This window comes from Lissotriton vulgaris, chromosome 7 (assembly GCF_964263255.1).
Source record: "Lissotriton vulgaris chromosome 7, aLisVul1.2, whole genome shotgun sequence".
Classification (NCBI taxonomy): Eukaryota; Metazoa; Chordata; class Amphibia; order Caudata; family Salamandridae; genus Lissotriton; species Lissotriton vulgaris.
This window is the reverse complement of record NC_141695.1, coordinates 121,794,973-121,939,151: the sequence shown is the minus strand read 5'-3', so window position 1 is coordinate 121,939,151 and position 144,179 is coordinate 121,794,973.

Genomic DNA, 144,179 nt, shown 5'->3' with positions numbered 1-144,179 from the left:
GATAGATAGATAGATAGATAGATAGATAGATAGATAGACAGACAGACTGAGGGCGATAGACAGAGTGAGGGCGATAGATAGAATGAGGGCGATAGATAGAGTGAGGGCGATAGATAGATAGAGTGAGGGCGATAGATAGAGTGAGGGTGATAGAGTGAGGGCGATAGATAGATAGATTGATAGAGTGAGGGGCGATAGATAGATAGAGTGAGGGCGATAGAGTGAGGGCGATAGATAGAGTGACGGCGATAGATAGATAGATTGATAGAGTGAGGGGCGATAGATAGAGTGAGGGCGATAGATAGATAGAGTGAACAATGACACTACAAATAAGCTGCAAGGGGCGGGAGATGTTGTGTGGAAATGGTATGGGGAGATTAGATTAACTGGGAGCAGCGCCATGAGCCAGCAAGGAGAAAGCAGAAAGAACAAGCGATGCGCACTCTGTGCTGGTTGTGGGCCATTAGCCTGTGAGAACTCGCAGCAAGATAAAAGAAAGAGTGGGAGGGACATTGGCGAGCGAGGGGTGAGGGGGTGTGCAACCTGGTGAGCTGAAGTGGCAGCAGAGGCATAGTATCACTACTTGAATAGCTGAACACAAAGCACTGACTTATTGTTGAAGAGAAAAGAGATGGGTGTACTTTTAGAGTTTCTGAACTGCACAATATGCTATTCTGGTAGAAAAATCCTGGCTTCCCACCTGACCAAACTGTGTGATCCACGGCCCATCACTTTACTTCACTATCATTTTGCTAAGTCATACAATATGAGAGCGCAATGAAGTAATCCAGCGCAGCACAGAATCATCACTTACATGGTAAACAAAAGTGCTAACATTTAATAGCCATATAGCCTATAGAAATAAATAACATGACAAACTGACATTTTGAATAACGTGTCAATGTTGTCAGGTCATTGGAATTTTTGCCAACGTTTCATTTAAAAAATATATATTACTTTCAGTAAATGTCATTCAATTATATGAGTATGTATTTATTTGAGATGCTGAGAAATCTATATTTTTTCATTTTAGAAGATATTTTTTTTATTTGCTACCTCATGTACGTCTTTTGATGGCTTGTGGAGTCAAGCATGGGCGTTTCATAAACCTTATAGAAACCCAAAACTATTGAAAAACATGGGTGCAATGACGTGTAGTTTATTTGTCTAGCCTTTGCTGTGATCCCTAATATCAACCAAATTAGTTCCATGTCTGAAGGAAATCGGCCTAGCTTCCTAATGCGAAGTCTGCTTTGCTTAATGTGCATTTAAATCTACAGCCATGTATTGCTTTTATTCGACATTAGAATTTTGTCAAACATATAGGGTTGTTTTAACTAGACTAGGCTTGCGTTTTGTGCACATACACACTAATGTTTTAACTTGTGAAGATTGCACCCAGACTTTGGCAACAAAATAAGAGGATTTTCACTCGTGATGCGTATGCCGTCACTTCCGTACACATTGTATTCTGTAACAATATTATGCTTTGTCTATGCTTTTTAGGCAAGCCTAGAACCTACCACATCCTTCCTGGAATCTTTAGTAAAATGATGGTGCGGGTCTGGTGAGAAGTAAGTTAGAACAAAGTTGAGGGTGAAACTTGCTTAGTTACAGCGAGTCGAAACGCAGACGTCAGGTAGGAAGCATGGGAGAAAAATAAATTTCACGCACACACATGCTATTGCACGCATACAAACACACACCATTTCAAGCACACACACATATTTCACACAGGCAAATAGAACTGCCTACATCAAATCACAAACTCTGCACAAAGTGCTAGTGCGTCCCTGCAAGATGTCATTAAAAGTTGTTTAAACAGTGCGATGACTGCTTTGTGCGCAAGTGCATGGTATTGGTGGAAAAGAACCTAAAGTGCTTTCACGACTCCCGGGCCCCACTGTGCAGTCGCAGAGTTGATGTGGAATGAGGACTCGACTGGGCTTTGCACCAACGGCATCCCTCTCAGACCGTGAAAAAGAGGGTGAGGGTCAGAGTGAGGGCGAAGGGAAGAGATCTGCAGAGAGGGCTGCAGTCCCCAGCCGGACACCTCTACAGGGGCGGAGGCCGAGGCAGCACACCCACCGACTGCTCCATTCAAAGCACACAGTCTTACAACGCCTTACAACGCCTCCAGCACATGAGCGCTCCATCATATACAATGATTTCACGCAGCCTTTAGCGCTGTTTTACACATGCATGATTCCTGTACAAACGCACTGTCACAGGACACAAACACTATTGTCCAACGCGCACACACCATTTCACGCACACGCACATATTTCACGCAGGCAAAAAGCCTCCGTTCACTATCTTGTTTTTTCCGTTTTTGGCAAAATGTTGCACTGTAAAGATTTTTAAACAGGTATTAACAAAACCCACGCCACTTGACCTTTTCACTCGTATGTTTATTGGCAGCAGAAAAAGACTGACATTTAACGCTGGCTACATCGTTTACTGCGGCCTCTGCCCTGTCATTGAGGGCTTCATCTTTCTAAGGCCGCCAGCCTCTGCTGCAGAGCCCCTTGTGGATGGGGGTTTGGGCTGATTCATTTCAATAAGTCTCAGCTTCTCGAATTGTTCTCGTCAGTCTCCATTCTTCACAGAATCTGCAGCTGAGGGATTGTTCGCAGCCGCCGCCCTACCTTGGAAGTGACCTACAGCTAAGATGCAGGCTTCTGGAGGCAGCAAGATCATCATAAAGCTTGAAAACCCTGCATCTAGAGTTGATCGCTCAACACAGTGCACTGTTTCCTTTCTTTTGACAATCTGGAACTTGACAGCTGCGGCAGGCTTATGCTTATGAGCAGCACATAGCAGCGGACTACTACCTCATTCACTTTCGAGAGCTTGTAACCAGTATGTCAGGCCACATTCATCAACAAGCCTAGAGCTGAAGGTAAAGCTCGGCCGCGAAATGAAATAAAAACAAGAGCAATGTTTTCTAGCTTCGCGGGAGAGAAAAAAAAGCTGCACTTCAAGCGATCGCGAAAGCGATCCTATTACATGGCAGCAAATGGTGCGCGCGCGCCAGGCATATGTCGCTCCGGGCGCGATAATTGAAAACATATGGGCTTTGGTGCGCGTAACAGACACCAATAGGCCATAGGCAGAGCTACATGACTGCCTATGGCCTATTGCGTTTTCTGTTATAAAACAGCACGCATGCAAAGCCCAATCAAAATGGACCTTGAAATGCACATGCAAAAGCTGTGTGGAATTTCAAGGTCCATTTTTGAAACCCTAGTAAAAGGGCTTTTCGCTCGCTTTGCTTGCAAGCCCTAAAAAGCACTTCACAGTGCATGGGAAAACAAGGGAGAAATATCTCACACAAATTAATTACACATTTATATTGTACATCAATGTAGCTCTTTACGAAGGGAGAATGAAAATAAGGACTCTGAAGGGAATATAACAGACACACTTACGGTTCGAAGGGGTAGAGAGCAAATTAAATGGTCCTCAAGTGTAAAATTGGGCAATGATGAAAGAGCCACATAAGGTCAGGAAGGCACATTTTGCCTTTGACATCATAGGAGGCACAGGGGCAGATTTACAAGCCCCTATCATCACCACAAAGTCTCTTTTAGTGGCATTGTGATGGCGATAGGAGCTTTTCCTTATTTAAAAGGCAGCGTTAAGCCGCTTAACGTGGCTTAACGCCCCCTTGTAAATGAGGCACCCTTTCACGCTGTACTTATCATGAAAGTGGTGGGCAATGCGTTCTCCTGTGGGCGTTCCACCGCAACACCCATTGATTTTGATGCTGGCCCCTATTTACAAGAGTGGCAAAAATAGGAGGCAGCTCCAAAATGTATACAAGGGAACACCTGGTCTTAAACAGGCGAAACAAGTGCTTTATTTCTCCTCGTTTTTACTTTTTCCATGTGCACCGCATAAAAACAGCAAAACACCATTGATTGTTTATTTGCTGGAAGGTGATAATTTCTGTTCATAAACAATAAAAACATTTAAAAAATTGTATTTTGCAACTTTTATGAGTGCTGCATTAAGCAGCACACATAGAAGTTACAAATCACAATTTGTTATTGTTTATGTGCAGGAAGAGACACCTTCCTGCACATAAATAATCATTCCCCTCAACGAAGGCACCGCTGCACTATAGTGCAAGGGTGCCTGTGTTAGCACTAGGCAGCTAAATTAGCACCAGCACAGGTGGAAACACAAGGCTGGATCGTATTCTTATAAATACTGTGCAGCTCTGTGTTTGAAGTGGCGGATCGCTACTGTAAGCCAAGGAGGCTAGCGCTGTGCTCCGCCACTTACTTATAAATATGCCCCTATGTTTTCAGGCACGAGAAATAGTAGGTCCGAAATGAGGGACGGACAAACATGGGATGGTGTGTAAAGTGTGGGTAAAGCAGGCAGAGCTCTAAGGTTCAGTAGGGGAGGCTCACTAGCTAAGCAGTTGGAGGTTAGTGCATGGTAAGTGCCCACATGCTCATGGTGGGTACAGTGGGCAGAGCTCTAAGGCCCAGAAGGGGCAGCTCACAAGCTCAGCAGTGGGAGGTTAGTGCATGACAATTGCCCACAGACCGAGGGTGGGTATAGTGGGAAGAGCTCTAAGGCTAAGAAGAGGCAGCTCACAAGCTCAGCAGTGGGAGGTTAGTGCATGATAAGTGCCCACAGGCTCAGGCTGGGTACAGTGGGTAGAACTCTAAGGCTAAGAAGGGGCAGCTCACAACCTCAGCTGTGGGAGGCCTGGGCACGATAAGTGCCCACAGGCTCAGGGTAGGTACAGTGGGCAGAGCTGTAGGGCTCAGTACGGGCAGCTCAGAAACTCAGCAGTGGGAGGTTAGTGCATAATAAGTGCCCACAGGCTCAGGTGGGTACAGTGGGCAGAGCTGTAGGGCTCAGTACTGCCAGCTCACAAGCTCAGCAGTGGGAGGCCTGGGCATACCAAGGGCCCACATGCTCAGGGTGGGTACAGTGGGCAGAGCTCTAAGGTTCAGTAGGGGAGGCTCACTAGCTCAGCAGTGGGAGGTTAGTGCATGGTAAGTGCCCACATGCTCATGGTGGATTCAGTGGGCAGAGCTCTAAAGCTGAGAAGGGGCAGCTCATAGGCTCAGACACGGAAGGCTGCCAAGCTCTGGTATGATAAGTGCACAAAGGCTCAGTGTGGATCAGAGTGTGTAAAGTAGGCAGGGCTGGCAGGCTCAGAAAGTATGCACACTAGCTTGAGCCCAAAGGCTCTGCCATCCGTGACTTAGATTTCAATATGGGACAAGTAGAAGATCAAGAAGAAAAAATAAACTGGCCACCTAACATGATGATAAACAAAGTGCTGGGTCCACCTGCAGGCTCAGGGGATCCCTGAGTTTAATCCAGACATCAACAGTGGAGAATTATCTTGAGCTCAATGGAGATAAAAGGGAGCTCCTAGGCACCTGCCATGACACCTCTTGCTGATGTGACAAACGCTGGTTGTCCAACTTGACCCTTTGAAAGCCCCATCCACAAAGGCAACTATACAGACTTTCTCTTAATAAAGTTCACTCTCTTTTGCACAAGTGCAGAAGGTGCAAACAGTGGGCGGACAACAGCAGCGAGTGACATGTGGGAAACTGGAAATGACCATCGCAACGCATGCGTCACATAGCATGCGTTTACGTTGCGTGGCGTCACAACGCACACAACGTTACAAGACGTGCGTTGTCTACACACGCCATTACATCGGAGGCGCCATTAGATCACGGGCGCTTACAACGGACACAAGAGACAACACTGGAACCACGAGACAGGTAAGGTAGTGTTTTAGGCTTTTAGATAGTTGATAGGAAGTGTAGTGGAGGGGCAGGGATTTAGGCTTTAGGGCTTAGGGCTAATAGTAGTATATGGTTGTGTTTTAGGGGTTAGGGCTTAGGGTCGGATACAATGTTCCCTCTAATTTTTTTCCTCTGTGTGCAGCAGTGTAGGGTCTCTGTGCGCTGCAGCCATGGCAATGTGCGCCAGGAACCAGACCGTGCGAGTGTGCAGCGCCAAATATCCCTCCAAACCTTTGCTTAAAAATCTGAAAAGATGGTGCATTTCCACACATACAGTGTCACGTTAAACTATACTGTGTTATGTGGTTAGGCTTGCCGTAATTTTTAGCTGACAAAATAGCAAATACAAGTTAAAAGCACTTAAAAAGTATTTTAAAGTTGTGTAAACTAATTACATCTGTGGTACTCATAGTACGGCCCACGGGCCGCCAGCGGCCTAGCAGGCCTTCATTGGCGGCGCACGCACCTTGCCTTGTCGTTTCTAGGCAAAGTGGAGATGCATGGGCTGTAAGAAGGTGTGAAAAAAACAACAAAGCCTCATTAACAAGTAAATGTAAGCCCTGTGAAGTACTCCGGTACAGCTGTGTGCGCGCTCAGGAAGCTGTCTCAGCCCGGGCTGCCACAAACGAATGGGTAAGTGGGGGGAGGCTGGGGCTTAAGCCCTTTGAGCCCAATGGGAATTGCACGCCTGGATGTAAGCCCATTCAGAATTTGGACAGATAGGGACAGAGACAGACAGATAGAGACAGAGAGGTAGAGAGAGAGTGGAAGGTAGAGGGAGGGAGGGCAGTGGAGGGAGGGAGGGAGAAGGGGTAGAAGGTGGGAGAGGGAGGTAAGGGAGTGGCGGTAGATGGAGAGGGAGATAGAGGTAGAGGGAGGTAGAGAGAGAGGGAGAGGGAGGGGCAGAGGGAGGGAGCGGGAGGTAGCGGTTGAGGGAGTTAGAGAGGAAGGGACGGAGAGGGAGGGACAGAGAGGGAGAGGGCGGAACAGAGAAGGAGAGGGAGGGACAGAGGTAGATGGAGAGGGAGGGACAGCGAGGTAGAGGGAGGTAGAGAGAGAGAGGTGCGGAGCGAGAGGGAGGTAGAAAGGGAGAGGGAGGGACAGAGAGAGAGAGTAGAGGGAGATGGAGGTAGAGGGAGAGGGAGGGAGAGGGACAGAGGTAGATGGAGAGGGAGGGACAGCAAGGTAGAGGGAGGGAAAGGGTGGGAGAGGGAGGTAAAGGGAGAGGGAGCTAGAGGAAGAGGGAGCTAGAGGGAGGGACAGAGGTAGGAGAATGAAGGAAAGGGAGGTAGAGGGGGGAAAGGGAGAGGGAGGGAGGGAGAGGGAGGGACAGAGAGGTAGAGGGAGAGAAAAGGAGAGGGAGGGACAGAGAGGGTGAGGGAGAGGGAGGGACAGGGGTAGAGGGAGGTAGAGGGAGGGACAGAGCGGGAGAGGTAGGTAGAGACAGAGAGGTAGGTAGAGGAGGGAAAGGGAGAGCTAGGGAGAGTTAGCTAGAGGAAGAGGGAGGGACAGAGAGGTAGAGGGAGGGAAATGGGGAGTGAGGTAGAGGGAGGGACAGAAAGGTAGAGGGAGAGGGAGGGATAGAGCGGGAGAGGTAGGCAGAGACAGAGAGGGAGGTAGAGGGAAAGGGAGGGAAAGGGAGAGGGAGGTCGAGGGAGGGACAGAGAGGGAAAGGGAGGGAGATAGAGGGAGGGAAAAGGAGATAGAGGGAGGGAGAGGTAGAGTATTTGCTACTTCTGTGGACATTGTGGACAATGTGCAGCCTTTAATTTTAAACCTTTGTGCATTCTAGGAGCAAATTTGAATGTTTTCAGATATGTTTTTGTCCTACCCTAACAAGGGTATAAATGTTGATTTAGGTATATCACTGGTAGTAAGGTCAACATGTCATGTGTTAATTTCGGAGGTCGGTTGTGGGGTAGAACATTAGCATCAAACAGCCTGAGCATTGTTCATAATAAAATCAGTGTTGAGGAAGTGCTATCGTTTTTAAGAGAACAATGAGACTGTTTTTATTAACCATATTTTGCTTAGTAGTATAGAGTATAGCCCTCATATGCTAGAGTCTGCATCAGGGCCATCGGATACTTTTTTAGGTCAACACTATACTTCCTAGATTACATTCCACATCACTATATACCACTTCATAACAAACCATAACACTCAACTCTGCGCTACTCCATAACAATGCACTCTACTCCAAGTTAGAAGGCTTCACTCCACGCCACTTTGCACCAGTAATTTTTAGCCATACTGGATAGCAGCCACACTGCTGTAAAACATGGCTAAGACATATTGGCAAAGCTGTAGGCGAGATCTATTGGCTATGCCAGTGCTTGTTGTTTATAGTTAAGCATACATTATAGGATCTCCATCATATTTTGTCACTTTTGATGTCAATACCAGCTGGGTAACAGGAGTTTTAAATTCATCACTGCACAAATGGACCATCTCAGTCTCCTTGCCCACTCCGTCTTGTTTATTGCTCTCTATCAAGGGTAGACCTTTATTAGAAGCAGAGTTGACTGATCTTTTTCTGCACAGTAACTACAAGTTAAAGGCATTCAATGCTCTATTCTTTCAATCTCTATTCTTTTTCGTTAGTATACTGCTGATTTTCTTCGTGTTGTCTGGTATGTTGTTTTCAGATTCCTGGGTACGTAGTTGTAAATAAATAATTTCTGAATGGCCTTCACCTTTGCAGTGTTTCATTGTCATCTTCTGTCAACAGAAGCAGTATAGGTCCAGACGATTTTGACATTGCCAGTTTATAGTTTTTTCGAGAAAGTCAGAATGGTTTTTTGAACAGATACGTACCTATGGCTCCTCTTCCTAATACTCATCAGAATGGGAAAATTGTTCCATTGCGTTAATTTGCTGCAATTGACATGTAAACCTTTCTTGTCACTACTGAAAACCGAAATCTTTGGACTGTAGTCTTCATATTTTGTGCCACTATGAACTATCTGCACTACAGTTTGGTTTAAAAAGAGTGCAGTTGTAACAAATAATATTGTCATGATCTTGAGGGAGGCACTGCTTGCTGACATCATGCAAACTAACTTAGGTAACATCATTTACACAGTAGGAAGACAGAAAATGAAACATCCTGAAAAGACAGACACCAAACATAACCCTGTTTTCTCGCAGCACGTTGGAAAAAATTGTCTTCATGTCAGTTTTCAGTATTTTTTAGATCCTCTGCACTTTTTTGCTCATGTTCGATTTTCTTCTTTCAAGGGTAGCTATAAACTCTTTCTGGGACTGACAGAGGAAAATTATTTCTGTTTGTGATTTGGATAGTGCTTCTGAAAAGTATGGTGGGAAATATAAACTGAAGCTAATGGGCACTAAGTAGGGAACCCTGGCCTTATGGGCAACCTTTTTATTAAATATACAGGCCCTTATTTATGAAGGCCTTGCGTCAGTTTTGCGCCGCCGGTGCGTCACTTTTTGTGACGCACCAGTGGTGTAAAAAATTCCCCTCGTTGCATCATATTTAAAAAGTGACGCATCTAGGTAGATGCGTCACTTTTTAAACCCCTGCGCCACATTATACTGCGTCAGGTATAATGTATGCAGAGGGGGCGTTCCCCCGCAAAAGCCTTGTAATAGTGACGCAGTGAAATCTATGAGATTTCACTGTGTCACTTTTAGGACGCTGTTGCATCAAAATCTTGCGCCTGCCTCACAGCAGGCGTAAAACTGATGCAAGCCCTTTCACATGGGGCTTTCCCCATGTGAAAGGACGCATATCTGGAGTTGCGTCACTTTTGTGACACACTCCAGCAATGCGTCACTTTTGCGCTTACAGATACGTCAGAAATACTGACGTATCTGTAACTCCTTGCGACATGATGCCTCATACATTAAATATGACGCATCAGGAACTGTCAGCCTCCCGCAAAAAATGGCATTTCATTCGCGCCGCTCGCATTTGTGGCGCGAACGGTATTGCAGGGAGTGCGCGGTAAATACAGCTCACTGCGCGCTCAGGGTAACCTCTGTGCGCGCGCGCTCACCCGCGCAGCCTATTGGGAACAGTGGTCGGATACAGTAGTGTTTTAGACATTTGGGTTAGGGCTTTTAGGGCTTAGGATTAACGGTGGGATATGGTAGTGTTTTAGACATTTGGGTTAGGGTTTTTAGGTCTTAGGTTTAATGGTCGAATCTTGTAGTGCTTTAGACATTTGGGTTAGGGCTTTTAGGGCTTAGGGTTAAAAGTCAGATCTTGTAATTTTTTAGGCTTTAGGGTTAGGGCTTAGGGTTAAGGGGCATGTAGGGTACTGTTTTTAGGTTTAGGGTTAGGGCTTAGGGTTAAGGGTCATAAATGATACACTATTTAGGCTTTAAAGGGTTGTAGTGTGTTTGCTACATTGCTTACAGTGTAGTTTAGGCCATAAGGTCAGGGGGAATGCACATGGGGTATATATCGCGATTTTGAAGCATGCGGGGTTTTGGTATGCAGTGTGAATGTCTTTTGCATGCTTTTCAATTGGGATGCGATGTGATTGGGTGCATTGTAATTACTTGGGATGTAAAGGGACATGCCATTGAAAAACGGCAATGTGAGGGCATGCGATGTTCCCGTTTGCGATGCGCCATCATACATCCATTGGAAACTAGGAAGTACGAGCCGGAAAACCTGAAACTGGAGCATAAAAAAAAGAGAGCTCCAGTGGGAGTTAGATAAAATCAAGAGGGAGGCAGAGAAGGATGCCTTGGCAATGGAGGTGATACAAATGAATTTTGCTCAGGAGCTGAATTTAAAAGGGCTGTTTTCAAAGGCCAAGTCCAGCACATATGGTGGCTGCACTGTCTCAGTGCAATATGTGAAAATACGGAAAAAATGAAAATAGAATGATATCCAGAGATGGTTTCAGATTGATGAGGCAGCTGTTTACATGAATGGGGTCCCTGAGAGAAAATGGGAGGCAGGATTGTGGAATCACTTCACAATGGAGGGGCGGGACACATTGCTGGCCTTAGGGAAGGCACATGATCTCACCTACACTGAAATAAAGGAAGCCCTGCTCACCTATATAAGTACAGGGATCAGTTTAGGCAGCGCAGGAAACTTGATTTCCAAACATGTCTGGCATGTGTAGATCTGTTTTTGCAGAGCACTGGGTGGTTGGGTGAAGGGCAGTGAGGTAAAATATTATCAGGGGCTGTATAATTTGGATGTGTAGGAACACTTGTCTAATCTATGTTTTTCAGAGCTGCACCAGCACTTGAGAGATAGTAAGCTGACTGCCCCCCCTAGAAAGCCTGCTATGGAGGTGGATCACTGGGTAATTACCAGGGTTCGGGAGAAGTTGTTTGGGGGAGAGTCAGCCATGAGTGGTCAGGGTCCCCAGCAGCAGAACGGGGTTTGTGGGGACAAGGGTTACGGTGGTGAGTTCCCTAAAGAGACCCAAAATAATTCCCAGTGTAAGGATGCCCAGTCCCTCATAAAGAAGAAGAAGAAAAAGATGTGTTTCCTGCCACAAAAGCCTGGAGGGAGGGGACCCCTGACATGCTTTGACTGTGGCCAGGAAGGACTTTACAGGGATTCTCAAGTGTCCCAAATGAGCACATGCCCCCACCAATGGGCAAACACTGGTGATGGCCGGTGTAGTGCTTGGGGAGGAGTTGTTCACAGGTTGGTGTGGGTAACCAGCTGATATTACCCTTGTCTCACTAGGGGACAGTGAGGCGGTCAAGAGAACCCTCATGCCTCATAACATTAAGAAATACAGGCAGTGGGTGACCATCAATTGACAGAGTTGAGGTACAGAGAGATACAGAAGCCAGTGTGACTACTGTCAGTTGTCACCTGGTGTCTGAGAGCAAGTGGTCCCTGGAGTGCTTCACCAAGTAGTTGCAGTAGACAACAGCAAGCGCTTTGGTAAAGTGGCTCAGGTTCTCTTTGAGTGGGTGGTGGTCTCAGGTCCTTTGAAGGTAGCTGTGAGTCCATCCATGCCTGTGGATTGTCTGCTGGAAAAGTACCTGGAACACACTGCCTGGAGGGAGGTGGAATACAGGTCCCACTTTGAGATGTTGGGGCTGCCTGAGTGGATGTGCAACACCACATGGTCCATGGCAGCCCAGGGTGATCAGAAGGAGCCGAAGGCAGAAAGGGTGGCCCAGGTGTCTGCCAAAAAGTGGAGGGGCAAGGGCAGCGGGAAACCCGCTCTAGAGATGCACATGGTCCAGGAGGCGACTGAACCTGAGGGGGATACCCCAGAAGCTACAGGGGAAAAAGTGATGAAACTGGGGAACCTGCTTGAGCTAACCCATTGGCAGCAGGAAATGGGGTCACACCAGGGAGGAATTCTGCGCAGTGTAGAAAGAGTGCCCTACGCTTGTGGGTCTTCGGCAGCAGGTTAAGGACCAGGCATCTGGCAAAGAGTCTAGATCTCACCTGATCTATTAGGAGAACAGTCTCCTAAATAGCGAGCTCAAGGTTGCTGAGCCTGGGTCAGCGCATGTGCTAGTGGTAGCCCTGCGCTTCAGAGCCTTCCCACTGTGTTTTGCTCATGATGTGCCTCTGGCAGGACATTTGGGGCAGGGCAAGATGTTTAACAGGCTTGACACCTATTTTTACTGGATCCAGATGGGAAAACACTTAGATGCCATCTGTAGGTCCTGCCAGACTTGCCACACGAGTGGCAAGAGTGGGAAGAGATGTAAGGCTCCCCTGCAACCATTCCCTGTTGTGAGCACCCATTTTGAACATGTGGGAATTGACATTGTGGAGCCTCTGGATGCCAAGACAGCCATGGGCAAAAGGTTCATCCTGGTCTCAGTGGCCCATGCCACCCAGTACCCAGAGGCTATCCCACTGCGGACAGTGATGGTGCTTTTGGTGGCCGGGGCACGGATAGGGGTCTTCACCCGCATGGGTTTCACTGCCCATCTTTTCACATCCAAGGTACTTTGTGATAAAAGTAACGCATCCATAGATTTCTATGTACTGAACTGAAGTAACCTTTAAAAAATGTGATATCTTTACTTCTGTAAGTTGGATTTTTATTGTTTTGGTCTTCTTTTATTCAGATAGATGTTAGTCATTTTTCTAAAATGGTGTTTACTGTGTGTGTGAATGTAAAAATGATTTACACATTGCCTCTGAGATAAGCCTGACTGCTCGTGCCAAGCTACCAAGGGGTGAGCAGGGGATATTTTAGCTGTGTGACTCCCTTACTCTGACTAGAATGAGGGTCCCTACTTGGACAGGGTACAAACCACTGCCAACTACAGACCCCATTTCTAACAGTCAGTCTCTGTTTCTGGGACCTCCTGATAAGGCCACGCTTCTGTCTGGCTCCTTGTCACAATTGATATCCTGACACACGTGGAAAAAAATACATTCCCCTTGGGTTTCCCCCTATGTCCCAAACCTGGGAATGGCACCTCTAGGACAGATTCTAGCTATAGTGCTGGCTATGTTGCTTTACCGACTTTACTTGGTCTACTGTGGATTCAGTCCCTTCAGCTCTACATTGATTGCCAACTACATACGTGGAACAACAATTGGCAGTGTGGTATTTGGAATTTGCTTGTTACCTAAGTGCTGCTGCAGAGTCAGAGTTACATGCATTCTTTAAATTCTTGTTGTATTGGGCAGAAGTACACACAATTTTTCTGATCACAACATCATCCTGTCACTGGTTGCACTCACTCAGCTCCAGATTGATTATCTAACCACAGAGCGAAAGGCAAGTCAGTCGGTCTGGTAGATTTTCTTCACTCCTCATCTTCTTCAACTCACAGGCTAGCTCAGTGCTAAACAACTATACCAACACACCTCTTTCTATGGGTTGGTTCTCACCAGACCTGTGGGGACATTGGGCCAGAAGATAATTAGCTACAACCAGGACTATAATGAAACCTGGGAACTTCTTCCCGGCATACAACTATAGCTCTTTCAACTAATGTCATTAGAAAGCTTATTGTCTTGTGACACCGGGTCCCTTCCTTTCTCTGTGTGCTCTTTCATTTCTCTTGTTCTCTGGTTCTATCTCCTAATTCCAGAGTCAAAGAGCCTGATTTATAGTTTGCCAGTTGGAGTTTACTCCATTGGGCAGGCAGAGGACAATACCTCTATTCCGAGAGACCTCTACCCACCAATTTTAGGCGGACACCTTCCTACACAAAAACAGGAGGTGCTTTCCTTGTTCTGTGTGTGCTGCAGAATGAAACACGCATAGAAAGAGGAAAAACGAGGAGAAATGTAAACATTTGTCCTCATTGCACGTCACTACGCCTCCCCTGGGGTTGTGTAGCATTTTGACGCATTTCCAGGTTAATAAAGTCTTGCAAATCTGGAATTGCGGCAGAATGCATGGGTATGGCGGGGAAACACCCACAGCAACACATATGCCATTCCCCTTTCACATAAAGTGTTACGTGAAAAGGGGCCATATTTGCAAGGACACGAAAAGCCACGCAGGGTGGCTTTATGTGTCCTTGTAAATATGGGGTAGCAGGTTGCGCTGCTGCTGTGCCACAAAAGTGACGCATCGGTGGTGCAAGGGACTTGTAAATAAACCTCAGAGAGTTTATTGGAACTGCTCCATGTGTAACTGAGGAATTTGGCACAAGAGCTAAGGGTGTACTGGAAGGTGCCAAAACCAGGGTGCACACTCACCAAGAGTCAGAGGTGTCTACTGCTCCCTAATAGAGCTTGGGGAGGTTAGCGGCTGCAAGCGGCAGGTTTTCGTTTAGGGGTACAGGACCTTTCTACTAAACTCCCAGTGGGGCGCTGCTGAATAACCATCTCCTGTAAACTTTACAGCCCCCCTCCCTCATTTGTCTGGAGTAGGTCGGGGGCACATGCATGTCACATCTTGCATTCCTACTGCTAACACTCGTACCACTGGTCTTTGTGATACTGATTTCACTATGATTCTTCCTCTTCTTCTTCCAATTCGCAAGCGGCTGAGGAGAGATCAGATTTGAGGATCAATCCACGGCTTGCAAACATCTGTACATGGAGGGATGAATGCTGACGGGCTTCACCCCTCACTCACCCATAGGTACGTGGTGGGCATGGATTCCGACGGGCCTCTCCCATCTGTACATGGCGGCCATGGATGAAAATGGGCCTCACCCATCTGTACATGGCGGCCATGGACGCCGACGGACCTCAACCATCTGGACATGGCGGGCATGGATTCCAGTAGGCCTTACCCATCTGTACATGGTGGCATGGATTCCGAAGGGCCTTACCCATCTGTACATGGCGGGCATGGATTCCGATGGTCCTTACCCATCTGTACATGGTGGGCATGGATTCCAATGGGCGTTACCCATCTTAACATGGTGGGCATGGATCCCAATGGGTGTTACCCATTTGTACCTGGCGGGCATTGATTCCAAAGGGCCTCTCCCATTTGTACATGGCGGGCATGGATGCTGAAGGGCCTCACCCATCTGTAGATGGCAGCCATGGATGCCGAAAGGCCTCACCCATCTGTACATGGTGGGCATGGATTCCAATGGGCCTCACCCATCTGTACATGGCGGGCATGGATTTCAATGGGCCTCACCCATCTGTACATGGCGGGCATGGATGCCAAAGGGCTTCACCCATCTGTGCATGGCGGGCATGGATGCCAAAGGGCCTCTCCCATTTGTATATGGTGGGCAGTGATTCCAAAGGGCCTCACCCATCTGTACATGGCAGGCATGGATGCCGAAGGGCCTCACCCATCTGTACATGGCTGGCATGGATGCCAAAGGGCCTCACCCATCTGTACATGGCGTGCATTGATCCTGACGGGCCTCACCTACCTGTACATGGCGGCCGTGGATGACGACGGGCCTCATCCATCTATACATGGCGGCCATGGACGCCGACAGGCCTCACCCATCTGTAGATGGCGGGCAGGGGTTTCGATGGGCCTCACCCACCTGTACATGGTGGCCATGGACGCCGATGGACCTCACCCATCTGTACATGGCGGGCATGCATGCCGAAGGGACTCACCCATTTGTACATGGTAGGCATGGATGCCTAAGGACCTCAACCATCTTTAGATTGCGGGCATGGATGCCGACAGGCCTCACCCATCTGTATATGGTGGGCATGGATGCCGACGGGCCTCACCCATCTGTACATGGCGGCCATGGATGCCGACGGGCCTCACCCATCTGTACATGGCGGGCATTGATTCCAAAGGGCCTCTCCCATTTGTACATGGCGGGCATGGATGCTGAAGGGCCTCACCCATCTGTAGATGGCAGCCATGGATGCCGAAAGGCCTCACCCATCTGTACATGGTGGGCATGGATTCCAATGGGCCTCACCCATCTGTACATGGCGGGCATGGATTTCAATGGGCCTCACCCATCTGTACATGGCGGGCATGGATGCCAAAGGGCTTCACCCATCTGTGCATGGCGGGCATGGATGCCAAAGGGCCTCTCCCATTTGTATATGGTGGGCAGTGATTCCAAAGGGCCTCACCCATCTGTACATGGCAGGCATGGATGCCGAAGGGCCTCACCCATCTGTACATGGCTGGCATGGATGCCAAAGGGCCTCACCCATCTGTACATGGCGTGCATTGATCCTGACAGGCCTCACCTACCTGTACATGGCGGCCGTGGATGACGACGGGCCTCATCCATCTATACATGGCGGCCATGGACGCCGACAGGCCTCACCCATCTGTAGATGGCGGGCAGGGGTTTCGATGGGCCTCACCCACCTGTACATGGTGGCCATGGACGCCGACGGACCTCACCCATCTGTACATGGTGGGCATGCATGCCGAAGGGACTCACCCATTTGTACATGGTAGGCATGGATGCCTAAGGACCTCAACCATCTTTAGATTGCGGGCATGGATGCCGACAGGCCTCACCCATCTGTACATGGTGGGCATGGATGCCGACGGGCCTCACCCATCTGTACATGGCGGCCATGGATGCCGACGGGCCTCACCCATCTGTACATGGCGGGCATGTATGCTGAAGAGACTCACCCATCTGTACATGGTAGGCATGGATTCCTAAGGACCTCAACCATCTTTAGATTGTGGGCATGGATGCCGACGGGCCTCACCCATCTGTACATGGTGGGCATGGATGCTGACGGGCCTCACCCATCTGTACATGGTGGGCATGGATGCCGACGGGCCTCACCCATATGTCCATGGTGGGCATAAATTCCAAAGGGCCTCACCCATCTGCACCTGGTAAGCAGTCGTCCCTCCTGCCACGGGAGGACCTACATTTGCTCCTATATTGGTTGGACATACTACACAATACTACATCTGAATTCATCACTGCAAGATGGTGCCTGTGGCAGACGACAGGTGCCTCCTGGACGTGGCTGTCTTTGCCACCTCCTGCACACCTTCGTACTTTGACCAATGTGCTGTAACAGGAAAGGAACCTTCTGCTCTGTGTGTTCTGGCTGTAAGCTTGTTCTTTTCTCCCGTGAATCAAGCCCTGTGTTCATTGTTCATCAGTCTGGTCTATTTTCATCCTAAAGCCAAGCCTGGCCTTTCTGTTGCTCTGCCTGGTCTGTCACTGTTTTTGACTGTCTGCCAAGGCTTGCCTGTTCCATCAGGGCTCTGATGTAATGAAGATGCGGCTCTAGAAAGGTAAATATAAGGTTTAATGTACCAGTAATGCAAGACTTCCTCTCGCCTTCAGGTCACTCCTGATTTGACTATCTCCTATAATACTATTTACAGAAAAAAACATGCTATGAGTCGGTTTTAGCTGCACCATTCCACCTGGGTGAGCGCAGAGCATGCCAAATATGTCCCCCTTCATCTAAAACAGAAACTCCTTCTGACAATTTTAAACATGATGCAGCCACTGAGCTCACATCCACACCCTCACATCTGTCCTTACAGCTGCTATACAATAATATTCTGAAACTGGATGAGTGACGAAAAATGTACTCTCTCCCTTCAGCACCCTTCTGGGAGGTTTTATCTTCACTCAATCTCCTACATTGACCCATACGTCTCAAATCTCTCTCTGCAGTTCTCCTGCTGCCATGCCACCTCTTGCTTCATCTTCACTCTCTTACAAAAAGCTTTTCTTCCTTGAAGACAATATTTTCATAACTTTAGTTTCCAAATAGTCCCTAGCAGAGCGCAGAGGAAGAGGAAGAGGCCACTGGTTGAGGACTGCGCACCGCACAGGCCATCCATCCTGAACGTTGCCCACCTACTCTCAGTCACATCTGCCAATATGCATAACTTGTTACATGTAAGGCACCCCTAACATAGTCCATAAGTAGCCCCATGGGCAGGATGTTGTGTACTTACAAGGTAGGCCATATGCTTTTGAGTTTTATATGTCCTGGTAGTGAAAACTGCTAAATTTGCTTTTCACTACAGCGAGGCCTATCTCTCCCATATGTGTGCACTGGGGCTGCCTTGTAACCTTTTACAAGTGTATCTTCCAGTTGGGAACAAATGGAAAATTGGAGTTTGGTGCCGCAAGACTCACAATTTAAAAACACATCTTTAGTGAGGTGTTTTTTTAAATGGCCAGTCTGAAAATGCAAAAACCACAGTTGATGGACAGAATGCAGAACAATGTCATACATTCACCCCAGTACAGAGATCTGCGCCTAAATCCATCGTTTTTTTGCACTCCACACCACCCCAGTTCAGACATGGCCATATGCAAATCAGTCTGACACTGTGCCTCATGGGAACAGTCCTGCCCGAACTGCCAAGCCGTGCCTTCCCTGGACCGGAAACAAGCTTCCGAGGAACGGTTTCTGGCATTTCAGCCGTCTTCAGCCCAGCTTCCTTGAATCCAGTGGTGTGGAGAGCATGGGACTCACGTCTGAGCCTACCCATCCCACTCGGGGTGACAAATGCAAAAACCACAGTTGATGGACAGAATGCAGAACAATGTCATACATGCACCCCAGTACAGAGATCTGGGCCTAAATCCATCGTTTTTTTGCACTCCACACCACCCCAGTTCAGACATGGCCATATGCAAATCAGCCTTGACCCTGTGCCTCATGGGAACAGTCCAGCCCGAACTGCCAAGCCATGCCTTCCCTGGACCGGAAACAAGCTTCCGAGGACCGGTTTCTGGCATTCCAGCCGTCTTCAGCCCGGCTTGCTTGAATCCAGTGGTGTGGAGAGCATGGGACTCACGTCTGAGCATACCCATCCCACTTGGGGTGACAAATGCGGCTTTTTGAAAGTTGACATATTCTTGCTTTAACCATTCTGTGCCTCTCCCTCCCCCTAGAATACACATCTGCATTGGATGACAGTTGGGCTTTGTGAATTCACTCTAGATAGTTACACACAAAGGGAGGTGTGGTGTGCCCTGCATATCCTGATGGCCCATCACCAGGCTGATGTGATGGGCCAGAGTTAGAGTGGTGATAAGAATTGACACTTGCACCCGAATAGGGCTGTGTCTGTCCCCTCACAAAGAGAGACATAACACCCTGTAGTGTGTCTGGAGCCAGGGAAAGGAAGGGCAGGGTCTTGTACACTACAAAGACCTTTCTTTGAAGTCTCCCTACTTCAAAAGCAAAAATGGGTATGAGTACTGGACCTCTGACACCATGTACTCAAAACACTTCTGGGCTGAGGGCTGGATTTGCTCCCTGCACTCCTGCTTCACTTGCACATCATTAAATAAGGAGATGTTCCAGCAGACCTCAGGGGCTGTTCTCTGAATTCAGGGCTCAAGCAGACCTCGGGGGAAGGTCACTGAAGACAGGTATGATGTTACTTGTTGTATCATACATCTGGATACAACGACAGAAACAGCAAAGTACAAGTCGGGTGGCACAATATGCTAAGCACAGATTTTTAGGTTATGTGTTTTTAAGCCACGCCCTTCATTACAGTGGTCTTGCACCTTTGAGAGACCCCCACCGCCCAGTTTTTTCATCCCACTTAAAGCCCTGAGGACTGTACCTGTGTCCCAACGGTTTCCTTAATTTTAAACTTATGTCCCGGTTTTGGGACAAAGGTCAAGTCATCCTGAAAGGAGAATTGAAAGGTATGCCTCTCCTTTAGTAAATAGTTTCTTTCAGCCGGCGGCTGCCTGCACACTGAAGCAGATGGGGAGACAGAGTGGGGATGGAGGGCAGGGAGGCTGAAGGTAGAGGTCGTGGTATATGTAGCTTGTAAATGTGTGGCATATATATATATATATATATACAACTTTTGAGATGCCAGTCTTTGTTCCCACTTTACACTTCGCCAAAAAAGAAATATAAAAACGCCCTGCTCCTGGTCCCAAGAGGAAAGGCCCGGGGCTTGATTGCATTCCAGCAGATTTATTTTTACAAGATGCTGATTCTTGGGCTTTGTACATACAACTATTACTAAATGCCATTTCTAAAGGAGCATCTTTGCCTAGTACTTGGGCAGGAGCTGTAATTTTACCTGTTTTTAAAAAAGGAGACCGATCAAACCCTGGCAACTACAGGCCAATAAGCCTGATTGACTGTATCCAAAAGTTATGGCCAGGGTAGTGTTAGGCCGGATCCAGGTATGGATGGATGACTCCAATATCCTTTCCAACCTACAAGCAGGGTTTCGACAATCAATTGGCACGGTGGATCAGGTCTTAAAATGTATTCTTATATATTTGCGATTCGTTACCCTGGGGAAAGGGACCATCTATGCTGCCTTTGTTGACTTGAAGTCAGCGTTCGATTTAGTCCTGTGTCGCAAGCTGTGGTCCACGCTTCTAAAACTGGGCTTGCCGCTAGAGCTTTTAGATCTAGTGGTTAAGTTACACACCGATAATTTTGCTCAGGTTAGATGGGACTCGGCAGGTGGGACCACGAGCAAATTCCCGGTAGAGGGGGGTGAGACAAGGATGCGTCCTAGCTCGTACCCTTTTTTCTATCTACATAAATGGGGTAATAATTTTTTTTAAAGATCATCCCAAAGATGCACCCTGTTTGGCCAGTACTAAGACCCCCTTATTAATATTTGCCGATGACACTCTCATACTCTCTAAAACTAGACAGGGTCTCTAAAGGGCCCTCACGAGGTTTGAAGAGTTTTGTGCAGACCATGATCTCATTGTAAATGTCGACAAAACCAAGTATATGGTCTTGCACATCTCAAAAAAAGTAATCGGCGGAGTTAGGATGAAGGAGGGATCTCTGGATCAAACAGAGACATTTTCGTATCTGGGGGTTTTAATTGACAGGAAAATGAGTTGGAAGGCACAACTAGACTGTCTCTGTGTCAAACATGCCCAACTCTCTGGTTCTCTCCTCAGGGAACATAAACGGTCACACTCTAAACTAATATCCCCGGTGCTCCAGATATACAATGCTAAAATAGGCGCATCTATCCTATATGGTGTCGAGCTGTGGGGTCACACCAACTTGACCAACTTTGTGATGAGCCAGAACAAATTCATGAGGTCTTTAATTGGTCTCCCCCAATCAACACCAATAGTCCCTCTTTTACTGAACCAGGGCTGTCAATCGATCAGGGATGTGGCCAGATACAGGCTTTTAGCCTATTGGAGGCGTATCTGGGTCACCCCTGAACTTGCTCACTATGGCCAGGCCATTCAATTAGTGAGGAATTTAGATGTTAATCAAAAAATCATCTGGTTTAGTTTTCTGAAAAATTCACTATGTGAGCTAGAGCTGGCCCATTTGTGGACTACTCCTATGGGAAGTACTTTCCCCAGTAAATCTGAGTTGAAGGCAGTCTATTGGAAGCAAATTAACATGAAGCGATTTGCCTCTTATTCAAATGGCTCCCTGACTAAGGTTTTTATTGATCTAAAACACGAACTCTAAATCGAGGGTTACTGCGGCCTTATTACATCTACACGTGACAGGAAATTATTCCACCAGTTCAGGGTAGGTTCCTTGCCAATACATTCTTTTACTTCCAAATGGGGCAACACTAAGTCTAGTGCTTGTCCCTTTTGTCCTGATGCAAGTGAAACCATGGCCCATGTTTTCTTTGTCTGTCATGCTTAATCTAAACCTAGACGTACTTGGCTTAAACCTGTATGGGTCAACCTAGGTACTAGATCTAGAAGTGAGGCCTTTAGAATCTTAAACACATCTGTTGAAGGCTGGACTGTGGTTGCTACTGCCAAGTTTCTGGGTTGGGTCGCCTTACCTGACATTTTTAGCTGTTCCTGAGGGCTGGGCACAGCTCCGCCAGTTCCATTCGGCCGGGCTTGGCTCCGCCGATCCCCGCAGCACCAGCACTCAAGGGTCGGGCTTTGCTCCGCTTGTTCTCCCGGCCGGGCTTGGCTCCGCCGGGCCCCTCCCACCTGCAGCAGTCATCAGAGGCAGGCGCCAGGAGGCGCATAAAGGCTACCTCGGTCCATCGTCCCGCGGGACGCGCGTGGGCACGTGCCGGGAGTAGCCCGGGACAAGGGCGGGACCATCTGTGGCCGTCCGGGGCCGAAGGAGGCCGGGCCGGGCCACTGACCTTGGTTCTGCGGCACATGATACTCTGGCCCAAGTGAGACTTTGTATCTTTATTGAACTTGGTGGGGTATAGGTACTATTCTAGTTAACATACTGGACATACATGTAACTCTGGTACCTGGGCATATTACTGTTTTTTGCACGCTTTGTCTTTTTTCTATTTTTTCTATTACAAAGGCATTAATACATTTAAATCTTGACCATGTCTAAAGCTAAATCTGATAAGGTTGTACCTGGAGCAGCCACAATGGACAATTACCTGGTAAAAGTAGTAGATAAAATCAATAAAGACAGGAGAGCCTCGCTAGGTTTTGGGAGCACACCTGTTTTACCCCAAGATATCCTTAATCCCCCAGTTGAAATCCTAACTGATGATATTTGTGATTTGAGCAATCTGGCGGTGGTAAGGGTTGAAGCTCAGGTTCATTCGAGCTACAGGAGGAATTACCTGATATCTCCATTGAAGAGATAGAGGAGGTCCCGCCAGCTCCTAGACCAGTGAGATCCTGCAGAAAATCACAACCTAAACGTGAGGGTAAGCGCAGTAAAAAAAGAGCAGGAACCTCCCAACCAGTTCCAAATGGTCGTGTTGTTGGAACCGACCAACAGGAAGGTATTAGTGCAGCCACCTTTAACATAAGCCCAGAGCAATTTGCTTTACTGGTCTGCACTATAGAAGCTAAGATTGAGGCTAAGATGGAAGACATCATCAACCCCCTAGTGCTCAAATTAGATTCGGTCACTGCAGAGGTTAAGAGGCTAGGAGGTTTGTTAGCAACACACTTGGCCTCGGCCGAGAGAGTGAAGGCGGTCGTTAAGGGTCCTGTTGGTGTGGAGCAGGGAATTAGTAAAGTTAACTTGCAGCAACAAAGCCAGCAAACAACTGCAAGGGTAGTTCCTCCCCCAGACCCTACTCCAATACCTTGCACTACTAAACAACATCCACCAGGGCGAGATAGTACATTGGGTTTTAGTCAGCCGAAGAAAAGTCGCTTCTCACATCTTCCTCCTGATTGTGCACCCTATGTGGTTGTCCTAACCAATGTCCCGCCTCCTGACCACCATTCTGCTCAGTCACAGAGGAACCACACGAATCTTTAAAAAACAAAACAGTGGCATGGTTGAATAGGAGATGCAGCTTCCCAATTAAATTTTCCGACTAAATACTGTCAACAAGAAGGGCAAACTGGATTGGCCCGTCCAGAAAGACATGTAGTGTGGACTGCATTATTGTAAATTTTAAATACCCTCAACATGCCGCCACAGTTCTGTTAAGGGCAGCTTCTTTGGTTTATGATTCAAACAGTATTTGTGTGCGACCACTAGGTTACTTTTATACGCATTTAATTAAAGCTCGCCCTAATTCCGGGAGACCTACACCTTTTACTCCTACTGTGCCTCAGGCCCCTGTAGTCTCACACTTTTATAATGTCGAAAATCCCTGTAGGGAAGGGCCAAATGTCTTGACACAAAATAGATTTGACTTACTCTTGGGTTTAGAGGCATGTGATTGACGCGAGGGCTATGAGGTCTGTGAAGAACAGGGAGGGGAGAGCCCGGCTGACCAGGGATGCACGGAATCTGCACAAGTAAAAATGTCCTATAATAATATCCAACCTAAATGTGCAAGTATAACTGAGGGAGGGGCGGAAAAGGTAAAAATGTTAAGCCGGTCCAAAAGGGATGATAATGTCTGGTTAAATATGGTGAAACAATATGACATTGTTGCATTACAAGAGACTTGTGGCTTTTGGATTAATGGTTTTACATCTTACTATGTACCTGCATTGAGCTCATCAGCAGGGAGAGATAGAGGGGGGCTTATGTTTCTGATCTCAGTAAACATAACAGGAAGTGTTAAAAAGGTCGAGTGTACTTCGCCCAACTATCTAATATTAGAAGTAAGCTTGGTAAATAACACTAAACTAATTCTCATTAATTGTTACAATTCATTGCAAGGGGAGTCCCCATTTTTTTAATTACTTATGAGGAGAATCAAACCACTTTTGTTCAATATATCCTGATGGGTGATTTTAATGTACATTTATGTAATCTTAACTGCCAATATAGCGACAGTGACGCCCCTGCTTTCACAACCCCTCAACATTTTGAACATAGCGCCAAGGGAGAAGCATTGGATGCACTTTTGTCTAATAATAATCTGTTTGAGGTGGGGTTTATTGATAAGAATAACCGTGTTCCAACGTACAGAGCCTGGGACTGTGAATCTATAATAGATTACATATTCCTGACCCCAGGACTCTTACGTCACGTGATTTTTTATAATGCCATACCCTCTTCTTTCAGCGACCACAACCCGGTAGTGATCGAACTTGATAATGGTCTTTCCCTCCTGAATAAAACTTCTCTGATACTAGTGCATGCTGATCTAAAAGTAAAGGATCAAGGGAGGAGATTAAAATGGAGTAAGGTTACCCCTGAAGATTTTCTTCACACCATTACAACAAAAGTTGGGTCGGAACTAAATATATGTGCAGACCCTCTCATTTTTGGGGGGGTGTAATAGCTTCGTATGAAACTATCTGCCAGCAGGTAGCTAAAGAACTTACAATTAATACTCGAGTTAAAACAAAATCCACCTTTGGCTGGTTTGATCACAAATGCACCAAAGCTCACAACCTTCTTAAAGAGGCTCTTAACAAGACACCTAGGAATAAAAGTCTGGTAGCGCAGCTAAGGAAAGAGTACTCATTAATAGTCCAGTGCTCGGAAAAATGAAATTAAACAAGAAGCTTGGGCAGCATTAAAGGAAAAATCAACCATGAAAGATAGTTCTAAGTTTTGGGCAACTGTCAACAATCCTCTGTTTAGTGGTACCCAGAACTCTGTATTAGAAGTCAATATCTCAGAGGAGGCTTGGTTAACCCACTTTGAAAAAATCTATGGGAGTAACATTGAGCTGGAATCCTTTGAGGCACCAACTTCTGATCCACCACTGTTACCTATCAGCTTTAATACGACGGAGGTTGAGAAAGCGATAGAGGGAACAGCAGGGGGTAAGGCGCCAGGACCTGATGGCATGCCTTCGGACATGTATAAGACTAATCCCAAATACTGGGCAAAAATTTTGACAAATGTTTTCAATACATCGGCGGCCACAGGTTTCCCAAAATCATGGTCATGATCAATTATAATCCCCGTGTTTAAGAAGGGCCAAAGGGGAGATCCCAGATGTTACAGGCCAATATCTTTACTAGACTCCTCAATTAAAATCCTAGGGAAGGTTATCCTAGCCAAAATTACAGACTGGGCTACGGAGAAAGATATTTTATGTAACGCCCAGTATGGCTTCAGATCTGGGAGGGGGACGGAGGACCAATGTTTGAATTTACATCTAATTGTCTCTAAATATACGAAGGCAGTTGAGGGCTCAATCTTTCTGGGCTTTATGGATCTGTCCACAGCCTTTGATCTTGTCAATAGATCAAGACTGTGGACCATGTTGCTGGACCTTGGACTTGACCGGCCTCTGGTGTACTTTTTAGCCGAGCTACATAGAGACCTGAGAGCGTCAATAAGGATGACGCAGGAGGGGAAATGCACTGCAAGTTTTAAATCAGGTAGAGGGGTGCGTCAGGGATGTATCTTGGCCCCTACGTTATTTACCTTATATATAAACACCCTGGAAGAAAACCTGTTAACGGCGTCACTAGATATTCCACGTATGGGAGGAACACTCATTCCTGTACTCCTATAGGCGACGACGCCGTTTTACTGGCTCGGACCCCCCTTGGCTTACAAAGATTGTTAGACTCTTTCGGGGATTTTATGAAATCACTGGACCTTGTGATTAATAACGGTAAATCTCATATTATGTCACAAGGCAAGAGGAAAAATAACATCAACTCCTTTTATTGCAACAAGGAAGTAATCTCAAGAGTGAAAGTGTTTACTTACCTGGGTGTCGTCTTTGACGACAAAGGTCTTTGGGCACCGCAACTCTCAACTAAAGTCAAAGCTGTGAGAAGCTCCTCAGCGGCAATACTAGGTTTTGCCAAATGATTGGGGGGAAAACCGTGCGAAGCAATCCTAGCAATATACAAAGCTAAAACAATTTCAATTGCTAGGTATGGAGCCGCAATATGGGGATATATCAAATCTGATCTTATTCAAAGAGAAGAAAACAAATGTCTTCGTGCCCTCCTCGGTCTTCCACAATCAACAGCGAGCCATTCGGTCCACCTGAAGCTTGGGATAGGTTACATTTTAGATATAATAAACATGGCCCCAATATTGCTCTGGATTAGAATCTGGTTGAACTCGAATCTCACCCTGAACCATAAGATCCTGAAGGATTGTATGAATTTAGAGAAAATGAGGGACATCCGTTGGCTGTCCTATATTAAAATGTCAACAAGGAAAATGGGGCGCCCAGAGATTTTCTCCAATCCTGAAGGTCTATGTAAAGCTGACCTTAAATGGGTTAAAGTAAACTTCATCAAGCTCAGTGAGCTAGAGAGGGAATCTGAAGAGTTAACTAAACCCACAGTCAGGGCTCATTTCTTCCTTATTTCGTCACTAGCCATGCTATCGTATCTTTCCATTGTTACGATCCCTTTTCATAGATGGCTACTGACAAAATTTTGTTTCAACCAGATCCATCTGGTATTGGGTGAGTCCAAGGGGTGGAGTAGGCCTGAGGATATGGCTGTTTGTAAATGTGATGATTTCTCCCCTCAAGATACCATGCATTTTATGTTCTTTTGTCCACTGTATCATGAAGCTATAAAAAGGTTCATCTTCTCAATATTGAAAGAGAATGCATTCATACAGTCTAAGCCTGCCTTATTGTTCTTACAATTAATGGAATCCCCTGTAACCATGTTTGGTGTTGCAAGCTTTCTTGTCGCGTCTATTAGAACTAGGAGGATCAGACAGGTAGCACAACAGGAGATGGAAAACTAGTTAATATAATTTTATCGATAGTAATTAACTGACCTTTACGTTGAAATTGTTTTTTAACTGTTTTTAATGGAATTTTATGTTTTGATACTATTTTTAAAAGAAAGAAAATTTGTATAGTATACTTTTATGATTTGTATTAATTGAATAAAGTGGTTTTGACTTGACTTGACTGGCAAACATACCCAACTCTCTGGTTCTCTCCTCAGGGAACATAAACGGTCACACTCTAAATAATTGCCCCGGTGCTCCAGATATACTAATGGTAATTAGATGGAAAAATATGAGTTCTCATTAACTGTTTATCATGTTGATCAATCAAGAACATTTCTGTAATAAATCTGTCAATAATGTTAAAAAAAACGACGCCAATATTTATCTTTTTTAACGTCTTTTATAATCATGGATCTGTTTTGTACATATTTTATTTATTTCTCATCTTTTAATTGTCGTATCTGGGGTGACAACTACAAATTACGGGGCAGATTTATGTTAACTGGCGCATCCCCAGGGATGCGCCAGCTAATGTGCGCCACAGTGTGCCACAGCTCCGCCACCCATGGTGCGCCGCAGTTATAATGCGGCGCACCATGGTGCCAAAACGGCACAGATGTGTGACACATCTGTGCCGGAAAGGTGGCGCATTTCTGGAGTTGCGTCGCAAGCGCGACGCAGCTCCAGCAAGACTCGGGGGGGCCCCATCTTCACAATGCTGCGTCAAGACCTACGCCTGCTTCAAGCAGACGCAGGGTTTTGACGCAGCATTGGCCTGAAAGTGACTGAGTTAAATCTCATAGATTTCACTCAGCCACTTTCAGGAGGCGTTCCTGCGCAGGAACGGCGCAGGGCTTTACAACGTGACGCATCTCCTAGATGCGTTACGTTGTAAATAGGGCGCATTGTTTGCGCCGCCGTTGCGTCAAATAAAGTGACGCAATTGCGGCGCAAAGAGGCGCAAGGGCATCATAAATCTGCCTCTAAGTCTTTTTCTATTGTCGTACATAGGGTGTGTTACTGTAACCGGGCCACTTAGTATATGCTGTTTTAACTTTTGTGTTTTTTTCAACACAGTCCGAAATAAAGTTTATAAACTGAAACTGATATATATATATATATATATATATATATATATATATATATATATATATATATATATATATATATATATATATATATATATATATATATATTGATAGTTACACACACCACGTGTGTGTGTGTGTGTTCGCGCACATTTACAAGGCTACGCAAAATCGGGACAGGCCAGACATAAAAGTAAGGTAAAGGATTTAGTCCTACTTTTGTGTCTGGCCTGTCCCGGTCTTCTCTCATCAAAATCTGGTCACCCTACCCTGTGGCTTCCACAAATAACTGCGAGGAAGCGCCCCGCCCATAAATCCTCAGACTCCCACGCGCTGCAGCTCACAGCCCTGCCCTTACAGGAGACTGTAATGCCAGTGGAGTGAGAGGGGACTAGGGAAAAACCTCAGAACATCATGTTCACCGGGGCAAAGTTCATCTCCTCGCTTGACGGTAGCACGAGCCCCCACCGCTGAGAACTTTAAGCACCACCATGGTATATTGCAGAGGGTGCAACCTCGCGGGTCTGTTCCATGTGAGCCACTCATCTTTGGGGCTCGTCGCCAGATGAAGCATTTCAGGAGGAAACAAATACAATGATTCAAGGGGCCGCAGCCGACCACATCCTGCTTGTTGGCAGAGCCCTGCGGCGCACAGGGAGCACTGATGGATGTTTGTGGTACCCCGGGCCCCCCCTTCCTAGCCTCACCCATCATAAATACGAGCCTGTGCTTCTGCTAGCCGACAGTGGGATTTCTTGGACATATAGGGGCAGATTTACAATAACTGGCGCATCCCTGCATATCAGCAGGGATGCGCCAGTTATTGTGCGCCATGCCTCCGCCACCATGGATGCGCCGCATTTACAATGCGGCGCACCATGGGGCAAAAACGGCACAGATGCGTCACGCATCTGTGCCGTAAAAGCGGCACATTGCTGGAGTTGCGTCGCAAGCGCGACGCAGCTCCAGCAATGCTCTGAGGGGCCCTATAGTTAGAATGCTGGTCAATCCTTACGCCTGCTTCAAGCAGGCGCAGGGCTTTGACGCAGCATGGGCTCAAAAGTGACTGAATTAAATCTTGTAGATTTCACTCAGCCACTTTTAGGAGGCGTTCCTGCGTGGGGAGGGGGGGGGGCGTTCCGGTGCAGGAACGCCTCCTAAAAGTGTCTGAGTGAAATCTACAAGATTTCACTCAGTCACTGGCGCAGGGCTTTACAAAGAGACGCATCTCCCAGATGCTTCACGTTGTAAGTACCCCGCACCATGGCGCATCTTTTGCGCCGCCTCTGCATCACAAAAGTGACGCAACTGCGGCATAAAAGCGGCACAAAGGGGCTTGTAAATCTGCCCCATAGAGGCTTTTTTACAAGCCCCTTGCGCCGCTAGTGCGTCAATTTTTAATATGGAAAAAAAATTAGGTACCTGCGGTGCAAGAGGCTTGTAAATAACCCCCATACTTTCCCAATGAAGGAGTGAGATCAGTTTCAGAGAAAGGATTTATTATTCTTTATTGTAACTTTTTTATATAGACCTCCTGCTCCAACAGAGAAGTAGGCGCTTTAAATAGCTCACTAGAACATGTAATGCTGTTTGGAACGAACATGTGACCTTGAATAAATCAGGGAACGTGTGTGACACCTCAGGGTGAGGAGGCGGAGCGTCAGTGTGATCTCAACAAAAAGATAATACAATGAAAGAAGAAGAGAAGAGAAGCGCCAAACCACCCTCTCTATGCCAACAGGGCACGTTGTTGGCCAAAACCAGAGGTTCTTGTAAGGGTGACTTACGGTTGGACCCTCAGCGGCAGCAGATCACTGCGATCAAGTGATCCAAGATTACTGTCTGGAGATCTGGACACAAGCTGATCTGAAACTCCCCCTCCTGCATAAATAAAGAAATACTCAGGGGCAGATTTACAAGCCCCCTGCGCCACCAGTACCTGACTTTTTGTGTCATACCGGTGGCACATGTTACTGCTCCATATTTACAAGGACAGGAAAAGCCACCCTGCGTGGCTTCTCCTGTCCTTGTATATATGGCCCCTTTGCATGAAGCACTTTGCATGAAAGGGGCGTTCCATGGGTGTTGCTGTGGGTGTTTCCATGCAACACCCATGGAACCAGACACATTTACAGATTTACAAGGAATCGTAAATGTGGAAATGCATCTGAATGCTACGCCAGGCAAACGAGGAGACATTTTTTCATTTCTCCTCATTTTTACCTCTTTCTATGTGTGCTGCATTCTACAGCACGCATTGAAAGAGGAAAATGCCTGTAGTGATTGTTCTTGTGCAGGAAGGTGCCCCTTCCTGCACAAAAACAATCTCCCCTCAACTCAGGCATCCTTGCACCATGGCGCAAGGTTGCCTGAGACGGCGCATGGCTGCAGTTTGTGCGCCAGCGCAGGGGAGAGCACAGGAATGCGATATATTATTGTAAATATGTTGCTTTCCTGTGCTTTGGAAGTGCTGCAGCTTGGCACAGCCAAAGGGCTTGCGTTGGCACTTCCTTGTAAATCTCTCGCCCGTATTTCTGGTCAGACCTCCCCTCTCTGGCCCAGAACCACTCCCTTGTGCCAACATTGCACAGTAGACCTTTTGAAAGATTTATCACAGCCATGCACCGAATGTTGAGGGTTGCTAGTTAAGTAAAGGTGAGAGGCAGAGCTGTCACTCATGCGCACATGGCCTGACATATGAACAACGACACTTTACAGCGTGCACTACTAGGAAGTTAGAAAGCTGGGTGGACACCCAATAGAGCCAGTACAGAACCCCGAAAAGCAGGGCAGGACTGGGGCCCTTATTTATGAGGCCGTGCGTCAGTTTTGCGCCGCCGGTGCGTCACTTTTTGTGACGCACCAGCGGCGTAAAAAATGCGCCTTGTTGCGCCATATTTAAAAAGTGACGCATCTAGGTAGATGCGTCACTTTTTAAACCCCTGCGCCACATTATACCTGCGTCAGGTATAATGTATGCAGAAGGGGCGTTCCCCCGCAAAAAGCCTCGTAATAGTGACGCAGTGAAATCTATGAGATTTCACTGCGTCGCTTTTAGGATGCTGTTGCGTCAAAATCTTGCGCCTGGCTCACAGCAGGCGTAAGACTGACGCAAGCCCTTTCACATGGGGCTTTCCCCATGTGAAAGGACGCATTGCTGGAGTTGCGTCACTTTTGTGACACACTCCAGCAATGCGTCACTTTTGCGCTTACAGATACGTCAGAAATACTGATGTATCTGTAAGTCCTTGCGACATGATGCGTCATACATTAAATATGACGCATCATTGGTGTCGCAAGGAGTGCGCACTGAAAAGTGACGCATCGCTGTTTACACGCAGCGATGCGTCACTTTTCATAAATGAGGCCCTGGGAACCGAAACCGGCCCTGGTAAACTGCCTGCATTATGCTTTTTAATATGCTTGTCCATAATTTAAATATAGAAGCACTGCAGTACATTTCATGTCTTTGCTGTATCTAAACAGGCGCTATATTTTGAGGGAGCATGTGCTGCGGTCCAGCTCTTGTCTTCTGTTTTGAGTTTTTTTATACCAGCCTGGTCGATTTATTTTCAGAATACACAAAAATTAGGAAAATCAATTAAAGGCTGAAGTTTTTCGATAGTAATTTAAACAGTAAATACAAAAGAATGCGCTTCAAAACGTGTTCTAGAGCTGCCTTAATTATGCCTGACTGATAATTATAGTTCTCATAAGCCACGTTAAAAATGAATACGGACGAAGTTCTATTTAAGAACCCTGTCTGGGCCTTTGCAGTATCTGAAACAAGCATTTACAATGTAATAGGTCTCGCAGCATTAAAGTTTGAGTTACTGGCATTGTAAATGACAATGCTTTGCATTCATTTTTTTTTTAATTTGCAATTGGTATATAAACATTGTTTGTGAATGGTTAGCCGTTGCTTATGCTAAGCAAAGTTGGCAGTAATATAGAGTGCTAGTCTTGCTTATTCTAAGCATGCTGATTTAAACGAGACTTATTGCATTGCAAATGCTTTGGTGAATAACTTTTGTGAAGATTATGTTTATTGTATTTTATTGTGACGAAAATCCAAGAACAGAAGTGAAATATTAACATCTTTTTGTGACATTTGTAATAAAGCTTGAAACATTGAGAGAACATATTTAAACCAGTTATTGTTGAATGGTTGCAAAGATTGATGCTGTGGTGGCGCTGAGTGATGTTGTGGTGGCGATGAGTGATGCTGTGGCGTTCAGTGATGCTGTGGTAGCGCAAAGTGATGTTGTGGTGCCCCTAAGTGATGCTGTGGTGTTGCTGAGTGATGCTGTGATAGATAGATAGATAGATAGATAGATAGATAGATAGATAGATAGATAGATAGATAGATAGATAGATAGATAGATAGATAGATAGAGAGATAGATAGATAGATAGAGTGAGTGCGATAGATAAATAGAGTGAGGGCGTTAGATAGAGGGAGGGCGATAGATGGATAGAGGGAGGGCGATAGAGGGAGGGAGATAGATAGATAGATAGATAGATAGATAGATAGATAGATAGATAGATAGATAGATAGATAGATAGATAGATAGATAGATAGATAGAGTGAGGGCGATAGAGAGATAGACAGATAGAGTGAGGGCGATCGATAGGTAGAGTGAGGACGATAGATAGAGTGAGTGCGATAGATAGGCAGAGTGAGGACAATAAATAGACAGATAAAGTGTATTTATGTTGCATTGAGTAGAGTGTAAGCATGAGGTGTGTAATTATATGGCACTGAGTGGTATTATGTGGAGTGTACTCATGTTGCATTGAGAAGAGTGTAATTATGTGGTGTGTAATCATGTGGCACTGAATGGCGATATGGGGACTGTATGTTGTATTCAGTAGAGTGTAATTATGTGCCGTGTAATTATGTGGCACTGAGTGGTATTTGGAGTGTATGTTGCATTGAGTGCAGTGTAATTATGTGGCATGTAATTATGTGGCACTGAGTGGTATTTGGAGTGTATGTTGCATTGAGTGCAGTGTAATTATGTGGCATGTAATTATGTGGCACTGAGTGGTATTTGGAGCGTATGTTGCGTTGAGCGCAGTGTAATTATATAGCATATAAATATGTGGCACTGAGTGGTATTGTGCGGAGCGTGTGTTGCATTGAGTAGAGTGTAATTATGTGGTGTGTAAGTATGTGGCACTGAGTGGTATTTGGAGTGTATGTTGCATTGAGTGCTGTGTAATTGTGTGGTGTGTAATTATGTGGCACTGAGTGGTATTTGGAGTGTATGTTGCATTGAGTGCAGTGTAATTATGTGGCATGTAATTATGTGGCACTGAGTGGTATTTGGAGCGTATGTTGCGTTGAGCGCAGTGTAATTATATAGCATATAAATATGTGGCACTGAGTGGTATTGTGCGGAGCGTGTGTTGCATTGAGTAGAGTGTAATTATGTGGTGTGTAAGTATGTGGCACTGAGTGGTATTTGGAGTGTATGTTGCATTGAGTGCTGTGTAATTGTGTGGTGTGTAATTATGTGGCACTGAGTGGGATTTGGAGTGTATGTTGCATTGAGTGCAGTGTAAATATGTGGTGTGTAATTATGTGGCACTGAGTGGTATTTTGGAGTGTATGTTCCATTGCAGTGTGTGTGAGGGTGCAGAGTGTGTGAGGGTGCAGAGTGTGTGAGGGTGCAGAGTGTGTGAGGGCGCAGAGTGTGTGAGGGCGCAGAGTGTGTGAGGGCGCAGAGTGTGTGAGGGCGCAGAGTGTGTGTGAGGGCACAGAGTGTGTGTGAGGGCGCAGAGTGTGTGTGAGGGTGCAGTGTGTGTGAGGGTGCAGTGTGTGTGAGGGTGCAGTGTGTGTGAGGGTGCAGTGTATGGTGCTTGTTCCAATGGCACCTGCAAAGGGAGTATTTGAACGTATGGTCACTCATGGCCTCATATTCCATGCAACAGAATGTAAAAGTGTGACTGCCTTAGAAGTACAAATATGCAAAGAGGGGCCTAAGTGAAAGAGTCTTTAAGTCAGATACCCTGGAATCTTCAAACAGATAGACTGCTGGAAGTTATTTACTGGGAGATGCAAAGGGAAACCTAAAAGGTTATATCAGGATTCACAAATTGTAGATGAGGAAAGATGTGTGTGAGTCAAATACAGACCATAGCTGTTTAAATGTATTTGTTGCCTAAAAATTCAGGAATGTTGAAAAGAAACACGAGTAGAGTTTAATGGGTTTTTCTCATTCTTCTTGAAATTTACCTCAGGAATATTATTATATTGCACTGTTGTTCCTGCAGATTTTACTTCTTTTCTCTTCAAACTCTGAAATGTTTTTGCAGTTTTTTATCCTTAGATTTCATTGACCTCCAATTATTACAATTAAACCAAAGTACACTGTCTGATGGGCAGACTAGATGCTTTAAGCACAGCCGATAGTTATTTATTTGTGAAAAGTGAGATGTCAAACAAAACATTACACTAAGTGGCTAACCTTTTTTTTTTTTGTAAGGTGTTTTATTTCCTTTATAGATGTTCTATCTGAGGACATCACAAACGGAAACAATGCAAGATGCATACACTCTAAAATGCTGTGAACGGTAGAGGCTCCTTTGCTTTCCACACATATTGGGTAGATCGTTGAGACTTCAAATAAAAGTAATCCGAGAAGTTTCTGAATACGAAGTGCTCACAAGTGTGACCCGACACGTTCTTTGTTAAGACTTCCTAGTACACGTGTCCCTATTCAAACTTTCCACAGTGAGTGCTCCAATCAAGGAGCTTCGGGTCGAAAGACAGAACATAAATGTACTATGTCATCCTTATATGAATGCTTTCAAGTTGCAGAAAAACACAATTTGTATAGAAATATGGAACAAAATAGTATACTGGTTAAAGCGCAGAATAAAAGAATTAAAGACCCCACGTGGGCTGGGCAGAATCACTCCTTTCCAGTGTTTCGAGAAGAGAAACAACCCACACGTGGAGCACTCCCTCCGTATTCTCGGGAACTTGTTTGTGCTGTCAGGTGTGAATCACTGCTGTTAAAAAAGTTATAACCGAGTATGCGTAGTACACACGAGGAGGGGATTGCAGTCCGGTCATGGAGAGCCTTGTTGGGGGATATCCCATGTACCCTAATCCCAGAGAGATGAAAGTTATCAAAGACCAGGCTACCCAGAACAAGGAGCAGTAATGTCTTATTCTGGAATAAACTGCTTGCTAAAGAGAAGATGATGGACTGAGCATTGAAACTTTTCAGGCACTCAACCCCATGTGACTCTTAGATCTGGGTTAAACCCATCATTGTTCTTCTGCTCACTTCGCTACCCCAGCTCAAACCCACCATAACAGTCATGACCCTGTTCCTCATGAGAACAGTCAAGCCCGGTCCTCCCTGGACAAGAAACAAGCATCCTGGGACCGATTTCATCAGAAAGGTTAGCTTGAATTCAGTCAGTTATATGTGTGAACAGCTATCCATCTAGTAACAGTCTCGGTGGTATCAGAAAGGGAGAAACAGTATTTTGAAATGATATTGTTGAGACATCTCTTCCTGCGCAAAGTGAGGTCAGTGCCCACTATCTATGCTAAACCCTTATTTGTTCAGAGCAAATTCTCCAACAACAGGTTAAAATCAGGTGATGGGACAATTTGGTCAGTCCGTGCCACCATAATGTATTTAAGCATCCTGGCTCCCAAAATTGCCCCTCTTGATCGCTGCAACTCAAAGGGATGCTTACTGAGCCTCCTGCAAAAGTCCTTCCACGGCTGTGCAAGCATACCACTCCCAGGTGCATGGCTACGCAAAGCTAAAAAGCGTAGCATGTTTGAGACAGCGTTTAAACCCACCCTCTGCTCTACAAGTTGTTTCTAACCTCGGATCATGACAGGAAAGTGAAAATGCAACTGAAAGTAAATTTTCTAACTGTGTCAGCAGAGAAGACTACGGCTCTAAATGCGTAAAGCTTTCCGGTTTCGCTGTCAACCGTAGCACGATTGCCTATGCTCATGGTTCCTCACCGCGCTAATTATTCGGGTCACAGTCTGTGGCTGCCGCAGGAACCTCTCGAGGTCGAAGCTGCCGCCAAAACTAGGTGCTCCATAAGCCCCTCGGGCCGCCCCGCTTCCGCCGTCCTCCATCAGACCGAAAACGTGTACCGACCTGGCCGCCGCCTCAACTGTCAACCGCTTCACCTGGAGCGACCAGTATGCAGCCAATCGACTCTTGCTACGTCATGCGACACGCTCATCACGGGACTTGGGGCGAACCAGAGTCACGGGATTTTGGGCTAACCACTACACAGGCAACTTGGGAAACCCGGAAAACAAAAACGTAGCGTCATCTCTACGAACCCCCAATCGATTTAAAATCGAATCTTTTAACTTGGCAATTAACTTCTGTTCTGCTTTATCAAACCACAAATGAATTTATTATGCTTCTTAAAAACTCCGTCAAGTATAATAGACTTGTTTACGCTTCGATAGTCGCGAAGTCTCAAACAAGCTTAGTATCCGGGCTGGGAGGAGTGGGAGGGCGGGGGCTGCCTGCGCATGCGCAACATTTAAAAGTTTCGCTTTGAGGTCGGAGCGCGAGCCCGGAGCGACAGCGAAGTGCCATACCGTAGCTGAAGTCCCGGGACCCAGGAGGGGGCCCGGGCGAAGACCAGCGGGGAGACTGCGGGACCCCCAAGCCTAAGGGGAGAGCCCCGCTTTTTGCTGGAATGACAAAGGAGCTCGAGTGCTCTGCGAGGCTCAAGAGAAGCCCGAAGCCCAGTTAGGTAAGAGAGAGGAGGGGAGAGGGGGTTGCCTGTATGGGTGTGCCTGCGTCTGTGTGCCTGCGTGTGTGTGCGTGTGTGTTTGTGTGTAAGTGTAAGTGCGTGTGCGCGCGCGTGTGTGTCTGTGTGCATGCACGCGCGTTAGGCTGACTTGCTGGCAATGTGGACGGAGCCGACGTGCGCGTTCACGCAGGCAAATCCAGCACCAGAAGCGCCTGGCACCCTCCTGTCCCTAATTCCCCCAAGACGGACGACTAAAGTTGTCGAACTGGAGCATCCTTCGGATGCAACTCCAGCTCGACCTAAAAATGAACAAATGGCTGGCAATGTTCTCTGGAAAAGGTGGCAAACCAATGGACTGACAGAGAATTGGGCTTTATTGCTAATTTGTCTCAGTGCTAGCACAGCTAATGTGCCTGATACTGCAACAGATACTTAAAATTAAAGCATTTGTGCTCGTTTAAATACTTTTGACAAACTATTCCATTTACCAACACTAAACCAGCGATGATGATCGCGCTAAACACAGAAAAGGCCTTCAACAGAGTTTCATGGCCCTTCCTTGACCAGTGTATGCAGAAGTTCGGCCTAGGCGAGAAGTATAGGGCAATGGTGATGGCTCTATACAAGGCACCCAAAGTCCGAGTTGTGTTGAATGGAGGCACATCAGAGGCCCTATCTCTGGAAAGAGGAACCAGACAAGGCTGCCCACTATCCCCGGCTCTGTTCCTACTGACCCTAGAACCCCTACTGACCATAATCAGGAACAATACCGAGATCAAGGGGGTGGTGGTCAACGGAAACACGGTCAAACTAGCAGCACACGCCGATGATATACTCATTATGACAGAGAACCTAGAGCCCTCAATAGAAGCACTAATGAACACCATCGAAGTGTATGCCAATGTAGCAGGGTACAAGCTTAACAGAAGCAAGTCTGAATGCAAGCCACTCAACGTCCATACCACCAGGGGAGTGATAGGAACCTCCGGCCTACTCTGGCAGAAGGGGGCACTAAAATACCTAGGTATCTACTTTGACAGGGACCTCAGGTCAACACTTGAGCATAATGAAAAATCAATACTAAACAAAATAAAAGACAGACTAGACACGTGGTCCCCCAAGTACGTCAGTTGGTGGGGCAGAGTAGAAACTATTAAAATGATGAGAACCCCCATGGTCAACTACCTTCTGAGCATGCTGCCACTGATAGTCACGGAAGAATTCCACAAAAAACTGAACACAATGATAAACTCGTTCCTTAGGAGGGGTAAAAAAGCCAGGATTAGCCTCCAGAAACTCAGGCTCAGCAAGGACCTGGGGGGCTCAACGTCACAAATTTTAAGACTTTCCAGACAGCCTGCCTCGCCAGGCAAGGCATATACTGGCTCACGCAGGAATAGGGGTACACACCAGCTTGGCTGGAACTAGGAAAGCTCTGCTGGGCATGAACCCGGCGGCCCTCCTCACGGCTAATAAACACCCGGAAGCCAACAACATAATCCTCAGAAACACCAAAAAAGCCCTTCTGCAAGTAGACAAAAGAATGGGAAAGAGTATAAAAAACACAAAAGATGAATCCATTTGGTTCAACACAAAAATTAAATACAAGAACAGCGTACTTAATATAACCCCCTGGCTCCAGCGGGGTATCCACACCCCATCCCAACTAGAAGAACGAAGATCCCCTTCCACCTTCTCCAACCTACAAAAAGCGCATGACCTCCCAGACATAGAATTATATAACTTCCTCAAAATCAAAGCGGCAATCACTAGAGCAAAATTAAGCAAAGAGGTACCAACAATACACCAATATCTGTCAAATCTCAACAAACTTGGGCACCAAACATCTTACCTATATAAATTACTAAGGGCCAAAACAACCAATTTAAACAGGAAAGTCATAGATCGCTGGGAAACACTAAACGCAGGGCGGTTTAGCAAAAAAGAAAAAACCCTCCTCCGGGCCTCGGCAAGCAGGAACAAAGTCACCTCCACACTAGCACAAACAAAATTCTGGCTCCTACACAGAGCGTACTGGAACCCGGCACGCCTAGCAGCGGTCAGGCTCACAGACAACGACCTATGCTGGAGCTGTCAGAAACAGAGAGGTGACCTAGAACACATGATTGTCCAATGCCCTAAAGTTAAAAATTTCTGGGCGAAAGTAACAGATTTCATCCACAATGTAACTGGGTACACTCCAAAACCGGACCTCCTCAGAATAGCAAACGCATTCAAGGTGCCGGAGATTCAATCCGCCAACGATAGGAGCCTCATTGACCTGCTCCTCACGGCGGCAACCAAGACAGTCCTGTCTAACTGGAAGGATATAGGGAAGGCCACTTTCAAAGTATGGTTCAACTGGGTCACCTTCCCAAGGGGAGCAGACAACATAACGAAAAATCGAACTCCATAAGTTGGACGCAGCAATGAAATGTGGCTCTACCTGGACAAATACCTTGCCTCGCAAAAACCGCAGGGAATGCACCATCTGGCTCACACCCATCCTTCTGCTCCCATGACCCCGTGCGTCACTGCGCAGATGTTACAGTGACTGTACAAGCTAGAGCTTAGTGGGTTTCAAGTAAAAGCTTGAGGAGTTTGTATATTGAATTTAAAGGAAGAGGAGATTAGAGGGGAATCAACAAAGGAAGGCAGGATGGGAAGAAGGGGGCAGAGAAGAACACGGTTGTACTTTTTTTTTTATTTCAATAGATTTTATTCCTCCACAGTCCTCAGCTTAGGCCCGGCTTGCTTTCATCACTGGCTTCACATCTCCTACTTGTGGCATCTGAACACTTAGGGGATTGTGCTGCCGGGATCAGTGCTTACTTTGTGAAAAATAAGTGCTGGAGCCCTTGTCAGGAGGCTACTGCAGCTTGCACCACTCATTGCCACTGTCAGCGCCGCCAATGACAGTACCAACACAACGACTAACTATTAAACTCCGTCAAATGCGGCATTTCAGACTATTCCAGCCCCCAAAGTTATAAGAATGGCTTGGGGGCAGGAATCAGTCCTTTCTAAGGTATACTGAATTGACAATCAACTGTTGGTGTGCTTGTATCTAAATTTAATAAACAGCGGCACTATGTGGCAGACCATCATGAGCGCCGGTGTTGACAATTAAGTGCTGGTGCCGAGCACCGGAAACCACTGGATCAAATGAAGCAAAGGCGGAGTCGGACCAGTCCGACTGAGACAGCTACATACATGGCCTTCCTCTCACCACTAGAGGGATATATGACGTTACAACGCATACTTTTACAATGCCTACCTTTAAATCGCAGGTTTTACAACGCATGCTGTTACAACGCATAGTGTTGAGGGGTGCTGGATAGTGAATGGTTTAATTTACTATTCCAACTCCAGTCCCCATGGATAGTAGGGTAGGTGTTGGATAGTAAATTAAATCTATTCCAAATCCTAGAGCGCCCCCCAGTGCAATGCGTTGTAATGACATGCGTTGTAAAAGTTGCGTCTTAATGGTAGTGCGTTGTAAAAGTTGCCTTGTAAAGGATGTTCCCCCCACTAGAGTCGCCGTGGCTGTAGCATGGCAAAAGCACTTGCCTTCATGGATGGTTTTTAGTGCAATGCACCCTTCATCTGAGTGAAGGCAGCAGGCGAGGTCTGTTCATCAACTGGTTGTAGGCAGTGACACTTCCATGCCTCTGAGTACCATGCAAAGAGGAAACTCAATTAACTAACAGTTTTATATCGCGCACATTCCACCCAAATGTATTGGAGTACTTTACATGGGCACCATTTACATTACCTAAGGACGCATTTATTTTTGTTTCTTTAGGCACAGGGTTACGTGATTTGTCCAGAATCACAGGATGGTGAGCCTATGCTGAGACTCAAACCTGGTTTCCCAGTTCCAAAATAGGCACCTCTGGCTGTTACACCACATCCTCTCCCCCATCTGAGAGGCTTCTGCTGCTTCTCTTCAGTCACTGTGGTTTCTAACTTTCTATTTCAGGGGTTTGTTGCAGTTTTAAGGCTAGTGTGTAAATTGTGATATATTTCTCTTTAAATTAATGTTTTTTGCTTGTTTTTATCACTAAAGTGTCACTCAAGGTATCATTTATTTAGCAATATAATGTCACTCATACACATACTGAAATAGGGAAATGTCACACATATGCCTTCTGTGGCAGCTTTGGCCAAAGGGAGAAGAAACACTCCAATTTCTGAACCTAAAAAAGTACAAACGGGTTCTTCTCTGCCCCCTTCTTCCCATCCTGCCTTCCTTTGTTTATTTCCCTCTAATCTCCTCTTCCTTTAAATCCAATATACAAACTCCTCATGCTTTTCCTTGAAACCCACTAAGCTCTAGCTTGTACAGTCACTGTAACCTCTGCGCAGTGACGCACAGGGGTCATGGGAGCAGAAGGATGGGTGTGAGCTAAGGGGCCTTCTGATGGCCAGATTTTCAACATGACAGATTCTGTAGAAAGAGGAGCTGAGCACAGCTTGGCACTGACTATGGAGCACACTGGCTGAAGCATAACAACCACTGGTAAATCATTGATGCATCAATGCAATCCTACATTTCGATGCAAATGTTCTAGTTTTGTTTGTGAATTTTATTGTTTGGTGTTTTGACTTTACTTCTTCTTTTGTGCTACATTCAGCGTACTGAAAGTTCTTCGGAATGTATTTGACCTCCTTCCCATGGATTCCAGGAAGACCAGTGTTCATGCCCTAGTAACCCCCCATCTGGACTATGGGAACGCCCTGCTACTGGGTTTGAGCAAAAAGGGACTTCACCAACTCCAGTGTGCTCAGAATGCCGCTGCGCGCCTTGTGCTCAAACTTCCTCGAAGCGCCTCAGGGAGATCTGCCTTGTCCAAACTCCACTGGCTCCCCATCAAAGAGCGAATTAAATTTAAGTCCTTATGCTTTGCCCACCGTATCGCCCACGGCACTGGTCCAGGATATCTTCATCGCTTACTCACAATACATCGGCCTACCAGGAATTTGAGATCTTCTGGAACAATGTTGTTCAAAATCCCTAAAATCACCAGAGCCAGGATGGGTGGCTGTTCGTTCAGATACTTGGCTGCCAAGGGCTGGAACGAGCTCCCACTCGAGATTCGTATGGAACCCTCCGAAATCAGGTTTCGGAGAAAACTTAAAACTTTCCTATTCCCTCGCACTTAATTACTTTTCCTTCCCTTGCCCTGTTTGACCTACCTGTGTTCCTTCCTCTGAGCTCCTTTGCAGTTTTCAGCGCGGGGACACTCTGTTTTTGAGTAACCAGGCGCTTTACAAATGGCTTCTATTCTATTCTATACATAAATAGTTTATACATTGTCCTAAGTAAAGCCTGTCTATTCTGTGCCATGGATATCAGGGCTTGAGCTTGTGTTAAGTTAGTAACTTTGGGGGTACAAAATAAAAAAAGCTTGGGAACATCTTTTCCAATAGAACAGAAATGGAACTTAAAAAGACTAACATGACATAATTCATCAACATAAAAAAGGGAACTGTTGTGTGTTGAAATACCCCTGGGAGCAGGGGCGGCCTTCGGCATGTGCAAGCTGTGCACCTGCACAGGGCCGCCAAACCCCATGGGCCGCCATGACAATATATATCCTTAATATAATAATCCTCTGAGGATGGATACATATTTGCGTGGCGGCCCCTGGCAGGGATTTGGCAGCCTCCGGCTCTGTTCCTCTTCTAAACACCCAGATACCCCCCCCTCTTCACTGGCCTCCGTGCCTGCGTTCCTCCAGGGACCCCCTACCCAAGCTCCCTGCCTAGGGCCGCCATGAGCCTAGAGCCGCCCCTGCTGGGAGACCTCCTGAATTATAGCAGCTTTTTTGACAGTATCTCTGTAGCTCCCTCGGGACCAGACACACCAGCTCGAACTCGCGACAGAGTCCCAATATTCACAAGTCAAGGCCACTAGGAATGTACACTCATGAGCATCCCTCAATCAATCAATCAATTTGTAGAGCACGCTATATACCTGTGAGGGTCTCAAGGCGCTGAGGGTGGGCGGGGTGTGGGGGGAAGCTTCGCTACTGTTCGAAGAGCCAGGTCTTTAGGAGTCTTCTGAAGGCAAGTAGGTCTTCGGTCTGCCGTAGGTGGGTAGGAAGGGTGTTCCAGGCCGTGGTGGTGAGGTAGGAGGAGGATCTGCCACCTGAGGTTGGTCGGTGGATGCGGGGGACGGCGGCGAGGGCGAGGCTGGCAGAGCGGAGCTAGCGGGTCGGGGTGTGGAAGCTGAGTCTGCTGTCCAGGTAGGCTGGTCCGCCGTGGTGGAGTGCATTGTGTGCGTGGGTGAGGAGTTTGAAGGTGATCCTCTTGTCAACGGGGAGCCAGTGTATGTTTCTCAGGTGGGGGGTGATGTGGCAGCGGCGGGGGACGTTGATGATCAGTCAGGTGGAGGCATTTTGGATGCGCTGTAGTCATCGTAGGTGTTTGGCTGGGATTCCGGCATAGAGTGCGTTGCCGTAGTCCAGCCTGCTGCTGACGAGGGCCTGTGTCACCGTTCTTCTTGTTTCGGTCAGGATCCACTTGTAGATCCTGCGGAGCATGCGGAGGGTGTTGTAGCAGGAGGAGGAGATGGCGTTGACCTGTTTGGACATGGAGAGGGAGGAGTCGAGGATGAATGCAAGATTGCGTTCGTGGTCTTTGGCTGTCGGTGCTGTCCCCAGAGTGGTTGGCCAGCAGGAATCGTCCCAGGCTGAGGGGTTGGGTCCGAGGATGAGGACCTCCGTCTTGTCCGAGTTCAGTTTCAGATGGCTGCTCCTCATCCAGTCGGCGATGGCCTTCATTCCGTTGTGGATGTTGGTTTTTTCGGTACATGGGTCCTTGGTGAGGGAGAGGATGAGCTGAGTGTCGTTGGTGTAGGAGATGATGTTGAGGTTGTGGTGGCGGGCCACTTGTGCAAGGGGGGCCATGTAGATGTTGAACAGCGTCGGGCTGAGGGAGGAGCCCTGGGGGACGCCGCAGATGATGTTGGTGGCTTTGGATGGGAAAGGTGGGAGGCGGACGCTCTGGGATCTGACGGAGAGGAAGGATGTGGTCCAGTCGAGGGCCTTCTCTTGGATACCGGCTTCTTGGAGGCGTGTTTTTAGAGTGCGATGGCCGACCGTGCCAAAGGCGGCCGAGAGGTCCAGGAGGAATACGGACAAAGTTCTATTTAAGAACCCTGTCTGGGCCTTTGCAGTATCTGAAAAAATGAACAAATGGCTGGTAATGTTCTCTGGAAAAGGTGGCAACCCAATGGACTGACAGAGAATTGGGCTGTATTGCTAATTTGTCTCAGTGCTAGCACAGCTAATGTGCCCGATACTGCAACAGATACTTTAAATTAAAGCATTTGTGCTCGTTTAAATACTTTTCACAAACTATTCCATTAATAGAATTTTTAGGGGGGAGCTAGACTTCCAGTGTTCTTCTCTGGACGTGGCCTCCCCAGTCCACTGGGCTGCAGCCAGCACCATCCACAGACACTCTGGAGGGGAGAACGAGGCATCGCAGGTTAGAGTAATTTATTTTAATGCCTGTCTGCATATGCAGCTGCCCACATTGAAAATGTACATCACGCGTTATATTAACTCCTCTGCGTACCGCTCAAGGCGCTGTGTGCACGGCTCACCCAACAGGTGAGTATATGCAGCACGAGGTTTGCAGCAGTTTCCAGGTCCCTAAGGTGGTCTGTCAGAGAGAAGTCATGATGAGATGAAGATAGATGAAGGAGAGTTGATTAGGGTTGCTATGGAGAACACAGTTATCAGCTTTGGCCCGGCTTGCTTTCACCACTTGCTTCACATCTCCTCCTTGTGGCATCTGAACCCTTAGTGGATTGTGCTGCCGGGACCAGTGCTTACTTTGTGAAAAATAAGTGCTGGAGCCCTTGTCAGGCGGCTACTGCAGCTTGCACCACTCATTGCCCCTGTCAGCGCCGCCAATGACAGTACTACCAACACAACTACTAGCGGCATTTCAGACTATTCCAGCCCCCAAAGTTATAAGAATGGCTTGGGGGCAGGAATTAGTCCTTTCTAAGGTATACTGAATTGACAATCAACTGTTGGTGTGCTTGTATCTAAATTAAATAAACAGCGGCACCATGTGGCAGACCATCATGAGCGCTGGTGTTGACAATTAAGTGCTGGTGCCAAGCACCGGAAAGCACTGGCTCAAATAAAGCAAAGGCGGAGTCGGACCAGCCCGACTGAGACAGCTACATACATGGCCTGCCTCTCACCACTAGAGTCGCCGTGGCTGTAGCATGGCAAAAGCACTTGCCTTCATGGATGGCTTTTAGTGCAATGCACCCTTCACCTGAGGGAAGACAGCAGGCGAGGTCTGTTCATCAACTGGTTGCAGGCAGTGACACTTCCATGCCTCTGAGTACCACACAAAGAGGAAACCCAATTAACTAACAGTTTTACATTGCGCAAATTCCACCCAAAGGTATTGGAGCACTTTACATGAGCACCATTTACATTACCTAAGGACACATTCATTTTTGTTTCTTTAGGCCCAGGGTTACGTGATTTGTCCAGAATCACAGGATGGTGAGCCTACGCTGAGACTCAAACCTGGTTTCCCAGTTCCAAAATAGGCACCTCTGGCTGTTACACCACATCCTCTCCCCCATCTGAGAGGCTTCTGCTGCTTCTCTTCAGTCACTGTGGTTTCTAACTTTCTATTTCAGGGGTTTGTAGCCGTTTTAAGGCAGTGTGTAAATTGTGATATATATCTCTTTAAATTAATGTTTTGTGCTTGGTTTTTATCACTAAAGTGTCACTCAAGGTATCATTCATTTAGCAATAGAATGTCACTCATACACATACTGAAATAGTGAAATGTCACACATATGCCTTCTGTGGCAGCTTTGGCCAAAGGGAGAAGAAACACTCCAATTCCTGAACTTAAAAAAGTACAAACGTGTTCTTCTCTGTCCCCTTCTTCCCATCCAGACTTCCTTTGTTTATTCCCCTCTAATCCCCCTTCCTTTAAATCCAATATACAAACTCCTCATGCTTTTCCTTGAAACCCACTAAGCTCTAGCTTGTACAGTCACTGTAACCTCTGCGCAGTGACGCACAGGGGTCATGGGAGCAGAAGGATGGGTGTGAGCTAAGGGGCCTTCTGATGGCCAGATTTTCAAAATGACAGATTCTATAGAAAGAGGAGCTGAGCACAGCTTGGCACTGACTATGGAGCACACTGGCTGAAGCATAACAACCACTGGTAAATCATTGATGCATCAATGCAATCCTACATTTCGATGCAAATGTTCTAGTTTTGTTTGTGAATTTTATTGTTTGGTGTTTTGACTTTACTTCTTCTTTTGTGCTACATAAATAGTTTATACATTGTCTTAAGTTAAGCCTGTCTATTCTGTGCCATGGTATCAGGGCTTGAGCTCGTGTTAAGTTAGTAACTTTGGGGGTCCATGCTGACAAGAGTTCTGATTAATCTGTGAGGTGGGCACTCGCCCGCCCCAAATAATAATCCAGTTAACTAACAAAATAAAAAAGCTTGGGAACATCTTTTCCAATAGAACAGAAATAGAGCTTAAAAATACTAACATGACATAATTCATCAACATAAAAAAGGGAAGACCTTCTAGGAAATATTCGGCACCTCGTGGAGATGACTTACTGACAGCTCTATAACGTGGCACTTATCAAGGTGGCACACGTTCTTGAAAGACTGCCACACTCTACAGGCAGGACAGATTGAGACGATCTTTATGCAACTTACTAACTGCCCTGACGAAGTTCTAAGAACGAAACATGTTGGCTGTTGCTTTTATATTCTGGAATTATATCAAATAAAGACTTTTGCAACGAAGAAACTGATTGAGCTTCTTTATTATCGCCTGGATATCCTGGTAGTGCACAACTCCATAAACGTCAGTAACATAAAAAAGGGAACTGTTGTGTGTTGAAATACCCCTGGGAGCTGGGGCGGCCTTAGGCATGTGTAAGCTGTGCACCTGCACAGGGCCGCCAAACCCCAGGGGCCACCACGCCAATTTATATCCTTAATATAATAATCCTCTGAGGATGGATACATATTTGTGTGGCGGCCACTGGCAGGGATTTGGCGGCCTCCGGCTCTGTTCCACTTCCAAACATCCTGACCTTCCTCCCCCTCTTCACTGGCCTGCGTTCCTCCGGGGGCCCCCTACCTAAGCTCCCTGCCTAGGGCTGCCATGAGCCTAGAACCGCCCCTGCTGGGAGACCTCCTGAATTATAGCAGCTTTTTTGACAGTATCTGTAACGCCCTCGGTACCAGACACACCAGCTCGAACTCGCGACAGAGTCCCAATATTCACAAGTCAAGGCCACTAGGAATGTACACACATGAGCATCCCTCAAGAATTAAAGCTACAATATGTCTCCTGTCTTTATACTTAGAATGAATTAGCAATTAAATGTAAAATAGACACAACAAGAATTCCTATATGTAAATCACAAACATATCACCCCTCAAGGGTTTCGAGGCACTGGGGGCGTCGAGTAGATTAAGTGAGCTATTGTCCAGAGTCACATGATGCTGAGCTGATCTGCCGCTGCCACTGATCGAACCGTGAGCCGCACACTCCGGAGTCAGCTGCTCTGGCCTCTGTGCCACACCTCTCCCTTAACAACAGACACCAAACTCAGCCAACTACACAAATCAACATAAAAATAACAAGTACTGGACATTGATACAAAAAAACAACGCAATCAAAATGAAGAATGTGCTGAATACATGCTAACGAGAACTAACAAACATGTAAGTACACATGAATAATTACATACAACATCTTCCAGCCACCTGGAAGGCTACGAGATCTGGTATGTTTTTGTTTTCAGCAAGTGAGTCAATTCTATTCTCTAGCGCATTTTTGGCTTTACAATCACCGCCTCTTCACCAGGACCTGCTCTCCTGATCATTTATGATTCTCAGCGCATTTTGAATAAATAAAAAATAATGTTTGACTAAAATGTGTTTTCATTATATCGATGAAAAAACAAAAGCATGTTTTTAAACCATTTACCCACTAATTCCACCCTCACTCCAGAATAAGCCATGGTAAGCGCAGAGTAATGTATCTGTAAACATTTGTGATAACAATTATTATATGGCGTAGTCCACAGTAGGGGTGATCCGATTTGATAAACAACATGTTGAATTTTAGGTATAATGGTGAAATGGACACAGTCTGCCAGTAGTTCTCGAGTGAGGGTGGAATTATTGTGTAAATGGTTTAAAAACATGATTTTATTTTTTCATCGATATAATTGTTGCTTTTTAAACGCAATGAAGTGTTTCATAAAGTTGATTATGTCCTATTTTTGTATATTGTAGATGCCCCTGAAGAAGGGTATTTACTTCCCGAAATGCATTGGGTTGTTTTATTAAAAAGTCTTGGTATGTGGAACCCACCTTTGACTCCTGGGCTTTTGTGAGAAATCTACGCCTCAAATAGACTTAATAAAAATGAATTCAGTCAGTCAGTCATAAGCTTTTATTCGATATGCAGAGATATCTTATAAGCACATATATAATACAATCAATACAATGTACAAAAAAATCATTGCCACAAGAAGTCAGTATGAAATATTAAAAGAGATAAAAGGATATAAAAGACCGTTGATAAATTAGCTAAAAAGAGAATTAAACAGCTACTGACAATCTCTTACATCGAATGAGCCAAAACTGCTTTAAAAATTTAGCTATTCCGCACACAATGGGGGGGGAAGTGTCCGTGCTTAGGATACGCAAGGCTACTGAATGACTGCGTGTGCCCATATTTCGGCAAAGTGGTTTCAGCCAGAAGCTCCTAGGCCTTGCGTAATCCGGGCATTCAAATAAAACATGCGCAATGGACTCAACCTTACTCGGGCAACATGCACAGTTGGGAGAAGTACGGGCCGCTAATGACCATTTCGATACCAGAGCACCTAGCGGGAGGGAACCAACTCTAAATTTAAAATAAAGAGATCGGTCAAAGGGGAGAGTGATCAAGTCCAGGTAGGGTTCAATGGCCACAGTGTCTTTAATTTGTAGAAAGGCGGCAGTGGACCTGCAGTGGTTGGAGCTTGTGATTAAACGCTCCGCAGTCCATTTCCAATAAAGCGCCTTGACAACTTCTTTTGGGGGGGCTGAACGAGATGACCAGCAATCTCCTAGTCCGATGTTCTCCAAAAGCTTTTTGGTGTCATTTAACCATCTTATCCTAGCCCAACCCCCCTGGCTCATTATATCTCCCATGAATGAATTGAACATGAAGAAAAAGCAATGGATTAAAAAACAGTTAAATAGGATGAAAAATTACAGTCAAGCAGAACAAATTGATTAATTTGATTCAAAATTAACGTGTGGCAGGGCAGCCCGATGGAATCTGTAAATGAGGTTCCCTTTGTAGAGATGTCACGTTGAAGCGCAATGGGATGAAGCACGAAGCGGGTTTTTGCACGCCGTCCAAATCATAATGGTAAAAGAAGGATTAAAAGAAGGAGAACGAGGAGTGCATCTTTTTCCACGTATTAATTAAAAGGGTGGACATAATCAGCCTTCGTCCGACAGAATTAACAAAGTCAACTTTCTCCATGAATAAACATCCACTACACCCTTCAACCATGTTCAATATTTCTGAGCAAAATCTACCTTTTTGATGCAAAGCTACTCTTCTCAAATTCCACGTTAGTCCATTAAACAGCCTTGCCCAATTTCCTCCTACATCCGCCACCTTTTGTGGCCCCTTAGAAAGCCCCTTGACTCACTTTGCCCGGTTTAATCTTCACCCAAGCCCCCAGCAGATTTCTATGTCCAGTACCCACCTCATTGGCAATTTTACTCTTCCTTTTGGGTTCTACTTTCACATCCATGTTGGAACTAGCTTCATCCCTGGAGACCTCCCACTCATGATCCCAAGAGGTGAATTTGGTGTCAAAGGGCCCGATTCACAGAACTAACTTAAGACAAAATCCTAAACTTACTACTTTTGGTATTCACAGAAGTTAGGATTTTGTCTGAAATTTGTCTTAAGACAGACTTAAGATAAAATCCAAACTTAAGTCTGTCTTAAGTCTGTCTTAAGACAAACTTAAGACAAAATCCTAACTTCTGTGAATACCAAAAGTAGTAAGTTTAGGATTCTGTCTTAAGTTAGTTCTGTGAATTGGGCCCACAGAATTTACAGTTATGAGATTTGGCCAAATTGTTGTGCTTCATTACTCTATGAATTGCAGCATCTTTATGGACAAAAACTCAGTAGCAGCCTCAGGACCAAGCACCACTAGTGGAACCCGTAACGGAGTTCTAATATGAACAAGTCTGGAACTCAAAAGTGATAGGAATGTGCACACATGAGCATTCCTCAAGAATTAAAGCTACATCATAAACATAATGAGATCCTAGACCTTAGGATCTGAATGTACCTGGTAATACGGAAAATAAAATGCATGTTTGATACACAGTCATCCGTGTAGGCTAAACTACCTACTAATCGTGTGGACTGCGTCTCTCAGATGGGAAGCAGCCTTTACAACGTGGCTAAAACCATGCTGTGCCTTTACAATGTGGACCTAACCATGTATGCATCTTTTCAATGCATTCCAATACCACACAAGTCATTAAAACGACTTGCCTTAGATAATGCGTAGTTGGACTGATGTTAGATTTTAAGTTCAACATTTTTCCTACTGTTGTGCCAAGTGGATTTGGAATAGTAAATTACACTATTCTAAAGTTCAGCGTTTTCTCTAAGGCAAGCTGTTGTAACGAGTTGCGTGGTAAAGGAATGTGTTGTAAAGATGCATTTGTGGTTTGGAGCGCATTGTAAAGGCACAGCATAGTAAATGCATGTGTGGTTCCAACATGCAACCTTACAGATTGCTGTCTGTACCTCTCTGGGCACCGAACAGTGTGAACGTGACCATGAGTAAGGGTGGGGCAGCACTCTTTGGGTTCCTCACAGATTCTTGGTCCTTGTGCTTCTCTAAGTATTTAGGGCCTAATTTATGAGGCTGATTGCAGCACTTTTGTGCTGCCGGATTGTCACTTTTTTAACGTTCTAGTGGCGCAATGTGCCACAGCATATTTACAAGGCCACGCAAAGCCCCTTACCCAGGATTTTCTTAGCCTTGTAAATAAGTGCCCCTTTCATGCAGAACACTCTGTGAAAGGAACGATCCATGTGTGTCGCTGTGGGGGTTCAGGGCCAGATTGGCCGTAGCGGGCACCAGGCGTTTCCCCAGAGGGCAGCTAGGGTGGGCCGGTTTTTGGCCCCTCGGGGGCCATTTTTGTTACCGGGGTCGGCAATATCGGCCCCCTGTAACAAAATCGACCGAAACCAGCTCTGGCAAACTGCTCTGCTGCCCACCCTCACCCCAGGGGGGGGCGAGCAGTTTGCCAGGGCCGGTTTTGGTTCACAGTCCGGCCATGTGGGGGTTTCCACGCAACACCCATGGAATCTGACTCAGTCCCAGATTGACGAGAAATTGTAAGCCTGGGAATGCGCCAGGTTCTAACCACACCCCATTTAATGCAATTCAGCAGCACAAATAGAAAGAGGACATTGCCTGAATTGATTTTGAACAGGAAGGTGTCCCTTACTGTACAAAATCAATCATCCCCCTTCGCAGGTACCCTTGGATCATGCTGCAAGGTTGCCTGCGTTGGCGCATGACAGCCCATTGTCCACCAGAACAGGGTCAAAGGGCAGGCATGCGCTGTATCTCATAGATACAGCGCATTCCTACCCTTTTATTTTGATGCAGAGCAGGACCGCAAGATAATTTGTGGCGCTGCCCTGACCCAAAACCTCATAAACGAGGCCTTTAGTGTCCCTCATCGCAACAGAAACCCCACTGTGAAAGTTTTGGCCCATTTTTCCCAATTGTTTGTGGCTTTACAAGCAAGGGAGGATGCGCCATTAACTCAACAGGGCTACATACAACGTGTAGGAGCTGGATTGGATGGTTCAGGGTCGCTTCACAGCAGTATTCGCATTTCTCCTTCTTAGCATCTCTGAAAGTGACCTGGTTCTATGGGGGAGGTGTGCAGGACACATCCTGTGTTTCAGGCCCTGCCTCCTGGTCTCCCCTCTAAGTGCCCCCTCCCCTCCCCCACAGGTACTTCAGCATAGGTCACATAATTTACCAAATGTGCAGGGGCATTGGTGTCCGGGCACTCCATGGCATCTCCTTCTGCCCCTGGGCACGACATACTTTGAAGAGAGCATCATGGGGTGTGGGTTACTGACAATGGGTCCACGTTGTTGCAAAATACATATAGGTTTTTTGTAGTATTTAATACTTACTGGTGTAGCAGTCGTTTCTGAGGCCCACACGTTCTGCAGAGAAATACATTAAACTATTGGCAGAATAATGCATATGCCTAGAATCACAGAGTTTATCTAGTGGGGACCCGGGATTAGAATTAAGCACTCATGGTTGGGCTGCACAGTATGCCTCTCTGCCTCTGCCCTCTTCAGCGCTAGTCAGGGTCGGTTTCCAGGGATATGCCGTGCCTTTAAGAAATGAAACTTGTTGGATTCCTCTCTCTTGGTTTCTGTATGTTTGTATTTTTTTTCATATCAGCAGTAAAAAATATAAAGCGTATTACAAAAATAGACGTTTCTACCCTTGCAGTACATACCAGGCGCCCACCATTCCCCAGGGACCAATATCCCTCCTTGGGCAGACATTGCTGAAGCCATTGCTTCTTAATTTAGCACAGTAACACCTCTGGGCTCTCAGTCCATCGTGTTTAGCTCGTATGCGCAATCCCATGGGGGGAGAGGGTGGAGGGGGGCAGGCTTTGGGAAGGTGGAGGGGGGGGGAAGTGTGGAGGGGCACATACTAATCAATCTGGGCTTTGCCCCAAACCGAGCAGCCTTAAAGTGCCAGACCTCGTCCTCACTCGATAGAACAAGCTCCTCAGCCCTCTGTCTGCCTCATGGTCCTCTGGGACGGGCCCTTCTTATTGAACAAGAACATGGGTCTTGGCACAGCGAGGACTGGACTCAGGCCAACTCCAAGGCACCAGGGCATTAATAAACCGATAATAACCCAGGCACCAACCAACACAGGTGACTGTCCTGGCAGGCGGGTGCATTATAAAGGGCCTGATTCACTTAAGGAAACATCCTAAGTCACTACTGACAAACGTATGTGTATACATGTGTGTATGTGTGGGTACTTGTATGACGCACAAGCAACTAGAGCTGTACACAAAGGCTACACCCAGAGCAGCGTTGACATCCTTGACAGCAGGTAGGGTTCTCAAGGGAGGTGTCCTATAGGTTGAGGTTCAGTGTTCTGTGAGGAGTCAGGCCTTTAGGTTCCTATTAAATTGCAGGAGGGTTGGAGTTGTTGAGATGTTGACATCAATGCTTTTTCTGGTCGTGGGAACAAAGCTGGAAAGGGCCTGTCTTCTGCTTTGCTTTTTTAGGTCTTGCCTAGGCAGCACGCATGCGCTGTCTCTCCGAGACATCAAGTAATCTGTATCAGGGATGAAACTCCGCCTATTTCAGGGTAATTTATCCTGCCACTTGGCATTAGTAAACTCTGGCATTGCTTTTCTTAGCGAGCTTATTATTGGCTGTAGATCCGATGCGTCACTTCCGTTTCTTCCGGAAGCAGCACCGCCTAACTACAGTTTTCATCCGCTCTTTATTGTTCATGTGTGTCCGATGGGAACATTCTTTTTAAGGCCCCACTTGCACATATATAATCATCACGGAGCTCGTCACGAGCGCCACGCTGTTACTTATACATAATCAGCACAGCACTTGTCATGAGCAGCACTTGCTTCTGAGCTGCAGCTTTATGGTGACCCGCAGGAGTGTATGTTTCTGGTGTGTGTCTGCTGACAAACCGGGGCTTGCATAAATGTACACACTGCTATAACAGGCCATAGCAGGAATCGTCTTTTAATGCGACAGATTCTTGTCTCCTTGCCTGCAGTCACCTTAGTAACCGAGAGTAGAAACAGCACCTGCTACATCTATCTGTCTCGCACTCTCTGCTAGCAGTGCTGTGTTGCCTTTTGGGGTGTCTCTCGCTTCCATTAACTCAGCCCTCATACACTTTGAAGTGAGACTCAGTCTGGAATGTGGAACACCCCCAGTGACACCCAGACTCACACACTTTCCACTCTCCCCTTCCCCCTCCCCACCTGGCCATCCCACAAGGGTGCTGCATTCCCCCAGTGACACACAGACACACACTCACCCTCTCCCCCTCCCCACTTGGCCATCCCACAAGGGCACTGCATTCCCCCAGTGACACACAGACACACGCACACCCGCTCCCCCTCCCCACTTGGCCATCCCACAAGGGCACAGCATTCCCTCAGTGACACACAGACACACAGACACACACACACACATACTCCCCTCTCCCCTCCCCACCTGGCCATCCCACAAGGGCACTGCATTCCCTCAGTGACACACAGACATAGTTCCCTAAAAAGACAGTATCCATACCCGAGCAGACACATGAGAGTTTAGTAATAATGCTGTAACTAGTATTACCCATAGGAGCAGCAGCAATAAGTAACATGTGATATACAATAGTAAATAGTTTAGATATGTTAGAGCACAACATTTATTTGTTATATTATGTTTAGAAATTATTTGGAAATTAAAAAAAAACCATTTGGGCCCTTGGAATACCAGACCATCTTTATGAGCTTGTCTAAGTCATTACACAGCCAGCCTACCAACTGGAGGTGGGTACTGGTAGACGGTAACCTGCACATCACCCGCGCATTACAGGAGGATGGCGCATTCTGGGCAACAATCAGTTCTGAGAGGACTCACGGCTATTTGTAAGTGACTTCCAAAACTCCTTGCATCACGGACATACACAAGAAATCCACAGTATATAAATGTAAAGCTTTATTAAAATCGGCAACCTAATCTACTGCTAATGATATGTATAGATGTTACCATAAAATCAAACACAAGTGTGGGAAATGAAAAGAATAAACAAAATATTTAAAGGAATTGCAATATTGTGGTGGTGTTTGTGAAATTCATTGCACTGCCAGATTTTACCAGTCTGTGTCAACGACCACCTCCTACTTCCTAACCCCAGTGAAGCTGATTTAGCACCAAAAGTGCCTGTCTGAGTTTCTCGAGATAGTAACCTTAGCTGAACCCTGACACCAGTTGTTCTGCTATTGAAGAAGTTCAGCCTCTGTCTCTGTGCCTTAGTCATGGTATTCCTGAATGGGCTGACATGGTTATGGTGCCTAAGAGGAGCCGATGGCCGCCCCTAGAGATGTTTACAGCACAGTTTACACTGACCGTTCTCCCAGGAAAAAGGAAGCAAAACATTCCTCTCTCTTTAATACTTGTCCCTTCCAAGCTCAAATACGCATTTCTGATTATTTTGAAATGGACAGGCCTTGTGGTGAATGATGTCAAATGTGTGAATTTACCTAATAACCTTGTTGCAACACCACTAAATTATTTATTTCAATAATAAATATAGATATTATCTATCAAGACAATTCACTTTCATGGCTTAGAGCCCAGCATAATTTATACAAATAAGGAAGCAGAGAAATCTGGTTAGTTCCCTTGTTTAGGCAGAGAACAGCTCCTTTATATGAAACACCCCACAACACCAGTGACACTCTGAACCTGCCCACCTTAAATGTCTGTTTTTCTAGCAGGGTTTGTAAGCATGGGATTAGATTAGGACAGTGCCATCTATGCTGGTCTTGAATGTGACAAAGGCTACTGCCATCTTCACATCATTGTATTTTAAACGTAGGAAGTGCCATCCACAACGATCTTTGGATTCGTAAAATACCATCTAAACCAACCTGGAATACATAAAAGCAACCCCTGACATGATTAGCTCTTGCTAGAGCTCTTCAGAGAGATATAGCTCTTGATGTAGACCTCTTTGTTGGCTGTGATCTCTCCCCATTCCTCCCTTTTGTTGGTCTAGACACATCAACCTTATTTCCTCACAAAGTTGATGTTATCCTTCCTATTGAGGTTCCTTCTCCTTCACTCAATCCCACACCTGATTCACAAATTACATTCAAGGTTCTGTGTGGTATATCCATTGTAGTTGACTTATATCACTAGAGTGAACATCTTTGAACTGTCCGGCTACTGGGGATTGTTCATCTTGTCTTCTTATGGCTCTCAAAACATCTACTATTCTTAATACTCTTTTCTTAGTCTTGTGTATTGTGCTTCCTATATAATATTTGTTACAGGTGCACTTTAATCCATATATGCAGAAATCAGAGTTACAGGAATTTTTTTTGCAAATCTCTATTCACTCAGAAAGTAAGGCAGATTTTTGTGAAACACTGGCATGTTTTTAACACAGATAAGATTCTTTCGAAATATTTAGACAACCATTCCAAATTAACCTTCAAATAAGTAAATATTTGCAGGATAGGCTGTGTAAGATTAAGATTACAAATTACACTACTTAACACAAAGGAGGGGAGAGGGCCAAATATCTATTCCTAACTCTACTGCCCCAGCGTCCCATGTAGATTCAAATGCACACACAAAAAAGGGTGTAGAGTACAAAACAAAAACCACAAGACGAACTTAGGCAAATCCATCAATTGGAAAAAACTGCCCTCACTCACATACCAAAGTATGTGACATGCTTCATCATAGGGCCTGCTTACAATACGTCCTGGTGTAGCCACACTCAGGGCGGAGCATAAGGGAGGGGAAAAAAAATTAAATTCCGCACAACACAACGTATGACCATAAAACACAAACGAACACGTAACATACAATGTGATGAAGACTATACAAATCACCCAGTGACTGAAACAAATAGTGCGACAAAAGTGCAGTTAATGGGAAGTGTTTAAAACAGATTTAGGGTGCCAACAAGAAAATATACTTTATTTAACATTACTTGGTACCCACATCAGGATTAAAAGGTAAGAAAACAGGATGGGAGATGTCTTGTTTGAGAATTAAAGATCTCTCAAGACTTCCCTCCAGATACTGCTGTGGTCAACATGTTTCGACCGATATATTGTGCCTAAACGGTCACCCCGGTCTTCGTCAGGACTGTCACCTTTTATTTCACTTCTGGCCCTTCCGTAATTCGGTTTAATGGGCCCCAAGATATGAGCCGGTCAGTTTAGATCTGTGCCCTTCTCATTACGTGTTGAGGCTGATCCCAAGGATTCGGGAATGTCATCATTGATGTCATTTGAGATGTCATCAGTGATGTCACTGACCATGTCATGAATGATGTAATATGTGACATCATCAGCAGTGGATTGCGGGTGCGCGAAATATAGTTAGTACAACTAACTATATAGGAGCAATTTCAATGGTTTTTTAAATGCTAATTCCTAACTATGTAAGGCCTGAAACCTATGGTTTTTTCAGTGAATTTCAAAGGTTTTTTAAATGCTAACTCCTAACTATATATGACCTGAAACCTATGGTTTTTTAAGTGAATTTGCAAGGTTTTTTAAATGCTAATTTCTAACTATATATGACCTGAAACCTATGTTTTTTTAAGTGAATTTGCAAGGTTTTTTAAATGCTAATTCTATTAGCGGATAACGTTTAAATATGTTAATATCCTTCTGGGACCACTTTTTAAATGCTAATTCCTAACTATGTCAGGCTTGAAACCTATAGTTTTTTTCAATAGATTTCAAAGATTTTCTAAATGCTAATTCTATTAGCGGATAACGTTTAAATATGTAAATATCCTTCTGGGACTACCTGAGCAGCCCTAGGGGATCAGGGTGTTTCTACCCTGCCCCCTTTTTGAGTTCTACACATTTGTTTTTCTGCTTTCCTGTGCCTCAGTCTACCGAGGCACAAGATGGCTGTCAACAATTTTTGTTTTGGAGTGTAGACAGACATTGGCAGCCAATCAGCATGCAGCTCGCGCACGCTAAGGTCCGCGCACGTGCAAGGATAGTGCACGGGCGCGCACCATGTCCCGCCTATAGATATATAATTTGAAAAAAGTCAATTTTCTCAACAATTACTGAAGGGATTTTCACAAAATATACAAAAGGCACTTCTGCATACCAGGCTCTACCATTTTGCCAAGTTTGCAGTAATTCCATTCAGCCGTTCGGGCTGTAGCTGTGTCTAAAGGTCCTATGGAAAATTGCATTGGACTCAATTTCACATTCAATTTTCTCATAAACTACTGGAGGGATTTACACCAAACATACAAAAGGCACTGCTCCATACCAGTCCCTACAATTTTGCCAAATCTGGTGTAATTCCGTTCAGCCGTTCGAGCTGTAGCTTTGTCAGAATGTCCCTATGGAAATTAACATGGGGAAAACACGTTTTGGGACCCCCCTTTTTTCTCGGCCCCCGCTTGACGAATCCCCCCGAAACTTTCAGGGAAGGAGCGGAGAGCAGCAAGGCAAATTTAAGGACAATTACAGGCAGATCCCTCAATCGACGACAAAGTTATTCCCAATAGAATGTTCGGCATTTCCTATGGTAACTAGGTCCTAACTATATATACCTACTGGCTATCACCAGTAGGTAATATATATATATATATATATATCTATATATATTGCATTAGAGCCTTTGTCTGATTGTGACCAGCTTGGCACCGTCAACCGCTTTCAAGAGCACCCGGTCGTGAGTGAAGGACAGCAGACGGACTAGTGAGGTTAAAAAAAATATATATATATATATATATATATATACACATTTTTTTAATTTAATTAAAACATTTATTCTTTTAAATTGCATTATTTTTATTTATTATTTTATTTTATTACCCTTTACATCCTAAAAACTATACCCACCCTGCTCCCTTTAAATACCCCTGCACCCCATAATCATAACCCACCCTTACTCCTTAAAATACCCCAACACCCTTAAGCACTAACCCATCTTAAACCTATAAATATACCCTGTACCCCAAAACCCAAACCTATCCCTAAACCCTAAAAATACACCAGTACCACAAAACCCAAACCTACCCCTGAACCCTAAAAATACCCCTGTACCCCAAAACCCAAACCTAGCCCTGAACCCTAAATATACCCTTGTACCCCAAAACCTAAACCTACCCCTGAACCCTAAAATACCCCTGTACCTCAAAACCCAAACCTAGCCCTGAACCCTTAAAATACCCCTGTACCCCAAAACCCAAACCTGCCCCTGAACCCTAAAAATTCCCCTGTACCCCAAAACCCAAACGTAGCCCTGAACCCTAAAAATAACCCTGTACCCCAAAACCCAAACCCACCACTGAACCCTAAAATACCCCTGTACCCCAAAACCCAAACATAGCCCTGAACCCTAAAAATACCCCTGTACCCCAAAACCCAAACCTACCCCTGAACCCTAAAAATACCCCTGTACCCCAAAACCCAAACGTAGCCCTGAACCCTAAAAATAACCCTGTACCCCAAAACCCAAACCCACCACTGAACCCTAAAATACCCATGTACCCCAAAACCCAAACCTAGCCCTGAACCCTAAAAATACCCCTGTACCCCAGAAGTCAAACCTAGACCTGAACCCTAAAAATATCCCTTTACCCCAAAACCCAAACCTACCCCTGAACCCTAAAAATACCCCTGTACCCCAAAACCCAAACGTAGCCCTGAACCCTAAAAATAACCCTGTACCCCAAAACCCAAACCCACCACTGAACCCTAAAATACCCATGTACCCCAAAACCCAAACCTAGCCCTGAACCCTAAAAATACCCCTGTACCCCAGAAGTCAAACCTAGACCTGAACCCTAAAAATATCCCTTTACCCCAAAACCCAAACCTACCCTGAACCCTAAAAATACCCCTGTACGCCTAAACCCAAACCTAGCCCTGAACCCTTAAAATACCCCTGTACCCCAAAACCCAAACCTACCCCTGAACCCTAAAAATACCTCTATACCCCAAAACCCAAACCTAATCCTGGACCCTAAAAATACCCCTGTACCCCAAAACCCATACCTATCCCTAAACCCTAAAACTACCCTTGTACCCCATAATCCAAAACTATATCTGAACCTTTAAAATACCCAAACACCCCAAAAGATATACCTCAGTACACCAAAACATATACCCCCATACCCATACTTACCTTATCCAAATATTTTTTTTAAAAACATGCTTTTACTATTCATGCATTTACAAAGAGCTGGAGTGTGGCCCTTAACCAGACATTTGGGACATCACTTGATGTGAGTAGTGTTGCTGTCACTGTACAGGCACGCTTAAGGACTACACCTACCAGCATGCATCTGCTCGAAAGGAAGAGTGTGAGGGGCGAGTACATCCTACATTGGAGGAGGAGCTCGATGACCCCATCATGGGAGCGGTCTATCTACCACCTGTAAGTCATCTGACCCCCAGAGCGAGCGTGGAGTTCGTGGAACCGGCACTGATGAGAGCCATTGGAGGCTTGAAACGGGTATGCCTGAGCATTTCAGGAACTACTTAGCACCACGAGCAAAACAAAATCAATAAAGCCACTTGCGTTTATCCTCGGAGTTGTGTCGCGCTTTTTCCTTTTCTGGGAGCAGGCTTTGGACGTATATATATATATATATATATATATATATATATATATATATATATATATATATATATATATATATATATATATATATATATATATATATTTATATATATACTTGACTGAAGCCTGAAAATAAACACCACTTTGCAACATTTGCGTCTACGGCGTGCTGTTTTAAGAGGAAAGGGAGCAGCATTAGTTTTTGAAAGAAAAAACAAATAGCTGTGTGGCGTCTTTCAAGGTATTGAAAAAGTTGGGGCCCACCTCTACTTACCGGATGGAGAGAAGACGGTTGCAAAGTGATTCCACTTCACACTGGGCGGCATGCATGGCCATACCTGCCCCCGTTGGATGGATTCCGGTGCAAGGAGGTTGGCGTGGTCTAGGGACCCGGGGAAACACTCGTCTCACATCGCAGCAGGATATTGGTTTTAACAGCACCTTTGTTTGTTCAGCACGCAGCAAGGTCACTTTGGCGTTCTTACAGCCCCCAGCATCAGTCACCTGAAAGCCTACAGCATTCTGGGACCAGTAGTTCACTTCCAATTTGAAAACTCGGAGTAGTGAACAGACACACCTGGTGGGGGCGGAGCGGGTGCTGCCCTATTACAACGCAGTAGGACTTTTAAATGACTGTGACTGTGACAACCTCCTGAACACAGCTTGGCATAAGGAAGGCCCTCAGGCCGAAATGTATTTGCCGAAAATAAAGTGTTTCTCCGTCATTCCCCTGTGTGGCCTCTGCTCTGTCCGTGAGGAAGGAGTTTGGTGCAATATATATATATATATATATATATATATATATATATATATATATATATATATATATAAGGCATTACCTCCTCGTCCTGTCTTCCTCGCCACAGTAATTACCCATGAACCTCCGGCTCCACACAGAACTCCAAGTATAAAACAAAAAAACGCTCTAGTCTCCCTCTCCCTCCTCCAAGATGGCCCCCAGTGGCTCCAGCCAATCCCATAAAGGGATACAGAAATACCAACACGACCTGTTCTTTTTTTCCGCACTACTCCGAGTGCTGTGTTCCCTGCTGGTCAGGTGAGTGGGGCTGGGGTCTTGCTTGAGCAACCCCTTGTGCCTTTGGGTATTTGGATGGGGGAAGTTAGTTTTCGATATTTATTTCCTTTGTGATGTTAAAAGTTGATGTTTAAAATTGTGTTTGTTCCCCTTTTCTATTGCCAGGCGCCTTGTCCTGCTTCAGCGGACTTGTGGTGCTTTTTATTCTGCGAGTTCGCTTGGTGGTCTCGCTTCTTGGGGCTGCTCCTGCGCTTCCTGCTGAGCGGGAGGTTATGTTGTGGTGTGCCCCTTGCCGACCACGCGTCCTGTATGCTGGGATTCACGCAGTCGGCTGAAATCTTTGCCGGTTTCTTGTTTTTGGACTTACCTGCTGGCCGTGATGGTTGTGGACGGCTGGGGTAGGCGCGCTGATGTCGCGCTGCTGGATTGTGCCTGTTGGGGGTCTGGAGCTCCGTTAGGGAGGCGCGCGTGGCTTCCTCGATGTTTGTCCTAATTGGGGGGCATGCCATGGGTGTTTTCCTTTGTTTGCCTGGCAACATCCAGACTTTTTTGACCGGTGAAGGGGTTTCTGTGTATTGTTTCACTCAGTGGAGAAGCGTGGCTCAATGGTTGGAGCAGCAGACCCTGCTGCAGAGGTCTGGCCCGGGACCAGGGTTCAATTCCCGCCTCGGCGGCTCTTGGACTAAAAATGTATTGGGACATCGTGGTGCGTGGTTCTTTGTGTTTTACTGATCCTGCACCCTTGGGGGATTCTGGTTCTGGTGTTACTTTTCCTTATATGGGATGGTTGCAGCATATGGGCAATTCTGCTGTGGTTCCTGCTTTGCGGGATTGATTGCCAGTTCCTCCTGTCTAATGGGCGAGGATTGTTGACGCTCCTTAGGTTGACTCTGGCAATAATGTCCAGGGTCGCTTTGTGCAGGGTGCCGACCTTAAGGAGGTGCTGTGTCACTTTTGTGACTTGTACTGGGTTTTTCCTGGGTCGGTCCTGCCTCTGGGGGATATCTTTTTCACGGTATCAGCGTCCTGAGCCTGATTCTTTGCCTCTGCATTCTTCTGTATTGAAGGTTTTTGGGCATGGGCTCTTTTTTGCATTTTTTTTTGTAGACGCTATCCTCTGTTGGACTTTGCTGATATATTCACGTCCTCGGTTGGGGTTGATTCATTGTTGGCCTGTATGTACCTCAGGGGCTGTTGTTTCTGAGGATTCCTCTCCTGCTGCTCCTGTGGTTCGTATGGTGGATGGGGCGATTTGTCGCACTTTTGCAGCTGCTGGATTTTATATCCTGGCTGTGGCGTATTCCTCTTGCGTGCTCCTTTCCTTGATTAAGGGTTTTCAGTCTTTGGCTGAATTGTTGGGCCAGGGGGACGATATCGCTTCTACTCTGGCTTTGTTGGAGCTGCAGATTCGCCTAATTTCTGATGTCTCTTTGATTACTTGGAGGTGGCGGCTTCTGCGGCGGGGTCTTCTGTCGCTGCGAGGCGTCAGTTGTGGCTTCGCTCCTGGAAGGCGGATGCTGCGCTGCAGTGTCTCCTGATGACGATCCCTTTTTCTGAGGTTTGGCTTTTTGGTTCACCTTATGAGATGGTGATGATGACGCGGAGGACCGTGTAGTCCTTGCTCCTGAACGGGCTGGTCGATTCCGTTCCGTTTGTTCTCGGAGGTCTTTAGGTCCTTCCGGGTGGGGTCGTGCTGGTGGGCCCTTTCGTGGGAGGGAGCGTGTCCGGGGTGCGCCTTCTTTTGGTTGCTCCCGGTTCTCGGGTGCTTCCTCATCCTCCGCTCCTGCTTCCAAGTCCTGACTGGTTCTCTACTGGTGTGGGTCCGGTTAGGAGTCGCATCACTTTCTTCGTGGTATCTTGGCGCTGGTCTGTGTCAGATCAGTGGGTGCTACAGGTGGTGTCAGGAGGTGTTCATCTTGGATTTTCCCTGGCTCCCCCAGACAGTTTCATGTCCACTCCTTGTTCCAGAGACGCTTTGAGGCGAGTAGCTCATTTGGGTGGTGTCGAGTCCCTTGTTCTGTAGGGGGCCGTCGTTCCCGTGCCTGATGATCAATTGGGGTTGGGGGTTTGTTCAATCCTCTTTCTGGTGTCAAGACGCACATGAGATCTCAGACCTGTGATGGATTTGTAATGGGTGCATTCTCTCGTTCGTCATTCAACATTCGTTTTGGTTTCCCTCCAGGTGCTCCTCCCTCTGATAGCTCATGGGGATTTCCTGGCCTCCATGGCCTTGAGGGATGCTTATCTGCATGCGCCTGTTCACCCGGGTTCTCAGAGGTTTCTCTGTTTCTGCATCCTGGGTCGTCACTTTCGGTTCGGGGTACCTTCGCCCAGGATTTTTACTATGGGTCTGGCTCCTCTTATTGGCCATTTGCAAGGGCAGGGCATTGGTGGTTCTCCATTTATCGCTGATATTTCGATCTCTGCTTCTTCTCATCGGAGGCGGAGTTGCATGTCCGGTAGGTGTGCCTTGGACTGGTGCCTCTCAGGGTTCCTGGTGATTGTTCCAATATCCTCCCTGGTTCCGGCACTGGTGTCGACTTTCGTTGGGGCTCTGTTCAGGTCTCCGTTGAGGATGGTGTTCCTGACCCCTGCTCGGATTCTGTCCCTGATGTCTGCTGTGCGGTCCCTGTTGTCGAGGCCTTCTCATCCTGTGAGCCCGTGATTGCGGGTTCGGGGTCTGATGTCTGCATCTTTGTTGACCGTGCCATGGTCTCGCCTTCACATATATCTTTAGATGTCCCGCACTTTTGTTGCATTTGGAACCCCTATTCCCTAGATATGAGTGTTTTGTTCCCTGTGACCCCAGGGGTCGGGTGGTCCTGGTGTGGTGGTTGGCCGGATGTCGTCTGTCCAGGGGCCACCCGTTTCTGGTTGTTCCCTCGCGGGTTATCACTGCCGATTCCGGCCTGCTGAGGTAGGGTACTTATCTGGGGGTTTCTATGAATCAGGGGTTTGGCCTCAGGCGGTGTTGTCTTGTTCTTCCGACTACGAGAGGCTGGGTCCTTCCTGATGGGTCTGTTGACCTTTTTGGATCTCCGCGGGGTCACCGTGTGTGGGTCCGGACGGCCTGTAAAGGTTCTCTCGGTTGCCTCGGACGTCGGTTTGTTGTTGGGTGGAGATGTGCCTGGCGTCCCTGTCTGAGCTTTTCCTGACTGGTCGGGAGTGCTTAGTGACAGATTGTCTGAGCAGTGTGTTTCCATCCATGGGGTCTTTGTCCCTGCCACCCTTGATGTTCAGATGGTTGCGGTGGATGTTTGGGTCTCCGATTGTAGACCTCTTTGCTTCCCGGACCTCTGCCGCATTCTGCTGTTAAATGTATGTACACTTAGCACTCAGCGACATGAATATGTAAAATGCAATGGGGGTACATAAGCAGAAAATGTAAAGCTGATGTCATCCTGACGAAGTTGTTAGAAATGGTATTCCAAAAGGTGAAAAGATACAATATGCGTTGTTTTATTAAGCCAAAAAGTAGAATGAGTTCCTTGCATCAGTTGATAAATGGCACAAAAATGCCTGAATTTATTAAATAAAATAATTTGTTTAAAAAACTATTTTTGGAAGCAGGTTGGACCTCCTCTAAATATTGGTTGCAGATACTATTCAGCCCAAAGTGGCTTATAATCTGTGAAGTCATTATTTCCTCTTCAGCCACAATGTGGCAGTGATGCGGAATGAGGGTAAAAATCCTTGCAAGAGTTGGGAGACAGCGCTAGTGGGCGTATGCCATCGTTTTACCCAAGTGACACAGGTCTCTTAATTAGATTTTGTAGTGTATTTAAAACAGAAACATCTAGCTGGTGTAAAGCCATAGGGTAAAGTCACACAACATACCTAAAGGAATCTTGGAAAAAGTAGGGTGATAAGGATTTGGGAACTGGCCCTCACTTCACCTCAGGAACAGTTTCAAGATCCTTAATGAAACAACCTAAAGATATAAAGAGACTATCATAGAGTGAAATATCCGCTGTGCCTTCTTTTGATAAGATACATCCAGTCCTAAAGCATCTCCACGCGAGAAACCACCATCGGACCTTTAACAAGGGATTTCACACCCGTTGTTGGAGAGTTCAGGACTAGGTGAACTTCTTTGCGCGTACACTGGAAGCAGCCATCTTGTCGGGAGCCATCTTGGTCACTGATTCTTCGCCATCTGGACATTGTGTTATATAAATCAAAAAACGTCTGATAACTCTGGAAAACCCATGTGTGTTTTTCAAGTCATGCGTAAGGCCATTATTTATTTTTGTCTTGCATTAAGCTAATTCTCTCGGTTTAGCAAGATAATTCCATGTTCTGAGATTCTGTGGTTTTATAGTTTGGAAAAGAAGACTATAAAAGAAAAGGGTCATTGGTCACGCTGTCCACAGGCTGCAGTGGCCACAGGGCAGCCTCGTGCCTGGAGCTCAGATATCTTCTATAAACAAAGACGTAGCCAAATATTTCAGTCGCGGCTCGCTCATTCATACATTTACTGCCCTCACTCATTATAGTGGTGTCTTACTCACCCGCCACTATTGCCCCCATACAAATATGTGGTCTTACTCATTGGCAATCACTGGCTCCATACACTACACTGAAGTCCCTACCTGCCCTCGTCCCTGTCTTATGCACTGCAGTAGGGTCTCACTCGGTCCCCATCACTGCCCTCTTGCACATTAGTAGAGTCTCACTGGTTACCCATTGCTACCTTCATACCTTACAATGCAGTCTCTCCATCTTCTCCTCACTGCTTTCTAACACTACAATAGGGTCTCACTTATATCTGCATGAGTGGCATCACACACTACAAGTGAGTCTCTTACGCCCCTCTTCAGAGCCTGCATACCCTACAGCGAAGTCTCGCTTATATCTGTATGAGTGGCATCACACACTACAAGGGAGACTCTTTTGAACCTCTTCAGAGCCTGCATACCTTACAACAGAGTCTAGCTTATATCCGTATGAGTGCATCACACACTACAAGGGAGTCTCTTTATCCCTCTTCAGTGCCCGCGTACCCTACAAAGGAGACTCACTTATATCCGTGTGGGTGGCATCACAAACTACAAGGGAGACTCTTTCGAACCTCTTCAGAGCCTGCATACCCTACAACGGAGTCTGGCTTACATCCATATGAGTGGCATCACACACTACAAGGGAATCTCTTTCACTACTCTTCAGTGCCCGCGTACCCTACAAAGGAGACTCACTTATATCCCTGTGAGTGGCATCACACACTACAAGTGAGTATCTTTCACCCCTCTTCAGTGCCCACGTACCCTACAAAGGAGTCTGGCTTATATCCGTATGAGTTGCATCACACACTACAAGTGAATATCTTTCACCCCTCTTCAGTGCCTGCGTACCCTACAAAGGAGTCTGGTTTATATACATATGAGTGGCATCACACACTACAAGAAAGTCTCTTTCACTACTCTTCAGTGCCCTTGTACCCTACAAAGGAGTCTGGCTTATATCCATATGAGTGGCATCACACACTACAAGGGAGTCTCTTTCACTACTCTTCAGTGCCCACGAACCCTACAAAGGAGTCCGGTTTCTATCCATATGAGTGGCATCACACACTACAAGAAAGTCTCTTTCACCCCTCTTCAGTGCCTGCGTACCCTACAAAGGAGTCTGGCTTATATACATATGAGTGGCATCACACACTACAAGAAAGTCTCTTTCACTACTCTTCAGTGCCCGCGTACCCTACAAAGGAGTCTGGCTTATATCCATATGAGTGGCATCACACACTACAAGGGAGTCTCTTTCACTACTCTTCAGTGCCCACGAACCCTACAAAGGAGTCCGGTTTCTATCCATATGAGTGGCATCACACACTACAAGAAAGTCTCTTTCACTACTCTTCAGTGCCTGCGTACCCTACAAAGGAGTCTGGCTTATATCCATATGAGTGGCATCACACACTACAAGGGAGTCTCTTTCACTACTCTTCAGTGCCCTCGTACCCTACAAAGGAGTCTCACTTATATCAATGTGGGTGGCATCACACACTACATGGAGTCTCTTTCACCCCTCTTCAGAGCCTGCAAACCCTACAACAAAGTATCACTTATATCTGTATGAGTGACATCACACACTACAAGGGAGTCTCTTTTAAAACTCTTCAGTGCCTGTGCACCCTATAACGAAGTCTTGCTTATATCCGTAGGAGTGGCATCACACACTACAAGTAAGTATCTCACCCCTCTTCAGTGCCCGCAGACCCTACAAAGGAGTCTCACTTATATGCGTATGAGTGACATCGCATACTACAAGTGAGTCTCTTTTATCCCTCTTTTGCCCGCACACCCTACAACGGAGTCTCACTTATCCCCCATCTCTCCCTTTATACACTACAATGCCAACTCACTACTCCCCTATCTCTGCCCCTATATTGTACAACAGTCTCACTTCTCCCCATCCCTACCCTTTTACACTACAATGAAGCGTCACTTGGCCCCTTCTGTAGCCTGACACTCTGGACTGGAGCTTATATGAAGCCCTCCCCGACCAGGAGGCCAGAGACTTCACATGACCCCCTAATACCAGCCTGTGTGATGTGGTCACTGCTGGGTGAGTGATGTCATCACTAGTGACAGCCTGACAGTGTCACTTAAAGACTCTCCATTGAGTGAGAAACCCCAAGCCCAGGCCAGGCCCCACCACTGGCAGAGCACTTCCTCTCTCGAAACCACAAACAGAACCGAATCTACTTAATTTAGCGTGAGAAACACTTCACCCACAGGCCACTGGCCCGTTTAGGGAAACTGGAAAGGACAAGGGTGGGTTTAACAGCCTGTCGCAATAATGCAGACACTTAGGGGCGTATTTACAAGGGGATAATGCCATTGCAACGTCACTGCTCTGCACCACATTTACAAAATGACCATAAGCCATCTTTTTGGGCTTAACACCACTCTGTAAATATGCTCCCCTTCAACACTGGTATCTGCGTGAAAGGGGCATGCCATAGGTGGTACTGTGGGCGTTCCACTGCAATACTCACTGCTTTCGACGCTGCTCCACATTTACAATGAGGTGTAAATTGGAGGAAGCGCCAAAAACAAATGCCATGCAAGAGCAGGCGTTAGAATGGTGCACGGCAAGAAATGTTTTTAATTCCCCTCATTTTTGCTTTTTATACATGTGCTGCATTCTGCAGCCCACATAGAAAGAGCAAAATGCCTTTAATGATTGTTTATTTGCATGAAGATATCCCTTTCTGCATATAAACGTTTATTAACCCCGTCCCCAGCACCAGAGGCTGTGTAGATGGTTTCCCTGAAATGATGATCAGCGCACCAGTCGCGCTAATGTCAATGGGAGAGGAGTTGGCCTAGCGGCTTGGGTGGTTGACCACGAATCTGGGGAACTAGGCTCGAGTCTCTTCAATGACGCTGAACATCCTGTGATTCTGGGCAAATCACTTAATCTCCCTGTGCATAACCAAAAAAAAAATGAATGTGTGTCCTCATGTAATGTAACTGTTGTTATGTAAAGCACTCTGATACCATATTCGTTCGTGCTGTATAAAACTCTGCAAAAAAAGTGAAACCGAAACTGAAATGGGCCTTGAGGCTCATTTCAGTTTCACTTTCTACATGCTCAGGGGGCTATCTCAGCCCCCCGAGCATATAGAGAGACAGGAGAGGTTTCATTGGAAAGGGGAGAATACCCCCTTTCTAATGATACCACTCCCTAGTGGATAATAGGAGGGTGATCCCCAAGCAGGGATCCACCAACTAGGCGCTGGGAGGGACCGCTTGGGCAAGGGCCTTTGCTCCCCCCATAATGGTTGAGGTGGATTCAGTCTTTCTGCCCCCCGGGGGGAGACAGCCCACTAGAAACCAGAGATTTATTTTACTATGTAAATTAGGAGTTGGGGCTGCCCAATATGGGAATGGCAATGCCCCCCAACCTCCCTGTACAATTACAGTATTTCTGCCCCCTGTGGGGCAGAAAGCCCACTAGACCAGGGTTTTTTTTTTAATTACGATTAGTTTAGAGATGTGGGCTTCCCAAGATGGGCATGCCAATGCCCCCACTCCTCTCTCACACACAATTCCAGTCAGCTGTGGGCAGTAGCCCCAATTTGTCCCCATGGGGGCAGAAAGCCCACTAGAAACCAGGGATTTATATTACTATGTAAATTAGGGGTGGGGACTGCCCAAATAGGCATGCCAATGCCCCCACCCCAGCACAATTACAGTCTTTCTGCCCCCCAGAGGGTAGATGGGGCAGTAGATCCCAATCTGCCCCCAGGGGGGCCAGAAAGCCTACTAGACACCAGGGTTTATTTTACAAATAATTTTGTAATTAATTTTACAATTAATTACAAAATTAATCCCAGTCTTTCTGCTCGGGGGGGGGGCAGAAAGCACCCTAGATGCCAGGGATTATTTTGCTTTATAGGCCCGGAGTGGGGGCTGCCCATAATGGGCGTGCAAATGTCCACACCCTACCCCCCAAAGAAACAATAGCCCTAACAATAGCAAAAGCCTCTGATATGCCCCCTGGGGGAGGGGAGGGGAAGCAGACAGCCCACTAAGCGCCAGGGATTTTTTTTTATTTAGATAGGGGTGGGGGCTGCCCAAAATGGCATGTCAATGCCCTCCCAAAAACAATTCTCCAGTCTTTCTGCCCCCCTGGGAGGCTGATGCGGCAGACGTGAGGGCAGAAATCACACTAGCCACCAGGGATTTGTTTTCTTCAAATTTCGGGATGGGGGCTGCCCAGAATGGGCATGCCAATACCCCCCCACCCCCCAAAAAAAATAACATGCCACAGCCTTTCTGCTCCCCCCAGAGGCAGATGGGGTAATTAGCCCCTGACCTGCCCCCCAGGTGGGGGGGGCAAAAAGTCTACTAGGCACTAGCAATTATGCTGACTTTTTTATGCATAGGAGGGGGGTTGCCCAGAATGGGCATTCCAATGTCCCTACCCCCGAAAAGAATAGCCACATATTGGGGCAATAGGCCCCGATTTCCCCCCTCGCCAGGGTAACAGAAAGCCCACTAGGTACTGCTTTTTTTCGGAATGTGCCTAACTGTGGATTTTGGGTCCTAGCGCTGCCGGCACCTAAGGAAATATAGCTAACCTGTAAATTTTAGAAAACTAGACACCAATGGGAATCCAGGATGTGGTGACTTGTGTGGCTCTCACTAGGTTCTGTTTCACAGAATCCCTTGCAAACCTCAAACCTTGTTTAAAAAAACAAATTATCCTCAAATTTCAGTGATGGAAAGCTCTGGAATCTGCGCAGAACCACAAACTTCCACCCACCCAGCATTTCACAAAGTCTCCCGATAAAAATGGTACCTCACTTGTTTGGGCAGGCTTACTATCCGCTGCAGGAAATGTCCCAAAATGTAAAATGGACACACCACATTTTTACATTGAAAACTGACCTTTTTTTGCAAAGTGCCTAACTGTAGATTATGAACCCTAGCTCTGCCGGCACCTAGGGAAACCTAGCAAACCTATACATTTTTGAAAACTGGACACCCAGGGGAACCCAGGATGGGGTGACTTGCATGGATCCCACCAGCTTCTGTTACCCCATACTGGATTCCCTTGGGTGTCTAGTTTTCAAACATGTGTACGTTTGCTAGGTTTCCCTAGGTGCCGGAAGAGGTAGGGTTCAAAATCTACAGCTAGGCACTTTGTAAAAAAGGGTCTGTTTTCACAATGAACATGTGTCATGTCCACATTGTGTTTTGGGCCGTTTCATGTCGCGGCACTAGGCCTACCCACACAAATGACGTACCATTTTTCTAGGACGACTTTAGGGAATGCAGGGTGGGTGGAATTTTGTGGATCCACGCAGATTCCAGAACTTTAACACCACAGAAACGTGAGGAAAATTTGTTTTTTGTTTACAAAGTTTGAGTTTTGCAAGGGATTCTGGGTAAAAGAGCCTGGTGAGAGCCAGACAAGTCCCTGGATTCCCTTGGGTGTCTAGTTTTCAGAAATGTATAGGTTTTCTAGCTTTCCCTAACTTCCAGCAGAGGTAGGGTACAAAATCTACAGCTAGCCACCTTGCAAAAAATGGCTCAGTTTTCCTTTGTGAAAATGTGGGGTGTCCACGTTGAGTTTTAGGCCGTTTCCTGTCGCAGGCACTAGGCCTACCCACACAAGTGAGGTACCATTTTTCTCTGAAGACTTTGAGGAATACAGGATGGGTGAAATTTTGTGGATCCTCGCAGATTCCAGAACTTTTCACCACAGAAGTTTGTGAAAATGTGTTTTTTTTACAAAGTTTGAGGTTTGCAAGGGATTCTGGGTAACAGAACCTGGTGAGAGCCAGACAAGTCACCCAATCCTAGATTTTCCTCTGTGTCTAGTTTTAAAAAATGTATAGTTTTGCCAGGTTTCTCTAGGTACTGGCAGACCTAGGGTTCAAAATCTACAGCTAGGCAATTTGTAAAAAAACGGTCAGTTTTCACTGTGAAAATGTGGTGTGTCCGCATTGCGTTGTGGGCCTTTTTTTTTATCGCTGGCACTGACTAGGCCTACCCACACAGGTGAGTTACCAATTTTCTCAGAAGACTTTGGGGAATGTGGATGGGTGGAATTAAGTGGATCCATGCAGATTTCAGTACTTTTCACCACAGAAATTTGAGGAAAATGTGTTTTTCTTTACAAAGTTTGAGGTTTGCAATGGATTCTGGGTAACAGAACCTGGTGAGAGCCAGACCAGTCACCCCATACTTGATTCCCCTGGGTATCTAGTTTCAGAAATGTATAGGTTTTCTAGTTTTCCCTTGGTGCCGGCAGAGCTAGGGTTCAAAATCTACAGCTAGGCACTTTGCAAAAAAAGGGTCAGTTTTCACTGTGAAAATGTGGTATGTCCATGTTGTGTTTTGGGCCGTTTCCGGTCGAGGGAACTAGGCCTACCCACACAAATGAGGTACCAATTTTCTCCGAAGAGTTTGGGAAATGCGGGGTTGGTGGTATTTTGTGGATCCCCACAAATGCCAGAACCTTCCACCACAGAAAAGTGTGAAAATATTGTTTTTTTTAGAAACTTTGAGGTTTGCAAGGAATTGTGGGTAACAGAACCTGGTGAGAGCCAGACAAGTCACCCCATCCTGGAGTCCCCTAAGTGGCTAGTTTGAAAAAAGTATAGGTTCTTTAGGTTTCCCTAGGTGTCGGCAGAGCTAGGGTTTAAAATCTACAGCTAGGCACTTTGCAAAAAAAGCCCAGTTTTCACTAAGAAAATGTGGTGTGTCCACTCTACGTTTTGAGACGTTTCCTGTGGCGGGCCCCTAAATCTACCCACACAGGTGAGGTACCGTTTTTCTTGGAAGACTTTGGGGAATGCGAGGTGGGTGGAATTTAGTGGATCCACGAAGATTTCAGAACTTTCCATCAAAGAAATGTGAGGAAAGTGTGTTTTTTGACGACAAAGTTTGAGGTTTGCAAGGGATTCTGGGTAACAGAACCTGGTGAGAGCCAGACAATTCACCCCATCCTAGGATACCCCAGGATATCTAGTTTTCCTTGTAGGTACAGGTGTCTGATGCCAAGATACACCCATGAAACACAACTGAACTCTCATCACTGTCTGCATCCTTGTATGGACAGGTGTGTTTTGAAAATGTATACCCAAAAAACACAACCACTCTTATACCAATATCTGCAACCTTGTGTTTATAGCTGTCCGATGCGGACGTACAACCATCAAACACAATCAAAACAGCTCTACCCCTTGCATCCTTCTATGTACAGGTGCCTGGTGTAAGTGTTTAGACAACAAAACTAATCCTACAACACTGTCTACATCCTTTTGTGTGCAGGTGTTTGATGCAGAGGGGCAGATTTACAAGCCCCTTGCGCTGCCAGTACGTCACCTTTTGTGATGCACTGTCTGCGCATTTCTCTGCTCCATTTTTACAAGGACAGGAAAAGCCACCATGCGTGGCTTTTCCTGTCCTTGTAAATATGGCCCCTTTACACGCAGCACTTTGCATGAAATGGGCGTTCCATGGATGTTGCTGTGGGTGTTCCCACGCAACACCTGTGGAAGCAGACACATTACCATATTTACAAGGTATTGTAAATCTGGAAATGCGTCAGTATGCTATGCCCTCCTAGGGGTGGCGTAGCAAGGGGCAACGAGGAGAAATGTTTTAATTTCTCCTCGTTTTTAGCTATTTCAATGTGTGCTGCATTCTACAGCACACATTGAAAGAGGAAAATGCCAGTAGTGATTGTTTTCATACAGGAAGGTGCCCCTTCCTGCACAAAAACAATCTCCCCATGACGCAGGCATCCTTGCACCATTGTGCAAGGGTGCCTGCGCATGGCAACTGTATACACATGAAACACAACCAATCCCATATCAGTATCTGTAACCGTGTGTGTAGACATGCCGGGTGAGGAGCTGTACCCACCACATACAATCAATCCCACACCAATCTCTGCATCATTGTGTGTAGAGGTAGCTGCTGTGAACTTACTCCAATCAAAAGCAACCACTCCGACACCACACCATGCAACCTTGTGTTTGCAGTAGTGTCATGTGCTATTGTGGCCAAATAACACACTCAGCCCCAGACCACAGTCTGCATCCTTGTGTGTACAGGTGTCTGATGCAAAGGCACACCTGTGAATCACGACCAGTCACACACCAATATCTGCATTCTTGTATACAGGTGTTTGATACAGAATGATCAGAATTATAACTAACCAACACAACCAATCCCACGCCGCTGCCTCGATTATTGTGCGAACAGGTGTTTGATGTAGAATTATAACCAACAAACACACACCAACCAATCAGACCCGGCTGTCCACATCCTTGTGTGCAGAGTGTGAACAGAATCTGATGCAAATGTACAGCCAAGAAACACAACCAGTCACACACCACTGTCTGCATCATTGTGTGTGCAGGTGTCTGCTACAGATTTACAACCACCAAACACAACCAATTCCACATGTCTGTGAGTTCAAGTGTCTAAAACACAACAGAAGCATGCCAAGGTCCTGCATTCTTCTGGGCACGTGCCTGATGCAGAGGTGTGCCTAACCAACACCACACAACCACTCCCACATCACACCACACCGCGGGCACTCAGGAGTCTGATGCAGCATTAATATCTAACACACACTACCAATCCATGGGTAAGTGAGCAAGCTGTTGCACAACCATCTATTCTTGGCAAATATTTGCTGCTGCAGCCTGGGCATGTATCTCCAATGAGCAGCCATGGTCTTAGAACATAAAACCATTCACTGCCACCGCACTGAACTGGGTCTTCTGAGAAACTTCCACAAACAACAAATGCAAGAAGACAGGAAATGCAGGAAATAAGGCTTGCCAGAGATGTCATTTGCATTCCTGTCTTCAGCACTGGCACAAGCTCTCTTGAGGGTTGTACCAGTGTGCACCGCAAGTGAAGTCTGGGTGCTGTGCTGGCAATCACTTGCAAGGAGTGCCATCCACCACCGGTAAATCTAAATGTTGGCCATGATGCCAAGGCAATTAACAATAGTTGGAGATTGTGGGCAGGGTTGTACAGGACTTATTGTATTGCCAAAGCCTTATAAAAAAAAATTAGAGACAAATTGCAAGAGTCATACCTTTTCACAATGGCAGCTTTGTAAATAATGGTTCCTTCCTGATAGGCAGGACAGTTCCAGGAACAATGAGAACAGGCTCCGCTATACACCCGGCGAGAGGCGGAACTGCCAGGACTGGGCAGGAGTTTATTTGTTTTGGCTCCTGTGGACAAGGCAGCCATACCACTGGGCGGCCTTGTCTCCAGAGCGGACGGGCTAGCTGGGGGCGTGAGGCTGTGGAGCCAGTAGGACACTTAGCACCGGCAGGTCCAAAATGGCGACGTCAAAAAAGCCAGTAAGCTCCCAGAGACAGGTTGGTCCATAGTGGCAAAAGTAGATGGGTAGGTCCAGGTAAGGAAAGAAAGGAAGACAAAAGTGTTGGAGGAGAGAAACTTTGAGAGGATTGTGGGAAGAGGAGTTGGAAGGAAACAGGATTGTTTTGAGGTTACGTTCTAGAAGTTGGCCATGAAACAAAGAGTGGGAGACGCGGACAGGTGCGCAGGAAAGTGAATACCGTTTCTCATCCGATTTAGCTTCAAGTTTACTGAGAGGTTAAGGGAGTCAACATTAAAGAAATTGTTTCATGTAGCCCATGTGGCCACACAAAGAGGACCAGGAATCAGTAAATGAACTTAAGTGGGGTTATTACAAGTTAACAATCAATCCAATATATGTGCAAATCAAAAACATACTATTAAGGTACAGAACTACAATGGGCAGGATGAAACATAGGAAGGGATTCAGATTCAATAGCATAACGCATGCAATGAACGCAGTCATGGCAGTATGGGTACTGAGAAATAGAAATTAGTGCTCCTTACAGAAACTCCAATCCTCCTTCCTAAACATGAACAGATTCTAAAATCATCAAACCCACATTTTAAATAAGGAGCAAAAGAGTCATTGGGGAAAGGTTTCAGAGGAATTCAGAAATGCTGTAAGGTGCAGGCACAGTGATAACTCCAATAGAAATCTTCTAAACAAAATAAGTGCTTAGCATAAATCAATACACCAACAAGGGAAATAGAGAGGTTTGTACCTCTCATTCGGGAAGGATCTAAACTGAACTCTAACAGTTTGAGACTAATATCGGACGAATGCTGCTATATTATATTGTACACAGAAATAATTTTATAATACTCTGCATTTTACTTTGATACATTTTGTACATATTTTAGCGGAAACATGCTCCAAAAACCTGATATATATGTATGTTGTTTTGTTTATTATGTCTGTTGCTATATGGTTGTATTTTTACATACCGAATAAAGCATCTTTGACTTGACTTGACTTGACTAATCAAATCAAGACTTTTTAAGAACAAACATCTCTTTCCCCATGTCACCAGAAACCCAATTATTTCTCCTCCACACAGTAGGTTTCGGCAACATCCTTCGGCTTTCCATAACCACAAACTCGAACAGCCTCTGCAGCCGTATGTATTTTCTTCTTCCTGATATGCGATGAATAGGAGTCCTCTTCTGCTCTTCACCTCCTTGCCAAGATTTCTCTTCTCAGCCTCTCTATCAATAATACAACAATACTCCTTTCTGTAGTGATGAAATCATGAGAACACACCTGCAAAAGAAAGAACATGTAAAGCAAGCAAAATACATTTCAAAGTTAAGGTGTTTAGTCAAGCTAACTTTAGCTAAGTATTTAAATGTGAATTTTGAATATATGAGTGTCCGTGCACATATAACCTCAGAATAAATACAAACATGAATGAATGAGTTCATGATTACAAATGCAACACATGTTAATAGATGCAGTATAACTTGAAGCAAGGTATAAAAGCATATCTTCACAGTTAGACTGATATTTAACCTCCAGACATTTACGGTTCTCTACTTTCAACAGATAACACATATCAATAATGCATTTGAAAGCCAAATTTCATGTTAATAAAGTTAAAGCACACAACGGGGCAGATTTACAAGCCCCCTGTGTCACTTTTACGCTGCTGTTGCGTCACTTTTGTGACACAACAGTGGCGTAATAAATGCAGCAAATTTACTATGTGACGCATCTAGGGAGATACGTCAGGTTGTAAAGCCCTGCGTGACACTATACCTGCGAAAGGTACAATGAATGCAGGATAGGCGTTCCCACGCAGGAAAGCCTCATAAAAGTGACGCAGTGAAATGGCGTGACTTTCAGAACGCCACTGTTTTAAAACCTTATGCTTGCTTGAAGGTGTAAGGAGTGATGAAGTGTATTAGACATAGGCCACAACATGCATTGCTGAAGTTTCGCCGTGCTTGCGACACAACTCCAGCAATGCGTGACTTTTCCACCTTAACAGATGCATCAGAATTTCTGATGCATCTGTCAATACTTGCGCCATAGTGCGCCATATTGTAAATACGGTGCATCTATAGTGGCGCAAGCGTTTTTCACTCAGGCGCAGGCAAACTGACGCATCTATACAGATGCATCAGTTTCTTGTGAATCTGCCCAAACTTATATAGTGTCAGATATACATGAACATACCGCTTCTGTGACGTGTATGGGTGGAGCCTAAATTGCCCTGCTCCACCTCTTAGGATGAAGCTGTTGGATCTTTAGGAAAGGGGGTGTAGTTGGGAATGTCCTTGTGTTCGTTTTCCTGCTATGGCTGCTTTGTAATACAGTATGCCAAGTGTAACAAACATTGTGAGCTGGCACCCACAGTCTTTTACACACTGCTGAGGACTCTGTCTTTCAAAACACCATTTTACCCAAAAGCCTCACATATGACACACACTCCCAAGAACTGTGGGCCTCATTTATGAGGACTTGCGTCAGTTTTGCGCTTCCGATGCGTAACATTTTGTGACGCATCGGCAGCGTAAAACATGCCTCCTAGTGTGCACTATTTTCAAAGTGACGCATCTAAGCAGATGCGTCACTTTGTAAACCCCTGCGCTACATTATACCTGCGTCAGGTATAATGTATGCAGTGGGGGAGTTCCCCCGCAAAAAGCCTCGTAGAAGTGACGCAGTGAAATCTATGAGATTTCACTGCATCACTTCTAGGACGCCGTTGCGTCAAAATCTTGCGTCTGCCTCACAGCAGGCGTAAGACTGACACAGGCTCTTTCACATGGGGCTTGCCCCATGTGAAAGGACGCATTGCTGGAGTTGCGTCACTTTTGTGACACACTCCAGTAATGCGTCACTTTTGCGCCTACAGATACGTCAGCAATACTGACGTATCTGTAACTCCTTGCGACATGATGCGTCATATTATAAATATGACGCATTAATCATGTCGCAAGGAGTACGCACTTAGAAGTGACGCATCGCAGCGATGCGTCATTTCTCATAAATGTGGCCCTGTGAGCCTAATTAACACGCCTTCAGAAAGGAACTCCAAACTCCTCTTTCCGGAAACTGCATTTGCAGGCTCTCCGTTTCCAATCAGGAAGCGCCTTGAGGCAGTTACATGCTGGGAGTTTCCGTCTACAGGTGATGTCAGTCATTTTCCTACCAGCGGTGCACATACCTTAACAGATGTGCTTGCACTTCATTCACACTAAGTGGTGCTTCCCTCCCTTCTGTTCCGAGGCCACTTCTACAGCCACAGCCCCCTAGCTTGTGGCTTCTTCCCTTTGCTTGTGTCCTCCTCATCCTCCTCATCCTCCCAGGAACAGGGTACCTCTGCTCCTGGTGGTGTTCCAGCTGGGCTAAGCCACATCGCCCTGTGGGAAGGGCTCGATCACTGCACATCCGGTGTCCTGTATACACGTCTACAATATCAGGCCACCAGTGTGACAACCGCAGATGTATGTTCTGGGTTACACTCAGCGAGCTCTCCTTGCACGGTGGGTGCTGTGCACGCACTTGAGTGAGAGAGGTAAGGCATTTTGGGTCAGTGAACCTCCCCCCACACATGCACTGTGCATGGTATACTGCACACACGGTATGCACTCTTCAGCAGGGTGTGACCATTGTATTATTCACTATTAGTGTAATAAAAAATGGAGCACAAGTAGCTGTAATAGGGCCTTTGGTGGCAGGTAAGGTAAGTAGAAATGCTTTTAAATGTATGTTGTGTGTGCTTGTTGGAGGGATGTGTTTACGTGAGGTGTGTGAATTTATGAGTAATTGTGAATGCATGTGTAAGCATGTGTGTCTGAGTGAGATTGAGGGTCGGTAAGTATGAGGGAGTCATAATGAATGAAATTGAGTGACTAAGTGAGTGAGAATGAATAAGAATCAGTGTAAGGGAGTGTTGGAGAGTGTGAGTACGAATGAATGATTGAGTTTGAATTAGTGAATGTAAGTGGGTGTGAGTGAGAATGGGGTGTTATGCTTGCAAGTCGGTCATTGGCCCTGGCATACTTACGGTCATTCGTGTTTTACAGAAACATCAATGGTAAAATACTGGTGCTGGCCTTCTTGAGGCAATAATTAGCCTGACAGACACCAGTGACAAAATACTGGCACACCAGAGATCATTATTGGCATAATGAACACCAGGGGCGTAACACAGGCCCACGGATCCCCCGTATCCCCCGCAGTGGGGGGGGGGGAGGCCCTCAAGATCAAGGGGGCCCCCTCAGCACTGCACTTCGGCCTGAGAGCTCCTATTAGAGTCCGGAGGGGGCCCCTCCATGTACCTGGCAGGGGGGCCCCCTCAATTATCGTTATGCCACTGATGAACACCTGTGGTAAGATACAGGTAATGGTGTGCTAGAGGTAATTCTTAGCAAATGGGGCACCTGTACAGAAATGCTGGCACTAACTAGGGGAGGCGAAATTTTGTATTTCCCCGGCAGGGTTGGAGGAATTTAGTAATTCTGTGTTACTATTGTAAGGCAGAATCGTAATAAATTCCGCTGCTCCGCTGGCAGAATTAATCAGCATTGTTTGGTTTTTAAACAGGCCTGGAAGAGGGAGCAGTTCCTCTTTTTTTCAAAAACTAGTGTAGATTAAAGTTCAATCTACTTTGATTTTTATACCTAGAGGGACTGCTCCCTCTTCTGACCCTGTTTAAAAACCACTGCTGTGCATACCCCTCGGGCCCTTACTTACTCGGAGTATATATACTCCGGGCCCGATTCACAGAACTAACTTAAGACAAAATCCTAAACTTACTATCATTTTGATATGAACCGAATGCACTTAATCATTTTGGTACTCACAGAAGGCACTTATTAATTTTGGTATTCACAGAAGGCACTTATTCATTTTGGTATTCACAGAAGGCACTTATTCATTTTGGTATTCACAGAAGGCACTTATTCATTTTGGTATTCACAGAAGACACTTACTCATTTTGGTATTCACAGAGTCTTCTGTGAATACCAAAATGGTAGTAAGTTTAGGATTTTGTCTTAAGTTAGTTCGGTGAATCGGGTCCACTGAGTATTTGGGTGCCAAGGGGTATACTCAGCAGTGCATATCCCTTATCGTTTTTACATACTCTGCATTATTCGTTGCAGAGTATATAAGGGCGCCGAAGGGTGTGCACTGTAAGTGCATTTGGTATTTGGCAGCACTATTTTTTAAAGAAAAATGCATCTTCGTCTCCATTTATGGATGTAAGGGTGCATTTTGCGCTAACAAAATAGTTCACTTCACTTTATTACTTTATTTTGGTCCGAAGACCATAAAAGTGCATAGTATAATACTCATACAATACATTAAAAACAGATTCTTATAATATACACCTTCAAGTCTGTCCCGTTGGATATCTGAAAAAGGGATATAAAAAAATTTGTTCACAATGCTGACAGTTAGCCATGCTATGCAAACTACTAGCCCGATGGGGTCCTTATTTGCGTCTACCACTCCTCCGCACCATCAATATACCCTCGTGCCTTCTGCTGCTCAGGGATACCCTCTGAGAAGAAACATCCCCTATGATGGGAGCAATTCAAATCAGTATGCACACATTTCAGAAATTTAACATTAACTAAAACCCAGCTAAAACATAGTTAAAATTGATTTGAGACCCATCAGAGATGGCAATCGGACAACTTAGGTCTGTCAATTATTTCCTGAAAATGACTTGTGCACCCTCCACATGGTTGTTAAAAAGCGTGATACAGTAAATACAATTGGCATTTGGGTGTTATATTTCCGAATTCTAAATTCTTCATCATAGTTGGATCAACCATCTTTGCCTGGCTTTTTTTATAACCAGGATGTACAAAAGAATACATGGAGTTCTGTCTGCTCGTCACTACTGCATGTAGGACATCCATGGGCTAATCTGCCGGCCCATTTATTAGAAAATACACGCAGGGGAAGAGACCCATGCCTAAATTGGACATAAAATTTCCTGGTTAAAGCTGGTTGTATTACATCCAGGCAAGGATCTAGGTTAATATAATAGTTGATTTCCGTCCCAGGCATTCGACCGAATCAGTCGTGGTCTCAGTCTTAGACAAACTCAGAAAGGGCATGGATGATAACAAACACCAGGCACTGGTCCTCCTTGATCTCTCCGCCGCCTTTGACACGGTGGACCATACCATCTTACTTACCCGTGTCAAGGCGGCCGGCATCGGGGGATCAGCTCTGGTCTGGCTCTCCTCCTTTCTGAGGGACCGCACCCAGGCGGTCCGGCTAGGCGACTTCACTGCCACTCCTCTCCCTGTCACCTGCGGTGTTCCCCAGGGATCCTCTCTCTCCGCCTTACTTTTCAATCTTTATATCTTTCCTCTCATCTTTGCACTCCAGCAGCTGGAGGTCACCGTTTATAATTACGCGGATGACCTCCAGCTCATCTTTGATCTGTCCCCTTCTCCTCTCTCTGTCTCTAACTTCCAGTCAACTATGACATTCATCAGGGACTGGATGAACCACAACCACCTTAAACTGAACCCGGATAAAACCGAGCTGGTTCTCACTGGTGGTTCATCCAGCCCCTGGAACTCTCTCTTCTGGCCCCCCTCTCTTGGTCCCGCACCGTCCCCCTCAACCACGGTCAAAACACTGGGTGTTAAAATAAACAACCAGCTCACTCTCCATTCACAAATCAGTTCCGTGGTCTCCTCCTGCTTTCTCACTCTCCGCACTATCCGCACTGTCTCCCGCTTCTTTTCCCCCCAGGCACTCAAGATTATCATGGCCGCGCTGGTGATATCGCGACTGGACTACGCAAACGCTCTCTACCATGGCATCCCCGCGTACAGCTTGCGTAGACTCCAGACTATCCAAAACCAGGCGGCCCGGTTGGTGTACGGCCTCCCTCGTTATCACCATTCCACCCCCCTTCTCAGGGAGCTTCACTGGCTCCCTGTAAAAGAACGCTCCCTTTTTAAGATTGGCTGCATGGTCTTCCAGGCCCGCCAGGGCACTGCCCCTGCCTTCATCTCTTCATTAATCAATCCTTATGTCCCCGCAAGAGAACTTCGGTCTTCCTCCAAGTCCCTTCTTCAGATCCCACGCTTCACACGTAAAAAGTGGGGCGGGTCCAACTTCTCCACCCTGGCTCCAACATTCTGGAACTCACTCCCTGACCACCTCCGCTCTGCCACCCAGTATCTCCCCTTTCGCAGAGATCTGAAAACGTTCCTCTTCAGCCAGGCCTTTCCCACTTAAACTCTCTTAAACTCTCCTCTTATTTTTTCTTTTGGTCTTTTCCCTCAGTTGCTGATCCCCCTAGCGCCAAGAAACCGCAAGGTGTACGCTGCGCTCTAGAAATGTTTTAAATTAGAAATTAGAAATTAGAAATTAGCTGTTCAAGGGCCCGTGGATGAGCTCTCATGTAGTTGGGCAAGTTTGCCCCCCCCCCTATCACTCCTGCCCAGTTACATATTGGGGAACAAGCTACCTCCGGGTTGCTCGATAAACTCATTGTACCTATACTACGAAGTCCTTCCTTAATTTGTGAAAACCACGCCAATTTACCCATGCCTGGGAGGCCCAGTACCTCCTTTATCTCAGTCCTGTATTTAGCCAGTTCAGGGGTCACCCATAGTCAACGTCAAAATGTCAGGTGTCTGTAGCTGATTTCCTCTACAATTCGCCTCACCGCTTCATCCTGGTGCAGTGGGGTGAGTGGAGAACTGGAGAGGAGTCCAAATAGCTGTCTAATGACGTTGTTCTAAGACTTAGTGATGTTTTTTTGAGAGACAGTGCCCCCAAAGGTCAGCCCCGTACATTACAACACCCCTTGCTTGCATTATATAAATCTCCAGAACTGGACCTACGGGCTTATGAAAAGAGTTCCTTAATAGCCTAGCCAGCCCTCCTGCTGCCTGTGATAACTTGAGGCTTGATTTAACTATTTGTGACCCCCAATCCATTTTTTCCGTTAAGGTGAGACCTAAATATTCTAACACTGGGGGGCGTGGCTAGCAGCCGACCATGATGGCTGCGTAGTTGAGGAGCTCCGGGGACGAAGCAGCCCTGCCCATAAATCCGCATGTTGATCCGGTACTAAATGTGACTCCAGGGGCTGTGGCTGAAGAACGGGGCCAAGCGGCAATGACCGACACCACTCAGGAACCGATACAAAGCCGGGATCCACAAAAAAAGAGGAGCGGACATTGGAGGCCTAACACAGTCAAAGAAGCCGCGCCCTCGCGTAACGTGAAGCAAGCCCTGGAACGGAGGGAGTGGCGTGACGAGTTCCGGCGGCTCTGCGGGCCACCGCTGATCCGGCGTCACCGGAGGACTAAAGACCCAGCATCCAGCGGCGGGGGGATGGTGGGGACGAGCGCGGGGGGGACGGTGGGGACGAGCGACGGAGCCAAGAATGGAGTAGGGCCCAACCCCCAACGGTGAGACGGGAGTGATTGGAGCCGAGGGCCCGTCGGGGCAGCGGCACAGAGCAGTGCAGAACTCAGACACTTTCAGTTGCACGCCGGGTGAGTGCGGGTTCCCCCACCCTTTGTAATCAAAAGTGAGCAGACTGCGGCGTTGATGGAGAAAATGCCAGGGGCGGCCTGTAGCGAGCACCACACCGGAGAACACGATCAGCAGTAAACGGGGGAAAAAAGCAATGAAGGTGCAGGGACACTAGACCAGTGACGGGGGGGACAGGAGCAACTCGAAGGTGATGAATGGTAGTGTCGCATGAGGGGACAAGGGTACACGTTGTCGGTACAGAAGGAGGCCTGACCGAGACGGTTTACTTGGAGATCCTGTACTGCTGTCAAGAAGTGTCTAACCAACACCGCATATTCCACGCACCAGGTGGTGGCCGGCCTAACAACTGTGGACTCCGCAAATAACCAATCAAAACCCACCCTTTGCTCCCCCCCGGTGGAAGGAATATCAGAGACCGGGGCGCAGATTGAAGAGCAGCTCTGAAATAAGCAACAAAAGTGGTGTACCCGGCCATAAAAGAATAGTGAACCGGATCAGCATAACACTGAGATAGACTGACCCATGCCAAAACTAGACAAAACGGCAAGCGGCTACTAAGATCCACAAAAGCGTGAACTCTGCCAAGAAGTGTTATCATCGGAACATAAATAGTGGCGGAAGTCTCACCCGTCAGTTGGTAAACATCAGGGACAGAGAGCACAACCACTGGTGAGACGCCTAACGGCTCGTTCTGCCGAGGAAGCCAACATGTCTGGGAGAGGGCCTAGAAATCAAACGATGCAGGCGAAACTAGATAAATATGCATTCAAAAAGAACTCTCCAACCTTGCCGGAGGGGCGCCCCTCGGGGGGTAAAACATCAGAAACTGACGGAACAAAGAAGGTAACGCTGGAGGACATTATGAAAACACTATCCAGCGTACAAACGACGGTGGGAACAATTTCGACGGAAGTTTCGCTGCTACGGGCGGACTTCCACAAAATGGCTGAACAAGTTAAGGAGGTGGAGGTGATTACCAAATCCCTGGTAGAGGATACGTCGGAATTACAGACGGTATTGACCCACATTCAGACAGAAAATAAGCAACTTAAGGAGAAACTGGATGACCAGGAAGGACGCTCAAGAAGAAACAACGTACGTATCCTTGAGGTTCCCGAGACTGAAGGCAAACAAGCAATGGACCTCTATGTGGAGGAACTGATCAAGACAAGATTGCAACCCAAAGGATTATATTCCTTCTTCTCAGTTGAAAGAGCACATAGAGTGCCTGGCGGAAGCCAAAACCGGGGGCTGCCCCGAGACCAGTATTAGCCAGACTATTTACCTTTCGTGACAGGGACGCGGTCCTACAAACAGCAAGAATCTCCCCACCGATTCGAATACAGAACTCTACGATCGTCTTCTTTCCCGACTACACGGCGGAGGTATCCCGCCGGAGAAGAAACTTCATGGAGGTCAAAAAGGTACTGAAATCACACGAACTGCCCTACTCCATGTTGTTCCCAGCGAGACTCAGGGTATTAGCCGAGGGGAAAACATGGTTTTTTGATTCGCCAGAAGCAGCCTTTGATTGGCTAGAAGGTTGGAGGCGAGTAGAGGGCCCGCGTTGTGGAAACAAAAATCATCAGCGACGAAAGGAGGATGAACAACCCCACTCCCAGGCGTCAAGACAGGAGGAGCCAGCCAGCTCACCGAGCGCGAGAAGTGGAGGAAACGGACAAGGGCCGGACTCCTGAGTACCCGGCTTCCAAGAACTTAACTGTTGCTATGGATACAAAGGTCAAGCCGCATATGGGCACTGGACTGAAGCAGGCCTCGGAGGGCAGGAAGGGCTGCTGTTCTCACAAGACTTTCACCCCGGCAAGCAAGTAATATGGTTTGGGGTTGGATAAAGCACTCTGCTAAATTGGGGAGGCGGGCGGTTATATGTCCGTTAAGCAGGGAGGCAGGGAGCGGGGTTGGACAAAGGGGGAAGTTAAAGTTGTTATGTTTAACTGGTTTACAGCAAATCATGACAGTATAGACACAGTACATAGGTGGATAATGGGTGGGTACACTGGTGCTCCACCACGAAGACATTTCCTCAACCCTAGACAAATTACACATGGCGCTGGATTCACGACTTAACCATGTTTGTACAACGACACACGAGAAACTGGTGGCAACTCTGCGAATAATTACATGGAATGTAAGGGGTCTGGGCGATAAAGAAAAGAGAGGCCTAGTATTACAGGCCTTAAAACGACATGGCCCAACAATTACACTTCTGCATGAGACGCATCTCATGGGGGGAGCATGTAAGGCTCTAGATAGATGGGGATACAAAATGGTGGCACACTCTTAGTTCTCTACGCGGTCAACAGGAACGGGTATACTAGTAAAAAAAACATCCCCACTCATAGTACTACAGAATAAGATAGATGACCAGGGACGCTTTGCATCAATACAAGGGCAGTGGAAGGGCAAACTTTTGAACATAGTATCAGTATATATACCGCCGGTGCTCCAGTCAGTGGCACTGCCTGCACTAGGAGATTTCATCCTAGACCTACCAGAAGGTGAGCTTATTATAGGAGGGGACTTCAACTTAGCGATGGACACCTTGATGGATAGATTCCCTGCTCGGCCTCAGGCGTCTGGACCTTCCCGGATCCAAAGCTTCCCCGGAAGCCATGGGATTGGTAGATATCTGGAGAACCATGCATCCAGTAAGCTGCAACTACACATACCACTCTGCAGTACATAATAGTTTGTCACGGATAGATTATTTCCTGATGCTGGGCACTAGTATACACAGCGTCGAAGGGATAGACATAAAACCCAAGGGCAGGAGGAGGAGCTTAATGCGCATCCAAGATGGTCGCGTGAGCTGTGAGCTCCCGAGACCCTCGCTGCCTCCACCGACTATCCTGGCACTAATCCTGGTTTAGACGACGGGTTCTTCTTGCCGCGACTCTCCTGATCTGGAAGACCCATTTCAGAATTTGATTTGAACGCCGGATGCCCGACTTGCTCCTTATGGAGCCCAGAGGCCTACATCGTGGCTCATCCCGGACCTTGGGCATTGGGAGCGCCCCGAAAGTAGTTGAACAACAACGGCCTGCGGCGAGAGACGGATGCCCGGGACCTACTTTCGGTTTCGTTCCCCCATGGTTGCGAGGACTCGAGATAGCTGATCTCGAGCCTGCTGGCTACCACAGCACCCTGACTGAACCCCACTGTGCCCTGTGTTTCAACACCTTTTGGAGTTTTCCTTCGAGGGAGCCATTTATACCAGATCTCGGAAGCCCCGGCGGGGCAGATTATCCACCATGGCGGCTAGGTCAGAAGGCGACAAACGGTCTGCAAGACTACAACTCGTGGTGGCGGAACCCAGGCTTCCATCATGGACAGATTTGCTCGGAACAAGGGTTCGCCGAGTGGGACTGGGAAAACCTCGGAGGGCATGAGTTGTGGTGCCCAGGAACCGGAGGAATCGACTCTTCGTGATATTATGGGAGCCATCGCCAGCATACAGTCATCGATGGGCCAACAATATGAGACCTTGGCGGCCAAGATCGACACAGTGGCAGTGGATGTGGGCCTGATCAGGGCAGATCTGGGGAAAACCAACGAGAGGGTGAAGTCGTTGGATGTTAAGACTGCCAGTCTCACTTCGGATGTGTCCGAGCTCCAGACCGAGGTCCGCACCCTTCGATCCTCCTGCGAACGATTTGCCCGCCGCCTCGAGGATTTTGAAGGCCGTGCTAGGCGAAATAACATTCGCATTATAGGAGTTCTGGAGACGTCGACAAATCAATCGACGGATCTTCTTGTGGAAGACCTGATTGTTAATCATCTAGCCCCTAAAGGCCTGAGCAAGCTTTTTGCTGTGGAGCACGCCCATAGGATTCCGGGCGGCAGACAAACACAGGGGACGGCCTCGCGGCCCATCATTGCGCGGCTCTTCAATTATAGAGACAGAGACGCCATTTTGCAGGCATCGAGGACCAATGGCCCCACCAGGTTTGAGAACACCTCCGTTAACTTTTACCCTGATTTCACTCCCCTGGTGCAGAAGCAGAGACTGGCGTTCTCCGGGGTGAAAGGTAGACTACGGGATTTGGGCATGAAGTATGCCATGCTTTTCCCTGCTCGTCTGCGCGTTGAACACAATGAGCGGGTGCTCTTCTTCGATATGCCTGAGGTGGCTAGTGACTGGTTGGACACTTTATCCACGCCTAGAGACAATGATGACAACGCTGGTGGTGCCGAGGGAGGCCAACGGGACCAGGAGGAGTAGAGGCACCGGCATATGTTCCATTGTATCGTGTTACGATATTTTTGTTCTTTTTTGGGTCGATGACTTTTATAATTGGGGCCCTGGGGCGGCGGGGGGGGTTCGGGACTTCTCCTCCTCCGGGGGTGTGTTTCCTTTTCATCTGTAGTTCTAGTTCTTGGGGTAGGGCGACAGGCACACTGCTGAATGGGGTGGTTTTTTGGTTCCTCGCAGGGGTGCAGGGTGGGGGGTTGTTGTTCTAGGGTTTGGGGGGAGGGGGGCTGGGTTTTCTCTATTTTGTTTATACTGCATTTGAGGCTACGTATTGTTGCTATTTCTGTGTTTCCCTCATGGGGTTGGGTGGACCTGATTTCCTATTTCCCGGATGGGGGGTAGAGGGCTGCGGATCTTGAGCTGGAATGTCAATGGCTTGGGGGACAAGATAAAGCGGGGAATTGTACTTCAATATGTGAAACGTCACTCTCCCGACGTCATACTTCTGCAGGAAACGCACCTGGTTGGGAATACGTTTCATGCAATGAATCGGAGGGGCTACAAGCTGGTGGCGCACTCGGGGTTTACTTCGGGCTCCAGAGGTGCTGGTATTATGCTTCGTAATTCCCTTCCCATTGAGATAGACGATACGATTTTGGATGAAAGGGGTCGATATGCTGCAATTGTTGGGAGGTGGGAGGGAAGAACTGTTATTGTCCTTTCGGTTTATGTTCCCCCTGGCCTGCAGACTACCACCTTTGCTGACTTGGGTAAATTGTTGCTTGGGCTACCCGAGGGGCTTCTGGTGATGGGAGGTGACTTTAACTCTGTCATGGATGGTTCGCTGGATAGACACCCTCCCAGGATGCTCACACCATCCCAATCTGGTCTTAGTGGGTTGTTGGATACATTTGGTATGGTAGATTGTTGGCGGATGCTGCACCCGGGTCAGGCCCAATATACCTTTCACTCTGGGGCGCATGGGAGACTGGCTAGGCTTGATTATCTTCTTGTGCCCGCTGCCCAGGCCGCGACGGTGCGAAAGGCCCGACATTTGCCCAGAGGCATTTCGGACCACTCCCGCTGTGGATTAATATTGATCTCCATCTGAACGCTGGGGGCCGAATCGCCCCAATCAATCCCTGGCATCTCCGGACTCCAGAGATTAGAGTGGGGTTAGTCAACACTATAGACCTTTATTTTGTGGAGAATGTGGGTTCTGTTTCATCCTCTGTGTCCCTCTGGGAGGCTTTTAAACCTGTGGTGCGGGCCAGGCGCTCTCGCTTATCGCTGGCGCGAAGAGGCGACACAATGAGGAGGTTGAACGGCTGGAGGCTGAGGTGGTCACTCTAGAGAGAGAACTTGATACTGGAGTCACGCAGGAGAAGTTGCATATCCTGCAATTAAAACAGTCTTGACTATAAGGCCTTGGTCACGAATGCCGCGAAAGCCATGAGTCGGGAACAAATGGGCCGTCTGTATGATGTGGGTGATAAAGCTGGGAAGTTGATAGCGTGGTTGGACAAGCGGGACGGATTGAGTCGTGTGGTGCCTGTGATTGAGCGTGAGGATGGGGTATGTGTGACTGATCCGCTGGAGATAGTAGAAGAGTTTGCCTCGCACTTTCGCAAGGTGTATGCTCCGGTCTCGGATCGGCCTGAGGAAGATTCCCATCTTTTGCTTCGAGATATCGCCCTGCCTTGTCTGTCCGAATCCGATAGAGAGCGAATGGAGGCGGTTTTTTCCACGGATGAGGTGGAGCTCGCCATTCGCTCCATTCGCTCTGGTAAAGCTACGGGACCAAACGGCCTGCCCATCGAGCTGTACAAGATGTGCCCAGACAAAATGGTGTTATATCTTCACACAATGTTCTTGGAGCCGAGAGAGGGGGGCCGACTTCCCCGAGATCAGCGTCTTGCCTCCATTGAGGTGCTTCCCAAAGAGGGCAAACCGCGTGAGCTTTGTTCCTCGTACAGGTCTATTTCTCTCCTAAACGTCGAACCCAAGGTTTTGGCAAAGGTGTTGCCCAACCGAGTGATAACCGTTATAAGTGATCTGGTGCATCCGGACCAATCCGGTTTTATTCCTGCCCGTAACACTGCACTCAATCTACGTCGCCTTCATGGCGTGCTGGCGAGAGCGGACACTCTGCATGAACCGGCCATTTTGGTCTCGTTGGATGCCACTATGGCGTTTGATACTGTGGAATGGCCATACTTATGGGCGGCTTTGGCTAAGTTTGGCTTTGGGCCGGTGTTCATTGGTTGGGTCCGTTTGCTGTATGAGGAACCCTTGGCCCAGGTGGTCATTAACGGAAGAGTATCGGCTCCCTTTGCTTTGGGTCGAGGTACACGGCAGGGATGTCCCCTTTCCCTGTTGCTTTTTGCTCTGGCGCTAGAGCCCTTGGCTGCTTGGTTGAGATGGGAGCCTTCTCTCAAAGGCATCAGGTGGACCTCCGGTTTTGAAGATCGCATCTCGCTTTATGTGGATGATATTCTTCTTTACCCTACTTCCCCGCGGAAATCCTTGGGAGTGCTATTTGATGTCCTTAGCTCCTTTGTCAGGAACTCGGGATTAGCCATTAATTGGTCGAAGTCCTGTGTACACTCGCTTACGGGGGATGTCCCACTAATACCACGTACTTGTCCGATACAGATCTCGCCCACCGGATTAAGTATTTAGGCATTCACATCTCACGTGACCCGACGACAAGATACCGGCTCAATCTGCTTCCCCCGCTCGCTCGGCTGTGAGCGGATGTGAAGGCGTGGAATAGGCTGCCTCTGTCCCTGGTGGGTAGGGCAGCCTTATTCAAAATGATGTCCCTTCCCAGGTTTCTGTATGCTCTCCAGAACACGTTAGACCTGGTGCCCTCCAGCTACTTCCGTGAGGTAGAAAGCTTGCAAAGGAAACTGATCTGGGCCGGCCGTCCCCGGATTGCCTTGGCTAAGCTTACGCGTCCATGGTATGATGGCGGAATTGTGCTGCCGGATATCCGTCGGTATTACTGGGCCTCACAATTGAGCCCGGTTAACCACGCTATGTACGGTCCGGCATCTAATACAGCATTTGCCATGGATAAATGGTTGCTTCCTGGCGGGGGCTACAATAGGGCGCTTTATTCAAAACGGCCGGATGTGGCCCTTACCGGGCCCACAAAAGTCGCGGTGAAGGTTTGGCACAACGCCACCGCTGCCACGGGTTGGTCGGACACCCTCACTCGGGCTACTCCACTTTATGCGTCGGAAAAGTTGGGTAATTTATGGACGACTAAGGGGTTCGATAAGTGGGACTTTATTGGAATTAGCGTGGTTGGTGACCTATTGCGGAAGGACAAGATCAAATCTTTTGAGGTGCTGCGACGGGAGTTTCAACTCGGCCCTCGCGAACATTTTCGTTACCTTCAAGTTCGGCACGCCCTTTCTTCTGTGATGTTGCCTGGGACGTCTGTCCCGGACTCCTCGCCCCTTGAGGATAGAGTGCTGGACGGGCATATCCCGGACAGTACGATCTTGTTAATATATAAGAAGTTGATAAACCATCGGGCGGACCTTCTTGTGCAGCTCCGCACGTCTTGGACCGGCGATGGAGTGGAGCTTGACGATGAGGACTGGCAGGCGGCGATATCCTCTCCTAAGGAGGTGGCTATCCCGGCTCGTCTGAGACTGGTGCAATTAAAAATCCTACACCGAGTGTATGTGACAGGTCCTCGATTGTTGCGGATGGGGTTTGTTTCGGATGCTTTGTGTAAGCGTGGCTGTGGTATGGTGGGTACGTTCCTCCATATCATATGGGAATGTCCTGCGGTTGCCTCATTCTGGACCCGTGTGCATGGTGTTATGTCTGAGGTGACGGGTGTTTTGCTTCTGCCTGAGGCTCGGAGATGTTTGCTTAATGTATGGGAGCCCAACGACTATAATGTTGCCCAAACGCAGTGGGCCACCGTGGGCAACATGATTGCGAAGCGTGACATTGCGCAATTGTGAGGGTCGGCGCAGCCTCCGAGTCTGTCTGCATGGTCTAGGAATATGGACTGGTGCATGTTCCGTGAAAAAACTGTTTATGTTGCCAGGGGCAGGCCCAAAAAGTGGGGTAGAATATGGGGTCAATGGAATCAATACCGTGGTGAAATTTGCACCCCTCCCTTTGAGCCGCCACTGGAACGTCTCCAGTCCCCTTAGCATGACATTCCCTCCTCTCTAGGTTCCATTTGTGTATTGTTGCATACTACCTGCTCCCTCTTCTATTCCATTCCGGACATACAGCTTGTTGACAATGCATCTGTGCAGACGTGGTGCCCCTCTCCAGAAGGATTCACCAAGATTGTTTTCTTTTTGTTATGAGCCCGAGCAGTATTTTCTTATGTTTGTTGGTTGGGGGGGTTGTTTTCCAAAAAAGATCAAATCAAAACCGTCCCTTCTCCTTTATATGTATATATGGCGAGACATGGGTTTCTACTTGCTGCCGGGCCCTATGGGTTGTCGGCTGAAGGGCTGTGTAACTTTTATCCAGTACTGTATTGTGATAGATGCCAGCCGGCCCACGGTTGCCGTATACTTGCTTTTGTACTTTCATGTCTATTTCAATAAAGGTTTTTTAAAAAAAAAAAAAAACCCAAGGGCATATCGGATCACTCCCCAATACTACCGACGCTCTCTTGCCGAGAGAACTCTTGTAAGAGGCTATATCCGATTTACCCCAATTTTCTTAAGATTCCCAGAATAAGGAAGGACCTTAAAAACACTACCAAACATTATTTTGAGGAGAACACAGACTCAGTGGACTCACCGTCCATAGTGTGGGAAGCATACAAGACAGTCCTTAGGGGACAAGCAAAAGCCTCTATTACCGGGCATAAGCGGGAACAACAGAGAGAATTAGCTGAATTGGAACTACAGCTGCAAGAAGCGAACGAGGCACACACGATAGACCCTACTCCAGAAACGACACACGCCTTACATATACAGCAGCAGCGATACAAAGATCACCTAAAACACCGAACGTTTGGGAACATTACAGCGACAAAACATAACATATTTGATATAGGAGACAAGGCAGGCAAACTACTAGCCTGGCTGGACAAGAGAGGGGAGGGCTGCAGGGGTATACAGCAGTTGCGTACGCAGGAGGGAGCGCTCCAAAAACATCTGGCAGAAATAGTAGACACACTTGCAGACTACTTTAGGGAGGTCTACACGTCAAACCAGACTTTGACGGAGGCTGAAACAATGGAATCACTTAGCCACATTGAAATTAAAACACTTACGCCTGAGACGGTGTTGGACCCGGCCCATTAGGCAGGTTCACCCCTAGACTTTTTGCGTTTTCCTAGCCTATTTATGGAACCTGGTGTTGGTGATTTTAGGCCTCTGCGCACTTTTTCACTGTGGTACAGTGTAAAGTGCTTGAGCTCTCTGTGAATGAATGGTGAGTGACCTGCCCTCCCATAGGAATGAATGGGGAATATGTATGCCCATGGTAGTTCCTGATGCGTGGGGAGTGCAGGGGCGAGTTTGGTATGAGAGAACTCGTGAGAATGAATGCTGCAAAATGATGTATGCAGCATGACTGTGTCTAGTCTAGAAGTACTACTTTTGGAAGTTGGAATATTTGTGTAAGTTGGTGCTAGCGTGTGATTGGCTGGTGAGCCTGGCCCAGAGTGCATGGGCCTGCTTGTGGATTGACTGTCTGGTTTGAGGATGACAGGGGCTGGAGAGCCCAGGAGGTTGTCTGAAGTCAGCCCATGGATGAAAGGCAGCATCTGCTGCCAGGGAAGTGGGAGGAGATGGCACCTTGATAGTGAAGGGCTGTTCCTGTGTAACTACAAAGCTGGCTCCACCTCCCGCTGGGCGACTGACACCTCTGTCCCTGATACTGAAGGGGACTTCCCTCTAAACCAGTCCAGCTGGTTCTCACACTGCCTGCTTCAAAGGACTTCAAAGGACTTCAAAGGCTTTTTCTGTGTATAAGAAGGGGCTGTGTCCCCTTCCAAATTGTTCTTGTTTTCAACTTGAATCTGCCAGGGGCTGCTGCTGCTTGAGCTCAGGGGAATCCCTGGCTCTGCCCAGCTCCTGGGCACCTGATGGACTTTCCTGGACTCCTGGGGGACCCCTCTGCCTTGCTGGGCTGATGGGGGGGACTTTGCTTTGCCCCCTGGGACTCTCTGGACCTTCGTGCAGCATGGTGGAGCTGCATTTCTGGAAGGACCCTTTGTACTTTTTGTTCTAGCGCTCTGGGAGCGCTTTATTGCCCATAGCGCTTTCGAGCGCTTTATTTTTTGATTCTAGCGCTGAGGAGCGCTTTGCCAGCCTGGCGAGTGCCCACCTCGCTTATTTGTGACTTTATTTAAATTTCGGCTGCCCACGCCGATATCTTTAATGCCTGCCCGCCTGCCTGCCTAAAGGAGAAGGGCCGCTGCGCTGCCCGCAGCGACCCGGAAGTACCTGGCCGGCCGGCCAATCTCAGCGCGGCCGGCCGGAAGTCCCGCCCCCGCAGCCCGGGTGCCGAGAAATGATCACCGCCGGGCCCGGGGAGAAGGGGAGGAAGAGTGATGGCGGCAGGTCTGCAGGGCCCCCGTGAGCGGAGGGAGCCCTGCAGCGGGAGGAGCAGTAGCGGGGGGGCGCGAGGCACATTGCCGGTGCCTGCCCCCACCGCGAGTGGAGAGCCGCCGCCCAGAGGAGCCCCGCCTGCTGTCGCCGAGGAGTCCCGCGATGTGAAGAAGCCCCGCCCGAGGCCCGGTAAGTTAAGGGCTGGGCCGGGTGAGACGGGGGCAGTGCTGTTGCTGCTCCGGGAGGGAGCAGATGGAGTTTTGTGTGCCGGTGAGGCAGTGTTGGTGCTCGGGCGGCCCCGGTTGGCAGTGGGTCGCCCCAACGTTACGCCAGAGCCTTGAGGCTCCAACGAAGGGGGCATTGTTGATGTTGAGCCCTGAGAGAGGCTCTGGGGGGCATTTGGTGAAGTAAATGGAGAGTCAGGGCGGCCCCGGATGGCAGTGGGTCGCCCCAACGCTGAGAGAGCCTGTGTGGCTCAGAGGGGCCATATGTGTTTTTAAGAGCCTGTGTGGCTCCAACGTTTGACCAGTGTTGGCCAGAGCCTGTGTGGCTCCAACGTGCACAGTGTATGTGTTTTAGAGCCTGTGTGGCTCCAGCCTGGGCGCAGTTTGCTCCTAAGGGCCAGTGAGGGCCCTGGCGCAGTTCTTTTGTTCTCCAGGTGCCCAGCACTTAGTGGGCACCTGCCACGTTTAGGCTTTTTGAACTTTAAGACTGGCGCTGCATGGCAGCGCAACCCTGACACTGAGACTCAGGGCGTCTGAGCCCCAACAAGGCCCTTGGCCTAGGGACTGCCACAGGTGGTGGCTTATGGGAGTCTGCGCAATGGTATGGTTATTGCACCTCTGAATGTGATCTTTTGCATCATGTGTTATTCCTGCACCTCTGAAGGTTCTTAGGCCTCATGTGATTTTTGCGCTATTGCTTTACTCTTGACACCTCTGAATGTTTGATGCATTATGTGTCTTTCTTTTCATGCGCTGCACCTCTGAATGTTTAGTCATCATGTGTCTTCTTGCGCAGCACCCCTGAATGTATTTTATTGCATCATGTGCCCTATTCTTAACACCTCTGAATGTGTTACCGCATCATGTGTCTTCCTTTCCATGCGCTGCACCTCTGAATGTTTAGTCATCATGTGTCTTCTTGCGCTGCACCCCTGAATGTATTTTATTGCATCATGTGCTCTATTCTTAACACCTCTGAATGTTTAGTCATCATGTGTTTCTCCTTATTACTCCTCTGAATGTGTTCATGCATCATGGGTAAGGTGTTCTGGTTTATGCCCCTAAATGTGGTTATTCTTAGGTGGTTGTCTTTTCTACTCCTCTGAATGTAGGTTTATTGCATCATGAGTAATATATTCTTTCTTAGACCCCTAATGCTGTGTGATACTTAGGTGGTTCTTCTTTCTTAGTACAGGTGGTCCTAGTAAGGTCCTGGTTCCTGTTACCAGTGGTTACTGGTTGTTATCTTTGTGATTACCATTTTATGTTTTACTATTTTATTCTAGAAGTGATTTGATATTCTACATTTTATCTAGGAGTTCTATATCTGATTTTGACAGGCGCCCATGTGGCCCTGTCTTGTGTACATAATCCCTGTGAATATTGCCTGTGCCAGTTGGCACAATGTATATGTGTGATTTTATCTGATGTGTTTTTACAATACAAAAGTTATTTTTATAATAACCTTGTGTGGAGTCTCTTCTGTGGTGTGCCTAGTATGTTGTTGCTGTTGTGCGCTGGCGCAAATGCTTTACACATTGCCTCCGAGTTTAGCCTTACTGCTTGTGCCAAGCTACCAAGGGGGTGAGCAGAGGTTATCTTGGCGTGTGACTTCCTTGCCCTGACTAGAATGGTGGTTTCTGCCTGGCTTTGGCGTCAGCCTTAGCCTACCAGAAATAGCCAGTTCTAACATTGTTGGTCAGCGGTGCGGATTTTGGACTTGTGTTTGCGCAGTGCCATAGCGACAACTGGCTACATTACAAAACTCTGCAATTGTTTTTTTCAGATAGTCACATGTTTGGGATTATTGTTTTTGATTTTTTTTCCTCAAGAGTGTCATTTTCAAATGTGTTTCTGCGCTTTATGTTTAGTGGCAGATGAGAGAAAGTGACAGGGCGGGACGCCAGTAGAGGGGGAGGTTCCCATAGATTAGGAATCCCTTGCTGGGTCCAATGTCCAATCCCAAATCCTGTCCCTGTGTGGGTAGATGGAAGAGAGGGAGTGTGAGGAGAAATGACTAGCTCAGGATGGTGGTTGTTCCCTGCGTGTAGTGTGTGTGTCTGGATTCCCCAGTGTGGTAGGATCCAGTGGTGGCAGCTTTAATGTGTCCAGTGTGTTAATTCCCATTCCCCGCTCCCAGAGTTTGGTACCTGTGTCACGTGTGGTCAGGTTGAGTGATCAGGGATGGTAGTAACTGCCTTACCAGTCCGAGGGGGGGGAGTGTGCGAATGAGTGATGTGCTGAACTGGAGGAGTTGGTGTGAGTTTTCTTTTTGTTAAAGAGCTAGCATGAGAGGTGTACCTCTGGTGGTGTGCAGGAGGTCCTGCAGAGGCACTGTATAAGAAGGTGGATGTCTGGTGGTGTGCTAGATGTCTTGCAGAGGCATCAGGAGGTGATTCTAAAAGGAGTGGCTTGTGTATCTGATGATCCTGTGAAGGGGAAGAGGTTACTGTGTAACCCAGCAAGGTCCCAGTAGTATGGTAGGGGTGTAGGGGCTCACGCCCTGTCTCAGTGGAGGCAGAGTGAGTGTGGGACGGTGTGTCCCACGTTGGCCTGAAACCCTATCTCAGGGCCTGGAGGGTTCCCTAAGGGAGCGCCAGGTCAGGGGCCTAAGCTGTACATAGGTCATTTGAGGAGGATCTTCCTGTGTCTAGAGGACGGGGAGTGTCTGTAACCAGAACTCCGGCGGTCCTAGTGTTGGGCAGTACCGCTCCTAAGTGGAGGGTGCAGAAGTCCTGGCTCGCTGAGCATTTGACCGTCTAGAGTGCTTGACCATTTGTGGGGCCTCTGGAGGTCGTTCCCCGAGGAGGGGGGAAAGCCAGGTTGGGGTTGTGGCCTAACCTGGAAGGAGTACTGGAGGAAAGGGTGTCGCTGATACGCCGCTGGCGTGTGCTCTGTCTAGCCTGAGACATACTGGAACTGGAAGGGGGTGCAGAGGGACGGTGTCCTTACTTCTGACCCCGGTGTAACCTGAGGGTTTAGATCTTAGGTTGGGAGATTAGGAAACTTCTAGGTCAAGAGGAATCTCTACCAAAGTGGATCAGCTGAAGAGACTGAGGGGGCTGCCCTTGCTGTGTGTTCTGGGGCTCACCTGCAGTTTGTTGTTTCCACCAAGGTAGAGGAAAGGGGGCTTTGCTGTGTGCTGTGTCCCCCCACCTGCTTGAAGAGGGACTGTGCTGTGTGCTTTGTACCTCAGAAGTAGAATAGTTTCCAGGTGGTAGACCAGTGATGGAGTGAGGTCCTGACCTGGTAGGAGAATTGTGTTCTGGTGAAGTGCTTTTCTGTGAGGGTGCGGAAACCCAGAAGTAGAGGTAGGGTGGGGCATTCTTGCCCGTGACCTCTGGTCAGCCTGAGGGTATGGTCCCTAGGTTGTTGGATCAGTGGTGGTTGTAGCTACACTGAGAGAGAGAGTGGAGCATGGCTATTGTGTGCCAGGGGTTACTACCCCCTACTCTGTGGATTAGTTAGGACCTGTGATTTGGATGGCCTATGGCCTGGTCTTGGCTGTGGATGACTAGTGTGTACCAGTGGGGTACCCTAGTTGAGTCAGAGAGTTATTATTTGGAGGAAACCATGTAGGTTCAGAGTGGCGCAAAACTGGACGGTGTCCCTGCTGTGCGAGGCCGTGTCCGTGGTTTTGTCGCCCAAAGCAGTGAAGCCCATCAGCGGTGTGATTGGTCTACCCTGCGTTTTGGCTGGAAGGGGGTTGTGTTGGACCCGGCCCATTAGGCAGGTTCACCCCTAGACTTTTTGCGTTTTCCTAGCCTATTTATGGAACCTGGTGTTGGTGATTTTAGGCCTCTGTGCACTTTTTCACTGTGGTACAGTGTAAAGTGCTTGAGCTCTCTGTGAATGAATGGTGAGTGACCTGCCCTCCCATAGGAATGAATGGGGAATATGTATGCCCATGGTAGTTCCTGATGCGTGGGGAGTGCAGGGGCGAGTTTGGTATGAGAGAACTCGTGAGAATGAATGCTGCAAAATGGTGTATGCAGCATGACTGTGTCTAGTCTAGAAGTACTACTTTTGGAAGTTGGAATATTTGTGTAAGTTGGTGCTAGCGTGTGATTGGCTGGTGAGCCTGGCCCAGAGTGCATGGGCCTGCTTGTGGATTGACTGTCTGGTTTGAGGATGACAGGGGCTGGAGAGCCAAGGAGGTTGTCTGAAGTCAGCCCATGGATGAAAGGCAGCATCTGCTGCCAGGGAAGTGGGAGGAGATGGCACCTTGATAGTGAAGGGCTGTTCCTGTGTAACTACAAAGCTGGCTCCACCTCCCGCTGGGCGACTGACACCTCTGTCCCTGATACTGAAGGGGACTTCCCTCTAAACCAGTCCAGCTGGTTCTCACACTGCCTGCTTCAAAGGACTTCAAAGGACTTCAAAGGCTTTTTCTGTGTATAAGAAGGGGCTGTGTCCAAATTGTTCTTGTTTTCAACTTGAATCTGCCAGGGGCTGCTGCTGCTTGAGCTCAGGGGAATCCCTGGCTCTGCCCAGCTCCTGGGCACCTGATGGACTTTCCTGGACTCCTGGGGGACCCCTCTGCCTTGCTGGGCTGATGGGGGGGACTTTGCTTTGCCCCCTGGGACTCTCTGGACCTTCGTGCAGCATGGTGGAGCTGCATTTCTGGAAGGACCCTTTGTACTTTTTGTTCTAGCGCTCTGGGAGCGCTTTATTGCCCATAGCGCTTTCGAGCGCTTTATTTTTTGATTCTAGCGCTGAGGAGCGCTTTGCCAGCCTGGCGAGTGCCCACCTCGCTTATTTGTGACTTTATTTAAATTTCGGCTGCCCACGCCGATATCTTTAATGCCTGCCCGCCTGCCTGCCTAAAGGAGAAGGGCCGCTGCGCTGCCCGCAGCGACCCGGAAGTACCTGGCCGGCCGGCCAATCTCAGCGCGGCCGGCCGGAAGTCCCGCCCCCGCAGCCCGGGTGCCGAGAAATGATCACCGCCGGGCCCGGGGAGAAGGGGAGGAAGAGTGATGGCGGCAGGTCTGCAGGGCCCCCGTGAGCGGAGGGAGCCCTGCAGCGGGAGGAGCGTTAGCGGGGGGGCGCGAGGCACATTGCCGGTGCCTGCCCCCACCGCGAGTGGAGAGCCGCCGCCCAGAGGAGCCCCGCCTGCTGTCGCCGAGGAGTCCCACGATGTGAAGAAGCCCCGCCCGAGGCCCGGTAAGTTAAGGGCTGGGCCGGGTGAGACGGGGGCAGTGCTGTTGCTGCTCCGGGAGGGAGCAGATGGAGTTTTGTGTGCCGGTGAGGCAGTGTTGGTGCTCGGGCGGCCCCGGTTGGCAGTGGGTCGCCCCAACGTTACGCCAGAGCCTTGAGGCTCCAACGAAGGGGGCATTGTTGATGTTGAGCCCTGAGAGAGGCTCTGGGGGGCATTTGGTGAAGTAAATGGAGAGTCAGGGCGGCCCCGGATGGCAGTGGGTCGCCCCAACGCTGAGAGAGCCTGTGTGGCTCAGAGGGGCCATATGTGTTTTTAAGAGCCTGTGTGGCTCCAACGTTTGACCAGTGTTGGCCAGAGCCTGTGTGGCTCCAACGTGCACAGTGTATGTGTTTTAGAGCCTGTGTGGCTCCAGCCTGGGCGCAGTTTGCTCCTAAAGGCCAGTGAGGGCCCTGGCGCAGTTCTTTTGTTCTCCAGGTGCCCAGCACTTAGTGGGCACCTGCCACGTTTAGGCTTTTTGAACTTTAAGACTGGCGCTGCATGGCAGCGCAACCCTGACACTGAGACTCAGGGCGTCTGAGCCCCAACAAGGCCCTTGGCCTAGGGACTGCCACAGGTGGTGGCTTTTGGGAGTCTGCGCAATGGTATGGTTATTGCACCTCTGAATGTGATCTTTTGCATCATGTGTTATTCCTGCACCTCTGAAGGTTCTTAGGCCTCATGTGATTTTTGCGCTATTGCTTTACTCTTGACACCTCTGAATGTTTGATGCATTATGTGTCTTTCTTTTCATGCGCTGCACCTCTGAATGTTTAGTCATCATGTGTCTTCTTGCGCAGCACCCCTGAATGTATTTTATTGCATCATGTGCCCTATTCTTAACACCTCTGAATGTGTTACCGCATCATGTGTCTTCCTTTCCATGCGCTGCACCTCTGAATGTTTAGTCATCATGTGTCTTCTTGCGCTGCACCCCTGAATGTATTTTATTGCATCATGTGCTCTATTCTTAACACCTCTGAATGTTTAGTCATCATGTGTTTCTCCTTATTACTCCTCTGAATGTGTTCATGCATCATGGGTAAGGTGTTCTGGTTTATGCCCCTAAATGTGGTTATTCTTAGGTGGTTGTCTTTTCTACTCCTCTGAATGTAGGTTTATTGCATCATGAGTAATGTATTCTTTCTTAGACCCCTAATGCTGTGTGATACTTAGGTGGTTCTTCTTTCTTAGTACAGGTGGTCCTAGTAAGGTCCTGGTTCCTGTTACCAGTGGTTACTGGTTGTTATCTTTGTGATTACCATTTTATGTTTTACTATTTTATTCTAGAAGTGATTTGATATTCTACATTTTATCTAGGAGTTCTATATCTGATTTTGACAGGCGCCCATGTGGCCCTGTCTTGTGTACATAATCCCTGTGAATATTGCCTGTGCCAGTTGGCACAATGTATATGTGTGATTTTATCTGATGTGTTTTTACAATGCAAAAGTTATTTTTATAATAACCTTGTGTGGAGTCTCTTCTGTGGTGTGCCTAGTATGTTGTTGCTGTTGTGCGCTGGCGCAAATGCTTTACACATTGCCTCCGAGTTTAGCCTTACTGCTTGTGCCAAGCTACCAAGGGGGTGAGCAGAGGTTATCTTGGCGTGTGACTTCCTTGCCCTGACTAGAATGGTGGTTTCTGCCTGGCTTTGGCGTCAGCCTTAGCCTACCAGAAATAGCCAGTTCTAACAGGCGGCCTCGGAATTGGAGGCAGACTTGACACAGGGCGGAATTCAAACAGCAATCCGATCGATCCAGTCGGGTAAGGCACTGGGCCCTAACGGGATTCCGATAGAATGGTATAAGCTTATAGCAGAAAATATAAGTGCACCCCTATTGGCAATGTATAATGATAGTTTGGAAAAGGGGAAACTCCCACTGGATCAACGAATGGCGACAATAGTGGCGATACCGAAGACAGGTAAACCCCCGACGGAATGCACCTCATGCCGTCCGATATCGTATTGAATGCAGAAGCCAAGATCTTGGCTAAGCTGTTAGCAAACAGATTAATGTCCCATCTCCCGCAATTGATTCACCCGGACCAGTCGGGTTTCATGCCAAACAGAAACACAGCCCTACTTATCAGACGTGTGCATGGAGTGCTCGCGCGGGCCCCAAACTTGTCGGAGCCGGCAGTGATAGTGTCATTAGATGCTAGAACGGCATTCAACATGATAGAGTGGCAATACCTGTTTGCTGTCCTGGCTCACATGGATTTTGGCCCAAAATTTAGAGCATGGGTCCGACTACTGTATGACTACTGTACTCAGCTACTCTGGCTCAAGTTACAGCCAATATCCCACACTATACGACTAGCGAGAGGAACGCGCCAGGGATGTCTCCTGTCGCGGTTACTGTTTGCAGTGGCGATAGAACCAGTGTCAACACTAATTAGGACTACCCCGTTATTGAAAGGTATTGACTGGAAGGAGGGATGGGAAGACCGTCTCTCACTTTATGCTGATGACATGTTAGTTTATCTGACGAATCCAGAACTCAGTGTACGAGAGCTCCTTACACTTTGCGACACACACAGGAAAGCATCAGGATACACTATAAATTGGGCCAAATCAGAACTTTACATTCTGCAGGGACCAGAGCCCTCACTCCCCGCGGGATGCCCATTGTTACTGGCCGGGAATTCCTTTAAATATCTGGGCATACACATTACTAGGGACACAACAGACTTCTTTGCAAAAAATCTGGCCCCACCTCTGGAACGCCTACGGCATGACATGACACACTGGGAATCTTTGCCCCTAACGCTTCTGGGTAGAGCGGCACTGTACAAAATGAAGGCACTACCGAGGTTTCTCTACGTACTTGAGAACACACCCTACCCAATCCCACCCAGATGTTTTAAACACATAGCAGCACAAGTCTCGAACCTTCTGTGGGGCAATCGCCCAGCACATATAGCGCAGGCCAAGATGCACAGGGGTTGGTACAACGACGGGATATCGCTACCAATTCTACAACTGTACTACTGGGCAGCACAACTCAAGACCCTCAATCAATGGATTCACACGCCTTATGATTACCCAGCGTATAGGGCAGACAGGGCCAACTGGGCACGAACAACATGCTGGCGGTACTGTACAACAAAACACTCGCTGGAAACCTAGAAGGACCCACGGCACACACGGTCACGATATAGTATACGGCACTGGCCAAGCTGGGATGGAAGGGAGTCATAACTAAACTGACCCCGCTCTGGGATACCAAGGACCTTGGACAACTAAGACGCAGTAAAGGTTTCGCACAGTGGGATAACATTGGTATCTCCAATGTGGGAGATTTATGGGACAAGGGGACGGTCATTCCTTTTGCCCATCTTCAACAACAGTACAAGCTAGGCCCGAGCGAAACATACAGATATTCACAGATAAGGCATGCATTGCTGGTGGCTCTTCCACCGGACAATGAAGTCCCAGAGGCTTCTACGCTGGAGGATCATCTACTCACTGACTATATGCAGAAAAGAGCAACTTCACTCACATATCAAAAGTTAATAAACAACCTCCCTGGCCCTACCGCTAAACTGCGGGAGAAATGGGCGATAGACATAGGGGACATGGACAATGCGGAATGGTTAGAGGCACTGGAATCTCCTAGGGAGGTGGGTATTTCAGCAAAGCTTAGACTGGTGCAACTCAAAATATTACACCGCATATGCTACTCCAGAACTACTTTACATAATTTACACAGAGCACAACATCCTTACTGCCTTAGGGGGTGCGGGGAAGAAGGCACCTTTCTCCGCACCATGTGGGAATGTCCAGCAATAGGCGGGTGATGCGTAGAATGTCACAAGCGATAGAGGTATCCATGTTGCCAGAACTACGAAAATGTCTCTAAACATATGGGACCCCAATGACCTTACCCGACATGGACAGACATGGGCCACGCTGGGACTCATGGTCGCAAAATGAGACTTAGCGCAGAAATGGGGTGCAAAAAGAGCTACCCACCTTAACAGCATGGTGTGGGAACATGGACCTTACGATGATTACAGAACGTACAGTATACAAAAACAGGGGTAGCCCGCATAAATGGAAAAAAATCTGGACTGCCTGGAATGTTTTCCGAGGGAATCTGTGTGACATTTTGCCGGAATCTGACATAGATTGCTCAGACGATCAGATAGAAGGAGGGGATTAGAGAATTGAAGCTAACTTTGATAAAAGTGTTATAAATAAGAGATGTACTAATGTTAGGACCCACTCTCTTGACTCGGTTTCTTGCATCAGGATGGCCCCTAGCCTTAAGGGGCTGGTGTCCACCACAACCTCAGTGCGTCGGCACGGAGGAGCCACCGTAGTTAATTTGATGTTCCTAGGCGCAGTGGCCTTGTGAATTCCTTCTTCGCATTGGAATCACAAAATTCATTAGGTGATTCACCTAATGAAGACACGGTTCACGGAGGAGCAGGGAGGCCGAATGAAAGAAATCAGATCAGAGACTTGTAAAAATCGACCCCCTGAGTTTGGACTATTACTCGTCCACGATATTACCACCAGAACATAAATAAAGCCCTATTTTGAGATTCCAATGCGAAGTAGGAATTCACAAGGCCACTGCGCCTAGGAACATCAAATTAACTACGGTGGCTCCTCCGTGCCGATATAAGGGCAGAACAAATATACTGAAAGAGGCCCAACTTCACCAGAAATAACATAACAGAACACGATCTATTTTTTGAAGAATTCTTACGTCTTAACAAGTTTCCACTGTTAAGACGCCAAGTCACTATAGCCTAACGTCCTGATGAAGGTGCAATCATCATAAAGCCACCGAAACGCTGCGTCGACTCTTGCTTCTTGACTATTTTTTATGTTCATTTGCATTGTTTTTTATATGAAATTAAGTCTTTTTAATGGTTTTTATTTTAGAATGTAACCCTAACAGGGAGGTACCTTAATAAATTGTAATACATATATTTTTTACAAAAATTTCTCTAGTTTTATTGTTTCTTGAATTCAAGTGTGACACTTAATGTGATTCATGTTTAATGTTTAATATATAATGTTTAATACATAGAGCACCCCCCCCCATAGTCTTCCACATAATACTTAAGCAATAGTCAATATTTTTGACTTCTATTTAAATTAGAAACCACAGGAATTTACTTTCAAGTGTTTTTTTTTAATAATTCAAAGAGTCATAAATGATGAACTAATGATGTTGCTCCTGAAATAAATTACGTTGGTCCTTTAGAAGGATCCATAATGAGATGAATAGTCAGTGGCGTCACTAAGGTTGGTGTCACCCAGTGCGGGGGGTAAAGGTGTCACCCCCTCACGACAGGAGGGAAAGACAGGCAGAGGGGTGTGTACGGGTACATGTGTGAGGGAAAGGGAGGAGTAGCGAAATTATTTGCCACTGCGTAACATTCCAACATTATTGAACAAAGATTACTTTGGACAGAGCTCCGAGCTCGAAGTTGCCTGCGCAGTTTGCCACTGCCTTCACGTTTCTTTTTCATCTGTTCACTTAACACGGATGTGAAAACAGATTAGGATTTTAGTGGCTTTCACTTGTGTCTTACCAGTTTTTAATCAAAGGGATTTCCTCCTATAACAATCCAATAAACAAGCAGATAGCCATCGCTGTGTGAGCGCAATCTAAAATAAACACTGCAGAGAGATACTGTAAAAGAAAGCAATGAACACGCTGCCTGATTTCGGCTGTAAACGCAGTGGATGCGAAATCATGACTGAACCCGCGTGCAATGAGGGGGGGGTTGTTATAATAAAAAAAGTACCTTATGGCCTGATCCCGCTGCGCGCCACCTCAAGGCTGCTGACGGGTCCTGGGCTGCCGCGTTTTTCGAAGTAGGCTTCAAGCAGCCTCTCCCTCCCCTGCGCCAATCACAAGCAGCGTTGTGATTGGGTAGAAACCGGGAATTGCTGCATGAAGCAACCCCCGGTCTCAGCGCAGAAAACGGAACATGTGCTGCGCTACCCTGGGCCTGCTGCAGGCTGTCAGTCAACATGTTTCTTTGCATTTTCCGAGTACAGCTTCAGTATGTTCTTACCATTTTATTTTTGTTGGCATTTGTGTTTTGAAACGAGATCTTTCCTGGCATTAAGGAGGCATCGGAGACAGCAAGAAGCGTGCGGCGAACACTAATATCCTGCTTGTTTATTTTCACACTGAAGGACTCTGTGGGTCTATAGTCCAGGCTCGCAGCGTCAGTGAGCCGCAGCTGCGTTGTCCCACTAACCACGATCACCTGGGGTGACACCAATCACCTGGTGCGTGATTGGTGTCACCCCAGGTGATGATGTCACCCGGTGCGGTCCGCACCCCCCGCATCCCCCTAGTGACACCACTGTGAATAGTTATGCCACATTTTCATGTGAAATGCCATAATTTCTAATATGGCTTTGGTTTCTGATGTCCTGTTCAACCTGCTTCTGCTCCTTCCTCTCCCATCAGAGTCCAGCTGCAAAGCCACCCCCCCTGCCTCCGCGGAACACCAAGTGAATGACGTAAATGTAATAGTGTGTACAACATTATGAGAAAGACTGTATTGAAGCTTCCACCACGTACCCGAAGTATCTTAATGTCTGCGGGAACTGTGGATATAGACGTACAGATTAAATGAGCCATTATAAGAGTAATAATTCCTTTAGTCATCACCTCCGGAGGGTGGCTGAAGAGGAGAAGTATTTGTAAAGCGAGCTATTGCTGAGGCGTCTTGGCGCTGAGGTATGTGCAATCAAGGAAAAGCTGACAAAGCTAGAGCTTAGAGAAGAGCCAGGTTTTAATCATTTATCTAAAAGGGGTCCTGCTAGTCTCATCTGTACGGGGAGGGAGTTCCACAGTTTAGCCGCTTGAAATGAGAAACCCTTTCCTCCCCACCTGAGACATCTTGTCTTGGGGAGATGTACCAGTCCAGTGTTAGTAGACCTTAGGCAGCGTGATGGCACATTTCGAGAAAATAATAGTTGCGTGTCCTCTGCACCTCCTCCATAAAGGGCTTTATCCACTAGGCAGAGAGCCTTAAAGTCTACTCGCCGTCGAACAGAGAGCCAGTGGAAGTTCTTTATGCTAGCAGACGTTGGGTGATGTTTAGGTGGATCAAGCAGTACCCGCGCGGTTGCATTTTCTAGTAATTGGGAAACTGCCTTGCAGCTGCTCCTAGGGAAAAAGGGTATTGCAATAATCTATTCTCTACAAGACTAGTGCTCTAACTACCGTTTTCCTTAGTGAAATCGGGATGAAAGGAAAAATCTTACGTAGGACTTTCAGCGTAAAGAAGCAGGCTGAAGTCACTTGATTTATTTGAGGGGCGAGCATTAGACCTTTATCGTTCAGGTAGCCGAGACTCCTAGCCTTTGGCACAGGGGCAGGACACGTTCCGGCTTCAGGTGGCCACCATAATTAGCTCCAAACCGAAGGTTTCTGACCGAACTCTACAACCTCGGTTTTTTCCATGTTGAGCTTCAGGTCGTTTGTATTCATCCATGCCATCAGTGCGGTTAGGCAATTCCGGAACCGTTCCGCCGTCAAGTCTACGCTTTGCCTAACTAACACCACTTACTGGGTGTCATCCGCATACGACATGAGCGTAAGACAGTGGCTTTTTATTAGTCTTGCCAAAGGGGCAAAGTACACATTAAACATGGTGGGGTATAAGACCAATCCCTGGGGAACTCCACATGGGAGAGTGAACTTTCCTGACTGAAGTCCATCCCAGTGAATTAGTTGTTCCCTGGATGCCAAGTATGATGCTAGTAGGGCTAGATGAACAAAGAAGGGGGTTCCCCGTGGGTATCTTTAGGATATGGGCAGGTAGTAGGGGGGAAGAAGCCAAAATAGAAGAGAAGAGTACCCTGCCTCAGGATTTATAGGCCCGAACTGGGGGTCCTAACTGATATATTTGGAGGGGTGAATAACCTAGGGGTTGACAAAACATAAAACAATCAAATGGTCAAATCAAGAGGACTGGACAGTTCAAATATTAGAAAATATATTCTTTATTTTTATTTTCTGATAATAGAAGTTAAACGGGTTTTTCTTGGAAAAATATATTTTTTTTTTGGTATATCATAGGTACATCTAAGTCATAAAAAAGACAGACAGATATGGGAACAATAATATCACAACAATTCGTCCTACCCAGTAACAGCCTATATTTACACACACATAATCATTCACTTCGGTCCATGCACACACTTTCTCTCCTAATTTCAAACACCATTCACTCTATCATTCATTTTACTTTTCCTAGCCAGTATAGCACATAGATAGTCAAATCGGGATGTTCATCCGGGTAGTTGGTTTTGGCTACGGGTCCTGATGTAATGAGGACAGTAACCGTATTCCAGGATACATACGCCGACGCGCGTTTCGGTGACCGGCCAATGAGGCCGCACCTTCGTCAGGGCAAGGGGCAGTATACTGGGACGGGCACAAAGGTAAAAACTCTGATTTCTTATTGGGTTCTGCTGTTCAAGAATAGCAGGCCTAAGATAACGTCATAGGGTGCAAGGGCATCTACGCTGTAGTTGTTAAACGGGACAGGCTGCTTACAACTCGAATCCAGAATAGTTAGGCTTCTTGGCGCTATGTTTTGTGGCACCTTCTCATTTTAACGGTCATCCGGATTCTAGATAGTAGTTGGCAGACACAGAGCCTTTCAGGCTTCAACGCGATGTCAACACTCAGGCATTCTACTCGTAATCTGGTATATGTGTTCTGTCTCTAAGTATATTCCGGGGCACCGTGGTGCAATATTCTCAAGGGTACATGCGGGCCTCTTTGTCGGATGGAGTGGCCGTGCCTAGATGGCGGTTTCAATGATCGTCTGTTTCCCTGCTAGTCGATATAGACGAACACGTCACTTTCGAGAGGAGCTGGTTGCTACATCGCCTTGATCCCGGACGCCGATGTCTTCATACTGGGGTTCCGCCGACTCAGTCCGTCGGCCAGTTCACGAATGTCATCCAACATAGCGCCAAGAAGCCTAACTATTCTGGATTCGAGTTGTAAGCAGCCTGTCCCGTTTAACAACTACAGCGTAGATGCCCTTGCACCCTATGACGTTATCCTAGGCCTGCTATTCTTGAACAGCAGAACCCAATAAGAAATCAGAGTTTTTACCTTTGTGCCCGTCCCAGTATACTGCCCCTTGCCCTGACGAAGGTGCGGCCTCATTGGCCGGTCACCGAAACGCGCGTCGGCGTATGTCTCCTGGAATACGGTTACTGTCCTCATTACATCAGGACCCGTAGCCAGTACCAACTACCCGGATGAACATCCCGATTTGACCATCTATGTGCTATACTGGCTAGGAAAAGTAAAATGAATGATAGAGTGAATGGTGTTTGAAATTAGGAGAGAAAGTGTGTGCATGGACCGAAGTGAATGATTATGTGTGTGTAAATATAGGCTGTTACTGGGTAGGACGAATTGTTGTGATATTATTGTTCCCATATCTGTCTGTCTTTTTTATGACTTAGATGTACCTATGATATACCAAAAAAAATATATATTTTTCCAAGAAAAACCCGTTTAACTTCTATTATCAGAAAATAAAAATAAAGAATATATTTTCTAATATTTGAACTGTCCAGTCCTCTTGATTTGACCATGTGATTGTTTTATGTTTTGTCAACCCCTAGGTTATTCACCCCTCCAAATATATCAGTTAGGACCCCCCAGTTCGGGCCTATAAATCCTGAGGCAGGGTACTCTTCTCTTCTATTTTGGCTAGTAGGGCTAGAACCTTGGGGCATATTACCAAGCAATAGCGATAATTATCGCTATTGCTTGGTTAGAGACAAAAATTTACAGCTGAGCTGCGGCGATTTTTACCGCACATAAACCTTGGTATTACCAAGGTTTACCGCAAATGCGATAAAAATCGCCGCAATGCATGAATATCGCTGAAAAGTCAGCGATATTCATGCATTGCCGAGCTACTGCTCTTAGCCATGTTATCCACCTCCCATTGGATAACATGGCTAAGAACTGCTCAGGGCAGGTGTTAGCTTTTGGAGATATTCGCGCTTAGCGCGAATATCTCCAAAAGTTGGTTATAGGAGATAGCGATGTTAGTGACTGTTTTCAGTCGCTAACATCTTGGCACGCCCACTTTGCATGTCATTAGTGATAAATATCACTGACATGCAAAGTGGGGCCCAAGATGGTCGCTATCTCCTACTAGCTGTCGCTAACTGGTGTTAGCGACAGCTAGGTAATAGGGAGATGATTTTATCTCCGCTTTCTTGGCTTTTAAAGCCAAAAAAGCGGAGATAAACCCCCTTGATAATATGCCCCCTTATCCCTAATGCCAGCCGCCTTCAACCTTCGCAACAGTACTGCATGGTTTACGTTGTCGACAGTTGCGGTTAGGTCAAGCAATATGAGGGTGGCCCTACCCCCTCCATACATCACCTTTCAGATCTCTTCTGTCGCCATCATCAAGGCTGATTCAGGAGAGTGCCGAGCTCTAAAACCATGCTGAGTAGAAACAAGGATGTTATTCTGATCCAGATATTCTGTCAGTTCACAGTTCAGAGCTTTCTCCAGTATCTTAGAAGGAAACGGGAGGCAGGATATTAAACATACACTTGTTGACTTGTTTTTGGCCAAAAACTCAATTCTTTTTGGCTTGAATATTTGTTTCTGTTTAACCCCAATAAATTGTGTTATTCTGATGAGGAGGGCATTCTCTAACTGCTAGATCGGAGGCGCACAAGCCGATATATTTAGGTAAAACTTTGGGGTGATCAAATATTGGGGATTGGGTCTCACATTATGTGTAAAAACAAGTGGAAAACAAAAACCTGGAACTCTTAGGTGATGCAGCGCTACTCCGGAAATAATGTCTAGAACCTCATCACCTTTACCTGAAGTATCAAATCATACATTTACTCACTAGTGGGGCCCATAACACTGCGAGTCACTCATACTCCTTTCTTACTACTTCATGGATTGGTGTGAATCAAAGGAGAGCTGTTGGATCATAGCGGAGTGTCTAAATTAAGCTAAATATTTATAATATGTACACCTGCAGTTTAAATTTGTTTACCATGGTTTTATCAACGCGACAATTTTATTCAAACACACCACCATTATTTGACGATGGATCTACTAGTAAAAATTAGGTTAAGGATGAACAAGACCAGCTTAATTCCTCATTTATCTCATTTTTATTTAAAGAGAATCTTCTAGCATGACCTTTATTTATTCACTTATAAATTTGTTTAATGCAACATAGATTTTAAGGAAAAGAAAGAATGTTAACTTATACTTTTATTCAGTTTAATTCAAGAAAGAATTAAGCACTTTATTATTGAGATTATAGGACATGAAAATTAGCAACAGACATAATAGTTCCCAAAGTTCACCTCCCTATTCTCTCTACCTATTAACCTCATCTAAAGACTCCGTATTCATTCAAGCAAAGTTAAAATTCAGAAAAATTTCAACGTTCTTACGCCTCAGGAAAATTCAGCATTCCGGCAGCATGTCAGGATACACAGATGGAAATCGAAGAAGAGAGTTTTTCCTTAAGTCCGGACATACTCTTTTATTACCTTTTTCTCCCGCTAATCTATCTAATCTCTAAAATAATTGGGGTCTTCGACAGTTTTGATTGGTTAATTCAAGGGATGGATGAGCATAACCTCATCATCTTATTGTTTAACTTTTGCTAAATCAGCGCAATGAATTTCATCATTCTCTACTTCGTCAATGTCCTTTAAATTGTAATATTCAGTTCCTTTCACACGGTTCTCAATACGAATGTCCATTTTGTTGGCAGTCAATCAGGTTTTCAGGGCACACTGTCCTTGAACCATTCCACTCGGGCACAAGCAGCTCATACTCGGCTTGCAGACTTTTCTATCACGCGCATGCGTACTGCATTTCAATCTCGGAGTTTATGGAAACGTCCATCTTGTTTTAGGCCTCACAGGCCAGAATGGGAACTATTATAGAAACAAACACAAATAAACGTTAATTGTTGAATTATAACCCTTCTGTTTACCTTCCCCCCTTACTAAGATATCCCTGTTAGTTTTTACCTAGCAAATAAGCTACATATATGCGGATTATGCTCACCTGTCTTCACGATTTTGCCACAAATACATACACAAAAAGCATATTCATGCCGCTTTTAGTCAGTTTAAAGCTTCCGCCTTAGTTTTGAACGAGACAACATCACATAGATAATCGATTATGATTGCAAAATAAGCAAATTAGTTTCCCACGTGTACCTGTGTGTGTGCATTCTATTCTACCTTGGTTAGTTTTCAAAACCACGCGATTAGTTCATGTTACTGTTATGAGGAAAATGACTTTACGAGGGGTATACAAAATGTTGTTTTTCCACCTCGCTCCATCATAGGTATAAGGTTCGTGCAGCAGCCGCTGCTGTTGACAGAGCGCCGTGTGTGGGGTAGAAAGGGAGGTGGATTTGTGGCCTGGACAGGCGAGGAGTGTCCCTGTGGCATGTCGGAGAATGCTTGGTTAGTTAGGGCTGTTGCAATAATCGAGGTTGCTCATAACAAGCCTATTTGTGAGTAATTTGTGGTTTGAGTGAAGGTGGGGCGGGTTTTCCTTCTGTGGAGCAGCTGTGGCTCTGTGGGTGTCGAGAGCCCAACCTCAGGCGGAATGCAAAGAGAACTCCAAGGTTTCTGGCTGTGTCTGGGCCAAAGGAGGTAAGAGAGATATTTGGGAGAGGTTTTTAGCTGGTGGTTAACTTAAGTGGAGTAGTTGAGCGTCAGACGACCTGAGCAAGCGAGCGGGCAGCACCATCTAGTGGCAAGAAGTAGTATGGCAACCAGAGATCGGATTATATTTGGATGCTGTCAGCATGGTTTGTAAGAGAAGCAGACCTACTAATTTTCCTAAAAATTGTGCATAGGGGCGTAGCTTGGAGGGGGGAGGGGTGGAGAGGGAAGGGTTGCATGGGGTGACACAACCTCCAATATTTACTTAGTTCCTTCGCCGGACCTGGTGGCTTAGTGGCCTGTGTTCGACCTCACAGTCACTACTTCAGATCCCGGCGGGTCACTCAGCCTTTCAGCCTTCTGACGTCGATAACAATTGAGTTAGGGAACAATACCATCTGTTATTCAGAGCCAAGATACCCTTGGCTGAACGTTTGCTTTACAGATACTTATGTTACCGACCTGCAATGCCTGTTATAACCAGTTTGGCCCCACGTCTGTGTACTGCCTGGGGTGAATATCCCACCCATGCACAGTGTTGGAGCATCGTGCCCCTGTGAGGTCTCGGGTCGGGTGCTCGGGTACTGGGCCACAATTACCTAGCACTGGGGTCTTCAATTCTGTGTACTGCACAGCCAGCCCCATGCTGTGAATCATAGTGTAAATATGTACAGGTGCTCACAGTTCCTGAGCCTACAATGACTAGTTCAAATCCTTTATTTTCATTGCTACCCATGTTATACCTCATTATGAGATAGCTCATTCTTTGGAAGGTTCATGTCATCCCATTTGTTTCCAGTGCTATTAAATGTTTTGCCAGATTCTGAGAGGGCTCACTTCCTGGAACGTGCATATAACCCCCTTTGTTTCCAGTGCTATAACATGTTATACCTCATTCTGAGACAGCTTACTTCCTGGAACGTGCATATAACCCCCTTTGTTTCCAGTGCTATAACATGTTATACCTCATTCTGAGACAGCTTACTTCCTGGAACGTGCATATAACCCCCTTTGTTTCCAGTGCTATAACATGTTATACCTCATTCTGAGACAGCTTACTTCCTGGAACGTGCATATAACCCCCTTTGTTTCCAGTGCTATAACATGTTATACCTCATTTTGAGACAGCTTACTTCCTGGAATGTGCATGTCAACCCCTTTGTTACCAGTCCAACCGGTGTTATACCTCATTCTCAGATAACTCACTTCTTGGAATGTGCATGTCAGTCCCTTTGTTACCAGTGCTACTGCATGTTATACCTCATTCTATAAGGCTGGCTTCTTTAAATGTGTGTGACTCCCCCTTTGGCACAAGTCCTACTACGTGTTGCACCTCATTCTACTTTTTGGAACGTGCAGGTCACCCTTTAATTCAATGCCACCACATGTTAGTCCTCATTCAAGGAGGGCTCCCTTCTTGGATTGTGCAACCAACACCTTTTACCAGTGTACCACATGCTAAACCTCATTCTGAGATGGTTCCCTTTTTGCAATGTGTTTTGTCACCTCATTTGTTGTTACCAGCGCTACCTCAAGTTATTCCTCGTTCTGAGATGGCTCATTTCTTGAAATGTGCACATCACCCCTTTATTTCAGTATTTCTGCATGTTATACCTCATTCCAAGTTGGCTCCCTTTTAATTTTTAAGTTATGAGCTTTTCTGTAATGGCTCTGTCTTATTGCCAGAGTCACAGCTTCATATGAAAGACATCATGTTTTTCGCATTGTTGTAACCCTGGAGTATGACACGTAAATGCACAAAAGACAGCACCAAAGTCCTTTGTATCATCAGGATTCGCAAAGGGATTAGATGGCGGCGTTGTCCCATCGCAGTGATCCACAGTGCTTGATGGCCCAGATGGCACATGGATGGCACTGCAAGGTCACAAGCCATGTTTTACAGCTCACTGTCTGCCAAGCAGAGTAGATCTAAGCACAGCATCATGAAGGTACATGTGTCCATCTGCATACAACATGATCTGGCCACACAGCATAGATTTACACATAAACCTAATACACAAAGTGGCAGTTAATCCACCCATAAACACACAAACTGACCACCACTCACCTCTGCACAAATACCTGTCAATCCACAGACATCATCTTTTAACATATAAACTGTTGAGGCTGACTGTGCTGTACCTACTCTGTATAGGAAGCTTAATTTGTCGATGTAGTGCTAGTACTTTTCTGACAGGGAGAAAATATTGGACTGCTGTTATCATGATGTGCCTGTTCATGAGAGAGAGAGAAGCTTGCACTGCTGATGCTCAGTTGCACCTGTTCTGTGAGGGCTGCTTGCAGCCATAATGGTGTCCTGTACCTGTTCTGAGAGGATAGGGCTTGCACTTCAGCTAAATTGCCTGAGCTCTTTTGTGAGGATTGGATGCTAAAAATGCGGATTGTGTGCTGGACCTTTTTACTGAGAAGACCGAAGCTTGCACTCAAGCTGCTGTGTTGTACTTGTTCTGTGAAGGAAGGACACTTGCACTGTTGTTGCCCGGCTGTAACCGTTATGTGAAGGTGGCTTACAGCGCAGATGGTGTGTTGTGCTCATCAAGTCAAATAGAGAGACTTTCAATTGCCCTTCCTCTGTCTCAGAAGCATTAAGCACACATGCTATGGTGTAGCCGTGTTGGACTTGGCCCTTTCTGCAGGGTCAGCCCCAAACCTTTTGCTTCTACTTCTCCTATTCTTGTTGAATTCATTTTTGTTGGTCTTCCTCCATGTGGAGGTCAGCATAACATACAAAGGAAAAGACCCAATGATAATGCTGTTGCGACACTGAATGGCGGAGAACCAAGATATACCACCTCACGCCTGTGTTCGCTTATGAGGGTTTTTTACAACGATGGCCCACCCCACGTTATCATAGACCCTGGAAACACAGGACAAGTGGTTCATTCTCCCTCATTGATTTTTTGCTCTAGGCTAAGGAAGCAGAATGGACTATATTTTCTTTTCCCTCTTCATTGATTTTTGAGTTACAATAAATCAGCCATGACGACATCACAACATGAAATCTTAATGTTCAGACTAAAAGAAATTAAACAAGATGCCCCCTTTCATCCCAGACAGAATGGTAGCTGTTAGCGGGCAGAATAGCACACAGCAGTCTGAGTCATGATACCTCTCTCTGGGATAATCCCTCCTTTAGTCTATTAGTGCAACTGCACATAACACGTTGCAGTGATGCTGGCTGTGGAGTAGAGCCAACAGTATCTCATCAACACAAGCACCAGGCCTGCAACTGTTATTTTTTCCCTACTGATGAATGCGGAAGCAAGAAACACGTGTCTAGGGATACGAACTGTAATATTAATTTAAGCACTGGCTTTCAATATCACGAACTGAGTACTGAGCGAGACATGAGTAACTACATCAACCAAGATGCAAGAGGTAAATTCGCTGAGCATGTCCGGGCGCGCTCCCACCCCCACAGTTGTTACAAATTAGGCTCTCGTGAGCCGAGGAGCTGACGAGCTCGGGAGCAGAGCCTGTATGCTGGGAGAGGAACTGGTCCTGATCGATGACAGCAGCATGCACAGCAACCTAAGAAAATGTTATTTTTCCCCTACTGATGAATGCGGAAGCAAGAAACACGTGTCTAGGGATACGAACTGTAATATTAATTTAAGCACTGGCTTTCAATATCACGAACTGAGTACTGAGCGAGACATGAGTAACTACATCAACCAAGATGCAAGAGGTAAATTCGCTGAGCATGTCCGGGCGCGCTCCCACCCCCACAGTTGTTACTGGTTATAGGTTAGTATAGGATGCTCAGTGGTGTAACCAGACCTCTGCAGCTTTTCGGTGCAGGGTGGCCCCTCAACCCTTCAGAGGGCACAAATTATTCCAATGCCAATTAATATCAGTGAGATATGGGCAGCTCAGGGGCCCTTCATCACATTCTGCAAGGGGGCCCCAGCATTTTAGGTTCAGACATTGGGAATGATCTGGCTCCGTTAGGGTCCAGGCGATCCCACCACATCAATCCGCCGATCCCACTGCGGTCTTAAGAAAGGTGCACTGTGTTCTCACATAAAAGGACCTCCAGTAGTTGAGGAGGAAGTTACAGTGTTTGGCTATAACATTAAACTCAAAACACAAACGTAAAAGGACTCACCTCCAAGATCCTTCATTTCTGGCAGCTCTTAGTGGGGTAGCCAGTGTGTCATGGGCCCTAGTGCAAGAAAGAAAATGGGTCTCCTGTTTCAACTGTGAAATATAGCAATAATAAGGTTTCAGTAGCCCCCTCCAGGCCCTAGTGCCACTGCACCTGCTGCACCTTGGTATCTCTAGTCTTCTGCTAGGTGATTGTGAATAGTGTGAGAGTGCAGCATGAGTGTTGAAAGTGTAGGGTGAAAACGGTGCTGATGCGAGTGTTGAGTGAGCTGCATGAAGGCAATACGAGAGGAGGGCCCATATGAGTGTCAGGTGAGAGAAGTGAGTGCAGAGTGAGAGGAGTGAGTGCAGAGTGAGAGAAGTGAGTGCAGCGTGAGAGGAGTGAGTGCAGAGTGAGAGAAGTGAGTGCAGAGTGAGAGGAGTGAGTGCAGAGTGAGAGAAGTGAGTGCAGCGTGAGAGGAGTGAGTGCAGAGTGAGAGAAGTGAGTGCAGAGTGAGAGGAGTGAGTGCAGAGTGAGAGAAGTGAGTGCAGCGTGAGAGGAGTGAGTGCATGGTGGTGTGAGCAGTGTAAATGCAGGCTGAGTGGTGTGTCTGTGTGCGAGTGCAGCGTGAGTGGCATGTGTGACGAGTGACTGGTGAGTGCATGGTGAGAGGAGTTAGCGCAGGGTGAGCGATGTGCCCCCAATGAGTTCCGGCAGTCTATTGTGCCTGTGTGCAGGCAGGATGAACAGAGATCCTGTATGAGTGCAGGGTGAGAGGAGGGAGTGCAGGGTGAGTGGTGTGACTCCAGGGTCAGTGATGTGCATGTTTCTGTGGTGTGAGTTCCGGGTGAGTGGTGTGCCTATGAGAAATTGAAGGGTTAGCTGTGGGATTCCTTATGTGAGTGCATGGTGGGTGATGTGCCAGTGTGAGAATTGGGTGAGAAGAGTGACTGCAGGGTGAGTGATGTGACCATATGAGTTTGGGTGTGGCTGAAAGTGCAGAGTGGAAGGAATGAATGCATGGTGAAAGACATTTTAGTTTGAGTGAGATTGCAGGGTGAACAGTGAGAGTCACAAGTGAGTGAAGTGTCTCATGAGTGCAGGGTGAGTAGTTTGCTCATGAGACTGCAAGGTGAGTGCAGGGTGAACAGTGTGAGTGCATGGTGAGTGGTATGAGCGAAGTGTGATCGCTTTGAGTGCAGGGTGAGCAGCGTGCTCATGTGACTGCAGAATAAATGGAGGGAGAATAGAGTGAGTTCATGACGAATGGCATGACTGCAGTATGGTCACTGTGAGTGCAGGGTGACTAGTGTGCTCGAGTAAGCACAGGGTAAGAGGAGGATGAATAGTGTGAGTGCAATGTAACAGCATGAGTGCATGGTGATCAGTGTGATATCAGTGTGATTGATGTGTGTGTAGCGTGAGTGGTAAAAATGAGGAGCGAGTTGTCTGAATGCAGAATGTATGCCCAGACACTTGAAGTAACCCAACATGTTATTGACTGCTGGCGAGTAGGGTCTCAGATATATGTTCAACTGTTGCTATTATGGCACCAATCAGAATTGGAGGGTGGAGGAAATAAATAATTTAATGATCCTGCAACAAACAAAATCGCATGATTAGAGTTGTCAGCTGACCGAATTTATACCGACACCACCGGTAGGGACAGTTCAAAAAGCACCTAAAGATGGTATTTTGAGCCCTTATCTGTGCACACTTCAAACAGCACCTATAAATAGAAAGGACTTTTAAAATGTGGTCTAGAACAGCATTAATGATCCATGACTAATATTTAAAGGATTCAAAGACAGAAAAGTCATGTTGCAAATGAATACACAGAATTGTTTTTTCAGATATTTTTAGTGTCACAGCCATGCCTTTTGCAGACTCTGAATAACAACTATATTTTTCTCTGGGAAAAGTGGCAACCCTACTCGTGATAGACCTTTTTATGAAGTGCATTCTCCCTCTGTGGCAATAAAATACAAATGTAAGGAATAGGCAGAGTGGGAACCCAAGGGGTACTGGAACTAGTGGAAAAAAGCAAAGCCTATTAAACAGGCCACAAAGGCAGTATATTGTCTTTTAAAGATCTGTGAATAACTTGGGTGTGGCTGAGATAGGACCTCAGAATGCTCAGCCGATGCCACAACAGCTAAAGAACGTTCGGCTGATGACACAGATCAAGAGTGACTGGGCGGGCAAAGGGTGAGGTTTAGGTGGCCCTGGCTCAACCTCTGGAACCGGGCCTAGAGCCTTCCTTGCAAACAGGATAGTGTTTGTGCAGGAAGAGACACCTTCCTGCACAAAAACAACCCTCTTGCGCATTTTTCCTCTGTGTGGGCTGCAGAATGCAGCACACATGGAAAGAGGAAAATATGAGGAATAAACCTATTTCTGCGTTACGTCTCATCTGGGGAGGCTTAGCAGTTTTGGCGCATTCCCCGACCTACCACTTTTGGCAAATCTGGAACTGCGCCAAAATCCATGGGACACCTCACTGGGGCAGAGTAACGCACTACATAGATTTACGCTGTGTTACTCCGAATTCATCAAGGCCACGCATGGTGGTCCTGAGTGGCTTCATAAATCGCACTTAAGTGTTGCATTGGGAAGAGGTGTGGCGCCGCGGCCAGGGCCACTGACGCTGGACGCTGGGGATCACGGTTCGATCCCCGGCACCGGCGGCAGGAGTCTGCCCAGCACCATGTGTCTCTGGGCAATAGCTTGCTTAATCTTCCCAACAGCCCCCAGCGCTTGGACACCCATGGTATCTGTGCGCTTTACAAATACTGGATTTTTTTTTTATTGCGCTTGCCCCCATTACGTGGTGCAAAAGCTTCACAACCCTTGATAAATATGTGCCTGTATGACCTTGAAGAGTTAAGTTTTGGTTACTCCCTACTAATCATTAACCACTTTGCTGCTGGGTCCCCAGTGTTTTGGGCTATTTGGGGTAGTTCGAGCTTAGGCCCCTGTATGTAACTTTTTGTTATCAAAGCTAAATTTGTGTCCTTTTCTTCCAACATTTTGAGGATTGTAAAGCTATCCAGGGTTTGTGGATTCCCCTGGAAGATAGCCAGAAATTAGCCAAAATACAGTTAAATGTCATTTTATTTTTTAAATGGGTAAAAAGTGCTGCAGAAGAAAGTATCTGTTTTTTTCCCTGCAAATGGTATCAACAAAGGGCTTGTGGTGCTAAAATCGCTATCTCCTCAGATTTCAGGGACAGGCAGACTTTTTCAGAGAACCAAAATGTTCTACACAGTTTTGGTATTTTACAGTTGAAAATAAAAAAATATTGAAATAGAGTTAAAAAAAAACAGCCAACATTTTCAACTGTAACTTCTTTTAAGTATGACAGATTTTTTAAAGCAATATCCCCTTACATCCGCGGAACCTTTATGGTTGTGGAGATACATAGGACTTGTAGGTTAACCAGAGCAACCTAGAACCAATAACTGAGCTGTGTCTTGCAGTGTTTTTTCATTGTGTACCAGCTATATTGCACTTCATTTAATGAAATATAAAGAGTTTAAAATAAGTATCAAGGAAACCTATATATGAGAACAAAATGTAGAGTTTAGAAGCAGTGGTTATTTGCACATATACAAAATCGTGGGTACCCATACAAGCATGGGAATTAGAGGTAATTTTTCAAAATGACTATTTTTTACAAATCATCTTACATTTGGAAGGCAGAAATGCAAATAAAATCAATAGGTAATAACACTTGCTCTACTAGTCTGTGTTTCCCTAAGTATCCCGATAAAAAGGGTACCTCATTTGTGTGGGTAGGCGTAGTGCCTGCGAAAGGAAACGGATCACCACATAACGTGGACACATCACATTTTTCCAGGTAAAACTGACCCTTTTTTTGCAATGTGCCTAGCTGTGGATTTTTAACCCAGCTCTGCCGGCACCTAGGGAAACTTAGAAAACTTATACATTTTTCAAAACTAGACACCCAGGGAAATCTAGGATGGGATGGCTTGTGTGGCTCTCACCTGGGTCTGTTACTCAGAATCCCTTGCAAACCTTGAACTTTGTAAAAAGAAAAAAAACACATTTTCCTCACATTTCTATGATGGAAAGTTCTGGAATCTGCGTGGATCCCCAAACTTCCACACACCCAGCATTCCCCAAAGTCTCCTGATAAAAATGGTACCTCACTTGTGCTGGTAGGCCTAGTGCCCGCGGCTAGGAAGGGCCGAAAACGTATTGTGGAGACATCAGGGGGAGACCAGGGAGGCATGGCTTGCACGGATCCCCCAACGTTTGCCTACCCAGAATCCCCTTCAAACCTCAAATGTAGCCGGAAAAAAATCAAATCAGATTTTTCTCTGTGGGATCAATGCCCTGGAACAAATGTCTCTTGAATAAAATGATACCTCACTTGTGTGGGTGGCCCAAGGTCCCGTGACTGGTAAGGGCCAAAAATATAGGGATTGAGGGGATAGCACAGAGAGAATTAAGCACTATTTTTATAAATATATATTCTGCAGCACACATAGAAGGAGGAAAAAGCCTCTGGGAATTGTTTTTTGTGCAGGAAGGTGCCCTCTTCCTGCAGAAATACAATCCTCCTTACAGCGCAGGTACCCTGTTGCAAGGGTGTCTGCATTGGAGCTAGGCAGCCAAAAGGGTGCCAGCACAGGGGAAAAGGAAGGAATGTGCCTTATTTGCTTTAATAAAGCACATTTCTGACCTTTCCCGGTCCCGCAGTGCAGCGGAGCACGCATATGCATGGTTAATCATGCACGTGCCCTAGAAATGATATGGGTGCCATTTCTTTTTAATTTATTGAACTGAAGAGAGTTAGCAAAATAAAAAGAAAAGAAAAGAAAGCAGTGCAAGCCACTTTTTTTGATGTGGTAGCAACTTGCTGCCTGGCCGACCACAAAAAATAAGCTATTTAAAAAGAGGCGGCATAGGGTTGGGAGGAATGGAGGAAGCAGCAGAGGACCGGGTGTGCGGAATAAACCAGAAATAAAGCCAGAATGAGTGGAAAGGCAGCACATGTGAGAGAAGGAAACATAGAGAAGCACATGAGGGAGACAGAGGAGAGAGGCGGTGGAGAAGGACATGCCGAGGGCCACTGGTATTATGTGATACTGCAGCAGCCACTTTATTTGCATAGTTATGGATTTGATGCATTTGATACATAATCCATCACAGGGAGGAATAGGGAGGAATTAAAGAGGAGGGACTTTGACTGCCTGTTGATCAACGCTAGATCGTTGGTCAAGCACAGTCAAGAGGTAGCCGACTTAATTAGAGAACATGATATTAAAATGGCATTTGTTACCGAAACCTGGACTGATGCAGAGTCCGGCCCAGACCTGGTAAAGGTGAGCCCAGCGGACTACCTTAGTTACATTCTGGATAGGCCAAAGAAAAGAGGAGGAGGCCTGGCGGTCATATATCATCCATCCATTAAAGGTAGCTTTCTCCCTATAGTTTTCGACTCTTGTGAGGCTCTAGCATTCAATCTAACCCTTACAGACCATCAATCCTTTAAGGGTTGTCTCATATACAGACCACCGGGCACTAAAGTTGGGTTTCTGGGGGAAGTGGGCAACTGCTTGGAGGAAGCACTGTGCACAAAGGATTACACAGTCCTTGGGGATCTTAATTTCCACCTGGACTCTAGTCAGGATAGTGACACAGTTGCACTAAAAGATCTAATGGAAGGGCTGGGGCTAATACAGGTGGTCATTGGGCCTACTCATAAAGCAGGCCATACCTTGGATGGGATATTTACAAGTCACCCAGATTTGCTATTCTCCGGGACAGAGCCTGTAGCCTGGTCAGACCACAACGTGGAGTGGTTTAGAATTCAAGGCGGGGCATTACAGAGAGCAAGACGGATTAAGAAGGAAGTCAAGGTTAGTAGAGCCTGGACTAAAATAGATGGGACGGCTTTGGAGGAACTGCTGGCAGCCTCTGAGGTGCCTCTGCCGGTAGGAATAGAGGAAGCCACCACCACCTTTGCTAACTGTATTGACCAAGCTTGTACCATACAGGCCCCATCCTAAAAGCTGGCTTCCTACCCGCACGGTTCCATCAGCCCCCTGGTTCACTGAGGAACTCAGGGAGCTAAAGTGCGAGTGTAAAAAGTTAGAACGAGTCTGGCGTAAAACCTATAATGAAGCCGAGAAGAAGACTTACAGAGCCAGCCTGGGGAAATATGAAGAAAAAATTAGACAACGTAAGGAAACTTATTTCACAGATCGTATCCTTGGGGCAAAAAAATCTTCCAAGGAACTCTTTCACACAGTAGCCAGTTTGGCCACACCTAAACCAGCAGTTACGCCTCCAACGCAGGAACTCTGCGAGAATCTAGCCCATTTTTTCTCAAACAAAGTGGAAAAAATCTATTCATCTTTGGAAGCTCCTGTGGCGCAGAGCCTGTTGGCATCCAGATCCATGCGCCCGAAGGCAGCCACTCAGGACACCAAATTGCAGGGCTTTATCCCAGTGGCAGGGGAAGAGATTAAAAGACATTTGTTGAGCATAAAATCAGGTTCACCCTATGATCCCTGCCCAGTAACAGTTGCCAAGCTGGCAGCAACCCCCATAGCCAAGGCTTTAGCAGGATTAGCTAAGCAGCTATTTGAGACGGGGGATTTTCCATCGAGCTGGAAGCGGGCGTCCATCAAACCACTACTAAAAAAGCCTAATCTGGACATCGAGGACCCCAATAACTATCGGCCAATTTCTAGACTCCCTATGCCAGCCAAGATTGTAGAAAGGCTAATGAACATCGAGCTTAGTGCATACCTAGGAACCACTCAGGGGCTAGACATCTCTCAGCATGGGTTCAGACCGGGCCACAGTACCGAGTCCGCCCTGATCAAGTCAACAGAAGAGGTCAGGAAGGTGATGGACTCTGGAGATCGGGCGGCTTTGGTCATGCTGGATTTGGCGTCGGCCTTCGACACGGTCCACCATACCATCTTGGTGGACCGGCTGGAGGAATGTGGGGTTCAGGGGAAGGCTCTAGACATCTGGAGATCTTTTCTGACCACCGGGGTCCAGGTAGTCGCGTTGGGGGACTTTGAATCGAAACCCTTTCAACCATCTTGTGGGGTCCCTCAGGGCTCCTCACTTAGCCCTACCTTGTTCAATGTTTATGTCTCTTCCCTGGCCCCAGTCATCCGCTCCCATGGGTTTGAACTTACATCTTACGCAGATGACACACAGATTGTAGTGTCACTGCTACCCGGGAGGGAAAATGACGTTGCCAGCAGTGAGCAATTGGATGGCAGGAAACTGTCTAAAACTTTACTCGGCCAAAACCGAAGTAATATTGTTTGGTTCCACGGCTAACTTCTGGGGCCCGAGTTGGTGGCATGAAGAGATGGGGACTTTGCCCACTCCGGTCAACAAGGTAAAGAACCTGGGGGTCATTCTCGATGACAGACTCTCTTATAAACCGCAGGTAAATGCATTGGCCTCATCCATTCACTGGACATTAAAAATCCTTCGGAAGGTTCTTCTGTATCTTCCAGTGGAATGCAAAAAAACGGTTGAGACGGCTCTTGTGCTTTCACGATTGGATCATTGTAACAGTCTGCTCCTGGAAGCTCAACAAGGAGTACTCAGTAAGTTACAGATACTGCAGAATACAGCAGCCCGCCTGCTTACAGGCTTGCCTAAATTTGCACCCATCTCCCATGAACTAGTGAAATTACACTGGAAGCGGATTCTATTTAAAAGTCTGTGTATTGTCTTCAAGGCGATCCATGGCATAGGTCCAGAATTTCTGGGGCAATACTTTCACTGGCACAAACCCGTAAGACTACTGAGGTCAGCTACTCTGGGATTGATTAGGACCCCACGCATCAGAAAAGTGGATTGGGGAGGCAGGAGTTTCAGGCGAGGGGCGGCGTTGGCCTGGAATTCCCTTCCAATGGCACTCTGCCTGTCCCCTGAGCTTATGACCTTCCGGCGAAAGTTAAAAACATGGCTTTTTGTAAATTAACCTGGGGATCTAGTTTTGGGAGTTATCAAAATAGCGCCAGGACACCGTAAGGTAACAGCGCGCTTTATAAGTGTCAAAAATAAATAAATCATCTGCTGCATACATTGCAGATTTCAACTAAATAAATTGTTTCTAGATCAAATGGATCAAAAGTTAGCACAAATTTGGCAACACTTGTTGCTGTGCAGCGGAGGGCACATCACAAAGGTTGACTGTTCAGTTTTTAGTTGCATATGGCTGTAGTTGGGTGGTAAACTAATTCTAATAACATGAAACCTTTGTCCAAACAATGTTAACATGTTTAGAAATGAGAAACTAATGAACTGATATTATCACAAAATGTGCTGCATTATACCATATCATTTGTATTATCTTATTTATTTATTTTAAGAGTTTTATAGAGCGCTGGCTAGACCCGAAGGTATCAGAGCGCTTTATATAAGGTTCCACATAATTGGCAAATTATATCAGTTACAAATTACAAAAAAACATACCATTAAAAACATTTAAAGAACATAGAGGGTAAGTAAAATGGAGTGTAGAAGGGAAAGGAGGTAAGGTATAGATACGACAGAGAGATGAAGGGAAAGTCTACCCCAGGTCCAGCTGGGTAGGTGACTGCCACGGGGGAATCCACAGCCCATCTCCTCTTCAGCTATCAGGTAGCTCCACCAAGCATCAGTCAGATAGCTAGGTCTCAACGGAAACACAGTTAAAGAGCAAAGATGACGAGAGGAAAGGAGCGTAGAGGGGGAAAGGGGTAGGGTGAAGGAGTAGGAGGGGGATACGACAGTGAGACAAACAGCGGTCTGTCCAAGGTCCGGCTGGGTAGGTGACGGACAAGGGGGAATCCACAGCCCATCTCCTCTTCAGCTAACAGGTAGCTCCACCAGGCGTTAGTCAGATAGCCAGGTCTCCACAGTCAAGGGAAAGATTATTATTATTATTATTAAAACTTTTATAGCGCGCTCTATTACCACGGGGTATCCTGGCGCGGTGAGTGATTTAACAGCAAGAGTGATAGATCAAGAACAGATCTGTTATAGTGGAGCATTAAACAGATAAGTCTTAAGTTCTTTCTTAAAAACAGTGATGGTCGGAGAGGCTCTAAGGAACAGGGGGAGGGCATTCCAAGCAGAAGCTGCCTTAAATGAAATAGATTGGCCACCCAATTGGGTGTATTTGTATTTGGGAATGGCCAATTGGCATTGGTTGGCCGATCGTAGGGCACGGTTGGGAGTATAAAATGAGAACCGTTTCTGCAAATACGTCGGTCCCTGGCCATGAGCGGCTCTGAATGCCAACACAAGAATTTTAAACAAGATTCGGTGTGGCACTGGGAGCCAATGCAGACTTCGTAAGTGGCTCCGCACACTCGACCTCCTGGGAAGAGAGAAAAGCAGACGTACTGCAGCGTTTTGTATCACCTGAAGGCGATGAACCATGTACGCAGGCAAGCCACTAAATAAGGCATTAGCGTAATCGAGCCGAGACAAAATCAGGGCTCGAAGAACAGTCTCCTTGGCTGCCCTGGGAAGAAGAGGGAAAAATCTTCTCAAGGCTCGCAAGGTACCAAAGCAGATGCCGGTCAATTTTTTAAAATGGTCCGAGAACTTCAGGTCCTGACCGAACCAGACCCCCAAATTCTTAGCTGGGCCTCCCATCGCACTAGGGCAGGGCAGGTCCGGGGGCCAAATCTGGTCCTTGAAGTTGTCAGGGAAAGAGCCAAAGAACAGGACCTCGGACTTGTCTTCGTTGCACTTAAGTTGGACTTCTGCAAGCCACCGAAATACTTCTGACAAACAATGCTGGACTGCTGATGGATCGGACACACCCTTAGGCCAGGTGAATAGCAGCTGTGTGTCGTCTGCGTAGGCTATTATCTTGGCTCCCAGCTGTTCCGCCAGATAAAGTAAGGGGGTCATATAGACGTTAAACAATAAAGGGCTTAACGTAGAACCCTGCGGAACTCCAGTTGTCAGTCTCTTCGGGGCCGAAGAGTAGGGGGGCATCCAGACCTGTTGAGTTCTGTCGCTCAAAAACGATGACAACCAATCAAGGGCCAACCCTGAAATGCTGACGGCTCGCAGTCTTGCAATAAGCAAGGCATGGGGCACCGTATCGAAGGCGGCAGAGAGGTCCAGTAGAATCAGGACCGCTCTGCCACCTCCGTCCAAGCACTCTCGAACTGCCTCCGAGACCTCGACTAGTGCTGTCTCGGTACTGTAGGCCGCTCTAAACCCTGACTGAGCAGGGTGTAGGGCGTGAGAGGGCTCGATGAAACTATCCAGCTGTTTGAAAACCACCTTCTCACACACCTTCGCCAGAGCTGGCAGCAATGAGATGGGCCGATAGCTCGATGGCATTGATGGGTCTAGACCAGCCTTTTTTAACAGAGGGAGCAGTTTTGCCTCCTTCCAACTTCTCGGAATCAAGGCTGTGGAAAGGGAGAGGTTGGTGATCTGAGTCACCTCTTGATTAATGATATCCGCTATCAACGAGTAAATGCCCTGGAGGGAGAGCAGGATGAAGGGTCAGTGAGGGCTGTAATCAAGATCGTGTAGATGGCCAGATCAATTGTCCATGAGTAGTAGGGCGTTGTGGGGAGACCAACTGAGATGGCCATCTTGAGGTCAGGCAAGGTGATAGAGTCTTTGCTGCGAAACTCAGTCGGTCTCCAAAATTCTCCAAAACTCAGAGGCAAAGGTGGTGTAGACAATGCAGTGGTGCAGCATGAGGACAGGGCCAGTGTCCACATGTCTTCAGGGATTGTGAGCGCAGGTGAGAAATATCCATCAGTGGTAGAGACAGCAGCCATTTGTAGGTCAGGCGGGGCACCTCAAGGGCCATTCTCGATTAGTCTAGGGGGCTCATCTAGGTCATCTCTTTAGGTCTGGGAGGTAGATGCAATTTCCGTTTCATTGTGAGGCATTTACATCGAAGAAAAAAAACTTTTGAGGTGTTGCTTAGACCCCAAGCGACAATCTACGGCAGGCGCCATTTTGGAATCAGGCGCATTACTTAAACGGCACGTGAGACTAGTTTTAACTATGAAAATGTTTTTAAAAAACGTACGTTTCCATCTAAATGTGAAACTAAAGTGCATTTGCACTTATAAACCTTTTTTTGTTCCTACATAGGCAACACATTGTTCTTTATCAAGAAACTTCATTCCCTACATATCCCATCAAGTTTGTGGGAGTAGACTTTGAGTATTAATTTACGTCTAGACTTGGCAAAGTTTCACCCTTCTTATAAATGAGGTGCAAGATTGACCTGCGCCATAAGTGTGGGACTTGTGCATGCTGGAATCTAGCACAATATAGAAGACACAACCAGCGGGTATAGTAATCAGTATAGAAATTAAACAAACAGCCAGGAATGCCATTAAGACCTAGATCACTATTAGTTTCAGCAATCTTCTAGTGCGGCTCAGTGTAACCGGTCCTTAAGGGATCCCCAGAATAGCAGGCGGAAGTCCATTTGCTCATGTTATTGCTGTGGAACCTGATCAGTGTTTGTAGAGCAGTGACACTCACAATACGGCCCATGCATCACATGCGGCCCTCCAGACCTTCACATGCGGCCCTCCAGACCTTCACATGCGGCCCTCCAGACCTTCACATGCGGCCCTCCAGACCTTCACATGCGGCCCTCCAGACCTTCACATGCGGCCCTCCAGACCTTTACATGCGGCCCTCCAGACCTTCACATGCGGCCCTCCAGACGTTTACATGCGGCCCTCCAGACCTTCACATGCGGCCCTCCAGACCTTTACATGCGGCCCTCCAGACCTTTACATGCGGCCCTCCAGACCTTCACATGCGGCCCTCCAGACCTTCACATGCGGCCCTCCAGACCTTCACATGCGGCCCTCCAGACCTTCACATGCGGCCCTCCAGACCTTCACATGCGGCCCTCCAGACCTTCACATGCGGCCCTCCAGACCTTTACATGCGGCCCTCCAGACCTTCACATGCGGCCCTCCAGACCTTCACATGCGGCCCTCCAGACGTTTACATGCGGCCCTCCAGACCTTCACATGCGGCCCTCCAGACCTTTACATGCGGCCCTCCAGACCTTTACATGCGGCCCTCCAGACCTTCACATGCGGCCCTCCAGACCTTCACATGCGGCCCTCCAGACCTTCACATGCGGCCCTCCAGACCTTCACATGCGGCCCTCCAGACCTTCACATGCGGCCCTCCAGACCTTCACATGCGGCCCTCCAGACCTTCACATGCGGCCCTCCAGACCTTCACATATGGCCCCCCTGATCAAAAGCAGGACTCAGCTAATGTTTACATGACTACGCACTAACATAAAAAATATGCTAAATAAACTTGCAAGCATTTATTTAAAGGTTGATCGAAACAAAAGAAAGGAAGTAACTAGGGTTTCCCAAACCACTTAGCTATACGAACACCACCATTTACAAAAACATCTAGCTATAAATGTAAGAATGTATGTTAATAATTCATTAACATGCATAACTGTTTCACCTTAGTACATAAGATTATCAGGGCAATGAGAAGTATTTTTTTTAAGTGATAGTTTTCAAACATGAATTGAGCATTAATTCTTCCCTACACCCTCATGACAATACCAATCGTGCACAAAGAGGCAAGTCAGTTGTCAAGTGCACGTTTTGGGGACTGGGGTTTCTCAATACAAGAACAACATATAGGTTAGTAAATCAAACAATGAAGAAGGCTTTGTACAGCACACATTCCCGAAGTCATGTATTTTGAGGTCCTGACGCATAATTTGGTCCTCCCTTGCCACATAATTCCAGTGGCCCTGCGCCTGCTACAGAGAGGAATATGAAGCACATAGCACGTGATGAGCACATGAGCATGTGCAACATGGAATGCATGGAATGCAATAAGTACGCCAGGGAAAGACTCGGAAAACACATGTACTCTCTTGGAAAGCGAAACCAAAAAAGAAAAAAGTGATCTGGGGAAGGTTACAAGTAAACCAGTCAAAAAGATGGCAAAGAGGCTTTGCGCCAGGGGAGGGACAAAGAGGAGAATAGGGAGGCAAGGCAACAAATAGAAAGCAAGCAAATGAGAGTGGCAAAATCAACCAGTGGGCAGGGGTAAGGTCGCAATACGGCTTGCACTGTGGGCATGGGTACGTTCACAATAACCGGACCGGATGTGGGAGACCATAAGTCTCCCAAACCATGTCCAAAAGCCTTGTTTTTAAGTAATAAAATATCCTTTGGACATTGGGACCCCGAGGACAGCTTTTTAAACATCACGCCTAACACCACCATTGCACACTCACTTAACAGTTCCCGCTCCTCTGTAAACAGGCGTCGTAGCACACCTGAGGCACACTCGGTGCCTTAGGTGGGGCCCGATGATGAAGCATGCCACCAACCAGGTTGGTGGGTGAGGGCCTTCATAAAAACTAACATGTTTTCCAGAGACACACACAACGTTTACAAGGCATGCACTGTGGGCAGGGGTAAGTGCACAATAAAGCATGCACTGTGTGCAGGGGTAAGTTCACAATAAGGCTTGCACTGTCTGGTATGCAAGATCTAAAACTAAGCTCCACACACATCTTTTGCAAGGTTCATTCTTTTATGTGCATCATGCATTACAACAAGCGGTGACAATGCCAATAATTTTGGCTTTTGGATATTGAAAAGCCTTATACCAACCTTCATCACCACTGAACATAGATACAAAATGGGCAGCAGTGTAACTTTCCCTAACCAATGACGAGATAATGGACAGGTGTCAGCATGGGAGGCACCGGTGTCTGTTCCACACACACACCAGCTACAACACAGCAAGCATGGTGAAAGCTTCCTTTCCTCACATAATGGGTACAGCCGGAGCAATACGGCACAAGCTTCGCCCCCTCATAGGACGTATACTGTAGTGTCTTGTGAGTATGATTAGCGGGACCCTTCTGGTCCCTGATGGACACCTTAGGAGAATGACGTAATTGTCTTGGTGTGGTTATTAAAGTTTATGATGCAGTGCATGCAGTTAACAGTTGCACTCTGAAGAATAAAGGCATGCACTACACAGCTTCGTTTGTGGCGTTTTTCATTTACATGCTACCGGGCTGGGGAGGACACTACAATTGGCGACGAGATATAGGAGACGTGACCCTAAAATCAAAGAGTGCTCTCCCTGAGGGTTTTCAGAGGTCCATCAAACTGCTTGTTCATGCCATGTGCACCTCAGTCAAAGGGAAGCAGTCACCTGTTGGCGTATGAGGAGTCAAAGAGCCACTCCAGCCAGTGCAAGGCTTTCAAAGAAGGCGAATGCCCTACACCAAGTTCAGTCACAGTCGGCCTGGAACCAGCTAGTAAGGTTGAAAGAAGAGGTTCTTTGCCACTACATTACACCGAGCTTTCAAGTAAATAGAACGAGAAAGCAAAAGGCAGCTATAGCCAGTTGCAAAAGCGCCCCAAAAGCAGAAGCATCCAGGTGCCAAGAAACGCTAAAGGCTGTGAAGTACAAAGAAAAAGATGGAAAATGGTCACAACCACATGCAAGAGAGGAAACAGTTACTCACTACCAAAGATGGAAAAGAGGACATAAAACACTGGGGGCCTCATTTATGAGGCCATGCGTCAGTTTTGCGCTTCCAGTGCGTCACTTTTTATGACGCATCGGTGGCGTAAAACATGACTCCTGTTGTGCACTATTTACAAAGTGACGCATCTGAGCAGATGTGTCACTTTGTAAACCCCTGCGCTACATTATACCTGCGTCAGGTATAATGTATGCAGGGAGGGCGTTCCACCTCAAAAAGCTTTGTAGAAGTGACGCAGTGAAATCTATGAGATTTCACTGCGTCACTTCTAGGACGCCGTTGCGTCAAAATCTTGCGCCTGCCTCACAGCAGGCATAAGACTGACGTAAACCCTTTCACATGGGGCTTGCCCCATGTGAAAGGACGCATTGCTGGAGTTGCGTCACTTTTGTGGCACACTCCAGCAATGCGTCACTTTTGCGCTTACAGATACGTCAGAAATACTGACGTATCTGCAACTCCTTGCGACATGATGTGTCATACATTAAATATGACGCATCAGGTATGTCGCAAGGAGTGCGCACTGAGAAGTGACGCATCGCTGCGTTCACGCAGCGATGCGTCACTTTTCATAAATGAGGCCCTAGATCAGCAGCAACAACACTGATGCAAGCACACAGCTTGTGCTTACAGGTGGCATGGATGGCGTTGGTTCAAGCAGACAGTAGAAGGTGCTGGAGAAGGCCTTACTCCCCACACAGTGAGGTTTACTACTGGCTATGATGCCAACTCATTCCTGAAACCTCCGCTCCCATTTCATACCACCATAAAGCTGAATATTGGCACCAGATAGACTGCCTGGATTGAAACAAGCGATTATTTTATTGACAAGCTAAGAGAAACAGAGGACAAAAAGATCATCAACTACTTAAAGAACCTTGCAGGTGCGCAATGAAAGAACTGATAATGAAAATACCCCAATCTGATAAAATATCTTACTGTCAGACTAAGGCGGCATCAGACATCAAGTTCAATCCATTGCTGAATGTCAACTTTGAAAGGTAAATGTTCAACCAAGCGAGAAAGGAAGGTGTAGCAAAGATGGATGCATTTACTGAAAGGCTGGAGGCCATCATCAAGCATTGAAATTTAATTAATTCAATGATGAAGAGCCTATCCGTGTCCAAGTCACCAATGGCTGCCTTTCTGACTCCTTAAGATGACGTATGATGAGCGAGACACACAGTATGGGGAGAGTCTAATGGCTGTAAGAGCAGAAGAATGTGCAGATCGAAAAGCTGCTGCTATGGAATCTGGAGTAGCCCAGAGTGAATCAGCATTGAACATGAAATGTAATCAGAGACACAAGGTCGAGGGCCAGAAAGTGGCCTTTCAAACAAAAAAGAAATTGTGTTTCCAATGCGGAAACTCCTTTCCGCATGAAAGTAAACATCCCGTCATTGGACAAACATGAAAAGGCTGTAGGAAAGAAAACCATTTAATAATGGTCTGCACAGCGAAAGAGAAACCATCTATGTCAGGTCATGAGAAAATGTATGACAGAAAGTTCCAGAAACCATCTAGCTATGCCCATAAAACCAAACGGCGACATAAATTTATTTATAGCATTTCTTAAGCGCGGCTTCACCAAACTGGTATTGTGGGGTTAGCATTTTTGATTTCTGATATTCAAAGTCATCTGTAATTGGTAGAGTGTGTTTCTTCCACGATTACTAGGCAATAATGTGTTTGAGAACAAGCATATCATGATCCTGAAACACTGTTAAAACAGGATACCAGTTTTGTGGCAAAGTGTTTTCTTGCCTTGATGTGAACAAGGGATATCACCAACTCGAACTAGAGGAACATTTCATGTACATTACCACATTTTTGACCCACATTAATTTGTTCACATTTAAAAGACTAAACCTTGGGGTGTTGTCAGCTGCAGAGCTCTTTAGGAATGTCATTCACCGCATACTACAGCCTGTCGCACGTGCTTTTAATTATAGTGATGATATACTAGTATTCGGGGCCACACAAACGGAACATGCCAAAACCCCTACACAAGTCTGACATTTACTTGCTGACACAAGTCTCTCTTTGAACACAAAAAAGTGTGAGCTTCACTAAATAAAATTAACATTCTTTGGGCATATTTTCTCTGAAAAGGGAATACTAGATACAACTAAAGTACAAGCTATATCGTCCACTAATCCACCACAAGATGTGAACATGATGCGATCTTTCCCTAGCATGGCCAATTACTGTTCCTGATACATTCGTGATCAAGCCCTTTGAGAAACTTGACAAAAAAAGAACGCTGTGTTTGAGTGGCCACCTGAATGTGATTGAAGCTTTAAGAAGATCAAACATGCAATTGAGAAAGCTACTGAAATGGCCTATTTTGATCCTTAACTTCGTACTGAGATTATGGTGCATGCCAGCCCAGTGGGGTTGGGTGCGATCCTTGCCCAAAACAGTGGCCACAACAATGCTCATTGTGGCACATTGTGGCTTAACCAAGCAGGAGTCCATCACAGATCAAAGGTGCTTAGTCCCAACCTGAGAAAAAGTCTAGCTGTAGAGTGGGCTTGTGAAAATGTCCATGTGTTTCTGCACAGAAAGCACTTCACAAAGCATTGTTCACCATTTTTGGGAATCCGAAAGCTAAGATGCCCCCTCGAATCGAGAGGTGGGGTTTCAGCTGCAAGAGTATGAATAATCTATTGTGCATAGGCCAGGGAAGATCGAAATCCCACTGACTACTTTTCACGAATGCCAGCGCAGTGTCACAGTACAACATCTAAAGCGGCTGAGGCCTATGTCAACTTCATAGTCAAGTCAAGTATACCTGCTGCTATTTTGGTGGAACAAATTTGTGCTGTAACGAATACAGATCAAAATATGCTTGTTTTCAAACACATTATTGCCCAGCAATCTTGGAAGAAACGCACTCGACCAATTACACATGACTTTGAATATCAGGAATCAAAAATGTGAGCAAAGAACTGTCAGTCAAGAAGGCATTAGCAGCCATATTCATCAAACCAAATTCCGCTCGCAAAGGGCCAGATTCAGAGAATCTGGCCCTTTGCGAGCGCTATTTTCGCATTTGGGATGCATCATCCCAAATGCAAAAATCGCAATTTTAGAAATCGCTACATTGCGATTATTTGCATTTAAGGAATCTCAATTTGAGATTCCTTAACTGCAATGCATGAACCATTTTAAAATTGTGAATTCGCGATTTGGGGCCGCTATTTACCGCGAAGTCTAACTACGTGGTAAATAGCAAAAACTTAGAAAAATGCCCATAGGAATGAATGGGAAAGCCATTCCTTATTTGTGATTAGCAATTAGCGAATCGCAAATAAGGAAGCAGTAGAAATCGCTAAAATTATTGCGATTTCTACATGCATCCCGTTTTGCGGGTCTTTAATAGCGATTCCTTAAAATTCACTATTAAGGACTCGCAAAACAAGGCCTCCTTCATTCTAAACCAAGGTACTGAGCTGATTAGACCCTAAGAGAAATCTTGGATAGATTCTTGGCAAAAAGACTACTAGATTTATGCTACACCTCACTTACTCCTTCCCTCGTACCCGACAGGCTTGGTATTTCTCTGTCTCAGGACTTGATTTCCCAACAACACGTCAGGGTAGCTTGGAAACACTGGAGCTGGATTTCTTGGCAAGAGGAAAGACAGCGTCTGCTGGAGGGTCAGCTTCCTTTGGCACTTGCTGTAGCGAGCTCCGTCGGGCAAGTAGATAGTCGAACTGCTCCAAACCACTGTGTGTTTGCTAGGGCAAGTGTGGGCATATTTATACCTTGAAGGTGCCGAGTTTGATGCAAAGGTGGACATAATAATGTCATCAAAGAGTCTCAGTTCTTTGAAAACTCCATGAGTTCTTGGACAAGTCAGTATTCAAGCAAGGGGAAGTCCCTAGCTGCTGAAGCCAAGTTTTCCAAGAAATCGTTGTGGATTTTCGCAACTAGTGGAAGCCATGCCGTATTTGGACTGCATGAGCTATGTCTAAATATGGTTGTGATTCCTATGACTGTATAAGGATATGGTGATTTATACCTATATAAGGGCATGAATCGGGAAAATTACACTAGGGTCCTAAAACGCTATACAACACCCACTCCACTTTATTATGTTCGACATTACTAAATTTTAAGCACTAAAACATATATAAAGCATGTGTTTACGATCCCACCCAAAAATACCTAAAATGCATTTAAAAAATGGTTGTACACATAAAATTAGCATTTGTACAGTACGCATTTAAAAGCAATGATTTCAGAGTAAGCATATAATATGATATTGAAAATGCTAACTGAATGAATCATGAAGATTACATTTATGAAATGGCTCTTAGTTACAGAAGAAAAAGTCGAGACCATCCCATAGCAGAATATATAAACTGTTTTGGTTTGTGGATGAAATCAATATTGCTTCCAGGAAGAATTCAAATAATTCTTGTTCTCTAAGAATAGTTTTACTTTAAGCAGATTACTTTGTGTCCAATAAAAGTTACATTTTTGGAAAAAAGTCAAATCAAATCGTAGAAAAAATACAGTTCCAAAGCTAGAAGTTTTGTTTTGAAAAGCGAAGGTCGAATTCAGAGTTCATAGAACGCTGTGTGCTATTTTCAAAAGTTATTCTCAGTGTCAGGAGAAAACATTAAGTCGTCTAGGTTGGCAAAGAAATCATCTACCACAGTAGATGAAAGTTGAACCACTTCATTAAGTAGATCAATTGTACACAGATGAGAAGCATCAACGTCACCAACAGTCACATTAGCAATGTTCGCAGAAGATGGTACCTGTGTGTGTCTGGTGGTCCGCGTACCTCACCTTCAGCTGGAATTGCCGGTGAGACCTCAATGAATGCCGTCATCAGGATTGGTAGTTGTTGGGGTGTGGTAGTTTAGCAATAATTAGGTTAAGCATTAGCAGAAGACATCTTGTATTTATAGACTATCTTGCCCGTTTTCAGAATCCATTTTGTATTTCTGTCGGCCATTTTGTATGCCATGTGCTCTGTCCTACCTTTCTGTCAACTGCTCTTGAAATCTGCCTTGAGACAAGATAGGTTTAGTCTCCTCTACTTTGCACATGCTCAAAAGAGCATACAGCTGTCTCCAACTTGTAACTATCAAGATGTGTCCACCAGAATTAGCTTACTGTCAGCCCTTCCCACTTATTGCTAGCACACTCTGTATGACCTTATATGTGTCTGAAACCAATACTCTGTGCCATGTACCGCCTTAATTTCAGCCCCTGGCCTGGGTATCGTAGTGCTTTGCCCGCATTGCTTGAATAGAATTGGTGCCTGCTTTAGCTCACTGCTGCCAAGCATTATTTTGCCCATTGCTCGCATTTTAATCTGCAAGTTTGCCCATCGCTCGCTTTTGAATCTGTGCATGTTTATACTTTGCTCGCATTTTAATCTGTTTATTGTCGGAGCACTCACATTGCTCTATTTAATTTAATAATTACTGCCTGCTTGTACAGGTGCCACTGCCCATAACGACACTCTACTTTGTGCCCCAATCTCGTCCTGTTTTGGTTTTGCCTTCGCTGCCATTTTTGTTGTTGTGCCTCGTAGCCAGCCTCTCCACCCCGCTCCTGCCTCCAAGCTGCTCCTCCCTCGCTCCGCCCCCTCCACTATCCACTTATGTCAGTATAGCCTACGTGCAGCGTTCACGCGCAGCGGACACGCCCTATGCGCGCCGAAGGTGCGCCAAAGGTAAGCCTGTCTACGCCCGTCCGCGCCTGGACCGCGCCCAGCGACAAACCCCCTGGCCCCCGCAAAATCCAGTCCACCCGCATAACGTACGACGCCGCAACCCTCTCAGCCCTTAACCCCGGCCGACCACCAAACTGCTACCAAGCCGTCCCAGGACACACCCATGGACCCTTCACCTGCCACTCCTGCAAGTTCGACTGCATCAAGACCCACATCAAATCCAAAAACTCCAAACAGAGCTCCGACACTAACCACCTGAAGTGCATCCTGCTCAACACCCGCTCGGTCCACAGACACGCCATTGAACTTTGGAACCTACTCGACACCACCTCGCCGGACGTCGCCTTTCTTACAGAAACCTGGATGAACGCCTCATCAACGCCTGACATCACCATAGCCATCCCGGACGGCTACAAGATCATCCGAAAGGACCGCATCAACCAAACAGGAGGAGGCATCGCCATTGTTCATAAGAACACCATCCACATCACGACCAGTTCTAACGACAACCTCGCAGCTACCGAACACCTTCACTTCCAGATTCACATCGACCCCAAGACCACACTCAGAGGCACCCTCATCTACAGGCCACCAGGACCTCGCACACAATTCAGCGAAGACATCACTGACTTCATCAGCCCACACGCCCTCCCCTCCGAGAACTACATTCTACTGGGAGACCTCAACTTCCACCTGGAAAAGAACAACGACAGCAACACCACCACCCTTCTGGACAACCTCGCCAATCTCAGACTCAAACAACTCGTTGACACCCCCACACACTATGCCGGGCACTCGCTCGACCCAATCTTCACCTCCAGCAAGCACATCTCCTTCAATCACACCACAGCTCTCGATTGGACAGACCACAGCTGCGTTCACTTCAACTAAAAAAAGACTACGACCCACAACCACCCACAACCAATCCCCCGCAGGAACAGGAACAAAATTATCACCGACAAACTCTTCACATCACTTCACCAAAACCCTCCTGCAAAATCATCGGACCCAAACCTTGCAGCCACCAACCTCACACAATGGATCACCCACAGCGCTGACGAATTAGCACCCTTGAAAAAACATCAAATCAAGCAAAGTAGCAAAAAAGCCCCCTGGTTCAAGGATGACCTTAAGAAATCCAAAAAGTTCTGTCGCACCCTCGAGAAAGCCTGGAGAAAAAACCCAACCACTGACAACATGGCCACCTTCAAGAACGCCACCCGCAAACACCACCTACTGATCCGATCCACCAAAAAATCAGCATTCAAGGATCGACTTGACAACAACGCCCACAACAGCAAGGAACTATTCAACATCGTCAAAGAATTTACCAACCCCACCGCCGGCACCAACGACATCACTCCCTCCCAAGACCTCTGCGACTTCCACAACAAAATCGCTGACATACATAACAGCTTTGAAAACCAGTCCGAAGACCAGTCTACCCCACCCACCTCTGGACTAAAACCACCCTCCAACAACCTTTGCACCTGGAACCTTTGCACCTGGAACCCAATCACCACTGAAATCAGCCAACTCCGAACACCTTCACTTCCAGATCCACATCGATCCCAAAACCACACTCAGAGGCACCCTCCTCTACAGACCACCAGGACCCCGCGCAAAATTCTGTGACGACATCACGGACTTCATCTCTCCACACGCGCTCCCCTCCAAAGACTATATTCTTCTGGGAGACCTCAACTTTCACCTTGAAAAGTTAAACGACCACAACACCGCCACCCTCGTGGACAACCTCGCCAACCTCGGACTTAAACAACTAGTCACTTCCCCCACCCACATCGCAGGTCACACACTCGACCCCATCTTCACTTCCAGCAATCATGTCTCCTTCAGCCACACTACGGATCTCCTCTGGACTGACCACAGCTGCGTCCACTTCACCTACAACAAGCCGAAACCCATCAACCACTCCCAACCTACCCTGCAAAGAAACTGGAACAAAATCACCACGGACCAAATCTCCGCATCGCTCCTTCGAAACTCCCCAGCCCTCTCCTCTAACGCCAACGAAGCCGCCGCCAACCTCACCCTTTGGCTATCCAACACCGCCGACACCTTAGCACCACTGAAAAAACGTCAAAGCAAACCTGGCAGCAAGAAGGCCTCATGGTTCAACGATGATCTTAAGAAATCCAAGAAACTCTGCCGCTCCCTTGAAAAAGCCTGGAAAAAAGACCCAACCACCAGCACCAAGGACGCCTTCAAAAGCGCCACCCGCACTCACCACCAACTGATCCGGAAAGCCAAGAAAACAGCATTCAAGGATCGACTTGACAACAACGCCCACAACAGCAAGGAACTTTTCAACATCGTCAAGGAATTTTCCAACCCCTCGGCCAACTCCAACGACATCACCCCCTCTCAAACCCTCTGCGACTCCCTAGCCTCTTTTTTCCACAACAAGATTGCAGACATCCACAACAAGATTGCAGACATCCACAACAGCTTTGACCCCACCGAACTCAAAAATTACCGCCCCATCTCGCTTCTTCCATTCACGGCCAAAGTCATCGAGAAAGCCGTCAACAACCAGCTCGCCGCCTTCCTCGAAGCCAACAAATCCCTCGACCCCTCACAATCTGGCTTCCGAGCCAAACACAGCACTGAGACCGCCCTCATCGCAGCAACAGACGACATTTGAACTCTAATGGACAATGGAGACACAGTCGCCCTCATCCTCCTCGACCTCTCTGCAGCATTCGACACAGTCTGCCACAGCACCCTTCTACAACGCCTCAATAACATCGGAATCCAAGGAAAAGCACTGGAATGGATCACCTCGTTCCTCACCGGAAGAACCCAGAGAGTCCGCCTTCCTCCATTCAAGTCCGAGGCCTCTGAAGTCATCTGCGGCGTACCTCAAGGATCCTCACTCAGTCCCACCCTCTTCAACGTATACATGAGCCCCCTCGCGGCCATCGCCCGCCAACACAACCTCAACATCATCTCTTACGCGGATGACACTCAACTGATCCTTTCTCTCACCAATGACCCCGGCACCGCCAAAACTAACCTACACGAAGGAATGAAAAAAGTCGCCGAATGGATGAAACAAAGCCGTCTGAAACTGAACTCAGACAAAACTGAAGTCCTCATCCTAGGTACAAACCCCTCTGCTTGGGACGACTCCTGGTGGCCGGAAGCCCTCGGAAAAGCACCCATCCCGACAGACCACGCACGGAACCTTGGCGTCATCCTAGACTCTTCACTCTCAATGAACAGACAAGTCAGCGCCGTATCCTCTTCCTGCTTCAACATTCTTCGCATGCTCAGAAAAACATTCCGCTGGATCCCCGCCGAAACAAGGAAAACAGTCACCCACGCTCTGGTCACGAGCCGACTGGACTACGGAAACACCCTCTACGCAGGTACCACCGCTAAACTCCAGAAGAAACTCCAACGAATCCAAAACGCCTCAGCCAGGATCATATTAGACATCCCACGCAACGAACACATCTCTGGTCACCTTAAAGACCTCCACTGGCTTCCCGTCAATAAGAGGATCACTTTCCGACTGCTTACCCACGCACACAAATCACTCTACGACATCGGACCAGACTGCCTCAACTCTCGACTGTCCTTCTACACCCCCTCCCGCCAACTACGTTCTTCCAGCCAGGCCCTCGCCACTGTACCCCGCATCAACAAGACCACCATGGGAGGCAGATCCTTTTCATACCTGGCTGCTAAAACATGGAACTCACTCCCCGCTTACCTTCGCCTCACCCAGAACCACCTAGCGTTCAGAAAGCAGCTTAAAACGTGGATATTTGACAAATAATCCTCCTCCCCTTCCTAAGCGCCTTGAAACCCTCTGGGTATGTAGTGCGCTATACAAATTATATGAATTGAATTGTATTGAATTGAAGATACCATCCGCCTGATGAACTCCATCCACAAAGGATCGCCAACCGACCCATGTCCCCACCACATTTTCAACAAAGCAGACTCCATTATCGCACCCCATCTCCGAGACGTCATCGACTGCTCCCTCAACTCCGCTACCTTCCCGGAAAGCTGGAAACATGCCAAACTCAGCGCCCTTTTGAAGAAAGCCACAGCAGACGCCACTGAACTTAAGAACTACCGCCCCATCTCGCTCCTCCCATTCCCTGCCAAAGTAATTGAGAAAGCCGTCAACAGTCAGCTCGCCGCCTTCCTCGAATCCAACAAATCCCTCGACCCTTCACAGTCCGGCTTCCGAGCCAAACACAGCACCAAGACCGCCCTCATCGCAGCAACAGACGACATTCAAACTCTACTGGACAACGGAGAAACAGCTGCCCTCTTCCTACTTGACCTCTCCGCAGCCTTCGACACAGTCAGTCATAGCACCCTTATACAACGCCTCAGCAACGTCGGAATACAAGGAAAAGCATTGGACTGGATCATCTTGTTCCTCACCGGAAGAACCCAGAGAGTCTGCCTCCTCCCTTTTAAATCAGAGGCCACCGAAGTCATCTGCGGCGTACCACAAGGATCATCACTCAGTCCCACCCTCTTCAACGTATACATGAGTCCCCTCGCATCCATCGCACGCCAACACAACCTCAACATCATCTCCTACGCAAATGACACCCAGCTGATCCTCTCCCTCACCAAAGACCCAAACACCGCCTAAACCAACCTACACGAAGGAATGAAAGAAGTAGCCGAGTGGATGAAGAACAGCCGTTTAAAACTGGACTCGGACAAAACGGAAGTCCTCATCTTAGGTTCATCCCCCTCCGCCTGGGACGACTCATGGTGGGCACCGGCCCTGGGAAACGCACCCATACCTACGGACCACGCACATAACCTGGGCTTCATCCTGGACTCCTCCCTCTCGATGACCAGACAAGTCAACGCCGTCTCATCATCATGCTTCATCATCCTACGTATGCTCAAAAAAATCTTCAGTTGGATCCCCACCGAAACAAGAAAGACGGTCACCCATGCACTGGTCTCAAGCCGACTGGACTACGGAAACACCCTTTACGCCGGAACCACAGCCAAACTACAGAAAAAACTCCAACACATCCAAAACGCCTCAGCCAGACTCATACTAGACATCCCCCGCCAAGCTCACATTTCGGGTCACCTGAAAGACCTCCGCTGGGTCCCCGTCAACAAGAGAATAACGTTCCGTCTCCTCACCCACGCACACAAAGCCCTCTACGACCTAAGACCCGAATGCCTCAACACGCGCCTGTCCTCGTACACCCCCACCCGCCAACTACGATCGTCCAATCAAGCCCTCGCCGTAATTTCACGCATCCATAGATCCACCATGGGGGGAAGATCCTTCTCCTACTTAGCGGCCAAAACCTGGAATTCTCTCCCCACCCACCTCCGCCTTACACAGAACCACCTCTCCTTCAGAAAACAACTAAAAACCTGGATATTCGATAAGTAAAGTACCCCCCTCCCTCAAGCGCATTGTGACCCTCTGGGTGAGTAGTGCGCTATACAAATGTTAAACTTGAACTTGAATGTGCTACCTCATACTATACCGAAGGGTGTTGTGTGAATGTAGTTCCACCTCATGAGGTTTAATAAACTCTGTCTTTTCTATTCCAGTTTCTGTGCCAACTTCTTACTATTGGCCTAAGGACTCTAAGCAGAGAAGGGTGAATCCCTTGCACTAGTAGGCCTGGCTGGGGCTTGCTACTACAGGGGGCAACACAATACATGAGCCGTTATCGGACCAATTAATGCGTCAACATCCGTTGGCAGTGCTGATGGAAATGTTAGACAAATATCCAACATGCATTCCTCTCCACAAAGCAGGCATCGTAGAACAGGTAAGATGCAATCTTGCCAGATTGGTCTGAACGATAGGAACCATGTGGTATTCAGATCTCTCAAACGAGCCAAGACAAGAATCTGTGTTATTCGTTCACGATACTGCATTGCCAGAAGAGCGTTCTCCATGGTAATCTGGGTATCGCTGGTGACTGGACTTGCCAAAACGGAGCAGAAGGAACAAGAATAGTACCCCTGCTACGAGTCCCAAAATGAGAGGCAGACCGAGAACACAGAGTGCACGAAGTTTGGAAAAAGGCCTAGGACTGCTTCTAAGGGTGCTAACAGTCCCGATAAAATCGTCTTAAATACATGTACAATACTACTGGTATCAGACATGATTAAGATACGACCTATCATTTCTGCGAAATGTATTGTGCAGTTTGTTGATAATAGGGCATGTATCTCTGCAGAGGACCTTGCAACTTGCAGTTCATACGTCTCTCTGGACGAGATCAATGGCACCGTTTTTTGTAAAAGAATGGCTTTCATTCTGCTTAAAGTATCAATTTGTGTAGAAGAGAGGTTTAGTGAAGGCCATAACGGTGACTCCCCGTCTGTCTTAGTTTTAGGAAACAATACTTGCATACAACAAGTGGGCCTGGCTGACATACTAATGAGATAGGCTATTCGTGGCATCATTCCACAACAGCTGTGATCATTCAGCATTATGTAGCTCCCATTGGAAAGCTGCCTAAAAATTGGATCTATCACTGCTGCCAGGGAACCCTGCAGGTGGCATGATAAGTTGTTTGAAGAACCATTGCAGGCTCCGTGATCATTAATGCCCTGACATAGAAGTGTACCGCTCAGTGCATTTTTGCAATTTTTACCACAAAGAAATACCTCCTTTTCCCCACTCCAACATTTGTGTGTGTATGGTAAATCACAGGTAGACTTTATGTATTCTTTACCCAACCTTTCATACAGGCCTGCTGGTATGTGTTTTAAGCAATACTGAACCTGGAAAATCGTCACTGGTATCATGATGGTGCCATGTATTATCCATTCAACGGCTGGTTTCTCAGAAATGGTCAATGGTAATCTCTCAGGTGTTTCTATGCTCAGCACCGTATAGTGTGCTTCCCTCTGTGCCAAAGAAATTTGTTTATCTGTAAGGTTAAATTCAGTACACAATGACGTGGTGTTGATTAGACGCCAATGCACGTAGCCTGAACGAAGGTTTTGTAACGTCCAGCCTAGCAGAATTATAGAACGCAATTGAGACTGGCCATGTTGTAACATTAGCAAGTCCTGTTCCATTATGTCT